A 124,733-nucleotide genomic window follows, 5' to 3' on the forward strand; every position below is an offset into this window, starting at 1 on the left:
ACGTTGATAATAAAATATATGACACATCGTTTCTGTTCCAAGAAGTACTTGATATGCTCAACGACGACGATGATTTAAAACCGGCGGGGTTCAACGCATTTCTTTCAAAAGAGACTGTTAAAAATGGTGGGGACGGAGAGGAAACGCGCTCGTATTTCGACTCGGCACGTTCCTTCGCGGCAAAATCGAGTTCTGCCTACACTTTCTCTTCGAGGAGTATATAGTTTTTCCTTCAGTCGGATCGTTCAGTATACTACCAATCGGGTCCCGCGTATAATGAAGTTCTTCGTATGATCATCTCGGAAATGCGGGCGAAAACATGTGCTTTATAAATTAGAAGTTTTAAAATTAAAAAATTTCGCGAACCGGGTCTTTAATTATTAAATATGAAAGAATAAGATTAAAACAATTAAAGTTCTTTTTCATCATGGATTTATCAATACAAAGTTGTTATCGAAGATTTCTCTTTTTAGCGATTCTTTGCGAATTTTTCCTTCTCTCAAAAGTTTCTTCCGGTAGGTGTTAAAAAATTAATTTTAAATAATTTATCTCATAATGATAATTGTATATAACTATATAAATTTAAAAAAAATGATTAATTTTATGTGACCCGAAAAAAAAACTTTCTTGGTATTCTTGTGGATCGCGACTGCAACTGTTGAACGCGAACCAGAGAAACAGCATTGACCCAAATTTCCGTGTGCTGCGATAATCTCAATATGAATGACCACATCACGTAATACGAAGCTCACGTTTTTTTCCTTTTTATTATCAATTTATGAGTTAATTCTCCTAAACATAGCACGTAATCTCAATTTGTTGATGACACTTTTTTCGTTTTAAATAAAGAAATTCAATCCGAGCTTACCACATTTAACTTAACAATTACAACATTCTTGTTATATACGGGTTTAGAACGATTATCGACTTTCCATTGTAACATATCCGGAATACTTTAGTAAACTGGTAATTCTCGATTCTTTTAAACGATAATTTCGTCAGTTCTTATAGATTAAGATAAAAAAAAATTAACCAGATTTTTTCGTTATTTGGGTCTTAGTCGTACACCTTGGAAATGTGCAAATTACAAGATTTAGATTTTTTTTGAGTCGTTTGCTCTAGAAATTTTCGTACCGGTTTGTTCGGCTATAATGATTGATTATTACGTTGTAAAGTTTAATGAATTCAGGGGATTTTGTTCAAAAGGTATTAATTTATCATGGGTTTTTTATTGTTTAGATCCGGGATATAAGGCTGAAAAGCAACGATATGATGGTTGGTTTAATAATGTTGCACATCCTAATTGGGGTTCAACAAGTAAGTAAAACAAATTTTTTATTTATTTTAAATTTGCAAGTTTTAAAATGTAATTGAAAAAAATTGTTCCAACTGTTACATACAAAGCTACAACAAAGCTTACTTACAAAGCATGTCAGAAAGGACGGAAGATGCACAAAAGATATAAAATATGGTGGTTTACTCAGCATGATTCATACCAAGGGACTGGTTGAGGAATTTAAGAGATGCAGGGTCATTGTTAAACATATTTATTTATTTGGCTTATTTAATTATTGGGCATGATTAATTGGACCGCGTTATACATCACTTGACTAAGTGAAAGACCTAAAATACTATTTGTTCTAAAGGATAAAGCTAAGCGTTAATCACGTTTTTTTTATGCACTAAAACTAGAACTAACACAAGACCTAGAAGTAGAATCATGCGGGTTTAGCCGCCTTGAGAGACGTGGGACTAAATCCGAATGTTTCTAGTTCTCGGTCTAGTGTTAGTTCTAGTGGCAGTGGTAGGTAGCGCTAGTTAGCATAAGATATTACTATGTTGTATATTTTTATTGAACTAAATCTAGAACGAGAACTAGAAACATTCAGGAGTCGTGAAAAAACTTTCAGTTGTAAATGTCAACTTTAATTTTATTATTAGATTCGTAATCTTTATAAAATAACCTTTAAGTGAGTCCAAACTTGACGCATTTATCTCAAAAAACTAAAAAGTTCGAACTTTCAACTTTTAATTTTGGCATATTTGTCAACTTCATAAAAAATCCTTTAAAATGAGTCCAAACTCGACATATTTACCTTTAATATTAATTGAAATACAATCACTTCCGGTTTGAAACGTCAATGTCAATTTTGACATATTTGTCATCTTCATTGAAAAACCTTTAAAATGAGTCCAAAGATGACGCACTTATCTCAAAAAACAAAAAAGTTAGAATAAAAAACATTAAACCTGAAGTTAGCAACAATAAAGATAGCAATTTAATATTTAAATATTAATACCAACCTTAATTTTTTATTTTTTTTATTATATTTTTGTTTTTGTGACAGATATTAAGACATTTTATAAATATTAAGAATATGTCAAAATGACATTAACAATTCAAACCGGAAGTTGCTTATATCTCGAGTAATATTGGAATTAAACCTATCATGTTTGGACTTATTTTAAAGGATTTTTCACGACGATTACAAATATGTCAAAATTGACGTTGACATTCTTAACCGGAAGTTGACCATAACTTCATTAATATTGAAGATAAATATGTCGTGTTTGTACTCATTTTAAAGGATTTTTAATGAAGATTAAAAATATGTCAAAATTGAGGTTGACATTTTAAATCTGAAGTTAGTTATCATATAATAGAAGTTTTATAACTGAAGTTAATCTAGTATTAGTCACTTTTCCGCACTTTCTTTTTATTTTTAACGTGTTTTTTGGGTTATTTTACATTGATTAAAAAAATTATCGAACCATTTTAAACCACATGATGATTCTTGAATTTTTCCAAAGTTTCTTAATATGAACAAAATAAATATGTTCCATAACGAACATCGGTTGAACCTAAAATGCAATCTTCACATCGACAAGTCTTCGTGTTCATGAATTATTTAATCGTTCCTGGCAATATTTCTTTTCTTAAAATAGAGTGTTCTTAAATTTTAACACTTCGTCCTTAATTTCATTTTACAACTTTTTAAACTTTAATTTGTAAGTTAATTTCTCAACATTATTCATTTGTCGCTTAGTCAAGTGATACATAAGGCGGTCCAATTATAAGTTGACATAATTTTTGACGTGTTTATGTGAAGTCAATTTTGAGATATTAGCTGTAATATTGATAAAGATTTATAAGATTTTATTCAAAATTGTTATTAAGGTCAAATTGTAATGGCAAGGTTAGAATTTCCACCTAGAGACGATAATTCTCGAAATAACAAACTTCCATCCTGCGAAAATGGGGCTTTAAATCCCTATTTGACAATTTTGACAATTTATTAGTACGTTTTTCTAGAGCTAAACACTTTTTAATGAGTTTTCTTAGTTTCTGAATTTATTGTTATCTATTCTCCATTATTATCGTCATCATTTCTAGCTTCTAAGCGATCATTTTTATTTCCATCACTCTCACCATCAAAACATAACAGAACGATGCTGCTATCTTTATAATTGTTTTCTCTTTTGGTAATCAGTATGGTAGATTAGTATTTCCAGTCAATCAAGTTTAATTCAGGAACATTCTAATTTATTATTGACAAATTCGTGTCTTAATTCCAGAACTCATTAATTAGAATGCTACCAACACTTTCTACTCATTTTCACTGCTACCAACAAGGATCATCAAAGCAGCCCACCTCTTAGCCCCATCTGGATAAATCGTTGTTATCTATTAGATAATATTCTGGACTATTCTGCACTTACATTTAAACGTATTAAGGCAATCCACTTGGTAGACTTCAACTACAAAGGTTTTCGTATTCAGTGATTAATTAAACAAAGTAACTGCTCACAATCGTATCACTGACTATGCTAAGCGCGAATGTTGAATTGATATCGATCAGCAAACCCTCATCTGTTGGTACCTCATTCTTCAAGCAATTCTGCAATTTTTAAACTTTTGTACAAAATAAAGTAGTCATCCTGGAAGTTTATAATTTGGTATAACATATCCTTAAATGTCCCTTTATAACCATAACAAGTTTCGTTTCTTAAATCTTGTCCGTTTTGGAGAAACATTTATTTTCATTAATTTCACTTTGAATCGGTGATTTTAACATAATCTCAAACGTAACCTTAGTGGTCATCCTAGAAGCTTGTAAATTTATATATATACCCTAATCTCAAACGTTCTTTTAGAATCCCAACAAGTTTCATTTCTTAATTCCAAACCGTTTTGAAGAAAAAATTTATTTCTTTAACCAGTTTTTCAACAAAGGTCAAATTAAATCTATGTTTTTAAAATTTTATATAAAATAAAGTAGTCATCCTGGAAGCTTATAAAGTGGTATAACACAACCTTAAATGTTCCTTTAGAACCTCAAAAAGTTTCATTTCTTAATTCTTAACCGTTTTGGAGAAAACAATTTTTTCATTGATTTCACTTCCCATAGTCATTAAATTAAGTCGGTGATTTTTTGAAATTCTTATTCTAAGAACTAATCATATGAGAAACTTAAAATTTTGTATAATTTATGAATAAAAGTTGTTTTGATACCTCAAAAAGATTCATTTCTAATTTTCTAGTTGTTTGGAGAAAACACTTCTTATTTATCTTTAATCGATTTTCAACAAACCTCATATTTACTCTACGATTTTTTAAATTTTATTCAAGCAGTGACCACCTTGGAAACTTATAATTTGTTATAACATAACCCTCAACATTCTAAAACATTTTCATTCATGTCGTTTGTCTCTATCAATTTTAGTTCTTGTGTTATTCTCGATTTCAATGAGAAACATCCACTTTGAGATTTTTGAGTGATTTTTCCATGGTATCCAGGAAATAGTATGAGCTAGGTTAAAAGTTGTTAGGAATAATGTTTTTGGTTCATTATGAGTTATGCTCATACATAATACGTTTCTTCCCCATCGATTTAATTTTGGGGTAATGATCGATTTTAGTAATAAAAGTCTGTTTTCATCTGAAATGTTGTCAGTATTTGCTTTGTACCTAAAAAATGGACATATTTAGGTTAAAATTGATTATGGATATATATTTTTGGACTCATTCTAAACAACTTTAATCCATGCTTCTTTTCTCTATTACTTTTAGTTTTTGAGTTATTCTCGGCATCAGTGACAAGCATAGTTTTCTTTAAGATTTTGAGGATTTTTACTTTATATCTACAGAATGGTCATAGTTAGGTTAAAATTGATGATGAATATATATTTTTTGACTTCTTTTAAACAACTTTAATCCATGCATCTTTTCTCTATTCCTTTTAGTTTTTAAATTATTCTCGGTTTCAAGGAGAAACTTAGTTTTCTTTAAGATTTTGAGGGTTTTTGTTTTATACCTACAAAGTAGTCACTCTTAAGTTAAAATAGATATTGGATACATATTCTTGAGCTCATTTTAAACATCTTTAATTCATACTATTTTTCTCTATTCCTTTTAGTTTTTGAGTTATTCTCGGTTTCAATGACAAACATCTTTTTCTTTAAGATTTTGAGGATTTTTGCTTTATATCTACAAAATGGTCATACTTAGGTTAAAATTGATGATGAATATATATTTTTTGGCTCCTTTTAAACAACTTTAATCCATGCTGCTTTTCTCTATTCCTTTTAGATTTTAAGTTATTCTCAGTTTCAATGAGAAATACTGTTTTTTTTTGACATTTTGAAGATTTCTCGCCTTATACCTACAAAATAGTCCTTCTTAGGTTAAAATTGATTATGGATATATATTCTTGAGCTCATTTTAAACAACTTTAATTCTTGCTACTTTTCTCTATTCCTTTTAGTTTTTGAGTTATTCTCGGTTTCAATGACAGACATCGTTTTCTTTAAGATTTTGAGGATTTTTTGCCTTATACCTACAAAATGGTCATTCTTAAGTTAAAATAGATTTTGGATATGTATTCTTGACCTATTTTAAACAACTTTAATTGATGCTACTTTTCTCTATTCCTTTTAGTTTTTGAATTATTCTCGGCATCAATGACAAACATCGTTTTCTTTGAAATTTTGAGGATTTTTGCTTTATATCTACAGAATGGTCATAGTTAGGTTAAAATTGATGATGAATATATATTTTTTGACTTCTTTTAAACAACTTTAATCCATGCATCTTTTCTCTATTCCTTTTAGTTTTTAAATTATTCTCGGTTTCAAGGAGAAACTTAGTTTTCTTTAAGATTTTGAGGGTTTTTGTTTTATACCTACAAAGTAGTCACTCTTAAGTTAAAATAGATATTGGATACATATTCTTGAGCTCATTTTAAACATCTTTAATTCATACTATTTTTCTCTATTCCTTTTAGTTTTTGAGTTATTCTCGGTTTCAATGACAAACATCTTTTTCTTTAAGATTTTGAGGATTTTTGCTTTATATCTACAAAATGGTCATACTTAGGTTAAAATTGATGATGAATATATATTTTTTGGCTCCTTTTAAACAACTTTAATCCATGCTGCTTTTCTCTATTCCTTTTAGATTTTAAGTTATTCTCAGTTTCAATGAGAAATACTGTTTTTTTTTTGACATTTTGAAGACTTCTCGCCTTATACCTACAAAATAGTCATTCTTAGGTTAAAATTGATTACGGATATATATTCTTGAGCTCATTTTAAACAACTTTAATTCATGCTACTTTTCTCTATTCCTTTTAGTTTTTGAATTATTCTCGGCATCAATGACAAACATCGTTTTCTTTGAAATTTTGAGGATTTTTGCTTTATATCTACAGAATGGTCATAGTTAGGTTAAAATTGATGATGAATATATATTTTTTGACTTCTTTTAAACAACTTTAATCCATGCATCTTTTCTCTATTCCTTTTAGTTTTTAAATTATTCTCGGTTTCAAGGAGAAACTTAGTTTTCTTTAAGATTTTGAGGGTTTTTGTTTTATACCTACAAAGTAGTCACTCTTAAGTTAAAATAGATATTGGATACATATTCTTGAGCTCATTTTAAACAACTTTAATTCATACTATTTTTCTCTATTCCTTTTAGTTTTTGAGTTATTCTCGGTTTCAATGACAAACATCTTTTTCTTTAAGATTTTGAGGATTTTTGCTTTATATCTACAAAATGGTCATACTTAGGTTAAAATTGATGATGAATATATATTTTTTGGCTCCTTTTAAACAACTTTAATCCATGCTGCTTTTCTCTATTCCTTTTAGATTTTAAGTTATTCTCAGTTTCAATGAGAAATACTGTTTTTTTTTGACATTTTGAAGACTTCTCGCCTTATACCTACAAAATAGTCATTCTTAGGTTAAAATTTATTACGGATATATATTCTTGAGCTCATTTTAAACAACTTTAATTCATGCTACTTTTCTCTATTCCTTTTAGTTTTTGAATTATTCTCGGCATCAATGACAAACATCGTTTTCTTTGAAATTTTGAGGATTTTTGCTTTATATCTACAGAATGGTCATAGTTAGGTTAAAATTGATGATGAATTTTTTTTTTGACTTCTTTTAAACAACTTTAATCCATGCATCGTTTCTCTATTCCTTTTAGTTTTTAAATTATTCTCGGTTTCAAGGAGAAACTTAGTTTTCTTTAAGATTTTGAGGGTTTTTGTTTTATACCTACAAAGTAGTCACTCTTAAGTTAAAATAGATATTGGATATATATTCTTGAGCTCATTTTAAACAACTTTAATTCATACTATTTTTCTCTATTCCTTTTAGTTTTTGAGTTATTCTCGGTTTCAATGACAAACATCCTTTTCTTTAAGATTTTGAGGATTTTTGCTTAATATCTACAAAATGGTCATACTTAGGTTAAAATTGATGATGAATATATATTTTTTGGCTCCTTTTAAACAACTTTAATCCATGCTGCTTTTCTCTATTCCTTTTAGATTTTAAGTTATTCTCAGTTTCAATGAGAAATACTGTTTTTTTTTGACATTTTGAAGACTTCTCGCCTTATACCTACAAAATAGTCATTCTTAGGTTAAAATTGATTACGGATATATATTCTTGAGCTCATTTTAAACAACTTTAATTCATGCTACTTTTCTCTATTCCTTTTAGTTTTTGAATTATTCTCGGCATCAATGACAAACATCGTTTTCTTTGAAATTTTGAGGATTTTTGCTTTATATCTACAGAATGGTCATAGTTAGGTTAAAATTGATGATGAATATATATTTTTTGACTTCTTTTAAACAACTTTAATCCATGCATCTTTTCTCTATTCCTTTTAGTTTTTAAATTATTCTCGGTTTCAAGGAGAAACATCGTTTTCTTTATGATTTTGAGGATTTTTGCTTTATACCTACCAAGTAGTCACTCTTAAGTTAAAATAGATATTGGATATATATTCTTGAGCTCATTTTAAACAACTTTAATCCATGCTACTTTTCTCTATTTCTCTTAGTTTTAAAGTTATTCTCGGATTCAATGACAAACATCGTTTTCTTTATGATTTTGAGGATTTTTGCTTTATACCTACCAAGTAGTCACTCTTAAGTTAAAATAGATATTGGATATATATTCTTGAGCTCATTTTAAACAACTTTAATCCATGCTACTTTTCTCTATTTCTCTTAGTTTTAAAGTTATTCTCGGATTCAATGACAAACATCGTTTTCTTTATGATTTTGAGGATTTTTGCTTTATACCTACCAAGTAGTCACTTTTAAGTTAAAATAGATATTGGATACATATTCTTGAGCTCATTTTAAACAACTTTAATCCATGCTACTTTTCTCTATTTCTCTTAGTTTTAAAGTTATTCTCGGATTCAATGACAAACATCGTTTTCTTTATGATTTTGAGGATTTTTGCTTTATACCTACCAAGTAGTCACTCTTAAGTTAAAATAGATATTGGATATATATTCTTGAGCTCATTTTAAACAACTTTAATCCATGCTACTTTTCTCTATTTCTCTTAGTTTTAATGTTATTCTCAGATTCAATGACAAACATCGTTTTCTTTATGTTTTTGAGCAATTTTGCTTTATACCTACAAAATAGTCATTCTTAAGTTAAAATTAATTATAAATATCAATTTTTGAGGTCATTTTAAACAATTTTAATAAATCCTACTTTTCTCTATTCCTCTCAGTTTTTGAGATATTCTCGATTTTAAAACAAAGATCGTTTTCTTTGAGATTTCGGCGATTTTTACATCCTACCTAAGAAATGGTTAGAATTAGGTTCGAGACAGTTATAAATTATATTTTTTTGATTTGGAAAGTTTATTGATCCCAGAATAACAGAAAAAAATACTTGAGTTATTGCTCTGTATATCAATTAAAAATGAATTCATCATTTAACTAGAATAGAAAAGCTAATTGAAACAAACCAACATTAACAAAATGATTTATGAGCATTCATTATGTAATTTGCGGCATTTGTGGTTTAACCCAATAAATTAAATGATTTAATCATTATTTATACTCATTTAATAAGTTAATTGCAAAAATAAGTTACGCTAATAATCCATAATTGGTTAACTTGCTGCAAATCTTTTATTAAAATCACGCGTTTGAATTATAAAAGTCATTTTTAAATTTCAAATTCGACCAGAAGAACTACATATATCGGTAAAGAGCAAGAAATAAAAAACTGAAGCGATCGTGGCAAAAATATCTATTGGTCAATGATGTCAGCGGACGAGTAAATACTTTCAATCAGACTCAATTAGCTTCTTGAACACCTGACATAAAATACAATTCTTGTTAATGTTAAAGAAGATACCCGATGTTTTACATTTTTAGTTTAAAGAAAACAAAGGATCATTACACAAAGAAACAACTTTAAGCAAAAAATTATTATTAGATGACCTCGTTTGTTTAACATCATTTATTTTTTTTTCTCTTTGGGTTGATTGTTATCAATAAATTATAGCGTTAAGAAATGATTTATGGTTTAAATTATTTTGTTGATGTTTTTAGATAGTCATCTTATTCGTAAAGCATCATCGGCTTATTCTGATGGAGTTTATATGATGGCTGGTCAAGATCGACCGAGTACAAGAAAACTAAGTCGGTTATTTATGCGTGGTGCGGACGGTTTAGCATCTTTAAACAATAAAACCGCCCTTTTAGCGTTTTTCGGTCAATTGGTCACGTCGGAAATTGTTATGGCCAGTGAAAGCGGTTGCCCAATCGAAATGCACAACATCGAAGTGGAAAAATGCGATCATATGTACGATAAACAATGCGATGGAAACAAACATATCCCTTTTCATCGTGCCGCTTATGATAGAAAAACTGGGCAAAGTCCAAATAGTCCAAGGGAGCAAGTAAGAAAAATTTAAATTTAATTTTCTTTAAACTTAATTTGGATTTTTTTAAATTTGCAGTTGAATCAAGTTACAAGTTGGATAGATGGTAGTTTCATATATAGTACAAGTGAACCTTGGGTAAATACGATGAGATCATTTTCAAATGGGACCTTTAGACCGGAGAATGCCGGAAATATGCCGCAAAGAAACTCGATGAGGATCCCGTTGTTTAACAATCCAGTTCCAGAACAGATGCGCATGTCCAATTCGGAAACGTTATTTCGTAAGTTTCGCCTTGCTTTCGCATAAAACTAATTATACCATTTTCGAATCACTCAAAGCAATTCGCCGGTTGAACGAAGAGCAGCCGATTATATCTCAGAGTGTTGCAAATACTACTTTACACTCCTTTCACTTTTTAATCAATAGTAAAACAACCGAGCATTTAATTCTTTGAAATCCGTTTAGTTCATGGTGAATGTAGATTATTTATTGAAAATGAGGATTTCCTCAAGGAATTTATTATTTATATACTTGGGTTGTTTATGTATTTAAATTGCTAATTCACTTTTTAATGTCTACGTTTAATTAACTCCTATTAATTTTTCATTTTCAAAGTAGAGCAAATTCTTAACATTTATTTTCTTATTTATTATTTCATATTAGATCTAGAAACATTCCTGTGTAGCCGTCTTAAGAGAAGCACGGCTTAACCCGAATCTTTCTACTTCTAGATCTAGTGTTAGTTCTAACGCTAGTGTTAGCTGAAGGTTTAGTTGTTATTCAGCCTTAGATTGTTGTTTATTTCTTATTGAACTAAAACTAGAACTAGCACTAGACCTAGATCTAGAAACATTCGGATTTAGCCGGACGTCTCTCAAGACGGCTAAACCCGAATGATTCTAGTTCTAGGTCTTGTGTTAGTTCTAGTGATAATGATAGTGTAAAACTAGAACTAACACTAGACCGATAACTGGAAACATTCGGATTTAGCCGCACGTCTCTCAAGACGGTTAAACCCGAATGATTCTAGTTCTAGGTCTTGTGTTAGTTCTAGTGATAGTGCTAGTGTAAAACTAGAATTAACACTAGACCTAGAACTAGAAACATTCGGATTTAGCCGCACGTCTCTCAAGACGGCTAAACCCGAAAGATTCTAGTTCTAGGTCTTGTTTTAGTGATAGTGCTAGTGTAAAACTAGAATTAACACTAGACCTAGAACTAGAAACATTCGGATTTAGCCGCACGTCTCTCAAGACGGCTAAACCCGAATGATTCTAGTTCTAGGTCTTGTGTTAGTTCTAGTGATAATGACAGTGTAAAACTAGAACTAACACTAGACCTACAACTAGAAACATTCGGATTTAGCCGCACGTCTCTCAAGACGGCTAAACCCGAATGATTCTAGTTCTACGTCTTGTGTTAGTTCTAGTGATAATGATAGTGTAAAACTAGAATTAACACTAGACCTAGAACTAGAAACATTCGGATTTAGCCACACGTCTCTCAAGACGGCTAAACCCGAATGATTCTAGTTCTAGGTCTTGTGTTAGTTCTAGTGATAATGATAGTGTAAAACTAGAACTAACACTAGACCGATAACTAGAAACATTCGGATTTAGCCGCACGTCTCTCAAGACGGCTAAACCCGAATGATTCTAGTTCTAAGTCTTGTGTTAGTTTTAGTGATAGTGCTAGTGTAAAACTAGAATTAACACTAGACCTAGAACTAGAAACATTCGGATTTAGCCGCACGTCTCTCAAAACAGCTAAACCCGAATGATTCTAGTTCTAGGTCTTCTGTTAGTTCTAGTGATAATGCTACTTAAAACTAGAACTAACACTAGACCTAGAACTAGAAACATTCGGATTTAGCCGGACGTCTCTCAAGACGGCTAAACCCGAATGATTGTAGTTCTAGGTCTTGTGTTAGTTCTAGTGATAATGATAGTGTAAAACTAGAACTAACACTAGACCGATAACTAGAAACATTCGGATTTAGCCGCACGTCTCTCAAGACGGCTAAACCCGAATGATAGTAGTTCTATGTCTTGTGTTAGTTTTAGTGATAGTGCTAGTGTAAAACTAGAATTAACACTAGACCTAGAAGTAGAAACATTCGGATTTAGCCGCACGTCTCTCAAGACAGCTAAACCCAAATGATTCTAATTCTAGATCTAGTGTTAGTTCTAGTTTTACACTAGCACTATCATTAGAACTAACACAAGACCTAGAACTAGAAACATTCGAAACTTTCTAGTTCTAGGTTTAGTGTTTGTTCTAGTTTTAATTGTTATTCAGCGTTAGATTGTGTGAAAACGCACGCAAAACCCTATCACTTTCTAGTTCTACGTCTAGAGTTAGTTCTAGTTTTAGTTCAATAGTTTTACTTGAATTTTTGTCTAATTTTGTGTCTAATTCGAGCTAAGTAGAGCTATTGACTACTTTAATCTGGTGAGCTTCGTATTGTCCATCACCTATACCAGGAAATAATGTGGGAAAATGGTTTTGTCATCACTTATTTTTCTGGATAATCACTTCTTTTGGAAATTCTTGCAAATTTTGAGGTTGACCAGAATTTCTGACCATCTTAGTTGGAGTTATATCGTATTCCACATCATTTACATCATCGAACCGAGGAAAAAAATGTTTTTGTTGTTTCGTATTTCTCTAGAAACAGGGTTTTCTTATTTTTTTACAAATTTCGAGTTGAACAGAATTTTTGATCAATTTAGTTTGACTTGTATTCTAGTATTCATTATCTTACTTGAAATAAGGAATTAATTCAAAAGCACTTCATCAAAGCCTAACCTTACTAACTTTACTAACTTTAAAAAGTTTATCTAAGTCTAAAATTATGACCGAAACGCTAAAAATCAAACAAACTAACGTTGAAGAACACAGATGACTTGAACTAACAATGATGCGTTAGATTGTTGTATATTTCATATTGAACTAAAACTAGAACCAACGCTAGACCTAGATCTAGAAACATTCGGATTTAGCCGCACGTCTCTCAAGACGGCTAAACCTGAATGATTCTAGTTCTAGGTCTTATGTTAGTTCTAGTGATAATGCTAGTATAAAACTAGAACTAATACTAGACGGAGAACTAGATACATTTGGATTTAGCCGCACGTCCCTCAAGACACTAATGTTAGCTCACGACTAAACCCTAATGTTAGTTCTAGTTTTAATTGTTATTCAGCGTTAGATTGTGTGAAGACGCACACCAAAACCCTATCACTTTCTAGTTCTACGTCTAGAGTTAGTTCTAGTTTTAGTTCAATAGTTTTACTTAAATTTTTGCAAATTCGAGCTAAGTAGAGGTTTTGACTAATTTAATCTGGTGTGCTTCGTATTCATCACCTATACCAGGAAATAATGAGAGAAAATGATTTTGTAATGTTTTATTTTTCTGGATAATCACTTCTTCTGGAAATTCTTGCAAATTTAGAGGTTGAGCAGAATTTCTGACCAATTTAGTTTGACCTGCATTCTACTCTTCATCATTATGAAACAGCAAATGTAGACAAAAAAAATCTTTTGCCACTTCCTATTTCCTTTTGAAAACCAGTTTTCATTGAATTCTAGCAAATTTCGAATTGAACAGAAGTTGTGATTCATTTAATTTAAATTGCATCGTATTCCTCATCGTTTATATCATTAAAGAGAGAAAAAAAAATATTTTTGTCGTGTTGTACTTCTCTAAAAACAGGTCTTTCTTATATTTCTCCTATATTTCTCTCTTTCAGTTGAGCAGATTTTCTGATCAATTTAGTTTGACTTGCATTGTAATCATCATTATCTTAAAACAGCAAATATAGATCTGATTAATTTTATTTAAATTGCATCGTATTCCTCATCATTTATAGATACAAATTCAGAAAGAAAATTATTTCTGCCACTGTTTATTTCTCTAGTGATGTGGTTTTCTTGTACTTCTACTATCCTATCGGTGCCAAAAATCAAAACCCCTCACTTTAGAGATCGATATCTTCGCAATCCCTCGAAAAAAAGAAATTGCGTTAAAGTATGTTGTAATCACTGAACATTTCTACATAATATATGTTAATTTAAACTTTTCGAATCTGCGGTTTTCTTTTTATCGCGAGTTTAATGAACTTTGTCCACTTTGGGGTTTTTTTGACTATATGACGTAAAAATTTCAATTTTGAACAGCTGGTAGCCGGATGTGTTCTTAATGAGGAGCATATTTTATTTTTGCAGTATTCTATATAAGAAAAGATGGTGCGTTCTAAACAGTACGTCGCGCCTTTATCTTACCTATATAAAAAAGAAAAGGCGCGACGTCCTGTCTCTGGAACACATACTCTTTTCTGATTGGATTTATCGGTCCCTTGACTTTTGGCACCGATAGTAGTCGAGTTTGAAGTGCATCGTATGCCTTATTGCCTATAGCAACAAATAGAGAAAGAAAATTATTATTGTCATTTTTATTTTGTAGAAACTATTTTTTGGGTATATTTGTAGTTTTCAGGTTGGACAGAAATTTTGATCAACTTCATTTGAGCTACATCGTATTCCTCATACTCATAACTCATGCTAAACCTGAGTATTTCTAGTTCTAGGTCTAGTGTTAGTTCTAGTTTTAGCTGTTATTCAGCGTTAGATTGTTGTATATTTTTCATTGAACTAAAACAAAACCTAGAACTAGAAACATTCGTAATTTCATTTATGCGATAAAGCAGTCCTCTTGGATTCTATCGTGCTTGGAATAAATATTATATGTACAGGGTGATTTTCAACTTATACTCATAAACTTGGGGAATTATTCCTCAACACTAATAATGACTACTGTCCGTGCAAAAAGTCAAGGCCCCTCAGTTTAGAGATCGATATCTTCGCAACCCCAAAAAAAATTGCGGCAAAGTATATTTTAATCACTGAACATTTCTACGTAACATATGTTAATTTGAAAATTTTTGGATCTGCGTTTTTTTTTTTATCGCGAGTTAAATGAAAAAGATACCCTATTTTTTACGGTGTCGGCAAGTTTATCCGCTTTGCGATTTTTTTTCACAAAAACTATATGATGAAAAAATTTCAATTTTAAACAGGTGGTAGCCTGATGTGTACTTAATGAGGGGCGTATTTTATTCTTTCGGTATTCCACATAGTTTCGCGGAAATTTCGCTTTTTAGTATGACGCCGTTATGTCGAAAACGGCTCTGTGGATTTCATCGCGGATTTGACCAAAATATGTCAAATAATTGCGTTTATCGGATACCATTATCAGTTTTTCAAAATTATGCCTCTCTAATTCTTTTAGAGCGAGTTAATCAAAGTATAAATGAAAAAGAAACAGAAATAAGCTCTGCGGGGAGGGGAGGGTTCCGAGCAATCGGAAAAGATGGTGCGTTCTAGACAGTACGTCGCGCCTTTATCTTACCTATATAAAGAAATAAAGGCGCGACGTTCTGTCTCTGGAACACACACAAGGACGATGGTCACAAAAGATGTTTTGTGATTGGATGGAACTCTTCTCTCCCCGCATGGCTTATTACTGTTCCTTTTTAATTTATAATTAGTTTTAATCGCTCTAAAAAAATTAGTATAATAAATAAATATACCAGACACTCCCTTTCACGTAATAGTCCATTATATGGAGGTTCTACTGTATTAATTTTATTAAATTTATTAAGATATAATTTTTTATTTGATTTATTAATTACTCAATTTATTAACTTTTATGTACCATCAATTAAATTTATAGTTATTATCAATAAAAAGAAAATTTGCTGCATCCTATTCAATAAAAATCCCAAATGACGTTTTCGTTACATAAAGTTAAGCGAAATTTTTAATTAACAAAAAAAAATTCTTTTTCAGTGTTAGGTGACCCAAGAACGAATCAAAACCCAGCCTTACTCACCTTAGGAATCCTTTTCTTTCAATACCACAATTTCGTTGCGAATCAAATCTACAAGGACCACCCTAAATGGATGGACGAAGACGTGTTTCAAAAGGCTCGAAGAATTGTTATTGCAACCCTTCAAAATATAATCATTTATGAATATCTCCCCGCGTTTCTCGGGGAGGATTTACCACCGTATCAAGGTTACAACCCCGATTTACATCCTGGGGTAACCCACGTGTTTCAAAGCGCCGCGTTTCGTTTTGGACACTCATTAATTCCGCCGGGGATTTATCGAAGAGATGGGAATTGCAATTTTAAGAAAACGTCATCGGGTGATAAAGCGATTCGTTTATGCTCAACGTGGTGGAATTCAAATGTAAGTAGTTAATAAAAATTAATATGAAGGTTGTTCAAAGATAAGTAATTACTTAAAGAGTATTTTTTTAATTTGAATACTAAGCGTTGCTAATAAGTTAACAATAAAATGGTATTATTTATGGCTAGAAGTAAATAGTTTCATTTGACGTTGGTTATTGTTAAAGAAAAGTTTCTTTTTATGTATTATTTGTTGGTTAACCTCGCGGATTGTTGGGTAATCAAATTTTTTTTATTATTTTTCTGTGGGAAGGTTTCCCAAACTATCTTTTAGATCGTTTCGAATAATGTAGTCCACACTCGATTACAATACCTGCTTTTTTACCTTCGTGACGCATTGGAATGGTTTTATTCTTTATTATTCTTATTTATAAATTAATTTTAGTGGATTTCCCATGGTTAAACCTTTATTTATTTTTCTTTATTGTGTACTTTCCAGTACATTCAATTATCCAAGTTTTTTCAACCTATTTTTTTAGTTCTTCCAATATATGTTGTCATAATGCAAAACCCAAACTTCTCAAGAAACTTTAATGAAAATAGTGTTATTTATACCTTAATTTTTAATAGAGAATTCTAATACTAATAAAGAAACTTCAAATTTTAACATAACCATGGATTTTATGAAAGCTTAATCGAGATTTTAAATTTTAGTCAAAAATTGTCAACCAAAAACTTCAATAAGAAGTAAGTTTTGATGAAAAGATGTAATATTAACTCAAAGTATTTCATGAAAACCTCAAATTATAACCAAAACTGTAATATGAAGTAAAGATATATCAATGAAACTAAACGAAATTCATAAAGCTTTATCAAAATATTAGTTCAGATCACGAATTAAACAACCAAGCCTAATCAAATTCAAAAACTTCATCTAAGTCTCAAATTATAACCGAAACGCTAAAAATCAAGCAAAGCAACTTCAATTAAACAAGGCAGAAATCATTAATAAATAATAAATAACTTCTACTTGCTTTATTTAAATATACAGTCGTACATGTTTCAGGAAATTACGACTGTATATTTAAGTACGACTGTATATTTAAATAAAGCAAGTAGAAGTTATTTATTATTTATTACATATTTAACTTGCAACATGGATTCCAATATAGAAATCATTAAATTTCTTCAAAATCTTAATTTTGATCAGAAAATTTAATGTTAACTTAAAAAACTTCATTGAAATGTACCCAAACTGACGAAACTTCATCATAACTTGAAATTATAGTCGAAACTGTAATATCAAGTAATGAAACCTCAATAAAACCAATCGTAATTCATGAAACTTTATCAAAATCTTAGTTCTGATCACGAATTAATCAAAAAAAATGCATCAAAGCCTAACCAAATTCAAAAACTTCATCTAAGTCTCAAATTATAATCGAAACGTTAAAAATCGAGCAAAGCAACTTCAATGAAATAAGTCAGAAATCATTAAACTTCTTCAAAATCTTAATTTTAATCTGAAAATTTAATGTTAACTTAAAAGACTTCATTGTAATGTACCCAAACTGACGAAACTTCATGATAACTTGAAATTGTAGCTGAAACTGTAATATCAAGTAAAGATATATCAATGAAACAAACTTAATTCATAAAACTTTATCAAAATCTTAGTTCAGATCACGAATTAATCAAAAAAACTTCATCGAAGCCTAACCAAGTTCAAAATCTTCATCTATGTCTAAAATTATAACCGAAATGCTAAAAATCGAGCAAAGCAACTTCAATAAAATAAGACAGAAATCATTAAACTTCTTCAAAATCTTAATTTTGATGTGAAAATTTAATGTTAACTTAAAAGACTTCATTGAAATGTACCCAAACTGACGAAACTTCATCATAACTTGAAATTATAGTCGAAACTGCAATATCAAGTAATGAAACCTCAATAAAACCAATCGTAATTCATGAAACTTTATCAAAATCTTAGTTCTGATCACGAATTAATCAAAAAAAAATGCATCAAAGCCTAACCAAATTCAAAAACTTCATCTAAGTCTCAAATTATAATCGAAACGTTAAAAATCGAGCAAAGCAACTTCAATGAAATAAGACAGAAATCATTAAACTTCTTCAAAATCTTAATTTTGATCTGAAACTTTAATGTTAACTTAAAAGACCTCATTGAAATGTAACCAAACTGACAAAACTTCATGATAACTTGAAATTGTAGCTGAAACTGTAATATCAAGTAAAGATATATCAATGAAACAAACTTAATTCATAAAACTTTATCAAAATCTTAGTTCAGATCACGAATTAATCAAAAAAACTTCATCGAAGCCTAACCAAGTTCAAAATCTTCATCTATGTCTAAAATTATCACCGAAATGCTAAAAATCGAGCAAAGCAACTTCAATGAAATAAGACAGAAATCATTAAACTTCTTCAAAATCTTAATTTTAATCTGAAAATTTAATGTTAACTTAAAAGACTTCATTGTAATGTACCCAAACTGACGAAACTTCATGATAACTTGAAATTGTAGCTGAAACTGATGTAATATCAAGTAAAGATATATCAATGAAACAAACTTAATTCATAAAACTTTATCAAAATCTTAGTTCAGATCACGAATTAATCAAAAAAACTTCATCGAAGCCTAACCAAGTTCAAAATCTTCATCTATGTCTAAAATTATAACCGAAATGCTAAAAATCGAGCAAAGCAACTTCAATGAAATAAGACAGAAATCATTAAACTTCTTCAAAATCTTAATTTTGATGTGAAAATTTAATGTTAACTTAAAAGACTTCATTGAAATGTACCCAAACTGACGAAACTTCATCATAACTTGAAATTATAGTCGAAACTGTAATATCAAGTAATGAAACCTCAATAAAACCAATCGTAATTCATGAAACTTTATCAAAATCTTAGTTCTGATCACGAATTAATCAAAAAAAAATGCATCAAAGCCTAACCAAATTCAAAAACTTCATCTAAGTCTCAAATTATAATCGAAACGTTAAAAATCGAGCAAAGTAACTTCAATGAAATAAGACAGAAATCATTAAACTTCTTCAAAATCTTAATTTTGATCTGAAAATTTAATGTTAACTTAAAAGACTTCATTGTAATGTACCCAAACTGACGAAACTTCATGATAACTTGAAATTGTAGCTGAAACTGTAATATCAAGTAAAGATATATAAATGAAACAAACTTAATTCATAAAACTTTATCAAAATCTTAGTTCAGATCACGAATTAATCAAAAAAACTTCATCGAAGCCTAACCAAGTTCAAAACCTTCATCTATGTCTAAAATTATAACCGAAATGCTAAAAATCGAGCAAAGCAACTTCAATGAAATAAGACAGAAATCATTAAACTTCTTCAAAATCTTAATTTTGATGTGAAAATTTAATGTTAACTTAAAAGACTTCATTGAAATGTACCCAAACTGACGAAACTTCATCATAACTTGAAATTATAGTCGAAACTGTAATATCAAGTAATGAAACCTCAATAAAACCAATCGTAATTCATGAAACTTTATCAAAATCTTAGTTCTGATTACGAATTAATCAAAAAAAATGCATCAAAGCCTAACCAAATTCAAAAACTTCATCTAAGTCTCAAATTATAATCGAAACGTTAAAAATCGAGCAAAGCAACTTCAATGAAATAAGACAGAAATCATTAAACTTCTTCAAAATCTTAATTTTAATCTGAAAATTTAATGTTAACTTAAAAGACTTCATTGTAATGTACCCAAACTGACGAAACTTCATGATAACTTGAAATTGTAGCTGAAACTGATGTAATATCAAGTAAAGATATATCAATGAAACAAACTTAATTCATAAAACTTTATCAAAATCTTAGTTCAGATCACGAATTAATCAAAAAAACTTCATCGAAGCCTAACCAAGTTCAAAATCTTCATCTATGTCTAAAATTATAACCGAAATGCTAAAAATCGAGCAAAGCAACTTCAATGAAATAAGACAGAAATCATTAAACTTCTTCAAAATCTTAATTTTGAACTGAAAATTTAATATTAACTTAAATGACTTCATTGAAATGCACCCAAACTGACGAAACTTCATGATAACTTGAAATTACAGCTGAAGCTGTAATATCACGTAAAGATATATCAATGAAACAAACTTAATTCATAAAACTTTATCAAAAACTTAGTTCAGATCACGAATTAATCAAAAAAACTTCATCGAAACCTAACCAAGTTCAAAATCTTCATCTATGTCTAAAATTATCACCGAAATGCTAAAAATCGAGCAAAGCAACTTCAATGAAATAAGACAGAAACCATTAAACTTCTTCAAAATCTTAATTTTGAACTGAAAATTTTATATTAACTTAAAAGACTTCATTGAAATGCACCCAAACTGACGAAACTTCATGATAACTTGAAATTACAGCTGAAGCTGTAATATCACGTAAAGATATATCAATGAAACAAACTTAATTCATAAAACTTTATCAAAATCTTAGTTCAGATCACGAATTAATCAAAAAAACTTCATCGAAGCCTAACCAAGTTCAAAATCTTCATCTATGTCTAAAATTATAACCGAAATGCTAAAAATCGAGCAAAGCAACTTCAATGAAATAAGACAGAAATCATTAAACTTCTTCAAAATCTTAATTTTGATCTGAAAATTTAATGTTAACTTAAAAGACCTCATTGAAATGTAACCAAACTGACGAAACTTCATCATAACTTGAAATTATAGTCGAAACTGTAATATCAAGCAATGAAAGCTCAATAAAACAATACATAATTCATGAAACGTTATCAAAATATTAGTTCAGATCACGAATTAAGCAACCAAGTCTAACCAAATTCAAAAACTTCATCTAAGTCTCAAATTATGATCGAAACACTGAAAATCAAACAAAATAACTGTAATGACGTAAGATAGAATCCATTAAACTTCGTCAAAACTTTAATTTTGATCTGAAAATTTAATTTTAACTCAAAAGACTTCATTGAAACCTACCGAAACTAACGAAACTTCATCATAACTTGAAATTATAGCCAAAGCTGCAACATCAAGCAATAAAACTTCAATGAAACTAAACGTAGTCCATAAAACTTTATCAAACTTTTAGTTCAGACCACGAATTAATTAAAAAAAATTCATCGAAGCCTAATCAAATTCAAAAACTTCATCTAAGTCTCAAATTATACAAGAAACGCTAAAGATCAAGCAAAGCAACTTCATTGAAACAAGACAGAATCTATTAAACTCGTCAAAACTTTAATTTTGATCTAAAAAATTTATTTTAACTCAAAAAACTTCATTGAAACTGTCGAAACTTTATCATAACTTAAAATTATAACTAAAATGTTAGTATCAAGTGAACACACTTCATTAAAATACGACCAAATCGAAAAATAATCAAATCATTCTTGAAACTTGAATGAAATCAAACTTAATTCTTGAAACTTCATCAAAATCTTCACTCTTAACATACAAATTTTCCTTTTAATAGGAAAAACTTTGTTGATGTTAACAAATTTTAACAGAAAGATTGCTATCAACAAAAGAAATTAATCAAAAAAACTTCATCGAAGCCTAACCAAGTTCAAAATCTTCATCTATGTCTAAAATTATAACCGAAATGCTAAAAATCGAGCAAAGCAACTTCAATGAAATAAGACAGAAATCATTAACCTTCCTCAAACTCTTAATTTTGATCTGAAAATTTAATATTAACTTAAAAGACTTCATTAAAATGCACCCAAACTGACGAAACTTCATGATAACTTGAAATTATAGCTGAAGCTGTAATATCACGTAAAGATATATCAATGAAACAAACTTAATTCATAAAACTTTATCAAAATCTTAATTCAGATCACGAATTAATCAAAAAAACTTCATCGAAGCCTAACCAAGTTCAAAATCTTCATCTATGTCTAAAATTATAACCGAAATGCTAAAAATCGAGCAAAGCAACTTCAATGAAATAAGACAGAAATCATTAACCTTCCTCAAACTCTTAATTTTGATCTGAAAATTTAATGTTAACTTAAAAGATGTCATTGAAACCTAACAGAACTGACGAAACTTCATCATAACTTGAAATTATTGCCAAAGCTGCAACATCAAACAATGAAACCTCAATGAAACTAAACGTAATCCATAAAATTTTATCAAAATCTTAGTTCAAATCAGGAATTATTGAAAAGAAGTTCATCGTTGCCTAACTAAATTCAAAAACTTCATCTAAGTCCCAAATTATAACCGAAACCCAAAAAATTAAGCAAAATAACTTCATTGTAACAAGACAGAATCCATTATACTTCTTCAAACCCTTAATTTTGATCTGAAAACTTAATGTTAACTTAAAAGTCTGTATTGAAATCTAAGCTAACTGACAAAACTTCATCATAACTTGAAATTATAGCCAAAGTTGTAGCATCAAGCAATGATACCTCAATGAAACTAAACATCATCCATAAAACTTTATCAAACTCTTAGTTGAGACCACGAATTAATCAAAAAAACTTCATCGAAGCCTAACCAAATCCGAAAACTTCATCCAAATCCCAAATTATAACCGAAACGCTAAAAATCAATCAAAATAACTTCAATGAAATAAGACAGAAATCATTAACCTTCCTCAAACTCTTAATTTTGATCTGAAAATTGTTAACTTAAACTTCTTAATGTTAACTTAAAAGATGTCATTGAAACCTAACAAAACTGACGACACTTCATCATAACTTGAAATTATTGCCAAAGCTGCAACATCAAGCAATGAAACCTCAATAAAACTAAACGTAATCCATAAAACTTTATCAAAATCTTAGTTCAAATCAGGAATTATTGAAAAGAACTTCATCGTTGCTTAATTAAATTCAAAAACTTCATCTAAGTCCCAAATTATAACCGAAACGCAAAAAATTAAGCAAAGCCTTAATTTTGATCTGAAAACTTAATGTTAACTTAAAAGTCTGTATTGAAACCTAAGCTAACTGACGAAACTTCATCATAACTTGAAATTATGGCCAAAGTTGTAGCCTCAAGCAATGAAACCTCAATGAAACTAAACATCATCCATAAAAGTTTATCAAAATTTTAGTTCAAATCACAAATTATTCAAAAGAACTTCATCGTTGCCTAACTAAATTCAAAAACTTTATCTAAGTCCCAAATTATTGCCGAAATGCTAAAAATCACGCAAAACAACTTCGTTGTAACATGACAGAATCCATTAAACTTCTTCAAAACCTTAATTTTGATCTGAAAATTTAATGTTAACTTAAAAGACTGTATTGAAACTTAAGCAAACTAATGAAACTTCACTATAACTTGAAATTACAACCAATATGTTAGTATCAAGCAAAAAAACTTCATTAAAACCAGATCACATCGAAAAAAATCATGTTATTCTTGAAACTTGCATGAAGTGAAAGTTATTTCATGAAAATTCATCAAAACCAATATAAACTTCATTGATTTTAACAAATTTTAACAGAAAGTTTAGTATCAACAAAAAGAATATCAATTAATTCATACTGCATCTATGAAACTTCATTATAAACCTCATTTGAAAGAGGATATTTAACATTATCGTAAAAACATCAATTTTATAAATACAATACAAGAAACTTCATCGGACCATCAATTTTGATTGAAGAATTTAATATTACCTCAACAAACTTCATCGAAATCTAACCAAATTGACGAAACTTCATCATAACTTGTAATTGTAATCGAAATATTAGTATCAAATAAAGAGTGTTCATTAAACACAAAGAGAATTCATGAAACTTCATCAAAACTCAAATTTTGAACAAGAAGTTCAATATAAATATAAAAACTTTAACCAATCGTCAATTTTTTAAGCAAAAATTTGAATATACATCAAGAACTTCATCGGAACATCAATTTTAATTGAAAAGTTTAATATTCACTTTTAAACTTCATTCAAATCTAACAAAAGAGAAGATTCTTCAAAAAAACTTGAAATATAACAAAAACTGTAGAAATTAAACGAAAGAACTTAAATGAAACTGAATGGAATGTATGAAGTTTACTCTTTACTCAAGAAAACTTCTTCAAAGCATAACTAAATTCACAAAAACTTCATCTCAGTTTCAAATTATAGCCGAAACATTAAAACCAAACAAAAAACTTCAATTAAACAATGCAAAATTTACTACACTTCTTTATAACCTTAATTCTGATCTGAAGTTTTGATGTTAACTCAATATACTATATCTGAACCTAGCAAAATTGGCTAAACTTCATCGTAACTTGCGATTAAAACCGAAATATTAGCATCAAACAAAAAGCTTCATTTAAGCAGGAATTTTAAAAAGGAACTTCAAAGAAGTCACATTTAATCCAGTGCAACTTCATAAAAGTTTTAATTTTCAATTTAAGGATATCATCGAAATTTTAATTTTTATCTTATTATATTATTATTTATCTTATTATATCTTTTATATTATAATTTAACTTAATAATCTTCATGGAAATGTAACCAAATAAAAGAAACTTCAATTTCTTCTTTTTAACCTAAAAAAATGTCATCTCAGTATCATATTTAGTATCTCTTCTTCCCTGAGTTTATCCAACTGATTTTGACTTCTAATAATAGCGACTTTAAATTGTTAACGAAATGAATTATTAGCCTTTTCCTTCAAGTTGTAATATTCTATTTTTTTTTTTAAATTTTTTCAGGAAGTATTAACTCACAACACAGTTGAAGAACTTCTTTTAGGAATGGTATCCCAATTAGCAGAACGAGAAGATGCACTTTTATGCTCAGACGTTAGAGACAAACTTTTCGGACCAATGGAATTCACAAGAAGAGATTTGGGCGCTTTGAACATTATGAGAGGAAGAGACAACGGTCTTCCGGATTACAACACGGTCAGAGCAAGTTATAATTTGCCAAAAATAACCGAATGGGCCGACATAAACCCCGAATTATTTCAACTACACCCAGAAATTTTAGAAAATTTAAAAACCCAATACAAAGATGATATTAATAATGTTGATGTTTACGTTGGGGGGATGTTGGAAAGTTATGGTAGACCGGGCGAATTATTTAGAACGGTTATAATCGATCAATTTACAAGAATTCGAGATTCTGATCGATTTTGGTTCGAAAATATTAATAATGACTTATTTACTGATGAAGAAATCGATCAAATTCGTAAAACAACTCTTTATGATGTTATCGTAAAAAGCACTACTATCAATCCGGAAGAATTACAAAAAGATGTATTCTTTTGGAAAGATGGCGATGTTTGTCCTCAACCCGAACAATTAAATGCAACAACATTAAAACCGTGTAATTATTTAAAAGGATACGATTATTTCGAAGGAAACGAGTTGGTTTATATCTACGCTTGCGTTTTTCTTGGTTTTGTTCCGATAGTTTGCGCGGGTGCTGGTTACGGTGTTGTTAAATTACAAAATAAACGTAGAAGACGATTAAAAATTAAACAAGAAGAATTAAAAAACGCTTCCGAAGGAAAACTTCCAATCGATACGATGATTGTTCAAGAATGGCTTCATGCAAATCATAAAAGAATCGTTAAAATTAAATTTGGACCAGATGCTTGTATTAATGTGACCGGAAGGAAAGGTGAAAAATTGAGGAGTGTTGATTTTAAGAGTTGCGATCATGTCAGTATCGAAGAATCGGTTGATATGACCGGAAAAAGAAATCCTTTGGTTCTAATTAGAGTTCCAAAAGATCACGATTTAGTTCTTGAATTCGATAACATCGGTTCTAGAAAAAAATTTATTCACAAACTTGAAATGTTTTTAGCATCGAATAAAAAAAATTTAAACACAAAGCAAGTCGTTAGAGAATTATTATTAGCCAAAGCCGAAACGAGAGAGAGAAGACAAAAAAAATTAGAACATTTCTTTAGGGAAGCTTACGCTTTAACTTTTGGACTTCGCCCCGGAGAACGTCGACGAAGATCGAGTTCATCTTCAGATGGCGAAGTTGTAACAGTTATGAGAACGTCTTTAACCAAAGCGGAATTTGCAAGCGCTCTTGGAATGAAACCGGATGCCGTTTTTGTTAAGAAAATGTTTAACATCGTCGATAAAGACGGAGATGGGAGGATTTCATTTCAAGAGTTCTTAGATACCGTCGTTTTATTCTCTCGGGGAAAAACCGAAGATAAATTAAGGATTATTTTCGATATGTGCGATAACGATAAAAATGGCGTTATTGATAAAGGGGAGTTATCGGAAATGTTGAGATCGTTAGTTGAAATTGCTAGAACTACGAGTTTATCTGATGATCATGTTACGGAGTTAATTGAAGGAATGTTTCAGGTAAAACATAATTATTTAAAGTTTGGTTAAGATGATTAAAATTTGTTTATTAAATTTAGGATGCCGGATTAGAAGAAAAAGATTTTTTAACGTATGAAGATTTTAAGGAAATGATGAAAGAATATAAAGGTGATTTTGTTGCGATTGGTTTAGATTGTAAAGGAGCTAAACAAAACTTTTTGGATACATCAACAAATGTTGCAAGGTAAAATTTTATATGTTTAATAAGATGTAATTTATGTTTGTTGTTAAAATCTCTTATATCAGATAAATTTGCTAAGAAGGTGATAGAAATGGGTTTCGTTCTTTCTCCATCTTCGGTTTTATGTTATTGGTATTAATTTTGGTATTCAGAAGTTTCTGTGATATCATCTAATCATTCTGAAATTGAATTTGTCAGAATGCCTCCAACTCTCCCATTCTATATAAAACAGATTTTATTTTGTACATTATAAATGTATATTCAGATACTAGTATATGGAAAAATCAATTCTCAATACCTATGCATAAAACGGCTTTACTTTTCTTGAACCATAAATTTACAACTATGTATACCCATGTTTAAATCACACTCTGTGTTAAAATATATCATTTACTTCAAAACTATCATTTTCTTGATCTTGAATCTTGATTAATTTTGCAATATTATACTTCAATCATATTGTAATTTATTCTCAGCGTTAATCTATCTCCATCCATAAATATAGTCTCATGACTAGCAACATGTATCTTAATGATAAAATCACAATTATCCACTTGGATTTTTCTTTTAAACCTTCCTTCTTTCGAATATATTGAGTTGCCAACCCTCTATCAATCCTTGAATCTCATTATCATTTATAGTAAGCAGATGTTTCTTATTTGTCACTTTAACTGCATAACATCTTTAAGTCCATCCTTGATTGTCTTCATTGTTGTAATAATCGCACTAAAGTAGATGGTAATTTACCAGATAATATCATTGGTATTAGATGCTTCAGCCTTGTATTATGACATTCGACCAGCAACTTTGGCTTTATCAAGCGACATCACCCTTTTTTGTCTTAGTTAAGCCAAGGTCACTTGCGGCCGAGGCATTACAGTTGTCCAAGATTCAAGGGCCTCGCCAGAAAAGAACGCGCTGCTCTCCCTTAGAGTTTTTAAAGAGAATTTTCCTATTATAATGGAGCCCTTTGAAACCTTGTCACAGGAAGGAAATAGTGCGACTAGAAAAATGCTTATCAGCTCCATGCAGCAGCTCTAGAGTTTCGTTTATTCTCAGCTTTATTTTGATAGCCAAATACTCGGCTATGATGGAACCTGTAGTAAACGTGCTCCAATCCGCAGCTTTGAATGCAGTTAAGGCATTCGGTCCAGAAAACATTACAGATGAAACTCTTTCTGCAATTATCGTTGCACAAAAAATTGGACTGGGAGAAGACATGAAGTCAGTATTGTTGTGAAACAACAACATCGCAACAACCACCCAGCAGCAAGCCCCTCAGAATTCTGGCGGAGCTCTTTAATAAAACCAGCTTCGATTATTAATTCTCTTGAAGTTCGCTTTTCTGAAGAAAACGCTCAGACTATTTCCTTATCTAAATTACACCCGGCTGAAATGTTAGATTCCAGTCTTGCCATGATGAGAAGGAAGCATATTTTTAAGAACTTTGAGGGTTTTATTAATAATGTGGTTAACCAATTCGCTAAGAACCCACGAAAATTATGTTTTAAATAATGTGGCTTGTTTTTTTAATTAAATATAGACTAATAAAATAGGCAGCATATATCCCAGTGTTATCGACGTCCTAAACTATTTCGTGTAAATACGATAGTTTCTCTTCACTCTAAATCTTCAATGAAAAGAAAACCGCCAAAAGATCCTTCTTCACGAAGTCTTTTCCCAATTTTACAATTTATTAAATGTCAACAACGAAATCGAACTATGGCTAAAACTCTGGCAAGATAAACCTGACTGAAGAGAACTAAGTGTAGTGGATGTCATAAAAGAGGCCGACATTTTTTTCTCTGAAACAAGAAAAGCCCTTATAATTTTGGTCATTTTACCCTACACGACAGGTACTGTTGAACGATCTTTTAGCTTTTAGCTTGAGAAGAATAAAAACCTGACTTAGAACCACTATGGTAGAATGTCGTCTCAATAGTCTTGCCATGATGAGGAGGAAGCATATTTTCGAGAACTTTGAGGGTTGACCAATGAATAATGTGGTTGACCAATTCGCTAAGAACCCACGAAAATTATGTTTTAAATAATGTGGCTTTTTTTTTAGTTAAATGTAGACTAATAGAATAGACAGCAAATATCCCAGTGTTCTAAACTACAAGAAACAGCAGAAATAACTCCCATAATTTAAAAAATACTACGAGGTTCTTCATGTAGATAAAAGGTTGAGGTTCAGTCGGTACTATGCGATGTATAGTGGAGACTTTTTCGACAAGACGAATCTATAGTTCCCAATGGAAGTCTTTCAGTTACGATTTTATCGTGGGTTCATAAAGTAAAGGTCATCTGTTCGTACTTTGGGCATAGTTTCTCTTCACTCTAAATCTTCAATGAAATGAAAACCACCAAGAGATTCTTCTTTGTTTTCTTCTTTGCAGAAGCCATAGAGACTTATTCATCTTTTTTTTTCATCTTTTTGGAGATTGTTCTGGCGTCATTTTGAATCTACTGGTCTGCAATCTTTGACAAATCCTTGGCAGTTCATTTCTTTCATTATTTCTTTATTGCATTCATCTTATCACATCTTCTGTCTGACATTCCTCCCAAATTTTATTGCACCATTCGTTTTGACTTACGCTATGTTTGCTCGCACCTCCGCAGTATATATTATTAGCCTGACGCACCCTTTGTATATCCTCACTTTGATCAAGAGATTACAGTTGATTGCACAGATGGTCTTTCTTAGTGCTCCCCCTATTCTGGATGACTTCATCAACAAGTCAGTGTGAACAAGATGTGTTCTCATGTTGTTCCTGAGTTCTCCATTAAGACGACTTTCTCCAAATTAGTCCCTTTGTGGATATCTAATGGAAGGGTTTACGCAAACGGCGGAAAATTACTACATCAGTGTAAATATTCTGCCTAGAGTGACTTTAATTATGGTAAAACTAGTTCACGAACTGAACAAGGCAGTGAATTTGCTATTAGGTAGTCAATAGTGATTTCTTTGTCCCTGCTATTTGAGAAGGTGGATTTTTTTTTTGATTATTGTGGATAAAGAAGGTATTTCCGGATACTTTCTGTAAAATCCTGGATCTGATTGTAGAAATTCTTTATTTCCTCCTTTGGTTTGCTGGAATCCTATACATATACACTAATAAAATGAGATAGAGTTGTTTTCAAATTTTTTGAGTATTAACTGATCGCCACAACAATACATAGTTGCTATATTTAGTGGATTCCCTTCCTCTCCAATTCGTTTGTGATATGGCGTAGATATCTATATGGTGCCTATTCAATTTCATAATAATTTCTTAATCCATGATTTAATATTCCACGATATAAGTCGTGTCAGATTCTTCTTCCAGCATCTCTTGTTCTTTTTTCTCGCCATGTCGTTATCGCAAGACTGCTATATGTATATCCGAGTTTGATTTCTTGTTCCTTCAACTAATTTTGTTTTTACTATTGGCAGGAGACTATCCTCGCCCTCCAGGAGTGAATCCTTCTCCTTTACCTATGCTTTGAACCAACAACGTGGCTAAAAAGCTACTCAATCTACTTAGCGTCCATGTCGGTGGATTTTTAGGGAGTTTTCTTCTTTTAGGGATGATCTTACTTAACCCGAACCAACCCACCCTCTTCCTTATTTGCTTCTACCGTTTTAGAATTGTGTTACACTTTAAAATCGATTTAGACAGATATTTAGGGTGTGATGATGTTGAAAAGCTTAAATCCATTCAAATCGAATCGGTTTTATTCCAGTTTTATTTAATAACTTCTTAACATCACCTCAATTAACTCTCAACCATAAATATTCCAGTTGAACAACCCCAAATCTACAACATATCTTTCAACACACAACATCTTAGATATCCAGTTCTTCTCCTTACATTTTATTTTACAAACTAACTGCTAGAGTTATTTTTATTAATGTTTTTACCCATATTTATTTTGAAATAAAATTGCAAAACAATTACATTAAAATGAAACGATTTTTTTTATTGTTAAAAACCTGAACAAGAATTTACCATCTCATCGCTCATCAAAAATAACTCTTTAATTTTTTTTTAGAATGACAAGTTTTCATATTGAACCATCAACAGAATCAGACAGTAATTATTTCATCTTAAAATGGAATTCTTTAACAACGTTCCTAGAAGAAAACAGACAAAACATCTTTTATTTATTCATATTTTACGTCGTCACAATCGGATTATTCGTCGAAAGATTTATTCGTAAGTTTCACAAAACTTAATTATCTTAACAATTAAAAAATTTCTTTTTAGATTATTCTTTTATGGCCGAACACACCGATTTACGCCACATCATGGGAGTTGGAATAGCAATAACTCGTGGTTCAGCAGCCTCCTTATCATTTTGTTACAGCATCCTTTTATTAACGATGTCCAGGAATTTATTAACAAAATTAAAAGAATTTTCAATACAACAATACATTCCTTTAGACGCCCACATTCAATTTCACAAAATCGCCGCTTGTACGGCATTATTTTTTTCTCTTTTACACACAGTCGGGCACATTGTTAATTTTTACCACGTTTCAACACAACCACTTGAACATTTGAAGTGTTTAACCAGCGAAGTGAGGTTCCCATCTGATTATAAACCTGACATATCTTTTTGGTTATTCCAAACAATTACAGGTATTTTTAAAAAAGAATATAAAAATTAAATAAAATTTAATAATGTTGTTTTAGGATCTACGGGAGTCGTTTTATTTGTTGTTATGTGCATAATTTTTGTGTTTGCTCATCCTACGATAAGAAAACGAGCTTATAATTTCTTTTGGGCAACTCATCAATTGTATATCGTTCTTTATGCTTTTTCTTTAATTCATGGAGTTGCAAGATTAACGGGGGCTCCAAGATTTTGGATTTTCTTTGTTGGTCCTGGTGTTATTTTTGCTCTAGATAAAGTATTAAATTTAAATTTTTTTCTTCATTAATTAATATTATTCTAATTTCTTAGATGGTTAGTTTGCGCACTAAATACATTCCTTTAGATGTGATCGAAACGGAACTTCTTCCATCCGATGTTATTAAAATAAAATTTTATCGCCCGCCGAATTTAAAATATCTATCTGGGCAATGGGTTCGACTGGCATGCACTTCGTTTAAGAGTAGAGAGTTCCATTCTTTTACATTAACTTCAGCTCCTCATGAAAACTTTTTATCGTGCCACATCAAAGCTCAAGGTATTTTTGAATCAATTTTAACCAAATTAAAACTTAATCTTGTTATTTTTAAGGCCCATGGACTTGGAAATTACGAAATTATTTCGACCCATGCAACTATAACCCCGAAGAGCAACCAAAAATCCTTTTAGAAGGCCCTTTTGGTGGTGGAAATCAAGATTGGTACAAATTTGAAGTTGCTGTTATGGTTGGTGGTGGTATTGGAGTCACACCTTACGCCTCAATATTAAATGATTTAGTTTTTGGAACGTCTACAAACAGATATTCAGGAGTCGCTTGCAAAAAGGTTTAAATTCAAACCTAATTAATTAAAAAAAAATAAATTTAATTTTTAGGTTTATTTCTTATGGATTTGCCCCTCTCACAAACACTTTGAGTGGTTCATTGATGTTTTACGCGATGTTGAAAAGAAAGATGTCACCAACGTCTTAGAAATTCACATCTTTATCACGCAATTTTTCCATAAATTCGATTTAAGAACAACGATGTTGTATATTTGCGAGAATCATTTTCAAAGATTAGCGAAAAATTCGATGTTTACGGGATTGAAGGCGGTTAATCATTTCGGCCGTCCCGATATGATATCGTTCTTGAAATTCGTTCAAAAGAAACACAGTTATGTAAGATGATTCAACGATTTCTCTAATTACTTTTTAATGAATTCTTTTATTAATTATTTTAGGTGAGTAAAATCGGCGTTTTTAGTTGCGGACCTCGCCCGTTAACTAAAAGCGTTATGACAGCTTGTGATGATGTGAATAAAGGCAGAAAACTTCCGTATTTTATACATCATTTCGAAAATTTTGGTTAAAATGAAATCTTGCTTAATTTAATAATGAATATTAATTTATTCGATGTACTTATTTTTAGAAACTTAATGTATTTATGTAATTTTTTTCGTATTTGTAAATATTTTGTAAATATTAAAATGGGTGTAGACAATTTTTTTAATAATTATAATAAAACCAAGCTTTTTATTTTTAACGCAACTTTCGTATTACTTCGTTTCAAAACGATTTGTAATAAGACTTTTACTATTTAGTCATGGTCGACTTCCTTTTCTAAGACATAATCAAATAAGATCATCAACCACATTATTCCCCTTCTGTTCAAACTTATTTAAACGAATTCTTATCCGATCGATGAATATGCAGAATTGAATTGCCATCGAGATCACCAAATTAGATTTTGATGAACTTCTTTCTATAATGATACATAAACAATACGTTTACACCACTCGCCCATATACTTTAGGTGGTTTTAGTTTATCAAAATCTGATATGTAGTTCTGTGAATAAGTTCTAATATAGAAAAGTGTTGGGCTGAATTTAAAAATCGTAAATGTGGTATCCAAATGATCTGGATCCAATCTTAACACTATTTTTCAAACCTTATTCAAACCAACCTTATTAATAAGTTTTAAGACCCAACCCCGACATGCTTTTGGCATTGGGCACTTACTCATAAATGTTTGAAGTTCATTCACAATTCATTTTATATGCATTATTAAAAATCATGTTTTCTCAAAAATGATTTGAAATTTAAAGCAGTTAATATAATATGGACTTTTATAAATCATCAATTTAATTTGACGTTTCTTGGGAGCGATTAAAGAAAAAAAATGATTTTTCCAAAACGTTTAGAAAGTAAGCAATATAACTTGGTAAGGTTATAAAGGGACGTTTGAAATTACGTTATACCAAATTTTAAAATTCAATCATGAATAATTTATTTTATATGCAATTTTAAAAAACATGGGTTTACCTTGATGTTTGTTAAATGTGGTTACAGAAAAAATTGTTTTCTTCAAAACGATTAGAAATTAAGCAATAAAACTTTTTGAGGTTATAAAAAAACGTTTGGGATTAGGATGTACCAAATTTAAACGTTCCATGCCAAGCAGTTCATTTTATATGGACTTCTAAAAATCATTAATTTAGTTTGACGTCATTTCTTGGGAGTGATTAAAAAAAATGATTTCTCCAAATCGATTAGAAATTAAGCAATAAAACTTTTTGAGGTTGTAAAGAAACATTTGAGATTAGGTTGTACCAAATTTTAAGCTTCCATGACAAGCAGTTCATTTTATATGGACTTTTAAAAATTATCAATTTAATTTGACGTTTCTTGGGAGTGGTTAAAGAAAAAACATGATTTCTCCAAAAGGATTAGAACTTAAGCAATAAAACTTTTTGAGGTTATAAAGGAACGTTTGAGATTAGGTTGTACCAAATTTTAAGATTCCATAACAAGCAGTTTATTTTATATGGATTTTTAAAAATCATCAATTTAGTTTGATGTTTCTTGGAACTGATTAAACAAAAAAAATAATTTCTCCAAAACGATTAGATATTAAGCAATAAAACTTTTTGAGGTTATAAAGGAACGTTTGAGATTAGATTGTACCAAATTTAAAGATTCCATGAGAAGCAGTTCATTTTATATGAACTTTTAAAAATCATCAATTTAGCTTGACGTTTCTTGAGAGTGGTTAAAGAAAAAAAATGATTTCTCCAAATCCATTAGAAATTAAGCAATAAAACTTTTTGAGGTTATAAAGGAACGTTTGAGATTAGGTTGTACCAAATTTAACGTTTCCATGACAAGCAGTTCATTTTATATGGACTTTTAAAAATCATCAAATTACTTTGACGTTTCTTGGGAATGATTAAAGAAATAAATTATTTTTCTCCAAACGATTAGAAATGAAGCAATAAAACTTTTTGAGGTTATAAAGGAACGTTTGAGATTAGGTTGTACCAAATTTAACGTTTCCATGACAAGCAGTTCATTTTATATGGACTTTTAAAAATCATCAAATTACTTTGACGTTTCTTGGGACTGATTAAAGAAAAAACATGATTTCTCCTAAACGATTAGAAATTAACCAATAAAACTTTTTGAGGTTATAAAGGAACGTTTGAGATTAGGTTGTACCAAATTTACAGTTTCCATGACAAGCAGTTCATTTTATATGGACTTTTAAAAATCACGAATTTAGTTTGACGTTTCTTGGAAGTGATTAAAGAAAATAAATGATTTTTCCAAAACGACTAAAAATTAAGCAATAAAACTTTTTGATGTTATAAAGGAACGTTTGAGGTTTGATTGTACCAAATTTAAAGGTTCCATGGCAAGCAGTTGATTTTATATGGACTTCTAAAAATCATTAATTTAGTTTGACGTTTCTTATGACCGATTAAAGAAAAAAAGTGATTTCTCCAAAACTATTAGAAATTAAGCAATAAAACTTTTTAAGGTTACAAAGGAACGTTTGAGATTAGGTTGTAACAAATTTAAAGATTCCATAACAATCAGTACCCTGATAGATAACATACCAAATTTCATCGTGCGGTCCAATGCTCTTAATGAACATCAATACCTTGCTCGGTGAAAACTCATTCAGATCCTTTGGAGAGATAAAGTGCGACCCAACAATCGACAAGTTGAGTTGAGCCCTTAAATGGGCAGTGCCCAGTAAAGACACCCATTAGAACTTTAATGCTGCTATGAGCAAGTCCTAAAATATTCCCAAGTTTGACAGTGGCGATGTTAATAAACAACTTAGCGTGTCCCATTCCAAGAGAGTAATTAGTAGGCGAAGTCTCTCTTCGCAAATGATATACCAACTGCTGGCTCTGGCCTCACCTACGGTTTAGCCCTCTCGTAGCTCATCTGCCGCTTCATTGCCAGCAACTCCAAAGTGACCTGGGACCCAGATCAGAAAACTCTATTATCACAACTCGGTGTGTTTAAAGTTCTTTTACAGTCATTAACCAGAGCCGACACCGTTTTCATTGCCTGTAGTGTCTGGAAAGCGGCTTGACTGTCTGAGAAAAATTGTACTGTCATGTTCTTCACCCCTCTTTCAAGAAGGATTCTAGCACCCATCTCAATAGTCCTCTTCATGTAACACTGATTTCCGTCCGATTTCAATTTTATCCGTACTATCAAAAGCTCTTGAACGCTTAGTTTATTTACAGGTTCAAGGATTTCTAGAGAGGTTTAATTTACACAATGAGTTGCAATCGGGTTTTCGTAGTAGGCATAGTACAACTACTACCCTCATTAAAGTTACTGATGATATTAGATATGCCTGCGACAACAGATGTGTTACTGTGCTAGTACTGCTCGATTTCAACAAGGCTTTTGATTCTATCGACTACAGCCTTCTTTTGGCGTCTCTTTCTGCCTACGGATTCACTCCCTCCTGTGTTTCTTGGTTTCAATCTTACCTTTCCCATCGCTCCTTGTGCGTACGCGCTAACTCTTCAATTTCTTCTGCTTGTGCAATCAAATGTGGTGTTCTTCAGAGCAGTGTATTGGGCCCGATACTTTTTTCTTTGTTCGTTAATAGTGTTACTAATTATATCTCGTGTAATTATTATTTGTATGCTGACGACCTCCAGATATATACTACTACAACTGTTGCTGAATTTCCGGAAGCTATTGTGCGACTTAATAATGATATTGTGGTTGGAACTCGTCAATTACTTGGTAAGATTAATCCAGCTATCTGCAGTGATCTGATGCTGGATGGAAATGTCATACGGTTTTTTGACACAGTTAAAAATCTTGGAGGCCTTATGGATTCTGCACTGTCTTGGAAAGCGCAAATTCAACATGTTTGCAGAAAAGTTTATGCTTGCTTCCACTCTTTAAAAAGACTTCGCTGCTCTCTTCCTCCTGTGGTGCGTCGTAATCTTTGTTACTCACTTATATTTCCTCACTTCGACTATGCGCACGCGGTTTGCCCGATCTCTGTCACTCTTCTGAGTAAATTGCAGCGACAACAAAATAATTGCATCCGGTTCATATTTGACCTAAATAGATTTGAGCATGTAACGCCGTATCGCAATTACATTCAGATGTTAACCTGTGAGGGACGTTTATTAACCATTTTATTTAAAATCCTTCATAACTGCACCCTAAAGTACTTATCAGATAGGTTCCAGCAATTATCAACTCATGAGCTTGCTACTCATTCACATTCTGATACTATTCTTATGTACATTTCCTGATCATAGCACTTAAAATTATCACGGATCATTTACAGTACAGTCGATTGCGCTGTGGAATAGACTGCCTTCTGAAATTCGTAATATTTATAGCATTGTTAATTTTAGACATGTTTTAAAGAGCCACTTGCTTGCCCTTCAACTGGTTGTTTCCTTATTGTTTGTCTTTCTCTTTTTTCCTCTCTTCAACTGCTCTCACTTGTTGGCAACTGATATCTGGCAGATTCTTTTGTTCTCTTTTGTTTTTCTCTTTTTCTTGCTTAATCTTATTTGGTGATAAATGTTAATAATATCTAATTATCACTACTTGCCATATTCAGTAAATATTATTTTTGTTTGTTCTGTTGGGTCATTTGGCAGAGATCGCTTGTGCGATAAAATGATTCATTTGCTGATACTACTCATACTGCTTATACTGTTTAAGTTTAAATTTATCCATTGCTCGACTAACAATCGACAATGGGATTTTATGTATATATTTTTGTTCTTACTCTTTTTTTTTAATTGTTTTTTCTTCTTGTATACCTTATGTAATTTTGTATTCTCCAACCTTTTTGGGCGGAATGCGGGGGGGCGCAAAGTCTGAAATTGCAATAGTTATAAACTAGACTTCAGCAAAAAACAGGAATTACATTGTTCAAAGTCCACATGAAGTCTGAAATTACTGTTCAGAGAAAACAAAAAATTGATTATAAACCAAACATGATTTTTCATGGCAATACTTATGTGTTCAATAAAAGAATGCGAAGAATATGAACAAGAAACCAATGGACTTGTCTTGTTATTGCACAGGACAGGAAATCACCAATACGGAAACTTTGCCAATGCAGGATAAGCACAAAAGGAAAGTAACAGCTGCAGAAATGAGGTACCGGGTGGTACAAGATCCGTATAGATAATAAGAGGCTCCCAAAAAGATGATGGTCTATCCCCCCAGAAAGAAGTAGCTGTCAGTATCAAGAACAAAACATACATAACGTTGGCAGAAGACTAGATACTGCTTCTAAGAAAGTAAATACTGCTTTCTGAAGACTAGATACTGCCCTGGAAGATTAAATACTGCTTTCTGAAGACTAGATACTGCCGACAAGTCTAAATACGGCGTCTGGAACACTAAATACTGCAAAAGAAAAATAAAATATTTTGGAGAAAACATACATAACTTTGGCAGAAGACTATATACAGCGTCTGGAACGCTAAATACTGCTTTCTAAAGACTAAAATTGCTTTGTGGAGACTAAATACTGCATTCTGAAAACTAGCTACTGCTGACAGGTCTAAGTACTGCAAAAGCAAGATAAGATATTTTGGAGAAAACATACATAACTTTGGCAGAAGATTATATACTGCGTCTAGAAGACTAAATACTGCTTTCTGAAGACTAAATACTTCCGACAGGTCTAAATACAGCGTCTGGAACACTAAATACTGCCTTCTAAAGACTAAAATTGCTTTGTGGAGACTAAATACTGCTTTCTGAAGACTAGCTACTGCAGACAGGTCTAAATAGTGCTAAAGAAAGATAAGATATTGTTGGAGAAAACATAAAAAAGGCGCCGGTGCCCCCTTTTAGGCGGCACCCCTTGCACCCCCCGGTAGCGCCGCCTCTGTTCTAATTTGTGGCAATAAATGGTAAATAAAAAAAATAAAAATAAAAATAAATAGCAAATACTTCCGCCTGGAATACAATATAGTACGTACCCAGGCTGTAAGCTTGCTTAATCCGAAATTTCTGGCTGTTTTCGATCCAGGACTACCATTTAGGCAGTACAATCTGGTATCGAGCATTAATCACTGGTAGTGATCTCATCAAATCTTACGGCATTGATAGCACAATATCAGTGCTTATAATGTCTTTCTCAGTAGCCTGTAAATGGTAATTCTAGCTACTTTCTTTGTATGCAAATACAAAAGAGATGGCGTTGTGCTTATCGCACCAGAGATTGCTAACCCAGCTACTCGTGGAATTCGTGAAAGTTTAATAAGATGTACTCAGATTATATAAAATTTTAAGTTACATGGACGGGTTTTATGACAAAAAATTTTAAGAACCACCGATTCGAAACTGAGGTTTGTTGAAAATAGCATTAAAGACAAAAATAGCTTTATCCAATTAATTGATATCGAAGGAATTAAGAAATAAAACTCTTTGAGGTTATGGAAGAACGTTTTTGTGGTTAGGTTATTCCAAAGTTTAAGTTTCTAACTCTCAATCCCACCTTGTAGCCAATTTAAGATCAAACCCCAGTAGTCACAGGTTTTTCATTCTTTCAAACTCTTTTTTTATTATCGTGTCTCATCAAATTATATTAACAACTTAAAAATTTGTTGAATCACCACGACTCCAAATAAAATGATGAGACCAATGAGTAGAATTTTTCAGGAAATGATGTATATAAAATCGCAAAACTCATTAAACATCGTATTAAAACACAAAAATAGAAAGTTTATCTAAGAGCACTAAAATTAAAAATTTGTTCATTAAACACCAACATTTGCTTTCTCCGAATTAACTAATAAAAAAGATAATTAAAGTTATTACCAAAACCACATCGTAATTTTCAAGGAGGTTTACATAATAAGTTCTCCAACAAAAATAACTTCTGAATTAAACAATTTCTTTACAGCTTCCGGAAATTCGTCGTGGTTAATTTTAACAACTTCATTTTAGTCCATAAATTTTCTAAACGACTTCTCTTTCAATTATTATTTACATAATTTCATAAATCAAACATTTTCACTTAACAAAAAATTTTTATTATTAAATTAACACATTTTTTTCTACGACCTCTTTTCTTATCGTATTTGCGGTCTTCTCTTTAATATCATCGTAAACATTCTTTTACCTTTTATAAGCTGAAGGTAACCTTCCAAGGTTGAAACTCAAAGTTGAAATTCTTTCAATATCACAATAAAATGAAATAAAAAGGAAAGAACGAGTTTTCCCGACCTCGTTGGTTCGTCTTCTTTCGAATAAATACACACAGCACGCGTTAAATGTAAACCCGCATGGATTTCTCCGCTTCCTGTGTCCAACAACAACGTGAATCTCTTGCTCTGTAGCTGTAGAGTCAGTTGGCCGAGTTACACCGAAGACGTGGCACGAAACTTTTTTTTTAAATCTTTTTTAAACAACGCGAATCTAAAAATATATAAATTGATTTTGATCTGGATTAATTAAAGGAAGTTGATGCCGATTTCGTAAAATTAACGTTTCAAAACGTTCCGGAATAGAAAAGGTGAAAAAGTGAAACCGTCTTAAAAGAGATCTCTAAAAGATGTTTTTTTAAAATTTTTTTTTATTTAAAAGTGGGTAAGAATGATTTAGGTTGTTGTTATTATTGTTTATTTTTTTTTAATTAATTATTAGTCATCATTATGCATTAAGTATAATCTAAACATTAAGCACTTAAGTATTATGTGTGTCAAGTTCGTATTCCCATAAAAAAATATACGGCTTAAGAAGTGAATGTCGTTATTAACTCAAGTAACGTGTTTGAAATCGATATAAGAGATTGTCAAGTTATTTATAACATTTAAAAAAGAATTTGTGATATATATATTTTTTTTAATTATGAGAAAATATTAACGATGTTTTAAAAGTTAAAATTATAGGCATCGAAGTGTCCAATTAGTTCTTTTCTATAAACACTTTACAAAGCGACTTCGCAAGCGTTTCTCTTTGGTGCGAGAAGTTCGCGGCGCGCAATTTGCCTTAAACGCAAGCATTACCGTGAAGAATGGTTTATACGCGAGAGAGCTATTGTTCAAATTGAGAAATGCCGTCGTGGTCGTTAAAAAATCGGCGTCTTCTTGGGTGAAATCGACATCAAGATGATTCCGTTTCGCTTCTTTAACTAGCTCTGCTCGTCTCTACTAAAAGGAATTGTTACACGACCCGGATTTAAAAAGAACGTTTCACTCCGATAAAAACGTTTCCGTTCATCTTATTTTTATCACTACATATTTATTAACAAATTTACCATAAACGTGTATGAAAAATAATTTTTAATAACAAACATCAAGGAAAATTAGAAATGTCCGGCTTATTTCGTAAAGTTAAATTTTTTCCTCATTTATTTTCAAGTTGAATGAATACTGCTTTTGCTTAATAGCACATGGGTCATGTCAGTTGTCTTTTTGAACCACGGTATTCTTCCTTTCTTGGCTGGCGTGACACTTAGCACGAAACAATTTCTTTTATTATAACCTTTTATAACAGACGCGCTAGAAATACTTATTGAGTGAATAACCCACAATTTGTTAATATCCTAAAGACAATAATAAACTTTTTGTTTAATGCTTAGAATGTTATAGCTGATTTTGGCACTCTTCAATTGCAGCAATGGTGAATAACGCTAATGTGTGTTTTTACACCCCACAGCAAGCTTTAAAGTGTAGGAACTTTAAAGCTTGCTGTGGGGTGCACCAACAAAAGAAATTAATTTTGAACATAAGGAGCTTGTAGCCTCGTCTGTTTTGATCACTTCTTTCACTGCTTTTTGTTCAAGTCACCGGATATTCGGCATCCCCTTCGGCCGGATATCCGGTTATCCGACCATTTCTGGTGCATTTCTGAAGTGCACCAGAAACTCTATATTGCCACATTATTGCAATATTTGAATAAAAATGAAATTAATAAGAAAGCTGATAAGATTTGTCAACTTATTTTGATCCAAGATACAAAATGAACTTTTTTGATGCTGATTTAACTAACGAATCAACTCTAAAAAGAGAATTTATTAATTTAAAATTTGTTTTCTCAAAAAAGAAAAGTTATTTTGCAAAACGGGTTGGTTTATTGGAAAGAGGACACTTTTATTAACACTTTGGGAAATTTTCATATTCATGTTCCAAGAAATGGATTTTATACGAATTTTTAAAACTTAATCGGCGAAAATTGCAAAGTTCGAAAAAATTGTAGATTATTTCAAAAATTTATTTCTCAAGAACTAAAACTGATTTTTGAAAACGGCTTGTTGCATTAAAAAGAGGATACTATAATTAATAATTGGTGATATTTCCACAAGGATCCTTCAAGAAATTAATTTTATAGCGAATTTTGAAAGTTATCGATGAAAACTACAGCATCGAAACTTTTATCAAAACTTCAAATATTGTTTTCTCAAAAACTAAAAGTTATTTTGCAAAACGGGTTGGTTCATTGAAAAGAGGACACTTTTATTAACACTTTGGGAAATTTTCATACTCATATTCCAAGAAATGGATTTTATACGAATTTTTAAAACTTAATCGGCGAAAATTGCAAAATTCGAAAAAATTGTCGATTATTTCAAAAAATTATTTCTCAAGAACTAAAAGCGATTTTTCAAAACGGCTTTTTGCATTAAAAAGAGGACACTTTAATTAATAATTGGTGATATTTCCACAAGGATCCTTCAAGAAATAAATTTTATAGCGAATTTTGAAAATTATCGATGAAATTTGCAACATCGAAAATTTTATAAAAACTTCAAATATTGTTTTCTCAAAAACTACATGTTATTTTTCAAAACGGGTTGGTTCATTGGAAAGAAGACACTTTTATTAACACTTTGGGAAATTTTCATACTCATATTCCAAGAAATGGATTTTATACGAATTTTTAAAACTTAATCGACGGAAATTGCAAAATTCGAAAAATTGTCGATTATTTCAAAGATTTATTTCTCGAGAACTAAAAGTGATTTTTAAAAACGGATTTTTGCATTAAAAAAAGGATACTTTAATTAATAATTGGTGATATTTCCACAAGGATCCTTCAAGAAATTAATTTTATAGCGAATTTTGAAAGTTATCGATGAAAATTGCAACATCGAAAATTTTATCAAAGCTTGAAATATTGTTTTCTCAAAAACTAAAAATTATTTATCAAAACGGGTTGGTTCATTGGAAAGAGGACACTTTTATTAACACTTTGAGAAATTTTCATACTCATATTCGAAGAAATGGATTTTATACGAATTTTTAAAACTTAATCGGCGAAAATTGCAAAATTCGAAAAAATTGTCGATTATTTCAAAAATTAATTTCTCAAGAACTAAAAGTGATTTTTCAACACGGTTTTTTTCATTAAAAAGAGGATACTATAATTAATAATTGGTTATATTTCCACAAGGATCCTTCAAGAAATTAATTTTATAGCGAATTTTGAAAGTTGTCGATGGAAATTACAACATCGAAAATTTTATCAAAACTTCAAATATTGATTTCTCAAAAACTAAAAGTTATTTTACAAAACGTGTTGGTTCATTGGAAAGCGGGCACTTTTATTAACACTTTGGGAAATTTTCATACTCATATTCCAAGAAATGGATTTTATACGAATTTTTAAAACTTAATAGGCGAAAATTGCAAAATTCGAAAAAATTGTCAATTATTTCAAAAATTTATTTCTTAAAAACTAAAAGCGATTTTTCAAAACGACTTGTTACATTAAAAAGAGGATACTTTAATTAATAATTGGTGTTATTTCCACGAGGATCCTTCAAGAAATGAATTTTATAGCGAATTTTGAAAGTTATCGATGGAAATTGCAACATAGAAAATTTTATCAAAACTTCAAATATTGTTTTCTCAAAAACTAAAACTTATTTTTCAAAACGAGTCGGTTCATTGGAAAGCGGACACTTTTATTAACACTTTAGGAAATTTTCATACTCATATTCCTAGAAATGGATTATTTACGAATTTTTAAAACTTAATCGGCGAAAATTGCAAAATTTCAAAAAATTCTCGATCATTTCAAAAATTTATTTCTTAAAAACTAAAAGCGATATTTCAAATCTGCTTTTTGCGTTAAAAAGAGGATACTTTAATTAATAATCGAAAATGATAACAGCGACAGTTCTGTTAGTAATGAATGTGATGATGAATTACAAGCGAAGAGAAGAAAACTAGACGAAACTGCAACAAGAGATTTTATATATCGTATTGGGATTGTTACAATGAGGTTGCTAATGACAAACCCGATATAAATAAAGTTGTATTAAATGAAAAAAGTCCTATTGGGGTTGAACTTGAGTATTATCTACAGTATCCAACACCAAAAGAGTAGGTTTTTAATATTCGGCCAAAGCCAGATATTTGGTAACTATCCGGTATTCGGCCAGATTTTAAAAAATGACCGGATAGGTCGTATACCGGATAGTTGCCAGATATCGGTCCCACCACTAATTAACATCAAAGTTACAAGCTCTAAAAGCTTCTTCGGCAGCACCATCAAAAATTAAAGCAAGAAATTGACGAAAATAGTAAGAAGTATTAGCGTTATTCACCATTGCTGAAATTGAAGAGTGCTAAAATGGCGAAAACACTTACAGAAGTGATTGGCAAAGGGTAGGCCTTTCAAATAAAAAAAACCTTATTCAAATCGAGAAATACATTCAAAAGTTATTACAGTTTGAAACTGGTTATCATTTTAGGTGATGCGTTTGTTATGACACTGAGTGTAGTTAAATACAAGATGATTAGTCACTTTTAAGTATTTCCCCTGAAGAGCTGCTGACCTCTAAAGATGGCAAAAAATTTAGATTTAAACTGTAAACTTTTTTTTGTAATAAAGATACAAACAACTGATAATTTTTACTGAGAATTTTTATACGAAGATGGTACATAAACATTATAAAAACATCTTGTGTAACTATTTTGAATCATTTTGCCTCTTTAAAATTCCTCGAAAAATGAATGGTTTTTAAGAAATATTAATATTTTATTACTTAAAAATATCTTAAAAAACAATCTTTTAACGATTAATTTGTAAGTCCTGAATCATCCCGTTTCGTTTATATAGTAGTGAATACTAACTTTTCTAAATGCCGTTCTGCTGGAACTTTGCCAAAAAAAAATGTTCCACAATGGTTATGCCATACAGTACAATATTAAATCGAACATTCGAGCAAAGTTCGATTGGTCGTGATGGATCAGTTCGTTGGCTTGCTATATTGCCAAACTTATCAAGCCTTGATTTTTATTTCTGGGATCATATAAAAAGCATGGTATATAAAACCCTACTGGATACTGATAAAGAACGCATATCTCATATTGCTGTAGCTACCAAGGATATAAAATTCTCAGTAAAAACTTGTTAATTGTAAATATGTTTAATAACTTATCATTATAAAGGCGTATTTTCTCACAATAGGTGAATATATTGACAACATATTGATTCAAATAAGAAAGAGACCTTAATTTTCGGCAAAAACCTCCCTGTATAAAATGTACAACAGCAATATTTGTAAAAATGCAACGGTATTTGGAAAGTTGATACTAACGGTGAAGTGAAATTTTTGAACTAATATTTTTATTATATCAGTCAAAACGGCGTTGTTATAGATTCTATTATCCTAATCTTCGTTGCTGCTAGAAGCACCCAAGCTATTTACAATCGTCAATATCCCATTCATTTCTGTCTTCTGGGTATTCAACTCAATTTTGCAAATTCTGCGGTGCTAATTCGGCATGTTAGGCGTATCCTTTCGTTCTGGCAAGTACACCGAGAAACTTCCATTTAGTTTAACCACTGTCCATATCATCTGAAAAATGAACAAGCTTCTGTATGATATACTGAGAGGGTGTTGAAGCAAAGTGATTCTTGCCCAGAGATCTGAATGTAATAATGATCAATCAAACAAGGACAAGATTCGTGTTATCGCCTGTAGTGGTTAGGAAATAGGTGAATTGCTTTTTGGAATATCAAGCGATAGCTATAGCCTGTATTACAACCTGCATAGTCTCGTGTAAGCAAACCAATCTCATTTACCAGCAATACGTCTGTGTCAATACAAACTGGGTTATGACCATTTATTGTGTTGAGGTGAACGTTTTGCAACCCTACTGGTTTTGGTTTTGACCAACAGAAATACACGCAAATAGCCTTTTGTGATCTCAGCAAGGCTTTTGATATGGTACACCACAGAATTTTAAGAGAAAAATTACATAAATATGGCTTCAAAGCTACTGCATATAATTTATTAGCCTCTTACCGGGATCAGAGAGAACAACAAGTGTATTGGAAAGGAATACACTCAGAATGGAAATCTGTGGGGACGGGTGTACCTCAGGGTTCTGTGTTTGGGCCTATACTTTTTCTGATATATATAAACGATCTGCCAGAAAATGTGAAGGCACTTTCCATTTGTCTCTATGCAGATGATACGTCTGTTATCAACCAAGGAAATGATATTCAGCAACTGCAAAAAAATGGTTTGACATGAACTAAATTAAATGCAGATAAAATCAAAATACTAACTTTTTCTACAAAAAGAGACAAAGCCACTGAAATTCAAAAGATAAATTTTCTAGGCATTATGCTGTCCGAAACTTTAACGTGGTCGGACCATGTAACAAATTTAAAAAGTAAATTATCAAATTCAATATACTGTATAAAGGTTATATCTATAAATCTATCGACAAATGAAACAAAAAGAGTCTACTTCGCTTACTTTCACAGCATGGCAACCTATGGCATAACTATCTGAGAAGGGTCAAATGATATGTACGACATATTTAAAATGCAAAAGAAAGTGATACGGATCTTGTCTGGGCTTGACTATATTGGAAGCTGCCGAACATTTTTTAAAACCTTAAAAATACTGACTATCCCAGGTTGTTTCATACTTACCTGTCTAGTTAATGTTCATACCAAGAAAGACACATTGCCAAAGAACGAAGATCACAGAATCAAAAAATCCCAGAATATTGTTATTTAACTGTGAGGGAGTAAATTTTTATTTTCTTCTATCCACACAACGAAGTAATCCCGGATGCCTGAAGTAACATGTCATCTAGAGAGTTTAAGAAATGGGCTAGAATACGAGTAGGTATCTGGGGTTTATGTGGTAAAACGCTGAATGTTGGAACAATGGGAATAGAGTTAGTCTCATCACAAAATCGGAAGAGGTTAAAAGCTATGCTCGATACTCCGCTGATAGTGACAGTACAGGAAAACCCAACTGGTGTGTGTATGTATATCATAGGGTATGTACTCTTTCATTCTTCTTGCAATGGAAACTGTATCTCTTATCTTGACCTGGAAGTATTTATTTTTCAAAAAGAAAGCCGTTAGTTTTACCCACTTTTTATCTAGGTATGTATGTTCGACCATCTTAACCAGTAAGTCATCTTTCCAGATAAAATCATGACATCTAATAGAACAGTAATATTAGTAGTATTTATTCTGGTCAATTCCAACTTGCTATTTAGATTCGCAATGCAGCTTTTCTACGATCCTTAAATAAAAATTAATTTTTTTTAGAACTAGATCTTTTTTCTTGTCGCTCCAACATAGTTCTTTCGGTTACGTTCAACAACCCCGTCAGAATCCTACATCTTATTCTCTCTACTAACATGCTTTGAGGTCCAATGCCACAACATTAATCCCACACCGAACAGTATCAATTGATCCAGTCTTATTAAGGATAAGTGATATGACATATCTTTTGCTGCAGTTAACAATTCTTCACCTATTGTGTAGGCTTTTCCACGTCGGTATTATTAAGGTAGATAAAAAGAAACGTTGTATCACTCTTTTTTGAGTAATTCCTGTAAAAGTAGAGATAATTTTCTTTGGTTAATAACTTTTTGAATCTAAGAAGTAGTTTTTTTCAAATTCTTGCAATTTGCATTTTTGACTATCCATCATCAAATTTAATTGCCATTTCATTTCCATAACAAATTTAATGTTTACGTGACTCATAAATTATATTCTTTAATTCCCATCATTCTTTTCCAGAAAGGAATTCCAATTAATTATGGCAAAAAAATCTCGTTTTGCTTAGGTTGGGTCCAAGATTTTTTTTCAAGATTATTAAAATTCGTCGAAACTTGTAATTTTAACCAAAATTCATTATTTATTTATAACCCAAAGAAATATTATTCATGAATTAGTAATGCAAAAGCATAAAAATAATTTAATGAATCATGCAAAGAAAATGATCACAAATTTGATAATGTCTTTCAATGTAGAATTTTCTTTTAAATCCTCTTTACCATAGAATAATTATTTTTTTTAAATACTTTTTTATGAAGGAATTCCCAATAATGACGTCTATAACGAGAATGAATTAGCATACGTGGGCGAACGCTGCCGTTAAATGCTTTTAAAGGCTAAAAGGAAGAATAATCCCGGATAACCATTGGCATATACAAGGTTATTTACGGAAAGTGGACGATGACCTTGCCACGGGGCCAACACACAACCGTACTCTCTGCTGCTGGTAATCCCACCACCATTCGGCAAAACCAAGAACGTTGCTCGCTGTTCTCCACTCAGCCTTCCTTCCTGTGGTCGGTTCACCTAATGATTCAGTCACTCGGCACATTCCGATTTCATACAAGCAAATTCGTTATTGTGCCATAAATCATTTTAATAAATCAAAAATATTAATCTCAACTTTTGTGATTACTTAAAAACTTTTAGTTTTTTAATTGATAGTGCTTATCTTCCTGTTTACCAGAAAGAAAAGAGGAAGATTGAAATTTAAGTGTCGTTGAATGAGGGTTTTTAAGATAAATTAATCCAGTTGGTAATTAATTAAAGTAAGTAGAGTAAGTTGGTTGGAGAGAGGTTGCTATTCTTAGTATATCGTAGGCTTATACTCCGTGGCATTTATATATAATTATTGTTAGACTTCAACAGGTAGTAAATACTTACTGCACACTCCTTGTTGGTTTGCATTGGTGTTTAAGCAACCTTGTGCCAATAAACCCATGGTCAGCTTCTCATGGAATTCTCGTGGTTTAATAGCTAACCATGGTTAATCAAAAACAATTAAATCAATTATTTTAATTTACCATCAATATATTAATTAAATAAAACTTTTAATTAATATGTAATCATAGACCACACATGAAGAAAACTAAAAACGTTGCATTACCAATCACCAATACAGTCTAAAAATCCATTGCACATTCAGTAATTCTTACTTTTTCATTCGGCCATAGGCATTCAACACGTTTTGAAACGCAACGGCATCTAGGCTGCGAAATTCTTGCGCACGTATCCAGTTTCCTAATCCAATTTAATTGTTTTACACAACCAAAAAAAAAATAAATAAATAAAAAACAATTAGGAAAATAACAAATTTAAAAAAATTAACATTCTAAGTTAAATTTTCTTTTGTGTGTAAAAGTCACGTAGATCAATTCTTGTGTAACACCCTCGTATAATTTTCCTTTGTCTCCGCGGATTCAATGCGGGTAAATTTAGATTCGGTTAACATTCGATGATTTCACAACAATCGTTTCTGTACTAACTTTATTTTGTTTATTCTTTTTGTTTCAAAGAAATCCACTCTCTTAACATTTCTTTAAATTATACGAGGATAATGTAATAGTGCTGCAGACGTGTGCACTGAAGCGAATCCATAAAAGGTTGACGTCACTTTTATTCTATTGTTCAATTATAAAATGTATTTCATATTCAAAACATATTAAAATTCTAATTAGTTCTATACATACAGATTTCTCATACATTTCATTTAAAGACATTTTATTTAAAGAGAAATAGCAATGCAATACTTTAAAAGTCTGTCCGTTCTGAAAATACAGTTCATTGCTTGGTAAGCCTAAGCAAGCTTCTTGTATTAATTCTTAGGTAAACACGTTTCTGTACACAAGCAACTAAATTTTAGCCGTTTATTAAGCTTTGCGTCGTTTTCTTTTGGCAAATCTTTCGGTTGTTCTAGGTTGCCCGTTGTCAATGTTGCTGGCTTCGTCTTTGCTAAAATGTTTTTCAATTCATTTAGCAATTGAATACGAGATCTTTTCAATTGCTCGGGGGCTAAGCTTAAAGATAACTTCTTTACATAGTCTCCTTTTGAGTTATATTCGTTGCCATGGCCCAAAGAAATAATTGGACCGAGTTATACATCACTTGTCCAAGCGATATTTTATCGTTTTTTAAAGATTTTTATGCTGTCTGGTAGGTAAAGGTGTAACTTATCTTAGAAAAAATGCAGAATACCGAAAGACCTAAAATGGTATTTGTTTTAAAGGATAAAGCTAAGCGCCAATCACGTTATACGCTATTAGATACAAAAAAAAATTCTACAATAGAAAAAATAGGTGAACCTACAATTTCGGGACAGTGTCGTTTTCTGGATGTTAGTATAAAATTAAAAGTTTATGTCTTTTATTTTATATAGAATTTAAGGGCAAAACATTCGGGTTTAGTCGTGAAAAAAATTTCAGTGGTCAATGTCAACTTTAATTTTATTATTATATTCGTAATCTTCATAAAATAACCTTTAAAGTGAGTCCAAACTTGACGCATTTATCTCAAAAAACCAAAAAGTTCGAACTTTCAACTTTTAACTTTAATATTTGTCAACTTCATAAAAAATCTTTTAAAATGAGTCCAAACTCGACATATTTACCTTTAATATTAATGGAAAACAATCACTTCCGGTTTGAAACGTCAATGTCAATTTTGACATATTTGACATCTGCATTAAAAAACCTTTAAAATGAGTCCAAAGATGACGCACTTATCTCAAAAAACAAAAAAGTTAGAATAAAAAAACATGAAACCCGAAGTTAGCAACGATGAAGATAGCAATTTAATTTTTAAATATTAATACCAACCTTAATTTTAGATTTTTTTTATTATATTTCCGTTTTTGTGACAAATTTTAACACATTTTATAAAAATTAAGAATATGTCAAAATGACATTGACATTTCAAACCGGAAGTTGTTTATATCTCGAGTAATATTGGAATTATACGTATCATGTTTGTACTCATTTAAAGGATCTTTCACGATGATTACAAATATGTCAAAATTGACGTTGACATTCTTAACCGGAAGTTGACCATAACTTCATTAATATTGAAGATAAATATATCGTGTTTGTACTCATTTTAAAGAATTTTTAATGAAGATTACAAATATGTCAAAATTGAGGTTGACATTTTAAACCTGTAGTTAGCTATCATATAATAGAAGTTTTATAACTCAAATTAATCTAGTGTTAGTCACTTTTCCGCATTTTCTTTTTATTTTTAACGTGTTTTTTGGGTTGCTATATTCGCATTTATCTCAAAAAACCAAAAAGTTCGAACTTTCAACTTTTAATTTTAACATTTGTCAACTTCATAAAAAATCTTTTAAAATGAGTCCAAACTCGACATATTTACCTTTAATATTAATGGAAAACAATCACTTCCGGTTTGAAACGTCAATGTCAATTTTGACATATCTGACATCTGCATTAAAAAACCTTTAAAATGAGTCCAAAGATGACGCACTTATCTCAAAAAAGAAAAAAGTTTGAATAAAAAATAATAAACCCGAAATTAGCAACAATAAAGATAGCAATTTAATTTTTAAATATTAATACCAACCTTAATTTTTTATTTTTTTTTACTATATTTTTTTTTTGTAGCAAATATTAAGACATTTTATAAAAATTAAGAATATGTCAAAATGACATTGACATTTCAGACCGGAAGTTGCTGATATCTCGAGTAATATTGGAATTAAACGTATCATCTTTGGACTCATTTTAAAGAATTTTTCACGACGATTACAAAATTGTCAAAATTGACGTTGACATTTTTAACCGGAAGTTGACCATAACTTCATTAATATTGAAGATAAATATGTCGTTTGTACTCATTTTAAAGAATTTTTAATGAAGATTACAAATATGTCAAAATTGAGGTTGACATTTTAAACCTGTAGTTAGCTATCATATAATAGAAGTTTTATAACTCAAATTAATCTAGTGTTAGTCACTTTTCCGCATTTTCTTTTTATTTTTAACGTGTTTTTTGGGTTGCTATATTCGCATTTATCTCAAAAAACCAAAAAGTTCGAACTTTCAACTTTTAATTTTAACATTTGTCAACTTCATAAAAAATCTTTTAAAATGAGTCCAAACTCGACATATTTACCTTTAATATTAATGGAAAACAATCACTTCCGGTTTGAAACGTCAATGTCAATTTTGACATATTTGACATCTGCATTAAAAAACCTTTAAAATGAGTCCAAAGATGACGCACTTATCTCAAAAAACAAAAAAGTTTGAATAAAAAACATTAAACCCGAAGTTAGCAACAATAAAGATAGCAATTTAATTTTTAAATATTAATACCAACCTTAATTTTTGATTTCTTTTATTATATTTCCATTTTTGTGACAAATTTTAACACATTTTATCAAAATTAAGAATATGTCAAAATGACATTGACATTTCAAACCGGAAGTTGTTTATATCTCGAGTAATATTGGAATTACACGTATCATGTTTGTACTCATTTTAAAGGATCTTTCACGACGATTACAAATATGTCAAAATTGACGTTGACATTTTTAACCGGAAGTTGACCATAACTTCATTAACATTGAAGATAAATATGTCGTGTTTGTACTCATTTTAAAGAATTTTTAATGAAGATTACAAATATGTCAAAATTGAGGTTGACATTTTAAACCTGTAGTTAGCTATCATATAATAGAAGTTTTATAACTCAAATTAATCTAGTGTTAGTCACTTTTCCGCATTTTCTTTTTATTTTTAACGTGTTTTTTGGGTTGCTATATTCGCATTTATCTCAAAAAACCAAAAAGTTCGAACTTTCAACTTTTAATTTTAACATTTGTCAACTTCATAAAAAATCTTTTAAAATGAGTCCAAACTCGACATATTTACCTTTAATATTAATGGAAAACAATCACTTCCGGTTTGAAACGTCAATGTCAATTTTGACATATTTGACATCTGCATTAAAAAACCTTTAAAATGAGTCCAAAGATGACGCACTTATCTCAAAAAACAAAAAAGTTTGAATAAAAAATATTAAACCCGAAGTTAGCAACAATAAAGATAGCAATTTAATTTTTAAATATTAATACCAACCTTAATTTTTTATTTTTTTTTACCATATTTTTTTTGTAGCAAATATTAAGACATTTTATAAAAATTAAGAATATGTCAAAATGACATTGACATTTCAGACCGGAAGTTGCTGATATCTCGAGTAATATTGGAATTAAACGTATCATCTTTGGACTCATTTTAAAGAATTTTTCACGACGATTACAAAATTGTCAAAATTGACGTTGACATTTTTAACCGGAAGTTGACCATAACTTCATTAATATTGAAGATAAATATGTCGTGTTTGTACTCATTTTAAAGAATTTTTAATGAAGATTACAAATATGTCAATATTGAGGTTGACATTTTAAACCTGTAGTTAGTTATCATATAATAGAAGTTTTATAACTCAAATTAATCTAGTGTTAGTCACTTTTCCGCATTTTCTTTTTATTTTTAACGTGTTTCTTGGGTTGCTATATTTGCATTTATCTCAAAAAACCAAAAAGTTCGAACTTTCAACTTTTAATTTTAACATTTGTCAACTTCATAAAAAATCTTTTAAAATGAGTCCAAACTCGACATATTTACCTTTAATATTAATGGAAAACAATCACTTCCGGTTTGAAACGTCAATGTCAATTTTGACATATTTGACATCTGCATTAAAAAACCTTTAAAATCAGCCCAAAGATGACGCACTTATCTCAAAAAACAAAAAAGTTTGAATAAAAAACATGAAACCCGAAGTTAGCAACAATAAAGATAGCAATTTAATTTTTAAATATTAATACCAACCTTAATTTTTTATTTTTTTTTACTATATTTTTTTTTTGTAGCAAATATTAAGACATTTTATAAAAATTAAGAATATGTCAAAATGACATTGACATTTCAGACCGGAAGTTGCTGATATCTCGAGTAATATTGGAATTAAACGTATCATCTTTGGACTCATTTTAAAGAATTTTTCACGACGATTACAAAATTGTCAAAATTGACGTTGACATTTTTAACCGGAAGTTGACCATAACTTCATTAATATTGATGATAAATATGTCGTGTTTGTACTCATTTTAAAGAATTTTTAATGAAGATTACAAATATGTCAAAATTGAGGTTGACATTTTAAACCTGTAGTTAGCTATCATATAATAGAAGTTTTATAACTCAAATTAATCTAGTGTTAGTCACTTTTCCGCATTTTCTTTTTATTTTTAACGTGTTTTTTGGGTTGCTATATTCGCATTTATCTCAAAAAAAAAAAAGTTCGAACTTTCAACTTTTAATTTTAATATTTGTCAACTTCATAAAAAATCTTTTAAAATGAGTCCAAACTCGACATATTTATCTTTAATATTAATGGAAATACAATCACTTCCGGTTTGAAACGTCAATGTCAATTTTGACAAATTTGACATCTGCATTAAAAAACCTTTAAAATAAGCCCAAAGATGACGCACTTATCTCAAAAAACAAAAAAGTTAGAATAAAAAAACATGAAACCCGAAGTTAGCAACAATGAAGATAGCAATTTAATTTTTAAATATTAATACCAACCTTAATTTTTTATTTTTTTTTACTATATTTTTTTTTTGTAGCAAATATTAAGACATTTTATAAAAATTAAGAATATGTCAAAATGACATTGACATTTCAGACCGGAAGTTGCTGATATCTCGAGTAATATTGGAATTAAACGTATCATCTTTGGACTCATTTTAAAGAATTTTTCACGACGATTACAAAATTGTCAAAATTGACGTTGACATTTTTAACCGGAAGTTGACCATAACTTCATTAATATTGAAGATAAATATGTCGTGTTTGTACTCATTTTAAAGAATTTTTAATGAAGATTACAAATATGTCAAAATTGAGGTTGACATTTTAAACCTGTAGTTAGTTATCATATAATAGAAGTTTTATAACTCAAATTAATCTAGTGTTAGTCACTTTTCCGCATTTTTTTTTTATTTTTAACGTGTTTTTTGGGTTGGTTAAAAAAATCGTCGATTTTTAAGCCACATGATGATTCTTGAATTTTTCCCAAGTTAGTTAATATTTCTTTAGTTCTTAAATTTTAAACTGTAAACTTATAACACTTCCTTAATTTCATTTTACAACTTTTTAAACTTTAATTTTGTAAATTAGTAACTAATAATCTGATTTCGACTTTGATAAGTGATCTTTTTTAACATTAAGAAACATTAAGAAACTTATTTGTAAAATGGATACGATGAGAGATGTTAATCTATTTGTAGAGTCTTTGAAGATGGCCAAGCCTCGAGACTGGTTAGACTTCAATTCTATATGAAATAAAAACCAGTTTAAAAGAACAAAATCAAACTGTAGATTATTTTCCTCAAAAATTTTTACACGAATCGTCAGCATTTTGTCTTTAGTTTTAGTCATTCAATTTATAACACGATTTACAGAAACACCCTGTATAATCGTAAAACGTAACGAGTGACCAAGCAGCTTCTGTGCTTGTAATAGCTGTCATCGGTGTTCTGTGATAAAAGTGGACAGACACCAAACAATTTTCAATAATTTGAGCCTGTCTATACTGAGAAGTCTTATATTTGTAGTGAGATGAAAACGATGAAACCGTTTTTCTCAACATTATTATGTTTTTATGCCATTATAGTATGTAGCTGAATAGAATTTATTTTGCGTTTTGATGGAGACATTTGTTTCTTCTCTAATTCTTTTACAAGCTTCAAATTTGCAAACAAATAGTGTCTATGATAATATCTTCTACACATCTATAAATTGGCTCAGAAAATTTTATGACAATATTTTATACAGAATTAAATAGTTTGAATTGTCCGTAAGATTGTTGATAGCAACATTTCTCGATGTTAGTGATACAAAAAAAGGTTTTTACGATACATACCATGATTTGCGTCAATCCTCCAGCATATCATTGCGATTACTTCTTCGGTGGTTACTTTTTCTTTTGTACCAGAATCATTAAGTTGTTTTGACGATATATTCTTATTGATTTCTGTAGTTCAAGAGATTTTCTGTAACTCTGCCAATGTAGTTGGCATGAGCTACAATTCTGTTGTCCAAATCCGTATAGCTAGATCTCTATGGACATAGAGAATTTCTTGTATACTTGTTTTGACTCAACATGTCGCAAACTAGTATTAAAACACCTTTTTGGATTAAGAAATGATCCATTAACTCAATGGATCATGTAGTCGCCTCATAAGAAGGCAAAGGTTTCTCCCTCACTATAACATGACGAATCTCTTTGTAGTCGAGTTTCTTTTTCTTCTCATCTAGTGTTAGCCATATTTTGTTTTATAATCCTCAAAACGGTTTCAAGTCTGCAAAACATGTCAAATTACTGACAGTGTTAGTTAATAAAGTATTAATACCAAATCACAGCAAGAATTAATTACTTCATATCTAGTTTTAGAAGTGTAAACTTTTGTTTGTGTTTGTTTTATAAATCACAATTTTTTTTTGACTGTTTTATTTGTTTTTGCATAGAATCTATTTTTTCTTGCACCAACAGCTATTGGTAGTGTAGTTTTGCTACAAGTACACTTTACAAAATCTTGTCCTATCCCAAATGAATATTTTGTTGCAGAGTAACGAGATTCTTAATTAAATTAATATCTTAATTTATTTCCATTTCAAGTCAAAATGTTTGGATATAAATATCACATTCAGTTTAGAAAAACTAGTTTAGCCTGAATTGGGGTTTGACATGTAACATATACAAGTCGAAGAACTCATTAAACCTAAGTTCTTGGATATGGATGTATGTGCCATAAGTTTTATATCTGTTGCTCCTAGACCTTGTCCTTTTAAAAATACATAGCCAATTCCCATAAATTATCTACAATTACGTCTATAGAGATTTTTTGCAAAGCTGAGCAATTCTGAGATCTAGCCAATTTCCTTAGTTTTCTCTGCATCATATTCTCCAATTATGTGAGACCTATAATCTTCTTCTCAATCATGACGCTTTTTTGCATCTAATACTTCATAACGATGACAAGTTTGGCGCTGATCTTCTTATGTTTTTTACACATGTATGAAAGCTTCCTTGAACTTGTTTTTATTGCAGAATGACGTATAAAGTTTATACATCTTGGAAATGCTTCGTTTTAAGTCAATGTAAAGTCTCTTGATCAACTGTGCAGTGTAACGGCAATAGATTGTAAGAAAACTTTCAATGTGACAGCTAACGCTTGCAAAATTAATGTCGGGTATTTTGTTTGCAGAGTGTCTTTTTCAATTTTTGTCAAAATTACATCCATTTTTCCGTTAATAACTTCTTTTTTCCTACATTTTTCTTAAGAAATAGACTGAGGTGCTTTAGAAAGTTTTAATTTCCTTTTTCCAGTGAAGTACCTTTTTCTAACTTCTCCTCTTCTTCCTCTTATAACAAGCCTCGGCTCTGTCTTTCTTCTAGGTCTAGTGTTAGTTCTAGTTTTACTTGAATTTTTGCAAATTCGAGCTAAGTAAAGGTTTTGACCAATGTCAAAGCTAAATCGTATTCCGTATTTGTATTTCTCTAGAATCGGGTTTTTCTTTGATCTTTCCAAATTTCGGGTTGAGCAGACTTTTTGATCAAATTTTTACAGTTCAGAGTCTCTCTCTGGGATACTGAACTCCTGCTTTCATACTATCTCTTCGGGAAACGTCCAGATTATCTCAGCCTATGTGGTTTTTTCCTTTCTATAGATTTTCGGCAAACTCTGTGCTGGAATTGTGGTCTCTGCGTTCTCTCCGTCTGCCACGCGCCCATCCGAGTATTTGTTGCAATCCACATTTTTGCTGTTATCTTCGCTTCTTATGGGATTTAGCAAAAAGTAGCTACCAATTACTCGAAGAATTTTCATCACTGATCTTACAATCGTCTTATACATCATCATATTATTTCGTGCTCTTTAAACTTATTATGTCATCACATATCGGTGTTTTATCAGATACTTTTTAATCTTTCCTTCAAATCCGACGCAGTAAAGTGGCTATATCGATATCTTTATCATCAATATCTTCATCAGAACAAGAATATGATACAAGAATAGTTTGTTAAGGCCCAGAATGATACTAGAATTAGTCACAAAAAAGGGATATTACAGATTTTTTCCTGATGATAGCATAAGGCGAAACCGGTCAAATCTGAAATATTAAAAATATGTTAATACAAAATAAATTTTCTTTTTATTATAGGAGGAAAATATCATGAAGGGTTGGTTTGATGCCTTTAGAAGTAACGGTGGCCCCACTCTCTACAGTTTTAATAATCGAACGGCTGTAACCGGAGATGTTACCCTTATTACTTTCTTATCAATTTTTGTCACTTTATACGTAGCGTTTTTAATCATTTTTCCAGGAATACGAAAGCAGGTGTGTTAAATTATTTTTCTCATAATGACAATGTTTCTAATATAATTTTTTTTAGAGATTTACGACATTTCTCAGCGTTACCTTGAGTTTATTCACCGGGACAACAATTTTAGGTGAGATTGTTATTAACTTGATGGTACCCGCATTTAATTTTAAATTTATAATTTTTTTCTTTGTTACCGTTATCCTTGATAAACCCACACGAATCCGTTTCGAACGAGATTAAAATAGATTAAAATTAATTTACATCTCCTTCTTTAGTGTCACTGTTCGGTTCTGATTGGCACGTGGGCGAAAATGCAATCCACGCACATTATAGAGCGTTTTCGAAAGATGAATTGCGAGCCAATTTGAAAGTCTTGGTAGGACTCCAACATGTTAACGTAACACTTAGAGGTAAACAACAAAAATATTTTTGCGAAAATTATTACAAATTTATTCGTTTTTATTGCAATTTATAGCGGATAATTCGAGTGTGGACATAGATTTTAACGAAAGATTTTATTTTTATTCTTCATGCCAAATGTACGATAGTTATAAACAAGCTTTATTTAATGGGTTGCCATATCCTATACTTACGGTTGCCGAATATTTTTTAACTGGACAAGAAGGGTTATCTTGGGGCATACAATATCGAACAGCTGGATATTTTGCCATTATTATGTTATGGTAAAAATTATACAAATTAATATAGTAAAACCTCGATATAACGGATTTACACGGGGAAGGGAGTGTTTGTTATAGCCAAAAGTCAATAAAAATATACAAAAACACTTTTTAGTTCTAGGTCTAGTGTTAGTTCTAGTTTTAAGTCAATACTTTTACTTAAATTTTTGCAAATTCTAGCTAAGTAGAGATTTTGACCAATTCAATCTGGTATGCATCATATTCTCCATCACCTATACCAGGAAATAATGAGAGAAAATGATTTTTGCAATCTTTTATTTTTATGGAAAATCACTTCGGTTAGAAATTCTTGGAGATTTAGAGGTTGCAGAATTTCTGATCAACTTAGTTAGAGCTGTATCGGAGTCCTCATCATTTTAAACTAGCAAATATAGAAAAAAAATTTTTTTGCCATTTCTTATTTACTTTGAAAACCAGTTTTTCCCAAACTTCGAAGTAAACAGAATTTGATTAATATAGTTTAAATTGCATCGTATTCCTCATCAAGAGGTGGACAATGATGGAGCCCATATCCATCGATAAGGTTCAAGACGCAATTGCGGCGTTTAAAAACGCGAAGTCACATTGGCATACCAGTGGAAGTGCTGAAAGCTGGAGGTGTAGAGTTGGCAGGAAAAATTTATACACTGCTGCAGAGGGTTTGGAAGAAGAAAGTTTGCCTGAGGAATGGAGAAAGACGGTCTTATGCCCCATATATAAGAAAGGATACAAGCTTGCATGTCGAAACTATCATGGCATCGCGCTGCTATGTTCGGGGTATAAACTATTCACACATATCCTGAACCAAATACTGCAACCTTTTGCCGAAAATATCATAGGCGAGTACCAAGCAGGATTTAGAAAAGGAAGATCCACCATACAACAAATCTTTGCCGTTAAGCAGACACTCTGTTCAATCCATTCAACAGCTGGTCAATGGAAAGCTGAAGGATGGTGCTGAAACGGTGGGGCTTAGGATCAACACGGAGTAGACAAAGTTACTGCTACAGACGAGGAGAAATGACACTCTTTATATACCTTGGGATAGAAATATCTGGGCGGGGTACAGAGGAAGGAGACGTCAGAAGGAGATCAGTCCTGACCAATAGAGCGTATCCTGCATTTACCCCCATATTCAGATCTAGGTATATCCACCGATAAACCAAACTGCCTATATACAAAACAATCATTAGGCCGATTGTAAGCTATGGAAGTGAGGCATGGACGCTGACGCAAAAGTCGTCGGAAAGCGCGAATGTCTTCAAGAGAAGGATCTTGACAAGAATATTTGGGCCAGTTCTGGAATAGGATGGATGGAGATTAAGATACAACCGTGAGTTGTATGAGATTTATAAAGACCCGCCACTGGCACAGTTCGTCAGATTCCAACGCCTAAGATGGGCTGGCCACGTGATTAGCTAACCATTGCGTCCTCCTTTAGCTCACTACACCCTCTCAACATGTGTTCCAGCGTCTTCCAATCTCTCTCCTCATTGCCACAGTGGAATCTGGCCACCAATATTTTCCTTCATCATCCCCCTCCATCAACAAATACTTTGGCAGTTCCTCTGTCGCTATCTCCCCATACCTTTCATTGTATCTCCTTTCTGGTATCTGTCACCTTCTTTCCTGCCTTTATATCCATGGCCCTATCTCTCAGTTCTCTCAACATTTCACATCTTTCCGCTCTTCTGTTTTCAATCCCAGATAGTGAGTATCCCACTCTTCTATAATATTCTTTCCTGTCTCTTTGCCCATAGATCAGCCTCCTCTCCTTAATTTCCCTCCAGCACTCTCCGAGGATCCTGCAATGCGGTCTTTCTTCTATCATATATAAAGGAAAGAAGGGATACCTTACACACGTTAAAGACAGAAATAACAGAGTCCCCAAATAGATCTCCAAAGAGACCTGGAGACTTGGGTTCGAGTTCCGGCGCTGCTAATTTTTCCTTTCTGTTATCCTTTCTGTTTACTCGCACGTTTTTCATTAATTCCAATTAATATTTGATTTCTTCTATCATTTCCTCATACTTCACTGCTCTTCTCCCCGCCTCCACCCTTACTGCATCCACCTTAACCTCCTCCCTCACTACATACCCTGGAGTCTTGCCAACCCAAGTACCCATGTCCAATATCGGGTTTGTATATCCTCAAGCAAACCTTGTTCTCTCCATCTCCATACTTCTGCGCCGTATATCATTGTGCTCCTTACCAGCCATCAAACATAACCTTTATTTTTCCCACGCCCCTCCCAAAAGTTCTTTTCCCCCCATCTCCAAACCCATCACTCTGTTCGCTCTTTTTGCCATCGCCCTCACGTGCGCCCCAACCTTATTACTTTCTGCAAAACCATATCCCAGGTACGTGTACTCTTTCACTTGCTTTATCTCTCTTCCCTGTCATCTCCATTCCTCCTTCTTTCTTCCCCCCCCGTTGCACAACTTCATTATCTTTGTTTTCTCGACGTTTACCTCCAACCCCTTTACCTTAAAATATCTCCAGGGATCTCATCATCTCCACCGCCTCGTATATATTGCAAATAGTGTGGGACTAAACGGGCACCCCTGCCTCAATCCCTTTGTTGTCCAGAATATCTCACTTATCTCTTCCCCCACTTTACCTTGGCCATCGTCTCCCTGTACATCACCCTTCCTATCAGTTGTTCTGTGATACCTCTCCTCCTCATTTCCTCCCACAACTTCTCTCTATCCACATTATCGAATGTAGCTTTCAGGTCAATAAGCAATCCATTTTTGACCAAATTAGCTTGACATGTATCGTAATCTTCATCATCTTAGATCAATAGATATGGACAAAAAAATCTTTCGCCATTTCCTTTGAAAACCAATTTTCCTTTAATTTTAGCAAATTTCGAAGTGAACAGAATTTCTGACTAATTTAATTTAAAGCGCATCGTATTCTTCATCATTTATAGATACAAATATAGAAAGAATATAATTTCTGCCACTGTTTATTTCTATAAGGACGTGGTTTTCTTGTAATTCTAGTCGAGTTCTAACTTAGTTTGAAGTGTATGCATATGCCTTATCGTCTATAGCAATTTGTATATTTTTATTCAACTAAAACTAGAACTAACACTAGATCTAAAATTAGAAAGCATCGGGTTTAGCCGTTCGTCTTCACACAATCTAACGCTGAATAACAATTAAAACTAGAACTATCACTAGAACTAACACAAGACCTAGAACTAGAATCATTCGGGTTTAGCCGTCTTGAGAGACGTGCGGCTAAATCCGAATGTTTCTAGTTGTAGGTCTATTGTTAGTTCTAGTTTTACACTAGCATTATCACTAGAACTAACACAAGACCTAGAACTAGAATCATTCGGGTTTAGCCGTCTTGAGAGACGTGCAGCTAAATCCGAATGTTTCTAGATCTAGGTCTAGTGTTAGTTCTAGTTTTACACTAGCACTATCACTGGAACTAACACAAGATCTAGAACTAGAATCATTCGGGTTTAGCCGTCTTAACAGACGTGCGGCTAAATCCGAATGTTTCTAGTTGTAGGTCTATTGTTAGTTCTAGTTTTACACTAGCATTATCACTAGAACTAACACAATACCTAGAACTAGAATCATTCGGGTTTAGCCGTCTTGAGAGACGTGCGGCTAAATCCGAATGTTTCTAGATCTAGGTCTAGTGTTAGTTCTAGTTTTACACTAGCACTATCACTAGAACTAACACAATACCTAGAACTAGAATCATTCGGGTTTAGCCGTCTTGAGAGACGTGCGGCTAAATCCGAATGTTTCTAGATCTAGGTCTAGTGTTAGTTCTAGTTTTACACTAGCACTATCACTAGAACTAACACAAGATCTAGAACTAGAATCATTCGGGTTTAGCCGTCTTAACAGACGTGCGGCTAAATCCGAATGTTTCTAGTTGTAGGTCTAGTGTTAGTTCTAGTTTTACACTAGCATTATCACTAGAACTAACACAATACCTAGAACTAGAATCATTCGGGTTTAGCCGTCTTGAGAGACGTGCGGCTAAATCCGAATGTTTCTAGATCTAGGTCTAGTGTTAGTTCTAGTTTTACACTAGCACTATCACTAGAACTAACACAATACCTAGAACTAGAATCATTCGGGTTTAGCCGTCTTGAGAGACGTGCGGCTAAATCCGAATGTTTCTAGATCTAGGTCTAGTGTTAGTTCTAGTTTTACACTAGCACTATCACTAGAACTAACACAAGATCTAGAACTAGAATCATTCGGATTTAGCCGTCTTGAGAGACGTGCGGCTAAATCCGAATGTTTCTAGATCTAGGTCTAGTGTTAGTTCTAGTTTTAGTTGTTATTCAGTGTTACATTTTTTTACTACATTTGTTTCAAAAAAAAAATAAGTCCGTTCTATCGAGGTCCATCATATCAAGATTTTACTGTAATACAAAAAGTAAAAAAATTTTTAGGACATCATTTGCTGCTTGGTTATTAATGAATTTAATGCTAATAGTCGTCCCGAGATATGGCACAATGTTAATGATCTTGTGCGGAATTTTATTGGTATCGACCAACTGGGGTTACATGAGCTTACTTCCAAAAACCCCGTTAGTTAATCACATTGAAAATAGCACGATACAATTCAATTTTGGTTGGTGTTTTTGGCTAGTTTTCATCGCAGGTGATATTATAATACAAACTTAAAGTATCTTTATAACCCAAAACATTTTTTTAGGTTGTCTTTGTTTAGCCGTTGGAATTGTAATCAGCGTAATAGAACTTTTCTGCCCAAACAGCTTTTCAACAATCCTCGAAGTCGATTACGACACCCCATACGACCGTCACATCATAATAGAAGATAGCAAAGGGAAACGATTTCAAAAGAAACGCAACAGCCAAGGGAAACTTGAAGAATCTCAATTTAGTTTGGGTTCGAGGATTTTAAGGTTTAATTCATCAATCATTATCGAAATTGATCTAAATAATCCTTTTATTTTAGAAGATTATCATCAAAAGATAAAGATGATCGATCGATCTACGAAATTTCCGAACCTAATCACATAGAAATGAAGAATCCAAGATCACCGTGGCGATATTCTTTAGATCATGTTGGTTACCCAATTAACAATGGGATGTTTGAAAGGAGTTGTTCCCATCGTTCTACGTCGACGGCCGAATCCAAAGATTTACCACAGCTTCATAAGCAGCACACAAGGTAAAGTTATTCCCATATGTTTTTGAATTGCTTAATTTTTTTTGCCTCTTTAAAGATTAAATCCGAGTCAAGATCGAAATAATTTTCCCAGCATGTGGTAACAAAAAATTCCAAAACGATTACATTTTAGTCCAATTTAATTAATTTACTATTTACGATTTAAGTGATTATATTTGTGATATAGCTTATTAGAAGCGAGAGAAATAATTAATAGCAAGATAATAAATTCTCTTGTTTTTTATTATTTTTAAACACCGCTTTTATCGTTAATTTATTATTTTTTTTGTTTCTATTTAAGTTTCTATCTAATAGTAATATTATTATTTATAACTGATGATGAAGAAAAAAAAAATAAAACATCTTTGAGTGAATATAGTAGTTTTATTTTATTTTGCCAACAAGAATATATTAAATTCGTTTTTCTTATCAACATCAGGCAACGCAACACAGCGACAATTTTCCATTTCTTTTTATTTTTATACTTTTTAGGTGAAAAAAGATGAATTTATCAAAATTCAAGGTGATTCATCTATGTGTCATCTAGGTATTATCACGGTATCGACGTATCTTTCTTCCGGATCATCAATCTCGACGAAAGCAGGTTCCGATCTTCTATAAATCGTGATGTTTTCGTTGTGATCATCGCAATAACAACACGCACAATGACAATATAATAAGAAACCTAAAAAAAGGATTAATTCATTTATGTTATGATTTATATTTTTATATTATCTTACCCGATATTAACCAAAATAAAATGCCAGGCCAAGTATCTTCTGACAATAATGTTATTAAAGTCATGTTTGAGACAATCGATAAAATTCCTAGTGATGGTAAAAATGGATATAGCTTTGATGCTTGTAGTTCATCCGGTACGTTTTTAGGTAAAAGGTATAAAATTACTATACAGATACAAATGACTAGAAAAAATAAAAAAAAATGTATAAAAATTGTGAAATTTAAAATGTTGGGCACAATTTAATATTTAGAAAACGGTTTATAGAAAAAATCCCTGAGACGGGTCTAAAGATTTAAATTTGATGCCATTTTTTGGTATAGATTTTACATTCTTTCGCCATTTATAAACTAGTTCACTATTTTTTTTTTAAATAGCAATCCCCCATTTTTGTTACGGAATATGAAAGAGGATTTTCTTCTGAATTTGGTACAGCCAAAATTAATATTAGTTGCATAAGAAAATTTTCAAGAAAAATTGCCTTAAAGTTTCATGATTTTTCATTCATTTGAGGTAGAAAAATAGCAGTAGCCATGCGTTACCATAGCAACTAGTTGTTTTAGATATTTTACTAAGACTCACTTTTACCACCTCCTGATAAATTTATCCGATAGATAAATCCAGTTCTTAGCCAATGAGAGTGCTTAAAACCGCCGTAACCATGGCAACTATCCTCTAGATAGTTTATTAGGAGGATGGTAAAAGTGGGCCTTTGCCAATAATTAATTTTTGATATCTGAAACAGTTGGTTGCCATGGTTACGCATAGCTACTGCTATTTTGTTATCTCAAATGAATGGAAAATCATGAAACTTTAAGATAATTTTTCTTGAAAATTTTCTTACGTAACCAATATTAATATTGACTGTACTAGATTCAGAAAAAAGTCATCTTTCATATCCCGTAATAGAAATGCAGTATTGCTATTTGAAAAAATATCGATGACGTCATTACTCGTTTAAAAATGGCGGAATAAATTTAAAACCCATACCAAACAATTGCAAGAAATTAATTGTTTTAACGAATTTATCCGTTACTTTTGGAAAACCCTGTATATTAAGGCGGCGAAGATACATTTCTGCTGGTTGTGAAACACTGGGGCCAATACCGCTTGCAGTAGAGGTGCTACAATCTATACCATTAAGGATAAAATGATATTTGGGGTAGCGCCTCAGCCTAAAGGGATCTCCTTTATTCTACAAGTATTATGTATTAAGACAGCAAAGATACATTTTGTACTGATTACGAAAGATAGAAGCCGAGGTCGTTTGCGGCCGAGGCGCTACAATCTATACCGTTTAGAATAAAACGCGATCGAGGTAGCGCCTCGGCTGTAACTTTATCATACAAGTAACTGTTGTCTATTAAGGTAGCGAAGCTTCAAATTTGAAGATTATCTCATCTGTATGATACAAAACCGTGGTGAGCTGACCTCAAATTTTTTCACAGAAAGCAGTCAAATTTCATTAACATAAGAGATTTTAGGAAATATACAATTTTGAGTGTTTCAATCGGTATCTAAGATTATATTTATGTAACTTAACAAAATATATGGTACTCCTCAATCTCCAGGTTTATCTCCTCTTAGCGAGTAATTATTATGATGATAATTGCAATTGCCGAGGGGCTACAATCTATACTATTAATGATAAAACGCATTCGATGTAGCGCCTCGCCCGCAAGCGACCTCGGCTTGTTTCTGTCACCTCGTGATAACAATGCACGGTGACTTTATGATACAAGTAACTATTTTATATTAAGACAGCGAAGATATATTTCTACTGGTTGTCAAAGATAAAGCCGAGGCGCTACAATCTATACCATTAAGGATAAAGTGCTATCGATGTAGCGCTTCAGCCGCAAGGGAACTACTTCTTCATTCAATCAGCTGGAGAAAAAGCGTTAAAGTAAGATTTTGTGAATATAAAAGACTTTATGAAATATGCAATTTTGACTGTTTCAATCAAAACAGTATATTCAATACTTGACTATGAATCACGCAGTGTAATAATCGGTATCTAACATTATATTTATGTAATTTAATAGAATATTTGGTATCACCCACTCTCCAGGTTTATCTCCTCTTAGGCAGTAATTGTTATGATGATTATTGTAATTGCCGAGAGGCTACAATCTATACTGTTAATGATAAAACGCGTCGCCAGCAAGCGAACTCGGCTTCTTTCTGTCAACTCGTGACAACAATGACCGTGACTTTATCACACAAGTAACCATTTTATATGAAGGCAGCGAAGTTATATTTCTACTGATTGTGAAATATAGAAGCCAAGGTCGCTTGTGGCCGAGGCGCAACAATCTATGTATATCATTAGTATTTCGACTTCGTAATATTAATAACTATTGTAAATTAAGATAACAAAGATATATTTCCGCTAGCTGAAACTGAAGTTTGTGACCGAGGCGCGGTGTATCGAGGTAGCGCATCGGCCGCAAGCGACCTCGGTTTCATTCAATCAGCTCTAATACCAGTAACAGCATCCCTATAAAATAGATTCAATGATCATCGTGATATTAATTAAATATAAAGAATTAAACAAAATTCGTGTAACGATGATAGAATTGTTTATTTATATTATTCAGTGCTTACTATAGTATTCGACCATATAATGGTCTTCCTCAGGCACAACGTCAAAGCATAATTTAGATATTAAATGACATCAATTTCTTTAGGATGAATGATCTTGACTCAAAGTTGTTAATAATTACCCGTTAAAGAATATTTAAAAATCAATATGATGTATATTCTTAAATATAAATTAACAATTCTATCATCGTTACACGAATTTTATTTCATTCTTTCTATTTAATCAGTAACAGCATATCTACCAACAACACTAAAGGCTGAAACATCTCTGCCTCAACAATGGATCTAAAAATTTTAAACGGATTCACAAAGAAAACCTAAACCGAAGATATTTGAAGTAGATTTGATGATCCACTGTATTCAAGAATGTTCCAAAAACAACACAAGAAGAAAGTTTTGGAAAAAAATAGAAAAACGAATATTTAGCTAAAGCTGTGACAGAATTATATCAATAAATATTAGCCAACGTCAAATTCAAAGCGAATTCAAAACTATTCATTCATCAAGAATTACAATCTTAACAGAGAGTCCCTCAACGTTGCAATGTATCACTAATTAACAAAATTTAAGATATTGAATATATTGCCAAGAACAATTTGATTTTAAAGTTAGAAATGAGAAAGATAATGCGATTGTGAGAGCGATAGAAGGAGTCACTTGTAAATAAATAGTTAGGATGTTTGCTGACAAATTTTTGACTAATTTTTGATAAATGTACCTACGTGGGTGTACAGGATATTTTATGACTACTTACTGTGTCATGGAGTTATTCTAGATACTTTTATAGTCCCTAGAAAGTATACCTTAGAATCCTGGATACTTCCCAAGATTATACAAACCTGGCTAAACCCTAACTGATATCCTAACAGACCCTAACATCAACAGTGATAAGGTATCCATAACTTTTTAACTTAACCAACCTCAACTCAACCAATTTCTGCCACAATTCTTCCTTAATGTAATCAGCAATTCTATTGGTGTAATTTTTTAACATTTGAGGATTTCAACTCTGATTTTTAAAGGAATATCTGCACTATCATGTTCTCCGTTATTTTTTGTTAGAATGTACACTATTTTAACTTTTCTGAATATTTAGAATAAATTGTTTTTACGTTACTCAATACAGTGTTATAGAATTTGGTAAATTCGGTTCTTTGTAGATGATGTATAATTTTACAATATCTAAATTAAACAAATATGTGAGATATAGCAAGGAAAAATTGTTAAATTGAATGTTCTGCTATGGCTATTAAATGATAGTCCAGAAACATTTCGAATAGGAACCTCGAATAGAAAAGGTTATAGTTATCTTTAAAAGTGATGATAATATCATTTCGATTCATTAAAAATTAGATTTTATACGATATTTTTTAACATAATCGTAACAAATTTTTTTCCCCTAAAAAATGACATCGTTGAGTTTAAAAATTTTTATTTAAAGAACTAAAAGAGATTTTCAAAAATGGGTTTATTTGTTGAAAAGGTAGATCTTGACTCTATAATTTTTTAAAATTGCGTTGCGGTATCTTAAATAATCGATTTTACGCAATTTTTTAAAAATCAAGATAATTTTTATTTGAAAAAGTGAAATCGGTTCACTTTAAGAATTGATTTCTCAAAAACTAAATAATATTTTCAAAAACGGTCTTTTTTATTAAAAAGGTTATGATTATTACTAAAAGTGGCGACAATTTCATTTCGATTCATTAAAAATTAGATTTTATACGATTTTTTGAACACAATCATAACAATTTTTTTCCCCTAAAAAAGGAAAAATGACATCGTTGAGTTTAAAAATTTTTATCTCAAGAACTAAAAGAGATTTTCAAAATCTGATTTATTCATTGAAAAGGTAACACTCGGCTCTATAATTTTTGAAAATGGTATTAACATATCTTTAATAATCGAATTTACTTGATTTTTTAAAAATGGAAGTGACTAATTTTAATTTAAAAAAACGAACGAAAAATCGGCTCAATTTAAGAATTGATTGCTCAAAAATTAAATGATATTTTCAAAAACGGTCTTTTTTATTAAAAAGGTTATGATTACTACTACAAGTGGAGATGATTTCATTTCGATTCATTAAAAATTAGATTTTATACGATTTTTTGAACACAATCATAATTTTTTTTCCTAAAAAATGAGGAACGACATCGTTGCGTTTCAAAATGTTTTCTTAAGAACTAAAAGAGATTTTCAAAATCTCATTTATTCATTGAAAACAATACTTACTTATAAATATTAACCAGCAAACACCTTTCTCCATTGAAGATACATTTAAAGCAAAATAAATCGCCGAAATCACAACGATTTTTATAACAACAAGGACTATCGTTTGATGAGCTAACGTTGGCGAGGATTGTTCTGGAAAATTATTACTTGTTGATACCTAAACAATCAAAAATTAAATTAAATCAATATTTAGATTTCAAATTAATCTTACTTTGACTTTATCTTTATATTCTTGCACAGCAGCATCAATATCCGTTGAACTCCCGCTGCTTTCACTATCACTCGGTCTGGTTGTAACATTTTTATCTTCTTCAGAATCGGAACTTTCCATTCCGTCACGATATGAATTACTAGAATCGTAAGTGTAGTTATCTAAGAGGAGGTATTCTTTATCACTTTGGTATTCTACAAGACACAAGAAATAAACAAAAAGTAATAAATAAAAATTTCTTGTACCATTTTTAATTTTACTTTTAGGTTTTTTATGCCACAAAGACGCGTTTATAATAGAATTTGAAGGTTTCATAACTCTCCTTTCTTTTCTTAATTTACTATATTGGACGCTTGAATTTTGAACTAAAACAAAATCGTACAAATCTAAGTAGGTTATTATTAAAGAGAAATCTTACATAAATTATCAACACTTTGTAAATTTGATTTAAAACATTGATAAATAACGATCATCGTTATCATCGTGGCTTTAAGTCTTGCCGAAGCGTTTAATAATCGTACCAAATACGTTAAGGGGCAGGCGAAAGCCAAAATTGACGATAAACTTCCTACAACGAAAATCGCCAAAATTGGCGCCCCTGTTGTGGTGCTTCTGTATAAAATTGGGGTGACCAAAATTTGCCATTCCTTCTTCGCCAAACACATCACCAAAGCGTATAATTCGGGCATTACTTCGGTTAAAACAAGACATACCACGCAAATCGTACAAATTGCCATTGCTAATCGGGGCCAACCAACATCTCTTACTTCAAAGACACGAACTAAAGGTATTGCAGTTCCTGCTATTTCCCTTTAAAACAATTTAATTAATTAAAAAAAATTAAAAGATTTAATAAGAACCTGTAATGTGACATCAATGTAAATGTTAATGTGATTAAAGAATAACAAATAAATGGGACTATTATATAAATTGCTGCTTTTATGTATCTCGTATTTCCTTTTAGTTTTGTAAAATCTCCAATAAAACCATACGAACATAACGCTGAAGTAACCAAGATCTAAAATAAAAAAATTATTTATATCAGGGTAAATCACTTGGATTATGATTTTATTGTTATACACAAGTCCAATTTCTGTTCATAAAATCCTCAGTCCAACTCCAAAATTTAATGTCAGTGTGAAGAGATCCAACAGTTACAAATAGAGTGTAAGCTGATGTCATGGTGATGTAAAGAAGAACGCTGAAGAGTTTAGATCTCTTCAAAATTGAATTAAAATAAAAAAATAAATAAATTTAAAACTATCGATAAACTAACTTCTAAGCCGAGCATAAACAGCGCACTGACAACTGCAATTATCGAAACACCAAGTACATCGGGCCATGGTTCTCCCAACGAATGTGATTCTATTCCAAAAAGCCAACTTCTCAATTTTTGATTGCTTGTATAATCAACTGTTGCACTTGCTATTCTGGCACATGTCGCTCCAGCCATTAATAATTCAAGAATATTGAACCAAATTACCATGAAATGGCAAATATCTGTTGGTTTTCGTTTGCCAGATGATTTTCCATCGTAATATAATCCACAAATAGCTGGAAAGTTTGATTGAAATGATAAAAATAAGTAGATAAATAAAAAATATACCTGATATTGTAACAGTAACTATAGAAATTGCTAATGCAACGATAGTTCCAGCTCCAGAATATTCAGAAGCAGCCAATCCGATTAAAATCAAACCACCAAGTGACCAATGAATACAGACAAATCCAAATATTCCCGTAGAAGGCATTTTTGTTAAATATTGTAACCAAAATAAAGTTAATTCTTTAAAATAATAAATAAATTTTTAATGATTTATGAATCTTACTTATTTATTTGATGTTCCAAAAATATGTATTGATGTAGTTTTTCTTCACATATTAGAGGTGATTGTTTGGTTGTTGCTGGTGGGTTTTAGTTAACAAAGACCGTTGCACGTGCATTTTAGGTTCTGCATTGTCCCCGCATTAACGAGCTCCATCGATTTTGTACATAAACGCACGCGCTTTAACATAACTATAAGGAAAAAATTGTTTGGACCAAATCCATTTTTATTAATCGATTTGTAGATAATTTATAAAAACAAAATTAATGAATCAAATGAACTTGATAAACAGCACAACGTATTAAGTCAAATTTGGGTTTATATGAAAAATCACAAGTTTGATTTGAATCATAATTTGATTAAAGAGTAATATCAAAATCGCACTATCAGAAGAAGAACTGCAAAGATATAAACAAATAGGAAACAAAATGAAGCAAGAAATATGGAAACAAAAAGAATCTATATAAAGAAAAGCATCAATGAGTATGTCCAACTCAAGCATATCAGCAAAAAAGAAGGGATGGAATAATTTAAAGAACAGTATGAGCAGACACCATCTCAAATAAGACCAAGAAATGGAAGTAGAAATGACACCGACTTTAAAATATCTTTAGAACAAATTGGTGGTAGTATAAAGAAACTAAAAAACAGAAAAAGCCCAGGTCCTGACTTAATTACGAATGAAATGTTAAAGCATGGTGGACAGACACTTCCAGATCGACTATTCACACTTTGTGGAAACAACAGTGGAAAAGTAGCGTGACGTATTTATAAAAACCGCAAGATGCCGAAAATCTGCAGAGGTATTTACATCAATAATACATGAATATCTGCAAAAAACACTCGAAATAGCAGAAGAGCAGCATGGAACCCGGAAAAATAGAGGCACAACATTAGAAGCATCAGAAGATAGACAACATATACACCAACAATACTACTAAAATAAGGGCTACCCAAGGCATAAGTGAAGAAATAGCTATGAGCAAAGGAGTTAGATAGGAAGACTCACTAAGTCCGTTCTTATTCAACATACTAATGAACCGTATAATGGAAGCCATTAGACCCAAACTAAGATACAAGATAGGAACCCAAACTGTTAGCACAGTTTGCTATGCCGACGACGCTGTTTTGGTTGCAAGTAACGAAGATGACCTGCATAGACTAGTGTATCACTTCAACATAGCAGCTAAGCAAAACAATATGAAAGTATCAACGGAGAAAACAAAATGTATGGTAATATTCAAAGAACCAAGACTCCGCAAACTACGAGTTGAAAATTCTATAAGGTGTAGAAATTAGAAGCTATCGAGATTTATATAAAGAAGCACAAGTTACAAAAGCGACACAAGTGGCAGGCTGTCTAAGAGGCACTATATGGGAATAAATACACACGTATAGAAGGAGGAGGAAAGCCATGGTACGACTCATACTAACATATGGTACAGAGACGACAGCAGAAAGAAAGAAAACTAAACAGAGGATGAGGGTGGATTCTGGATTAGCGGGAAGGCAGGCTGCACCGCCCGCAGCACTTTGACCTCAGCAGAATTTGCCTCTGCAGATGTCAGTGTCACTTATTCCCATGTTCAGTAAGTGTTTCTGTAGATGCGAGACATGCCAGTGTCCAGTGATTACACCTATGATCAAACGTAGGTTCGTCTTGCACAGCCTCATAAATAAATCTGTTCGTTTAGGGTCAGACTACATCAGAGCCTCCTTGGCTTGGCGGTATCCTGGTGTCCTGTCCCAGTAAGTTAGAAACTTCTTACGTATTTCCTCTTTTTGAAGCACTATTAAAGACCTTATTGTTGGGGCGATGAATGGTTCTGGCGATCCCGGAGGTTCGCCTGCAGCTTTCCAGTTTGTCCACCATGTCATGAAGCTTATTTTCCGAATGACCCTTTGAGGGAGATAAAAGTCTTGAGATCAATCTATCAGAAAAAGATGTGGAAAGAATGGATGAGAGGAGATTGGCCAGAATATGCGTGTATTCCTCGTCTGCGGAGTAAAGTCCAAACATAAGGCCTAAAAAACAGGGATGCATCCCTAATTGACGGTAGAAGAAGATTAATATTTGAATGTTTTTCATGAACTATGTTCTTAATATGAATTTAATTAGACTTTCAGAGAAAAACATAACCTTTAGCAGAAAGACGATGTACAACATCAATATCCATGAAGGAAACAGGATTAGTTAGAGACTCGGATACACTCTTCATGAAACCCAATATGATTAGGTTATTGCATGTGGAGTATTTTTTCAGAAGCAGAAAACTCCCCCAATTATTTTCTCATTTATCATTAATTTTATAAATTTATCTCAAAATCGGAATTCTTGATCCCGCAAGACGTTTATATATCCTCATATTTATATGACATCTAGGATTACCAATATTTTTAATAGCCATTACCACATATTAATATATAATTACCACAGATTTAATAGTTGTATTAAATGGTACATTTCCAAACGCATGGAAACATTCGCTAGTAAGACCGTTGCCAAAGAAGAAAATAGTTGAGCCCCTTCATGATTTACGACCGGTTAACATACTGCTCTGTCTAAATAAAGTCTTTGAAAAGCTTTTAGAGCGCCAGTTACATCAGTATCTCGCGCTTCTCGTAAAATAATTGGATTTGCAAAATAGACTCCAGTGACTGAAAGAATAGATCCAACTCCGTTCTAGATTTGTTCGAAGGAGAATAAATGTTAATCACTATTATTTACATTTTGCTCAATTTTCAACACTCTATAATTGACTCGATACTTTTCTATTTTAGGTGGAGTAACTCAACATACTCTATTCACCTCCGCAATAAAATACAGGAACTACCATGGGATTTCTTAGTTCTAGTAAATAAGGATGCAACATGGAAACCATCTATAAATAAAAGTTCGGAGAGTGAAATTGCATTCCAAATTGTGTTCTCTTTCTCTATTTGTGGACGATTAAAACTATCATTAATTAAGTAGTCTGTTTTTGATTCATCCGAACTCGGAATAAAAAACGGTTCACTCGAACTCCACCTGGTCACGTCGTTGCATTTTCAATCTTTTCATATTGTTCCTCTAATACAGATACTTTAAATGAAGCATACTCCTCAGGGTATTTAGCATTCATTTTTTAACATTTCATATCAGTTAGGCGTTGGGTTTTTAAAAGATTTATTACATCCTCTGTAGTTGTATTGGGATATAAACGGTAGACATGGAAATGATGATATTTTTGGGCACCTTTAGAGTTGTATTAATTGCAGCTCCCATTATTGTATTGGAAGTGCGCTTTTTGCGATTATTTTTTTATAGTCATTATCAGTAGAATTTAATTGATTTTTAATCGAATCTTTGGTAGATTTAACTTCTACAAAATTATTTTGTTCTAAGTCATTATCTCGAGTAAATTTTTTATTTTTCTTTTCTCTTATCATAGAATTGGAAAATGACAGGTGGAGTCGTAGTGACCTCTCACTTATTTGCTGCAGATCTTTGAAGGTTTTGTGAATTCTTTCTCATCAGCCTGTTCTGCCATAACTAAGATCCTGCGTGCCGCAGCGGTGTCGATATAGTGCTTCACTCTGAGGAAGGTTGGGGTTACCTTCTTTTCTCTGCATCTTCGTAGAAGAGCCAAGCTACTTAATAGCTTGCGTTGTCTAATCCGTAAGTCGTCAAAATCCTTGATTTGTTTGTTGATCCTCCCCATAAAGGTTGATGATATAAATACAGAATTGTTTTATGTAAACATGGCCAGAAAGTGTAAAATTTGACGATTTATTTATGAAATTAAAAGACATGAACAGATATTTCAAACTCTCATAGAATTAGCAGAATATGAAACGTTGATTACTTCATTACATAATGCAAAGTTGTTCTATAAAATCATTAAATTACAAAATTAATGTTAGGTATAAGTACATACTTATCCATATAAAGATTGGGAATGAGCGGGTAATTTTTTTCCTAAACAACGTTTTAGATAATAAAAGCCCAACTTTTACAGTTAATATAACCTGATTTATTTAATAATAAATAAAGCACTTATTTATTTATTAATTTACAATAATTGTGTCACTTCTATAACTATATTATAAAACGGTATTGCAAAACTAACCGACCTATCTTACCCAACCATAATGGCGCGTATTAAAAACATTTTCGTCTTTTACTTCACTACAAGAAACACGTACGTATCGAAATTCATTTTATTAATAAGATTGGTTTATTTGAATAGGTTAGTCGAATATTCCTAAATGGCAATGTTATAAGTAGTAAAACACTTGGGTTATTAATTTAATTTATATAAAAAATACTCCTTTTTTATTCCAATTCTGGGTTACACGACAATTATGCGCTTTTATAGATTTATAGTACAACCTTTTAATAGCTTAAAATATCTGTTGAAAGCTGCACTTTTTTTAAATCGCACCACGAAAAATATTTAGGACCCGCCTCAGGCACGTCTCGACTCTGTATTCGTCAAGTTTTTATTTATTATAGGAATCACTGGTATAATAGAATATTTAGAATTTATTTATCAAAATAGCTACATACAAAGTGATTCGTTTGAAAGGTATTTCTAAAACACTTCAAATGTTAAATCTAATATGTCGTATTAAATTTTGAATCACTTGTATTTACTAAAAATTTATATATTTTTGTATCTGTAATAATTGTATTTTGAAAAAAAGCGCACATTCTCAGTCTTGTAGCTTTTATAATTGCGTCAAGAACGGCATAAAAAAAAACGTATCGTTTTTAAAGCTAAAAATCTTACTCTACGGATTCATACTGTTGTCATAAATAAATCGGTTTATTTTTATTGATCAAATAGTAAATAATCATACCAACTGGTAAAACTAAAAGGACCAAACCGGCGGCGACAAAATTAAAAATAATCGAATTAAGAAATTTCGACTCCATTTGATTCTCACCATTATTGAGATTTTGGATCGGTTTGTTATCAACAACGAACGCTTTTCTTGGTTTATCTGTTGAAGTCTTATTTTCGTGATCATGATCTAATATTTCATGATCTTCCCTCCTTTCTCGATTAATCTTAGCCATACCATCAAAATCAACATCAATCCCACCATTAATTAATTCATAAATATTTTTGAAATCACCAAGTGGATTTCGTTTTAAATTAATATACGTTAATAATCGTAACTTTAAAAGATCATTTAAAAGGTCATCATTAATATTGGTCAATTGGTTATGACTCAAATCGATGTATTTTAGATTGGGTAAATTCGAAAACCCGTCTTTGTAAATTTTTTCTATTTTGTTATTGTCCAAAAATAGGTACCCCACGTTTGGATACGACTCCAAACATTCGAAATCACTTTGTTGCAGGTACTCGATTATGTTGTGCGAAAAAATCAGTTTTGTAATCGATTTAGCTTCGTTTTCTTTAATGTTTTCGCAAGAAACGGACGTAAGATTCATTTTGCGATAATCGAGGCGATCGTTTATGATCGTACTTTGAGTACAAGTCAAGAATAATAATCTAAAATACAAAAACAATGTAAATAAATTTATGTAGGTAATAAAAACTTACAAAAAGAATGGAATCATCATGTGGTCGATGTTAACGTCTGTCATTTTGTTGTAAAAATTAATACTAGTTGAAAATCTGGAAATAAAAATTACAATCGATCAATTTTGGAAACAATTTTAACGAAATTATTAGCTCAAATTGTTTAGGTAGTCTCATTTTTTTATCTGGAGGATTTTTCTTATCTTTAGATAATGAGTATGGATATCTTTTTAATGTTGAAATATAAATCCTTTAAATTAAGATTATAAAATATACAAGGTGTGTCAAAAATGTTTTTAATAACACCAAACGTAAAATTGAATCCATGACTCATAGTCGTGGGGACTTTAAAGCACGGTTTGATGAAGAGGAAGGCATGGCCAAAAGATTAAGTGTAGATTAAGAAATATAGAGAATTGTTGCGATTAATAGGAGAGAAAGGATGAGAGATTTTGAACAGGAATAAGGAAGAGGTTGATTTGATGGGGGGTGGAATATAAGAGATGGAAGAGTTGACGGAGGCTGAAAAACATAGAATATAGAGAAACCCAAAATATTAGTCACAGAAAATAGATTGATCACCCAGAAACGACAAAACAATGATGCAGGCAGAAACGATACAGATTGCTGCTGAAGAGATCGATGGATATAGCGTAGGTATAGTGACCTACAAGGAATAAGATGGAAGAGTAATGGCAGGTTCATAAAACCCAAATAGAATCTGTATTACATACAGCGACGCAATTCAAAGTAATTGCGAAAAAATGTCATCCCACGATATGTTGCTAGTACTAGGAGATTTCAACGCGAAAATTGGAAAGGAGGAGGTGCACAGAAATGTTGTTGGCAAGCATAGCCTACAACATAACAAGTCCTAATGGAAATTAACTATGCCAACTCGCAGAAACGCTTAACCATGTCATCAGTAGTATTCTCAAGAGAACCTCGAAAGTATCGAGAAGCAATGAAATAGATCATGTGCTTATACCAAAAAGAAGAGCTTCCTCTACAACTGACGTAAAGACGTAAAGTCACTACCTATTAGCAGCATACTTAAGACAACGCATCAGCAATATGCAGAAGGTGAAAAGACGGACGATCAAAAAATAAAATATCGCCAAACTAGAACTATTATGTCTAAACAGTCATACAAATGAAAGTCAATAAGCACAAAAGTCAAAATGACAATTGGACGAGTTGAAAGAGGAAAGAAGGATGAACGGTATGATGTAGAATACAGGACAGCAATGAGAAGATATAGAAACAGGCACAAGAAGCAAACGGGAAGAGTGTACAGCACAAAGAAGAAACGTAACAAAACAGTGCAGAAAAAAGAATACTACAACAGAACAATAAGGACGCTGAAGGATCAGAGCAAAAACAGAAGATACAGAAAATTCTACCACCTTGGTCTAAATCAAGGGATAGCTGATGCAGGGATACAGATGGAAAGATAGTCACACTGCAGGAGAACGTATTGAACCGATAGAAAGAGCATGTCCATAAATTGCTGAAGGAAACTCATGGTTATAAGGGAAAGACTAAGTTGGATTACGCGACTGCTGAACCAAAATTAGATCCGCAAGGATATACAGGTTGTTTCATGAGGAATGGTACATACGTTAATATGTTATAGATTTATTCATTTTTAGCAGAAAAGTTCCTAAAAACATGTGCTCAACTCTCAAAAGTAACTGAGATACAGCAAGTTAATGCATAAATTGATATCACGCACGGCTGTAGTGAAATAGTCATTTGTCAATGTTTGACATTTAACATTATTTGGTTGACGTGTCGACTAAGTTGTTGATAATGCCACACATATTGACTCATGCAGAATATGCTGTTACGGTGTTTTGTTACGGTTTCTGCAATGGAAATGCCCGTGCTGCTCGTCGTGACTATAGGAGATGGTTTCCTAACCGAGTGCTACCAAATTCAAGAGCATTTACTGAACGAACTTGAATAAATTCTTCAGTCGGTAGAACGCAGTCCATCTATCAGTATAAGAAGACTTTCTGCTCGCCTTGGTGTTCTTCATGTAAAAGTATGGAGAACATTGCGTACTCATGGCTTGTATCCACTCCATATTCAACCAGTAAAACACCTTGAACCAACAGACTTTACCAGGAAATTTGAATTTTGTAGATGAGTAATCTAACCGCGGCTTGGTTCCTATGATACTTTTTACCGACGAAGCCATTTTCACCCGTAATGAAATCAATAACAGTCGAAATAATTAGGCCTTTCGTACTACCCGATCGTCTAACAGTGGACAGATATTTAGAGTTCTTGCGCAATGAGTTTCCAACACTGTTAGAAGATATGCCCTTGGCTACCAGAGCCAATATGTTCTTCCAGCATGATGGGGCCAAACCTTTGCGGAACGGTGAATTGGTCGTGGGGGTCTTATCAGTTGGCCAGCTCGGTCACCGGACCTTAATCCGTTAGATTACGGAATGTGGGGATGGCTGAAAAGCGATATTTTATCAAGTAAAAGTAAACACGCGTGATGAGCTAATCGCTCGAATTACGGCCAATGCTGCACGAATCAAGGCACATCAGGATAAATTACGCGTGATATCTTCAAGAGATCAGCCAAGTGCTTCGAGTTAGGCAGTGGGATATTCCAACCCTTCCCTTAAAGTTCGAATTTCGATATTTTATGTACACATTTAAATAAATCAGTTCATACATTAACTAGCTGTATCTCAGTTGCCTTTGAGTATTGAGCACATGCTATTAGGAACTTTTCTGCTTAAAATGAACAAATCTATAACATATTAACGTATGTACCATTCCTCATGAAACACCTGTATAATAAAGAAATCGAGAAAAGCATAAGAAAGTTAAAGTTAGGTTAAAGATAGAAAGTACGCAGAAAGATAAGCAGGCACACTAGATTAAAGGTTGAAAAAGAAAGATGAAAAAAAAATTATTCTATCCGATGGACAATCAGAATTCAGAAGGGAAAGAGACTATAGGCAACTATATTCAATTATTAAAAGCATTATTACAACCAATTATTATAACCACATTCGTATTGAAAAGCAGTGAATAGGGAACAGATAAAAAGGGGATAATTGCATGTGTAGACCTAAGAGTGGCATTTGACACAGTTAATAAGGAGAAATTATGACAAAAGCTAAGAAAAACGAGAATTAGTGGATTATCTAAGAAATAGGATGAAAGAGACTGGAAAATTGTAGGGGATATGGAAGAAAGGTTAAAGAGATCTATGAAAAAATGAAAATTATAAAATTCTACAAAGAAGGCAGAGGGAAATGGGAATGAAAGAGAGAGATGTTTACCTTTCGAGTGAATAATGGGATGTGGGCTCATATATAAGGCAGAGAGTTAGAAACGCAAGCGAAATATTGGGGCAGACATGGAGCTATGGGGAAAGAATATTTAGAGAAGATTTCTGTAGAAAGAAAATTATGTTTGATGGAATGGTGAGGAGTGTGATAACGTATGGACCGAAAATATGAGGTTGGCAGGAACAAAAGATGATGGAGGAGATTTAAGAAAGATATTGGAGGTGGGTTTTGGGGTTGAACAGGGAGAAACTCCGGGATATACATATAGTAAGAGAGTAGTTAAAGTTACAGTAAGGGCAAAGGAACGACTTTAAGCTTAAGTAGTGTGATACTCAATATAGCTTCACATCGTGGAAGGAGTTGGAATGTAGAAATAGAGATGTGGAAACACAAAAACATCGTGCTCAGGTAGAAGAGGGGAAATACAACAATAAGTATAAAATCTTAATGACGGAGGAAATTCTAGGGTATTTGATGGATTTAGGCGATTTAGGTGCGGGAATGAAGATAGAGCTATGTTGGGTAGGAGATTAGGTGAAGATGTGTAGATTGTGTGGCAAGGGTTGGGAGACAATTGAAGAGCCTGGTGCAAGAAGGGGATGTACGCCAAATATGAAGAAAATGAGATTTTTTTTAAAAACGGTTAAAAAATTCGTATTTATCATTTAACATAAATACGCATGATGTTCTGCCAACTGAATCAGAATTGTGAGAGAAAATCACTTACCCCGTGTTGTAGACGGGTGCAATAATGGGATAAGTTACGTGGCGTTTATACCGTTATTGCACCAGACAATCCCATGCTATTATTTGTCCACCACACATAAATAATGACTTTTTTATACCGTGAGGATAATACCGAAATTGTATGTTGGTGGTGTTTGATTGATGTTTTATAATGTCATTCGCAATGTTTTGTAGCTTAGAGTTGACATATTTTTAATTGAACATACTATTGTTAGGCCATTACGTTTCCAGTGAATGTAACTTTACTAAAATGGATAGTGATAGGTCTGAAGAGGAAGAAAGGGTGAAACAGAAGCGCGGTCGTGAAAGAAATATGGAAACGAAATATACAAAAAATTAAAAGGGCTAGAGGAGAATGTCATAAGTCCACATCAACGGTAAAGCTTGTGTCAGAAAGAGAGCAAGGCAATGACTGCAAGTGCAGAAAACGATGCGTAAGAATTTTTTTTTGCTTTTGGCAGACCAGGACAAACAAGATTCATATTTATCCAGGTAAAACACTGTAAAAGCGGTTATTAGACGGTGAAAAAAAGAAATAAAAAAATTAATAAGAAAACCATACTTACAAATTCAAGGTAGGTATTATTAAATTTATAACTGTTTTATTCCATTTTGACAGTTTAAACTGTATTATGATCAGACGTCATATCGTCGATGATGTTAGACAACCTTCTATGTGTACCTATGTTTGTATTAAGATACGAATTCACATAGGAGGTTGTCTAAAATCAACGACGACAAGCAGTTTACATGATTTTTCTAAACTGTGATTTGTACAATAGATTTCAATGTCTTTACGCCACGTGAATTAAACATTGGGATTAAACCAGTAACAATGTCGAGATTTGCAAAACTGCTGTATGCGTTCTTGATGGTATTGATAAGAAACGCTTAGGACGCATTGCAAAGCATCTTTGTAAAAACGTAACACCCGTTCAAGATAAACGGGGTCGACACTTCAACAGACCTTGTATTATTACGGATGATTTAAAAGAACATGTGCACGCGCATATCAACAGTTTCCCAAAACGATGTTCCCACTACAGAACCACAAAATATTACTTGTCCGACGATTTAAACATATCAATAATGTACGATATACCTTCAAAAATACGAACCGGATATGCACCGACTAAAACAAGATAACCGTCCATACAAACCACAAATATCGTATGATTTCTATAGATTTCCAAGAAAAGTTTAACATAAAGTTCGGAATGGCGAGCACAGACACTTGCAAAACATGTGACATCTTAAATAATAAGAAAGATAATGCAGATACAGAATAAGAAAAGAAAAACTATGAAGCGCTGCGCTGCATGAAACACACCTCCAAAAGGCTGAGTTGTTTTATAGCAATTTTAAGGAAAAGTCTTTAGAAGCAATAGAAAATGAAGAAGTTGAAGTATTATGCTTCAAAAAACTCACATTCCGATTCAGTGGCTTTTTCAGACCTGTCGCACAGTGGTCTAAATTCGAAAAAACCCGAACAAAAATATTTTAACGCAGTTTGGGTTGAGATAATTTTTTGAAACTTGGTATGTGGCTATAGGACTATATGCTAAAGACTGTGAACTTTTGGATCAAATATGTCAACCGGAAGTACTAATTTACTTGAGGCCACAGTCTATTTTTTTCATATAATTTAGGTCCTTAGAATTGGATAAATACAAAATTTTATACAACGCTATTAAATCGTGAAGGATAGCTAAATACAAAATTGTTTAAACTAAATTGGTTATATAGTTTACTTCGATGTAAGGTTTCTATAAATAAATCTTTAACTACAGAGTGTCTCACATATCTGGTTCGTTAGAACTTTTTCAGGTTCCACTATTCGTACAATTTTGAAATTTTGGTAGCATGGGTTGTTCATTCGGAACTTTCAATCTAAAATATTTTCAAGATGGCTGCCACTTCCGGTCTACCGAAGTAGACCATAACTTCGTTATTTTAAATGGAATGCTATAGTTGTTATTACACCATTTGATTGTACGTAAAAAATAGGTCAACTTTGATAAAAGTTATTGGTACCTAGCGTTTTTTGTTTTCGAGTTATTTTGGTTCTAAACTTTTTTTGGTAAATTTCACCATGCTCTTTAAAACCCCATATCTCAGCCAACGTTCATTCAAAAAAGGTCTAAATTGGTACGATTATTCTTCAAGTGCTGTCAAGTAGATTGTCATTTGTTGTATCGGAGTATCTTATACAGGCTGGTCCAAAATTGAATTATTGTTTCTCCATTTTCAATGGCGAGAAAGTAGAAAATTTTAAATGGAACGAACCATGCTTTTCTAGCCTATCAGAAATGGACTTTAATTCTCTATGAATTATCTACGTTGCTTAACAATATGTGTTTCTTCTTGTTCTGTTTCAGACCATTCTTCGTCATCTTCATCTTCGTTGCATCCTGCCTCATATAGCTCTTGTTCTGATTCGTGTTCTTCGTCATATCCATCTTCTTTTTCGCCATCTTTTTCTTCTTCCTGGTCTTCTACATTGTCTATTATAAGTAATCTTTTAGTCTCGATACTCATCTTTTTATGTTTTCTAGAAATGTGCTGTTGAAAATTACTTATAAATGGATGTGAGCTGGGGGGGGTGAAATGGGGCTGAGTAGCAGTCTTTTAAATAGATCTTCATTCGTATCCAGTCTACTACATTTCCTTGTGTGGCTCTCTCTAAATTTTCGGATTTTTTTGTTATTAGCTTCTTGCGCTTCTTCCGACAACTCTCCAATAGGTAGTAGAGCTCTTAATGACTGCAGATCCATGTATCAAAATTTTATGAACGCTGGTTGGCATATAGTACCAACTATAAAATGGACGTACTTTTCGGCAGTTTTGAAACAATATTTATCAAATTCATTGTAATTAATATTGTACCCACTGTTTATTGCAGCCAAAATAACGCCAAATCGCTGTATTAGTTCCTCGTCAATTCCTTAAATGAAGTATAAAGTGATTAGTACATGCGCGCTTACTATAAAATTGTCATAACAGTAATCTCTGATGATAATTTATTAAAACTACGTATCAACTAGTCACCTTCCAAGTTCTAATTTCTAATCTATATGAAATGTGAGGCAGACACACAAAAAACCGAATGTATGCATGGAGAACAGACAAACCAAACTTAAAACCTTCTAGCTCTACCGTTCATCTGTGAAATTTTTGCTCTGCATAAATAACATTCCATTCCAGATGATTCCTTCAAATTCCCATCAAAGAATTACAGACCTACAACATGTATGAATAATTCAAATAAAGTTTTAAGAAAACGAAGACTTTATACCTTGCCATCCACCATCGTGAAATAAAGAGAAAAGTTAACACTTATACATTTTGAGGTATATGGCTGAAGGGAGCTTATTTGGTTTGAAATATATATTTTTCTTCGGTTCTTATAAGAGCGGCATTTTCATGCACCCATTGTAATCTAATCGGTCTACAAAACCGTATAGATTATGGTGTGGGGTTCTTCCACAATACAATATTATTATCATTGTCTTCCAATCGTAATGGGACTAGCAAGACACAAATAGCGAATCATGTTTTCCCTCTGCATTTGTGATGAACTTTTGTTTATAAGTCGAATGACATCCGCTACCATCAAACCCCCACTTACAACGTAATATAGAATTTACATTTACATTTGGATAATTATCGAAACATTTAAAAAAAATTTTTTAAATATTATTTAATAAAACTGGTTCGAAGTGTTTCTGAAGAAAGTTGCAACATGGCATCCGAAACGTCAAACCTTTTCTTAAAAGACGCACGGCAAAACCCGAAAGTTTCTAGTGTTAGTTCTAGTTTTAGTTCTAATTTTAGTTCAATTAACTCCGGCCGTGAAAGCCTTCGTACTTACAAAAAAGTAGATATTTCAAGTGTTCCAGTTTTTTGCCGCACTGTATCTAACAACCACTTCCGGTTGTTAGATATGCCTGAAACTTTAAGTCTGGTATTCTATTATTGTTATGCAAGTTTACACCAAATATATGAGATTTATCTTTTAAGAAAAAGAATATAAGCATTTTATATGAAAACGGTCAAATAACACACTCAGTCACTGATCATCTTTGATCGTTAATATCTTGGAAAGGAGCAAGTTAAAGCAAGATGTGGTTATCATGTTATATAGAGCACATCTCAAAGAATAAGAATATTCTAGCGACAAAAGTTCTTCTTGCGTCTTCTGCGAGATATATATGTTAAAACATTTGGTTGTAACTTCAAGTAGGTGTTAATTAGCTTTAAAAGAAGTGCTTATTACGTATTTCTGCAAAAATATTTTAAATATTAGAAAAGTGCCAAATGAAGACCTTTCTATACTGTTCAAGATAGCAACAACGCATTGTCTTGAAAAAGTGGAACACAATATATTTTTTTCATCTAAAGTTGTAGCATTTTATGATATTTAATACACAAGAATTGTAGTACTGTTTTATTGCGTACAGTTAGCACTAGAAAGTACATAACACTTTATTCCTTTCACCTCTCAGTCTATTAGGACCTAAAGTACATATAACATGTAAAAAAAAACGAAAAAAAAAATTTCGAAAATTTGATTTTCGTTCACATTTTACCGCTTGTGGACCACTGTGTGTCGGTAGCTCTTCTGAAGAAGATTTTTGATATCTTTTACGTGTTGTTAAAAATTGTTTTGTTTATTTTGTTTGATAAAAGTCTTTCCTCACCTTCTTTTAAATACTAAAAAGTTTTGAATATCATTTGATTTTTTCTCTCCCAAAAAGCATGAAATATGGATTCACATATTTCCTTCTTGTACCACAATTTGTTTTTTTACTATGATTTCACAATATATGGAAAAACTGACATTTGCTCAGATAAAATTGGCATTCTTATTTATACAAATCAAATCATCACTTTAAATACAAACATGAAATTAATAAAGTTTTTTGCCTTTACTGAACAATTTACATATTGTTACTTATCCCAATCTTGCACCAAGCTCTTCGATTGTGACGCTTTGATGGAAGGTGGTAAGGTAGTTGAAGCGCGTACCGAGTGATGGTGGAGAGCATGGATTAGGGGGATGAGGAGGGGGATTACTAAGTTAAATATGTAATGTAGCTATTGTATTTTAAAAATTATATATTGAAAGTGACAAACGATATATAATATATAAACTAAACTCAGTCAGAGAATTAACAATAAATTTAAAATATTTCTAGCGAGATTATCTCCGAATTAACTAGATTAAACCAAAAACTTAATTTTTGTGAACTTTGACTTTCACGTGAAGCAAATCTTTTTTGATATCCGAGAAATTACGCGTTAAAATTCATTAAGCGCATGTGGATTTATTGAACAAACAAATCAAGGCTCCGAATGGATTAATTGAAGGTGATTTTAAGTTAATACTATTTCTTTTTAATATTTTTTTGAGTCAACCTACAATAAACAAAAAGTGATAAGACAAAAAAATTGTGATAACAAAGAAAATGTGGAACTGAGTTATTTTTAAACATAACGTTTCAACTAACCAAGGATAAAGAAAAATAAATCATAAAGTTGTTTTATTTATTAGAGAAAAGTTGTAATTAACAATTTCTTTTAATAATACGTTTTCCTCGTGTTCGATACAATAATGAACTTAACCTTGAATATCCTCGACATTAAAATACGAATTTTAAATGAAACAACTTTATTTAAAAATCGGTTCCAACAATTTCGGTGAATAAACCATAAAAGCATATATGTATTCATATTTTTTTTAATGTTAACAAGGTCAAATCTCTCGAAATACTCGTCGATGAACCACGAAAATAATATTGGCCCAACGAACGATAATTAAACATATTTCTAAGAGACATTTATTAAGATCAATTACGTCAGATACAAAATTTTTTGCAGCCTGTTTTGGATCGGTTACAAAGCTTTTATTTTGGATCTAGAAATATTTATATTTAAAAAAATAAAGTTTTCACAAAAAAATGTGCGCAGCAAAAAAAAAATGCGTGACTTTCGACCAAGACACGTATCTAGGTTTATATATAGAAATATAATTTGCATGTTTAAAAAAGGTTTATTTCTCAAAAATTATCTTTTAAGTAATATATTTTGAACGTTATTTTCAATACTGTAATATTAGTAAATATTACTTTTCGTCGGCATCAAAATATTTTGTTGCATGTTAATAAAACCATTCCTGGTAAACGTTTATGGCTCTATGTAAACACTATTTCCGATGTTCAAACTGCGTTTAAAGCTCCTTTTTTACTATTTTTGCCCTATATTTTAAATTACAACAAGTCAACTTATTAATTTTAATATATTTATTTATAATGGAGGTTTCAAAATTCATTTGCAAGTTAATTATTATCTTAAGAAATGAAGGTAAATGATTAAAAGTAATATTGATAAGAAATCTTATACTTCTTCTTCATAGAAGATCTGTCGATCTGTTAATTCTGAAGTTGTTGCCTTTGAACTATTTCCTGCGCCAGCTATCTCCCGTGAATTTACAAACACGATTTTCGGCAGTCTGTTGGCCCACGTGGTTATGCCATTGTCCCTTCCGCTGTCTTCCCCATCTCACTAATATCTGCAACGTTGCATTGATCTCTAATATTCGACTTTCTCATTCTGTCCATTCTTGTTTTTTTCCACTATTGATCGATTACTATTCCATATGTCATTATCGGTCTTATACACGTCTTATATCCCAACTGTATGTCTTAAATAGCGCAACAGCCCAAATTAAGCCTTGGCTCCATACTTCGCCTCCAACCGTCTCGGTCTCCGGCCACTCTCTTCCAGCTTTTCATCCCGAGAATCTCCTGAGCGTCCCTGATCACGTTATCTTCCCATCCTGCTTTTGCTCTACCAGTCCTGCGTTTTCCTCTTGGTTGTCTCAGAAACACTTTCATTGCGGCACGTCTCTCTGACATGGCAGTTATTTTATGTGTGTTGTGAGGGGGGGCTTTTTGTTCGTACCTATGTACGGATAAGAGTTTTATATATGGGAAATTTGCTGTCTCTGTGGATGTTTCGGGATCTCATGATAGGTAACGGGGATTTCCGGTGGCTACTCGTTTTTATACATTGCTGACGAGGTAACTAGTTATCCATTACGAAGTTGTAGTACCCGATATTGCCGCCTCTTACTGTGAATTAGGAGTTTGGTTTTATCTTCATTGATCCTTAGTCCAACCTATCTTCCAGCAATTACCTGGATCATCTGCATTAATCTGCCAAGAATGTTAAGGTCATCTTCATAACCCTCCATTTGGACGGACTAGTTGATCAAGGTTGCGTTTAGTATGGGTCTTGTTGTTTTAGCCCGAACGACACTTTAAAAGCCCTAAACAGCTTAGCGCTAAAAAATACAGTGCCTGGTTTGTCGCTCTGCCACGAACTTGATGTTTCAGCCATTAGTGTGCAAACACATTGTTTCATAGCGCCTGTCATTCTCCAATTATTCTTCAATATAGTAATTGTTTCGTCTTCAGTAAATTTATTAGTACATTTTTGTTTGATTTATCATTATAGAGTGGCTTCAATCTTTCTGGCATTTCAAGTCCCTTCCCCAGCTTTCATAACGCTTTTTTCCATTTATTAGTGCTTTTGTTTTGGTTATATCTTTTTCTACAACTGCCTCGGGAAGAACCTCCTTATCATAACTTTCTTGTTTCTGATTTGATTGTTTATCTAAGGAGCTCTCAGAGCTTTAGGCAAGTCATTACTATAAATCCTTATGCCAACCTCTCTTCTAGCAATTACCTGGATCGTCTGCATTAATCTGCCAAGAATGTTAAGGTCATCTTCATATTCCTCCATTTGGACGGACTTGTTCATCAAGGTTGCGTTTAGTATGGATGCGAGTCCGTTTAGTTCGTTTAGCCCGAACGACACTTAAAAACCCCCTAAACAGCTTAGCCCTAAAAAATACAGTGCCTGGTTTGTCGCTCTGCCACCAACTTGATGTTTCAGCCATTAGTGTGCAAACACATTGTTTCATAGCGCCTGTCATTCTCCAATTATTCTTCAATATAGTAATTGTTTCGTCTTCAGTAAATTTATTAGTACATTTTTGTTTGATTTATCATTGTACAGTGGCTTCAATCTTTCTGGCATTTCAAGTCCCTTCCTCAGCTTTCACAACGTTTTTTTCCATTTATTAGTGCTTTTGTTTTGGTTATATCTTTTTCTACAACTGCCTCGGGAAGAACCTCCTTATCATAACTTTCTTGTTTCTGATTTGATTGTTGATCTATGGAGCTCTCAGAGCTTGAGACAAGTCATTACTGTAAATAGGATCCAGAACTGAGTCAAGTGAAGAAAAATCCTTTCCAATATTTGGAGAACTAACATTTTCAAGTTGATATGCGGTACAATGTTTTATCACTAAATACTTTACAAGTACATACCAGATATGGTGCTTCTTGTACTACACAACAGATAGAGTAGTTTTAAGAAGGAGTAAACAGATGACTAAATCAGAGATGGAAAGGCGTTAGAAAAAGCTAACTTTAAAGAGTACTAAGAGAGCAGATAAGTGCAGCATTGTAAAGTTAATTTGTATGGCTGTGGTATGGCTGTAGATGTGGTATTGTTGAATGAGAACTGTTAATTTTGTAACAAAAGCGATTTGACTTTTTGTCTTATCAATCATTGTCGAAATCATTAAAAAATAACAGTTCCTTTTTTTTTTCTATAATACCTGTCAAATTGTTATAAAGTTGTTAAAATTAACAGGGAGTTTTGTTTTATCATGTTTTGAAATAAATATGTCTCACTGACGTTTATTTTCTTCAAAAAGTCGTACATCGTTAAAATATTTATCTAAAAGTTTATTAATATTTTAACCTCAACTATTTAGTTACTAAAAATGTTACTAAAAATCAGGAAAACAACATAAATTTTATAAGGGTCCTAGATAATACCAACAGAAACCCTAAATAATTTACATTGACAAGTATTATAGAAAAAAAAACGAACTATAGTTTCTTTTAATTTATTTATATTAAAAATTAATCCTTTTAATTTTACTAATAGATGGCGTTAATTGAAGTGTGCAAAATGTCAAAATATATCTGTCAAATAAAATGTCAGTTTTGAATTTCTTGTCATTTTTTATCTTTCCTGATATTAATCCTGAATTATTCAAATTTAAAACGGTTATTTCTAATTATTAACTTCAATTCCAGATTTTGTATGTTTATTATAGAATAAAAAACTTATAGAGCAGCGTACAATAAAATTTGACATTTTAACCTGTCAATGAACTTTTTTCACAATTTTTTCTGTTCAAATTTAATATGGACAAATCCATCATATTAAAGGTATTTTATTTATTTTAATTTTTACTCTTTTATTTGGGTATAATATAAAAATTCTTGATTCAACCAGTCCATTCCAGTTCTTTTATTCCTTCAATATACAAACAAATTAATCATTCGCATTTCCATGTAAAAAAAGGAACTATAACGATAAGAATTAAACCATTTTCTCGGTGCTTAATCAACCGAAATAACATAAATATCATAAATTCCGAAATATTGATTAAGTTCGTTGCTTGTAAACAACCAATTCTTTTTCTTTTTTAACATGCTAATAATCACGTATTCTTTTTAATAATAATTAACGATTCTATGACGTCATTTGATTAATTAATGAAATATATAAACTTTAATAGAAATAAACCATCATCGAAATTATATAGAACAACAAAAGAATGTAAACATAACCAATAAAAGGTGTGGGATAGAACTCTTTTTATTAAATAATTAATAAAATTGATTTAAATATGTTTTCTTACCAGTTTCTTGTTCTTAGAATTCGAATAAATCACAACTAAATATACCCATAGTTTGGGTACCAGTGCCCTATTTTCTAGAATCCGCAACACGATTTACGAAGGACGCACCATTATTATTCTTGCAGTCGAGGAGAACTAACTGCCTGCCAAACATGCCGAAGCGGAATAGAGAAACTTTACATATTAGAGTGGGAGAGAAATAATTTTAACGTTTTTTGATAATATTTATATTTAATTTCAAATTAACAATAAATATTTATAATTCAACGACGTCCTCGAATTTCAAATCAAAATTATATTTCAATTTTAAACAAAAAATATATTTACAGTTTCCTTTTTAAATTGTTACATCAAAAATTAATAGATGTCACATTTCTCATTTGTATTTGACATAACCTTAAATTAAAGTGTGATGTAACCGGAGTTTTCATGACGGTTTTAGGCCTCATCAACAGATATTGGATTGTAACTACTTTTCCTACGGTAGTAATCTGCGCAATTTATAGCGATTACTCGCGTACTCAACATTGGAAGAGTCAGCTATTAAGCGAGAAGAAAAATGTTGATGATTTTGCCTAAAGGATGGCCATGGATGGCGTTTCCCCTTGTTGGATATGGAATAGGATGGTTTTTGGATAGGAAAGAAACCGAAAGGATGGTGTTATTCCGCGATAAAAGTGCTTTGTATGGAAGGGTATTAAAGGAAGGTGAACAACCATCTTGGCCATAGAATGTTTTAATTGATAGCTAAGATCTAAGCTATATAGATGTTTGAGAAAAATAAATTATAAATTAAGTAAAGAAAATGTTTTATTAATATTATTTAATAAAATTAGATTTTTAATCAGTTTCCATATCTTCTTTGCCTGACCCTTCATCTCCTTCTTCATTATAACTTCTATCCTTATCCAATTCTGAAGCCATCAGAAGATCGTCAGCACTCCATATGCCAACTTCTTCACCTCACTGTAGCATTCTGGAAGACTATTCCATGGGCCGAATATGAGGGCCTCAACTCGCGGAATTTCTTGTAGAGCTGTTCACTTGTGCTGCGCGATATCCATGCTTTTCTGGACTTTCAACTATTCCAACTTGCTTTTGAGTTCTATGAACTTTCCACTCCACAAGTCTTTGGTTTTCAAATCTAGCAATTGCATTTGCTTCAATTCCAAGTGGCTCAATATTGATCTCATTTGTACTTGTGTTGAGAGGATTTACTATGAATGCAAGAGTACTTTTGTTTGTTTTGATTTGCTCGAATCTCTCAGCGAATCCATCCTTCATGTTTTTTTTAAACTATGCTGAAGTAATTCATGTTAATAGTGGCATTGGTCTCGTCGCTATATTGCTTCAGATTTTTTAAATGAAGTAATTTACAGCTCTCCATGTCTTCAAGAAAAAGAAGTAATTTTTTTCGAAACAAACTACTTCAAGCACGGCGCAGGCTGGGTTGCTCTTTCCTTGCAGTTTTAGATTTAGTTCATTTAGTTTCATTGTGGTATCTACCATGAAGTTGAATTCCAATTCAGAATGATCAATGCGTTTTTTATTGAGGAATGTTTTTATTTCACTCAAGCACAAAGCAAAACGTTGCAATACGTTATCTCTGCAAAGCCATCGCACTTTATTGTGCAGGAGTAGATCAGAAAACTAGCTATCTATTTCTGCAAGGAAATCTTTAAACTGGCGATAGTAGACTGCTTTTGCCAAGATGCTGTTAATAATCTTAATTACCAAGTTTATGATTTCAAATATTTCGGCAGGAATGCTTGGGCGTAAAGCGCTTCAGATGAATTATGCAGTGAAACGTAACAATTTCGTGGTTTATTTTTTCTAAAGAATTGACATTACCCCTCCATGTATTCCTGTCATACTTTTGGCTCCATTAGTTGTTATAGAAACGATTTTATTTATATCGATTTCGACATTTACCTGCCGAAAAGGCTAAAAAAAAAGGTATCGTGTCTTTTATGTCGCAAGACTCATCTGTAGTAAGTGATAAGGCAGAAGCCACTTGCATATGTTACATTTGAAGACATTTTAGCAGTTCTATCTTGTACTGTTTTAGCAGATAATGGCAAATCGTTGATTTTTTTTCGTGATTTCTGCTTTGTTTTTAAAATCACGAAACAGTTCTTCAGATGCATGTATAAAACAATCTTTGACGTAGTCACCATCTGTGAATCGTTTTCCTCCTTTTGCAATTTTTAATGATACTGCAAAGCTTGCCAAATTTTTCATTATTAGAGATTACTTAGCATGGAACTTGACTGTTGTTGTTTTTTGACTGCATTTATCGTGCGTCACCGATTGGATATTTACCAGCAAACTACTTAACACTTCAGCTTTATAGTGAAGTGTCTCTCCAAATTTGACTTCTTATCGTGTGTGAGTTTTTTGTGGTAAATGAGACAAGTCGAAAGGCCATTTGTGTTGCATATGAATACAAACGACTCCATCCAATCCTGATTAAATTGTCGGTTTTCTTCTTCAGTTCTTCTCTTTTTTTACCAGATGCCAATAGGTGGCAAAACTGGAAAATGTTTTTTTTTAAATTTAGTTAATCTAAAACGGCAAACAATTTATTTACTATTATTACTTCGTTAACACGATCCTCAGATATGTAATCCAATTCTATTACTGATTATTATTATTATCCTGTTATTGTTACTATTTTTCGGTCCACTAAGTTTTTGATGCTTTCTATCACTTTTTAACTTTACCTGATTCATTTTAACATTTCTGACATTTTATGAATTTTGGAACTCAACTTAATCTGACATTATTGATATTTTCAAGCAAATTTTATACTTACTTAACTGTTTTTGACATTTTTGATACTTTGAACCCAACACAATCATCTTTGATGTCTTCACAAATTGGATATTTCCAAAAATATTTAAGTTTTTGATGTTTTCTACCATTTTTTTTTACTACACCAGACTCTTTCCGACATTTCTTATATTTTATGACTTTAAGAACTCTACTCAACCTGACATTTTTGACAGTTTCTAGCAATTTTTATACTTACCTAACTGTTATCAACCCAACGTAATAATCTTTTATGTCTTCATAATATTTGTATTTTCAAGGATTTGTAAGTTTTTGATGCTTTGTTTCACTTTTTAATTTCACCTGACTCTTTTTGACATTTCTGAAATTAATTGAATTTATAAACTCAACCCAATCTGACATTATTGATACTTTTTGTCAATTTTTATTAACTGTTTTATACATTTTTGACACATTGAACCCAACACAATGATTTTTGATGTCTTCACAAATTGGATGTATCCAAGAATTTTTAAGCTTTTGATGTTTTCTGCCATTTTTTAACTACACCAGAGTCTTTTCGACATTTTTGATATTTTATGACTTTAAGAACTCTACTCAAGCTGACATTTTTGACAGTTTCTAGCAATTTTTATACTTACCAAACTGTTTTTGACATTTTTAACACTTTTTGACACTATCAACCCAACACAATCATCTTTAATGTCTTCACAATTTTAATATTTTCACGGATTTGTAAGTTTTTGACGCTTTCTTTCACTTTTTAACTTCATCTGAAGCTTTATGACATTTTTGAAATTATTTGAATTTATAAACTCAACCCAATCTGACATTTTTGATACTTTTTGGAAATTTTTATTAACTGTTTTTGACACTTTGAACCCAACACAATGATTTTTGATGTGTTCACAAATTGGATGTTTCCAAGAATTTTTAAGCTTTTGATGTTTTTTACCATTTTTTGAATTTAAGAACTCAACTCAACCTGCAATTTTTGACAGTTTCGAACAATTGTTATACTTATCAAACTGTTTTTGACATTTTTTGACACTATCAACTCTACACAATTATCTTTGATGTATTTGCAATTTTGATATTTTCAAGAATTTTTAAGTTTTTGGTGTGTTCTGTCATTTTTCAATTTCACCTGATACTTTTTGATAATTCTGACATTTTTTCAATTTAAGAGCTCCACTCAATCTAACATTTTTGATGTTGTCAATTCCTTTCCTTTGATGACTTTTCCCCTTGTTGGATATGGATTAGGTTGGTTTTTGGATAGGAAAGAAACCGAAAGGATGGTGTTATTCTGCTATAAAAGTGCTTTGTATGGAAGAGAATTAAAGCAAGGTGAACAACCATCTTGGCCGTAGAATGTTTTAATTGCTAGCTAAGATCTAAGCTATATAAATGTTTGAGAGAAATAAATTATAAATTAAGTACCTAAAGAAAATGTTTTATTAATATTGTCATTTAATAAAATTAGATTTTTTAATCGGTTTCCATATCTTCTTCGCCTGATTCATTATCTCCTTCCTCATCATCACTTTCACCCTCATCCGATTCTGGAATATTCCTGAGTTTCCTTATCACCAATAATCGTTTTCTAGAAAGGGATTCCCTGATAGCAAACAAAAATTTACCTTCTTGTTCAAAAGCAACCGAAAAAAATACCTCTTGTATTCAGGACATTCCCTGAATAAAAGAAACTCCGTATAGTTACAACGCAGGGGATGCCCCAGGAACATTTTATACATAACTGAAATCAGTTACCTATAACCAATACACAATGAAGCTTGCCTGTAACTGGTTACAACCTAAAATTATGCAACCTTACTAACACTAGTGTCAATACAGTTGCCTATCATTTAATAATATTAATTCATGATTTAACACCACGCGGATTTACGGTGTTTTGGTTATTTTGATAGATTTCAATATAAACAATTTAATTATTAAACAAAAATATGGGGAAGAAAGATAAAAATAAAAAGAAAGGTAAAGGTGCGGAAAAAACGGCGGTTAAAACCGAAAAAAAGATGAGCTCAAAATTAAAAAAAGAACTTGAAGCTAAAGGTGAGGTGAGTTAAAAGATACAATAATTGTAAATTCATTCTAATTAACCACCTTATTTTATTTCTTAATAATGTAGGAAGACATAGAAACGATTCTGGCACAACTTGAAAAAGAAGAAAAAGCACGATTAAAAGTAACAGAAACTTTGGTTGAACCACCATCGAGAAGGTTAAATTTCAGTCTTGTTGCTCATCCGTTAAAAGAGGAATTAATTTTATTCGGTGGCGAATTTTATAATGGCCAAAAAGTAAATTTAACCTATTTCATTTATTGACATCTAAAATCCTTTTTTGTAGACTTTTCTTTATAACGATCTTTATTTTTACAACATCCCAAACAACACTTGGACTATTTTAAAAGCACCCGGTGCCCCCCCACCAAGATGTAGTCACCAAATGGTGGTTAATTCAGTAAATAAAGGCCAATTATGGATTTTTGGTGGTGAATTTTCGAGTCCAACTCAATCTCAATTTTATCACTATCGAGATCTTTGGTTATTTAATTTATCTGCTAAAACATGGGAGAAAATCCAAGCTCCAAATGGACCAAGTGCTCGAAGTGGTCATAGGATGGTTTATCATAAAAAAATGATCTTTGTGTTTGGGGGGTTTCACGATAATTTAAGAGATTATAAATACTTCAATGATCTATTTTGTTTTAATACTGAAACATATTCTTGGCATAAAATTGAAGCCCCAGGAAGTGTTCCAAATCCCAGGTCAGGTTGTTGTTTCGTTCCTTTAATTGATGGAAAGCTTTTGGTTTATGGAGGTTATAGTAAAGAAAAATTAAAAAAGGATGTTGATAAAGGACATTTTTATACTGATTCTTTTTCATTGGTGCAAGATAAAAATGATCAAACTGGGTTAAAATGGAAATGGACCCAAACAAAACTTTCGGGGATTTCACCTTCATCAAGATGTAGCATGCCCATAACTATTGCACCAAATGGATATGCATATTCTTTTGGGGGCGTTTTTGATGTTGAGGAAGATGAGGAAATATTACGCGGGAAATTCTTCAATGATTTTTTTAGTTTAGATTTAGAAAAAAATAATTGGAGATTAATTACTCTGCAAAAACGTAAAGATAAAACTAAATTAAAACAGGAATGTTCTGAAGCAATGGACGAAGATGATAAAAAAGATGATGAAGAAGAAATTACAAAAGAAGAAACCACTACCATAGCTGATGATGGTGTTTTTAAGGTTACAATAGGCCCTGCTGCTTCAACTTCAAACACAACTCAGATGGAGAGTGGAAAAGATGATGATGTTTTCACACCTTGTCCAAGAATGAATTGTGGTTTAGCTGTCAAACATGGTATTTTGTATTTGTATGGGGGAATGTTTGAGGATGGTGACCGTCAAGTTACTTTATGTGATTTTTATTCATTGGATTTAAAAAAATTGGATGAATGGAAAACGATTATTGGTGATACAGAAACTCAGGAATGGATGGATTCAGATTCAGAATCGGATGAGGATGAAAGTGATGATGAGGAAGGAGATGATAAATCAGGCGAAGAAGATATGGAAACTGATTAAAAATCTTATTTTATTAAATAATATTAATAAAACATTTTCTTAATTTATAATTTATTTTTCTCTAACATCTATACAGCTTAGCAAAACATTTTATGGCCAAGATGGTTGTTCACCTTGCTTTAATATTCTTCTATACAAAGCACTTTTATCGCGGAATAACACCATCCTTTCGGTTTCTTTCCTATCCAAAAACCAACGCAATCCATATTTAACAAGGGGAAAAGCCATCAAAGGAAAAGAATTGACAACATCAAAAATGTTAGATTGAAAAAATGTCGGAATTATCAAAAAGTATCAGGTGAAATTAAAAAATGACAGAACACACCAAAAACTTAAAAATTCTTGAAAATATCAAAATTGCGAATACATCAAAGAAAATTGTGTAGAGTTGATAGTGTCAAAAAATGTCAAAAACAGTTTGATAAGTATAAAAATTGCTCAAAACTGTCAAAAATTATAGGTTGAGTGGAGTTCTTAAATTCAAAAAATGGTAAAAAACATCAAAAACTTAAAAATTCTTGGAAACATCCAATTTGTAAAGACATTAAAAATCATTGTGTTGGGTTCAAAGTGACAAAAAGTATCAAATATGTCAGATTGGGTTGAGTTTATAAAGAAATATCAAAAGAGTTAGCTGAAGTTAAAAAGTGACAGAAAGCATCAAAAACTTACAAATCCATGAAAATATCAAAATTATGAATACATAAAAGATGATTGCATTGGGTTGATAGTGTCGAAAATATCAAAAACATTTAGGTAAGTATAAAAATTGCTAGAAATTGTCAAAAATGTCAGGTTGAGTAGAGTTCTTAAATGCATAAAATATCAGAAATGTCGAAAACAGTTTAGTGTAGTTAAAAAATGGCAGAAAACATTAAAAAAGTTAGAAATTCTTGAAAATATCCAATTTGTGAAGACATCAAAGACGATTGTGTTTTTATTCAGAGTGCCAAAAAGTGTCAAAAATGACAAAAACAGACAACATCAAAAATGTTAGATTGAGTGGAGCTCTTAAATTGAAAAAAATGTCAGAATTGAAAATATCAAAATTGCGAAGATATCAAAGATAATTGTGTAGAGTTGGTAGTGTCAAAAAATGTCAAAAACAGTTTGATAAGTATAAAAATTGCAGGTTGAGTTGAGTTCTTAAATTCAAAAAATGGCAGAAAACATCAAAAACTTAAAAATTCTTGGAAACATCTAATTTGTGAAGACATTAAAAGTCATTGTGTTGGGTTCAAAGTGTTGAAAAGTCAACAATGTCAAAAACAGTTAGATAAGTGTAAAAATTGCCAAAAAGTATCAAAAATGTCAGATTGGGTTGAATTTATAAATTCAAATAATTTCAGAAATGTCAATAAGAGTCGGGTGAAGTTAAAAAGTGACAGAAAGCATCAAAAACTTACAAATACGTGAAAACCTGGGTATTTTCTGTCCGCACTGCAACTGTTCAGGCAAATAATTTCTTTATTTGTATAAAAAAAATATGTAGGCAAAAATCAATTTTTCGATAATTTTATGATTGATTTATCAGGTTGAAGGTTTCGAACATTATCATGAATTGTTTATAAAATTTGTTGAGTGCATTAACAGGATGAAAAAACGGCCAAACCCGAAAGACCCACCTTTACAGACGGAAGGTGCTAAAAAAATGTTTACAGACGAAGGGTTAAAGATGATTGTGTTGGGTGATAGTGCCAAAATGTGTTAAAAATGTCAAAAGTAGTTTGGTAAGTATAAACATTTCTAGAAATTGTCAAAAAAGTCAGGTTGTCGAAAAGAGTCTAGTGTAGTTAAAAAATGGCAGAAAGCATCAAAAACTTAAAAAATCTTGGAAACACCCGATTTGTGAAGATATCAAAGATAATTGTATTGGGTTCAGAGTACCAAAAGGTGTCCAAAATGTCAAAAACAGTTAGGTAAGTATTGCTAGAAAATATCAAAAATGTCAGATTGAGTTGAGTTCCTAAATTCATAAAATGTCAAAAATGTTAAAAAGAGTCAGGTAAAGTTAAAAAGTGACAGAAAGCATCAAAAACTTACAGATCCTTGAAAATATCAAAATTATGAAGACATTAAAGGTGATTGTGTTGGGTTCAAAGTGACAAAAAGTATCAAATATGTCAGATTGGGTTGAGTTTATAAAGAAATATCAAAAGAGTTAGCTGAAGTTAAAAAGTGACAGAATGCATCAAAATCTTACAAATACTTGAAAATATCAAAATTATGAAGACATAAAAGATGATTGTGTTAGGTTGATAGTGTCAAAAAGTGTTGAAAATGTCAAAAACAGTTAGGTAAGTGTAAAAATTGCTAGAAACTGTCAAAAATGTCAGGTTGAGTTGACAACTATTGTTGAACAACTTTTACCACCTCTCGAGAAATTTATCCAATAGTTAAATTGGCGCTCTTAAGCCAATGAGAGCGCTTAACCATGGTAATTATCCCTTAGATATTTTATCAGGAGGATGGTAAAAGTGGGCTGAAGAATAGTAACAATAACAAGATAATAATAATAATCAGTGAATTCAATCAAGATTGGATGGAGTCATTTTCATTCATATGGACCATAAATGGACTTTTCTCATTTACCACGAAGGAAAACTCGCACACCAGAAAAACTCGCACACCATAAAAGTCAAATTTGGAGAGACACTTTACTACAAAACATACTCAATTTGGTAATAATAATAATACATATATTAAAAAAAATCAAAAATTAAGGTTGGTATTAATATTTAAAAATTAAATTACTATCTTCATTGTTGCTAATTACGGATTTAATGTTTTTTATTCAAACTTTTTGGTGCTTTTGAGATAAGTGCGTCATCTTTGGACTCATTTTAAAGTTAAAAAATGAATAAATCCAATATTTTGTTCCACAATGATGTTTATTTTATTTCAATCTGTAAAACTCGTGTTTCGCTTATCTCATATAGCGTCAAGCACACGGCTCTCATATTTCAAGGTAATTTTTTAACTTTTGGTTATATTAATTAGGTTTTTAGTGATATGAATATAATATCAAGATACAAGTTATATTAGCATAGTTGAAAATTAAGAATACTAAAACATTATATATTTGTGTTCTTTTTTTTTTCAAGACATATGGTAAAGTAGGTATATTTAGGAGTCTTTAGATGTACTACATAGTGGTAGATTACAGTGGAGAACTACAAAAGGAGTTCATTCATCCTTAATTTATTGTCACTACACTCTTTCAACATTACATGTTTCTTAAAATATTTATTTGTTCATTTGCAATTATTATAATAAATACATCTAATAAAAAATTCTTTGTATCTATATAACAGAAGGTGTTCCAAGCCAATTTTGTATAAAAGTTAATTCACTCGAAATATTGCTATCTGGATACATCTTTGCAGCCATATTAATTTTTAACCAAATTTCTTTATTAGCTTCATACGATGATTTTGAAAAAGTCACTGTTTTATTCGATAAAGGATATCCCGAAATAATACAAGGATTTTCACCGTTAATTAAACTTGACTCATACATTCCTCGGTCATCCAAAGGAAGGGTTTGATCAACATTTTGATCCATGCTAATTGTTAGTACCCATTCTCGAACGCTATCATGTTCTTGGCGCGAATTTTCCAAGTATAAATTTTCTGGAATGGGAACGTTCGATGGAAAATCTGTTTGTACAAAATCGGTGTGATCAACTAATTGACCTTCTCCTTCCTCAATAGCTTCACAAATATCTAAATAATGATTAAGAAATACAAATGCTTCTCCGATTCTTCCCGAGTCTCTTAATTCAATTCCGGCTTCATAAAAGCCTTTATCAGCGGGATAAATATCTGTGTATCTTAATAAACCCACAGATAACTTTAAAGCTATCCCTTTTAAAGGGCTAACTTGTTTACAAGCAATCCTCAAAGTATTAAAATGAGATATGATTAATAACGTTTTAAAATGTATTTTGTATTGAATATCTGACGATGGTAAAACTTCTGTTCCTTCGTTTAATTCGTATAGCATTTGCCTCAATCTTTTCCATAACTCGTAACTTTCTGAATCATATGTATCAGTCATTGAAAAGATATTCACACTAATTTGGTTGTAAATGTTAAAATTTTGAGTTACAGCCGGAACCCCGTATGTTATGTACAATTTCAAAGCTTCAGCAATAAAACCTTCTTTGATTAATTGCGAGGCATACAACGCGACGTATTTATGCAAAACCGGCGCACTGTGAGATTTTGCTTTTTCAATACACCTCGCCCATTGACCTTGTTCGACTAATAAATCTAAAGCGCCGATTATGTCAACGTCAGCTAATTGCTCCACGTTTCCCTCGGTGAGTAATCTGTCTTTGTAACGACTTTCAACGTATGCTTCGTAAGCAGGTTCGAGTTCTTTAGCTAATTTTCTTGCCCTAACCCAATCTTCGGCGGAAATGAAGGTATCGATTGCATCTTTGGTTAAGTCTGCGTTAACGTATAGTTGAGCAGCAACTGTGTGTTCGCCAATTGAAATTAATCTAAAATTAGAAAATAAATATTTAATGCTATTTATTGTGGGGTGTAGTATCTATGTAAAGATCTGAGAAACCATGACATCCAATTGGTTCTTTAAACAATCACAATTCCAACATGTGAGTCCTACGACCCAAGATGGTTCGAGGAAAAAAACAAATCTTCAAGATGAAAAATGAGGTAACAGAAATCACAAAAGAAGTCGCACAACATAGTAACCGATAAGAGGCGGAACATCTTAAATGTGGGCTCAGAGGAGGTATCAGAGATTAATAGTGGTGAAGCTACGAGTTGCTTTAAAGAGGATGAGGAACAGAAAAGCACCCGGAAAAGACAGAGTGACAGGCAAAATATACAAGATGGGAGGGATATCACTGGAGGAAGCTCATCTTGTTGAAGAGATGCCTACAGGAACAGGGGATTCCAACAGCGTGGAAGAATGTAGAGGTTATCTTGCAATTCGGCTTCTATCAGCTAGTCGAACAGGCAGGTTTTGGAAAAGGCTATAGCATGATAGAGCGCCTCCAAGTCATCTATCCACATCCACTTGGTCTTCATAGATTATCAAAGAATTACCAAATATTCAAGTTTAAAAAAAAACTTTTTCTGTGTTTTTATCTCATCTTCAATCCATTAAACTTCAATAAAAACTTGATATCTAGCAGGAAGTTTAGTACCAACATTAAGTATAACTGAATAAAACATCAAAACGTCTATTTTTAAACCTAAATTTTATTACAACTTCAATTATTATTCCGTAAACTTCACCAATATCGTGATATCTAACAGGAAATTTAATATCAACCCAAATAAAATCAACTTAACAAACAAACAACGTCAAGTCTTTAAGATTTAACCAAAAACTTAGTTTTTAACTCAACTTCAATCCATTAAACTTGAATAAAAACTTAATATCTAACAGAAAATTTGGTTCCAACCCAACCAACATTAACTATAACTTAATAAAACATCGAAACGTCTATTTTTAATCCTAAATTTTATTTCAACTTCATTTTTATTCCGTCAACTTCATCAAAAACTTGATATCTAATAGGAAATTTAATATCAACCCAAATAAATTCAACCTAATAAACCAAACAACGTCAAGTCTTTAAGTTTTAGCCGAAAACTTAGTTTTTATCTCAACTTCAATCCATTAAACTTCAATAAAAACTTAATATCTAACAGGAAATTTGGTATCAACCCAACCAACATTAACTATAACTTAATAAAACATCAAAACGTCTATTTTTAATCCTAAATTTTATTTCAACTTCATTTTTATTCCGTCAACTTCATCAAAAACTTGATATCTAATAGGAAATTTAATATCAACCCAAATAAATTCAACCTAATAAACCAAACAACGTCAAGTCTTTAAGTTTTAGCCGAAAACTTAGTTTTTATCTCAACTTCAATCCATTAAACTTCAATAAAAACTTAATATCCAACAGGAAATTTGGTATCAACCCAACCAACATTAACTATAACTTAATAAAACATCAAAACGTCTATTTTTAATCCTAAATTTTATTTCAACTTCATTTTTATTCCGTCAACTTCATCAAAAACTTGATATCTAATAGGAAATTTAATATCAACCCAAATAAATTCAACCTAACAAACCAAACAACGTCAAGTCTTTAAGTTTTAGCCGAAAACTTAGTTTTTATCTCAACTTCAATCCATTAAACTTCAATAAAAACTTAATATCCAACAGGAAATTTGGTATCAACCCAACCAACATTAACTATAACTTAATAAAACATCAAAACGTCTATTTTTAATCCTAAATTTTATTTCAACTTCATTCTTATTCGTCAACTTCATCAAAAACTTGATATCTAATAGGAAATTTAATATCAACCCAAATAAATGCAACCTAACAAACCAAACAACGTCAAGTCTTTAAGTTTTAGCCGAAAACTTAGTTTTTATCTCAACTTCAATCCATTAAACTTCAATAAAAAGTTAATATCTAACAGGAAATTTGGTATCAACCCAACCAACATTAACTATAACTTAATAAAACATCAAAACGTCTATTTTTAATCCTAAATTTTATTTCAACTTCATTCTTATTCCGTCAACTTCATCAAAAACTTGATATCTAATAGGAAATTTAATATCAACCCAAATAAATGCAACCTAACAAACCAAACAACGTCAAGTCTTTAAGTTTTAGCCGAAAACTTAGTTTTTATCTCAACTTCAATCCATTAAACTTCAATAAAAACTTAATATCTAACAGGAAATTTGGTATCAACCCAACCAACATTAACTATAACTTAATAAAACATCAAAACGTCTATTTTTAATCCTAAATTTTATTTCAACTTCATTCTTATTCCGTCAACTTCATCAAAAACTTGATATCTAATAGGAAATTTAATATCAACCCAAATAAATTCAACCTAACAAACCAAACAACGTCAAGTCTTTAAGTTTTAGCCGAAAACTTAGTTTTTATCTCAACTTCAATCCATTAAACTTCAATAAAAACTTAATATCCAACAGGAAATTTGGTATCAACCCAATCAACATTAACTATAACTTAATAAAACATCAAAACGTCTATTTTTAATCCTAATTTTATTTCAACTTCATTCTTATTCCATCAACTTCATCAAAAACTTGATATCTAATAGGAAATTTAATATCAACCCAAATAAATTCAATCTAACAAATCAAACAACTTCAAGTCTTTAAGTTTTAGCCGAAAACTTAGTTTTTATCTCAACTTCAATCCATTAAACTTCAATAAAAACTTAATATCTAACAGGAAATTTGGTATCCACCCAACCAACATTAACTATAACTTAATAAAACATCAAAACGTCTATTTTTAATCCTAAATTTTATTTCAACTTCATTCTTATTTCGTCAATTTCATCAAAAACTTGATATCTAATAGGAAATTTAATATCAACCCAAATAAATTCAACCTAACAAATCAAACAACGTCAAGTCTTTAAGTTTTAGCCGAAAACTTAGTTTTTATCTCAACTTCAATCCATTAAACTTCAATAAAAACTTAATATCTAACAGGAAATTTGGTATCCACCCAACCAACATTAACTATAACTTAATAAAACATCGAAACGTCTATTTTTAATCCTAAATTTTATTTCAACTTCATTCTTATTCCGTCAACTTCATCAAAAACTTGATATCTAATAGGAAATTTAATATCAACCCAAATAAATTCAACCTAACAAACCAAACAACGTCAAGTCTTTAAGTTTTAGCCGAAAACTTAGTTTTTATCTCAACTTCAATCCATTAAACTTCAATAAAAACTTAATATCTAACAGGAAATTTGGTATCAACACAACCAACATTAACTATAACTTAATAAAACATCAAAACGTCTATTTTTAATCCTAAATTTTATTTGAACTTCATTCTTATTCCGTCAACTTCATCATAAACTTGATATCTAATAGGAAATTTAATATCAACCCAAATAAATTCAACCTAACAAACCAAACAACGTCAAGTCTTTAAGTTTTAGCCGAAAACTTAGTTTTTATCTCAACTTCAATCCATTAAACTTCAATAAAAACTTAATATCCAACAGGAAATTTGGTATCAACCCAATCAACATTAACTATAACTTAATAAAACATCAAAACGTCTATTTTTAATCCTAAATTTTATTTGAACTTCATTCTTATTCCGTAAACTTCATCAAAAACTTGATATCTCATAGGATATTTAATATCATCCCAAATATATTCAACGTAACAAACCAAACAACATTAAGTCTTCAAGTTTTAACGAAAACCTTTGTTTTTACCTCAACTTCAATCTATTAAACTTCAGCAAAAGCTTGATTTCTAATAGGAAATTTAATACTAACCCAAATAACATTACCAAACTTGAACCTAATAAATAAAATATCGAAACGTTTATTTTTAATCCAAAATTTAATGTTAACTTCAATTCTTATCCAGTAAACTTCATCAAAACCTAACTTTTTGATAGGAAAATTAATATCATCTTATATAATTTCGTGCCAACAAACAACACATCATCAAACCTTCATTTTTTAACCAAAACTTAGTCTCTGAAAATTTTCATTTTTAGATACTCCGTCAAGACATGGGTAATACTAGAAGCAAGATCTGTCTTAACTACGGGTCAAACTGGATGAGGAGATGCTGATGGAGAAAATCTCAGTTGGGAGAGGTGTTGTATCACGTTGGCACTGGAAGACATCTTCAAGAAACTATCGTGGGCATGAATATCGACGTCACCTACTTAAATCACCTGAGATTTGCGGACAACATCGTGCTGATAAGCAGCGACCCAGAGAAGTTGAAAGATATGCTGGAGCAACTCCATAAAGTATCAGCAGATGTGGGTCAAAATCTTAAATCCGGACACTTTCCAGTTTTCGATCTAACATTATATCTAGCTTGGCTGCGATATCAAGTCAATTGCCAATAGACTGAGAACAAACCAAAGAGCCATGGACAATGCTCAGTCTAAGAGACAGTGCGTATAGTGGCGAGGATTGCTGGCTTAAAGTGGCGATAAGCAGGACATGTGGCAAGATAAGACAGTATCAGATGGCCGAAAAAGATCATCCAGTGGAGGCTTTAGACAACAAATCGAAGTGTGGGAAGGCCACAACGAAGATGGCTGAATGACATTATGAAGATTGGAAGGAGAAATTGGCTAAAAATGGCGCCAAACAGAAATACATGGAAAAACATGGAACTGACAAAAAAAGAAAGATGTGTTTGAAGGCAACACTTAAATTTACCTTGGTGCTAAAACTCTTACACAATCAATTGCTTCTTGTCCAAATAAAAATTTTCCAGCCATCCCAGCCGCTTTTAATAACGCTCTTTTAACAATTCCCTCATCTGCTATATTTAAATTGATACGCAACAAACAATCAATAGCTTGCTTATGTTGACCGGCGAGGGCCCATTCATTTGCCTTTGAAAGTATCGTTTCTAAATCCATCGTTGAATCTTTCCCATGATTTGAAGAGCTATATTCAGCTTGAAGCGATGGTAAATGAGCTGGGAGATAATCACGGCAAACTCTTAAAGCTTCAATCCACATTTCTAAATCAAAAAACAAATTTTAATTAAATTTACTTTAAATTTAAAATTATTTACCTGAAGATTTATATTTTTGAACAATAATTTCAGGCATTTGAGCTCTTAATAACAACGATTCGAAATCAGTGTAATTCCCATCTGAGAAACAATGAAGTGCTTGGGCTTGTAAAACATCGGAAACAGCGGAAGGATCATAAGTTTCGGCCACTCTTAAGGCGTGAATCCAATTTTGACAGTGCGTATACATAAAAATGGCTTCTTTCGGTTTTCCGGCTGCGATAAATTCGCTTTCGGCTTCCGAAAATTTCCCATCATCTTCCAAAGCCATTGCGTATTTATAATGAACCTCACTAACTTTTGATGGTAAATTTTTACACAATTGGAACGCAAAGTCGTATTGATACGTTTCGCACGCATAATCAATACAGGCTTCTAGGATTCCGTATTTGTTTAAAAGTTTTATTGCCGAATCTATCGGTAGACTTCGTGACCAAAGAAAAGCGACTTGATTTGCTGCGGGAGCCCCGCCGTTTTCTTTAGCTACTCGATACGATTCTTCCCAAGATCCTAGTGATCGATACATATTCATAGCTGATTTCCATTCGCCGACGGCGAGGAAATGTGCTTCGGCAGCTCTGTATTTTCCTTGCGTTTCCATTTGTTGCGCTAGATGCATGTGAGTTGTTGGGAGTAAATCGGGATGATACTTTTCGACTAATCGAATCATGTTATCGTATTGCTCAGCTTTTTTATACATTGCAATCGCTAAATCGGCTTCGTCAACGGAGACGTATAATTTCTCGGCTTCTCTATATTTTCCTTGTTGTTCTAGTTCTTCAGCTTGTTTGATATACATGCTTATAACGTCGGCTGGGTCTAAATAAGCGGAGGCTATTGAGTGAGCTTTATCCCATTGGCCCGCTTCGTTGTACATAGAAACGGCTTCTTTGTACATTTCGGCTTTTATAAACATCTTTTCCGCTATGTTATATTCTTTTATTGAGGCGTAATGTTGCCCTAATGTTTTGTAATATTCTTTAACTGAATCAATATCGTCGATAACTTGGATGATATGAACAGCTTTTTTCCATTGTCTAGCGGTAATTGCGGAATCTAAAGCTTTCATGGTTCGCCCGGCTTCGATGTAATGACTTATTGCGGCATCCATTTGTTTATTTTCAACTAAATAGTCTCCCCATTCTTCTTCTAAATCAACCACTTGATCTGGATTGATTATTCGGGCTAATTCAACGGCTTTATTCCAAACTTTTCCTTTTCTATAACATTCTAAAGCTAACTCGGTTTTATCGAGTTTTTTGTAAATTTCAGCTGCGGATTCAAATAATTCGTGCTTTAATAATTTTTTTAAAACGACCGCTACTAAACTGTGATCGGAAATTAACTCATTTTGTTTCAATAATAAATTAGACGCTCTAACTAATCGGTTTGATTTGACATACATCGACATTGCTTGTTCGTAATTTCCTTCATCCTCCATGATTTGGCCGACTTTTTCGTATTGCCCACCGTTTAAAAGTAACTTAACGTGTTCTTCTTTTAAATCTGTTAATTTATTGTAACCACTTTTCGTGGCTAATCGAATAACGGAATCCCATTTATGTAATTTTTTGTACATATTCAAAGCGCCATCTAAATCCATTTGTTCTAAATAAATATTTTCGGCTGTATCTAAATTTCCGTTTAGCACGGCTAATTTAGCCCAAACTTCGGGTGATCTCCCCGGGCTGTTTTGATTCTCTTCAGACTCCTCCAACAAAAGTTTTTCGGTTTCATCCAAAAAGAATACTTTGGAAATGTTTCCTAAACCCGCATAAGCCCGTTTAGCTAAAAATAAATCTTGATTTTTTAATCCGATGTTAACTAAGTTATGCCACATTGCATCAGCTTCTGATCCATTTCCCATTTTTTCTAAAAAAAGCACCGCTCTCCCATAATCATTATCATTTACAGCAGTTCCAAACTCAACTAATCCTTCATCTAAATCAAATTTTATTGTATTACTCCCCTCAATTGTAATAACTTGAGTGCGCCCATTGTCTCGGATTACATCAACCACGTCACCTTTAACTTGAAGAATCGTTGGATTTTCCGGTAAATCGATATTATACCAAACTGCTAAAGTATTTCCGGATTGAGCTACGGCTACATCGCTCGCTTCAACCCACTGTACGAAAGAAACCCCGCTAAATATACATTTTTTATCACTTGATAGTACCTCAATTAAAATTAATCTTTGTTTAACATCTCGAAACAACAATCGATTTCCGGTTTCGTTTAATTCAAGCCAATCAATTTTCGATTCATGATTGATCTGAGCAATAGTCACCCCGGTTATTAAATCCAAAACGCAAACCGTTTTCAAATCAAGTAAATAAGCAAGCTTTTTATTATCAACGCTCGAATTACGCTCGTTTAAACGCACACTTAACAAATGCGGATTTGCAAATTCAGTTCTTACAGAATACAAAACTTCGTTTATTCCGTATTCAATTAAGGATAATTCACCGGCGTTAAACGCCAAACAAATGTTTTGATTGTCGAAATAAAATTTTTCATGTCTTCCCGTATTCGTCCATAAAACTTCACTTACTAAGTTGTTGCGTAAATCACCAACAATAAGTGTTTCTGATGTTCTAGCTACCGCGTAATTATCTTTCCCCATTATTTTAATATCATCAATTTCTTTGCCATAATATGAATTAATTACTACGTTTGGGTAATCACCGTCGATTAATGGTTTTATTAAAATTTGACTTGGACCAACGAATGTTATTTCGTATTTATCTTTCCAAAAGGTTCGTCTTAAAACTAAAACAAAAAATATATAATAAATATATTATAACATATTTGAATTTATCTTATTTTATATTTATAGTTATTTATGAAATGTCCATTTTGATTTAAGTAAGATGTTCGTAACAAGTCTAGTGAAAGAGAGAAAACAAATTTTATTTATAGATGCAAAAAATAGAAATAAATTAAAAAAAGGGAGTATATAAATACAAAAAAAAGTTATAAATTAAAACTCAGCCAAAAATAGGGCTATCAACCGGAGTCTTTCTGCCCATACAAGTTCTAGTTAGCGGCAGCTTCAGTCTTTTCTGTTCATCAACAGTTTTTGAAGAAGTGGTGGTTTACTCTAGGGATAATGAGCATATGGTGGAGAAGATTGGTAGGGAAATTTAGGGTGGTTTTATGAGATAAAGATTGTATACGGGAAGTTAATGGGAGGGATATTAGTGAGGTTATAAAGGAGATCATTGCTAGGGTTGAAAAGAGGATTTTGGGGATTCCTTATTCGTGTTATAGACCTCAATGGCGATCTTTCTGCGACTTCTAAATGATGTGCTGATGTTCTAAGCGCATCGTTTAGAAGTATAGATCCATATTCTATAATTGGTCCTATCACTGGCAGCAGTGAGATGGGGCGGTAATTTGCTGGGTCGGAAAGTGAGGAATCCTTCTTGGGGACGTAGATTATGATAGAGGTCCTCCAGTCTTGTGGAAAATGTTGAGTTATGAGGCAGAAGTTAATTATTTCCCTGATGTAGGAGTGAATATCAAGGTCCAAGCTTCTCAACACCTTTCTCGAGACGTTATCATAACCAGGAGCCGTGTTCTTTCCTTGGCCTAGCAGACTGAAATATTCGTCCTTCAGCATAATAGCATCTTCAGATGTTTCAGAGGGATTTATAAAAGCAAGTTGATACCAGTTGTCTATTGTGCTTTTGTTCTGGGAACAAAATGAGGCATTCTCAGCAAACGAAAATATTCCTTCCAAGCAGTCAGCATGGATGTTAACAATTCCTTCAGGGTTCGAATGTGCAGCTCCATCAGTGGGATCAGTGAGCTCTTTTATTTCAGAAAACTTTTGGTATCTAGACAGTTTACGAACTTCCTGCCAATAATTTTTCCCCTTACATAAATTGATTTTGTTGCAGGCTTCCATATATTTCTCCGTTCTATGTTGCTGTACTAGTTTTTGTTGAGCTTGTTAAACTTATTTTTCAGTTCAGGAATCTCGCATGCTCTAAAGTCTCGGTACAGCCGTCTCTTATCTTTGATTAGGCGGATGATGAATGGTAGTAACGGAAAGGTGTAATATTTACAAATTCTAGATGGGCTCGCTTCGTCTACCGATTTCTTAAGTTTTTCATTAAACTTTGATATCACCTCCGGTGTAATTACAGGATCTGCTCTTATGAAGTCTTTCATTGCTAAGTTGACTCTCTCCATGTTGCAAAGTTTGTAATTTTTAGTTATAGTTGGAGCAGGTTTAGATAACTTTGATGTTGTGTTGATGTGAACAAGAAAACCCAGGTGGTCGGAGCACAGGTCAGGAACAACCTCTACTAAGATGATTAGATGTCTCAAATTTCTTGTGCAGAAAAACAGGTCTGGAGTGGAGTTCGGATTGTTCTCCATAACGTACGTGAGAGGTGTCTTGACAGAAATGTTTTTCTCTAATTATTTACCCTTACTGGAGACGTAGTTAATAAAGCGTTGACAATGGTCATCATTCAGGGTCTAGCTTTGCTCCAGTAATGATGCTTGATATGCTTTTTTAATCAAAGCCCTATAAGTAAAATTCTTCAGTTCTTTTGCGTTTTTGACTTCATCAGTTGGTTAGGCATTCCCAGAACCACGTTTTCTCTATATTTTTTTCAAATTACACTTTTTCAGAGCTCTACAATTTTTGGTTTGCAGCCTTTTGTTTCTAAATGCTCCATCGAGATCCATACCGCAAATATTGCGTCATTTTAATTGGCCAGAAATTCACACATACAGTTCCTAATTTAATAATAAAACTTCCTTATTCAGTTAGGTGACAATGAAACGAATCTGAGTTTTCACACGTGAAATTAACAAAGCTTAGTTCTCTGCGAATTTGTAGCTTTTCTAATGGCGATCTCTTCCTGTGTATTGTTCAGGAACTTCCCAGCTTCGTTAAGAAGAGACATTACAATTGGATGCAATTATGTCATCGGGAAAGTGTTTTTTGTATTTTAGTTTACGAAACGATATAATAAAAATTGTTGATATTTAGTCCAGGATTACTCTGGGTTTAGTTCTCTGCATTCCTCACTCGATGACATTTGCATTTAGATCACCCACCAGCAATTATTCAGGTAATTTTTCAGATAAAACATTCTTCAATTTCCGTTAGATAGTAACTAATAAATGTAATCTGCTCTGTTCGAACCCAGATGAAACCTTCTCTCTCCTCATATTCTTTACACATTTAATATAAAAATGTTCCACCTGGTCCATATTTCTCTGGACTTGAATCGTCCTCTAAGCCTTTTTCCATATACAGCTTGTTTAGAAATTCTCTTGGGAATTGCTTTATCCCTCATTTTCTCCGCATGACCCTACACAAGTGGCACACTTTTATGAAATTGGGGTCTAGATCCCCATATAATGCAGAGTTATAGCAACTTCGTCATTAACCATGTTCCATCCTGCCTCCAAATATGTGTTGCAGGATCTTTCTTCAAATGTCGCTAGCAATGATATCAACATCATCAGCAAAATCCAGATTTGTACGCTTTTGTTGATAATTGTGCGGCTGGTGTTGGTTCCCACATTCTGTATGACCTTCTTGAGTGCCATGTTGAAGAATATGCATTTATAATAGTATCATCCTCGCGTAACCTTTTATTTATTCTGAATCTAAGTGGTGTTCCATTTTATATTCTTACTACACTTTCTACCTTCACTGTTTGTTCTACTACCAGAATTAATGTAAGGCAAACTCAAAGATGTGACTTAGTTTAAACATAAGTTTAGGGGTCATAGTACTTAAAGTACCAAAATTAACGTAAACTTGAAATCAATTTGTGGCTTTTTTACCTGTTTCAAATAAAAGTAAAGATCCGGCATTATTAGCAACAACAACTTTAAATCCGTCCATATTCCAAGATATTGAACTAACAGTGTAAAAATGTTTGATTTCTTTTTGCGTTGATTCTTCCCATAAACTATTTCTAGGGTTCCATGTATAAACTCTTAATCTATCAAAACTTCCAACCATAACAGCCTAATTAAAAAAATATATCTTTATTATTCTATGTTCGAATCATTTTAATTTTACCTGTCCACTTGGACTAGAACAAGCAACAGTAAACTCCTTTTCATTATTATCTCTACTATAATCAAATTGTCTCATAACTTTCCCTTGATTATTATAAAAAATCGCTCTTTTATCACACCCCCCCACAAAAATTTGATTTTGTAACCAAGACAATGCGCAAGGTGGTACGGGATGTACGAAAACCCTTCCTTGACTCTCCTGAGATTTGTCATCGTCGTTTACGTAAAATCTTATTACATTTCCGTCGACGTGTCCAGAAAGAAAACCTGTTCCCCTCATGTTCGAACATAAATACACCACCATACTGTCTGCTGAATATAAACTTTGAGATTTATTGGATTTTATTTGGAGGGCGCGAACTCGACCGTCCACAAGACCGGCTATTATTGGTCCTGATAGTAACCAAATCATTGAAGTCACAGATGATGATTGCATGAATTTATTACAAATAGCCTTAAAAAAATCGATTAAATTAATAATTATTAAAAACAAATATTAACTTACTTTCTTTTCACCCCATTTTTCACCTAATCTATACACAAAAACTATACAATCAGTTTGAGCAACAGCCAATTTTGTGGAATCAGAGTTAAAAGCGACACTTTTAATGATATAAGATTTTTTCCCCGCTTCCGAATTTGATGGTTTCGTTGAAAAGTGATCTTTCTTCTCACCGTTTTCATCGAATAATAAAATTTGTCTCTCTGAAGTAGCAGCCGCTAATTTTGCCGAATTTGGGGACCATGCTACACAAATTATTTGTTGTGGTACATCCTAAAAAAGATAATTAAATTATCTACGCTAAAAAATAAAATAATTTGTATTACATAAGACTCTAGAATATTTTTAACGTATTTAAACTGCATTTTTATTCACACAACAATACTTGACACTTGTAACTTTTATATTGACAGTAGTTTTGTATATAAAATTGGTTGCCATGGCAACGCTGTTACCAATCGATAATAATTTATGTAAAATATTAAAATTAATTTTAACACAATGTAATTATACGCAAATTAATTATAAATTGATTAATTACTTCAACATTAATTAATATATGGTACTAAATTTCAATTATTAAATCAAATTCAAAATTATTTTTTTTATTTTGAGTAATTAATTTGATTAATAGATGGCGCTATTCAAATTTAAATTTTGAAGGGTTTTATTGTTAAAAATAAAACGCAATAAAAGAATGATAGCATAAATAATATATTTATTTAAATATATATAATATATATAATTTAAGTTTAGTAAAATATCCATCGTGTTAATAATCAATTATATTAGTAAATATCATAAATAGCAGCCTAGTTTTTATATTTTTTTTGGAGATACACGAAAATTCTTTATCACAATGCAGAAAAAACAAATAATAATTTAAAAAGTACGCACAGCGAAAACGACGGACTACGGTCCGGACGAATCTACAGGGAGAAAAATTTTAGAAATGCCGAAGGAGGAATCGGACTTGGAGGAACTAAACCTCCAGCTTCTTGGATTCGTGCCCGAAATTCCGGACATTGATCGGCTATACAAGGATGTCCCAAACTTCGCCAGAACAAACAGCAACAATAACGACATAAAGATAACATTTCCGCGTATTGTCGATCTTCAGAAATCCCATAATTTCTAAGTAACAAAATAAAATTAAATTTAAATCAAATCAAGTACAAAAAAAATACTTTTTTAAATTATGAAATAACTCCTTCCAATCATTAGTATCTTTCTTCAATTTCATAGTTTCAATTTGTTGTTGAGTAAAGTGATAATTAGTCAATTCTCTCCAAACTCTTTGTTCATTAACAACAACGGCAATTTCTTCGCACGCCTGAGCGCTGGCAGTTAAATCTCTATGATCAGATAATCTCAAAATAACCTCCCTTATACATTCTTCTGGTAATTGTAAAAATTGCGGTTTCATTTCCGGATTAGGTTCACAAATTTGCATTCCTCCAGCTAAAGATAAAATCTTATCGATTTTAATAGCGTGTTGATGCCACAACAATTGAGAACCCAAAGGTCCCCCCCAACATGCATTTCTTTCGGCAGCGCTTAAAGCTCTTAATTTGGCGATGAGTCTTCGTAAGCCTCTGGGGTTATGTTGGTTCGCGGTTGCGTAATTCGCTACTTCTTCAAGCATGGCAAGTAAGACCTTTTGGGCGCAACCCGATAAAGCGGTCATTTGTTGACCTACCAAAAGGTCAAGGAGGGCGCAAATATAATTGAATCTTCGAACGTCTTTTACGGCACTTCGAAAATCGAGCTTTTTTACCGCCTCGTCGAGACCATTGAAACCGGCTATCTACTTAAAAGAGGAAGTAAGCAAAAAATTTTTGTTATTTTTTTGTATTGTGTGTAAATTTATTTTGATTCATTTATGTTACATTTAATACAAATCGATTATTTTATCTATATTTTTATAACACTTCTCTTATCAAACAATACACAAACTCAATTATGTAAATAAATACTTGACTCAAAATAATTTGATCTGAATCATACCTATGTGAGTCAGTTTTCTTATTTATATTGTTAAATATTTATACAATAAATATTATACAAAACGTTTATTTAGAGCGACATTCATAGCCAATTTTTCAAGATATTCTATAGATATCATCAACACATGCTAAATAATACATATAAATAAACATCTTGACATGAAGGATATATATATCACTGATAACGTATCTCTTCTTAAACATTATTTAATAATTGATTTTGTAGGTCTTTGAAGATGGCTCTTAGCCGAAACTAGCAACTTTATTTTATAACTTATTATGGTAAGACTGCATGCAAGATGTTGTTAAGGAAACAAGATAACAATTTATTTGAGGGAATTACTGACGGCTTAATCTTTGTCCACCGGTATAATTTAACATCTTTTCTAAAGTAGTTTTGTAAGGCCCCATCTTGTTACCTTGGTCTTCAAATTAACCTTTTGTGACATTATCTCTAAACTCTCTAAACAACTGGCTAACTTCTCTGAGAGGCTATGATATGTTCGTGACTTAATTTTCTTCAACATAGATGATATGAGTCAAAAACACATTAAACGATGCCGCCTCATACAACGAAGTAATCTAAACCTTGATTTCACGAGCTCGGAGCTAAGGAAATATAGAAGCAGTTGTAACCACAAAAAGGCAAAATGCAGATCGTTCAAACATGTCTCATGGTATAAGACGCCCGCATTCAAAAGGTATAACGGAATAGTGCGTGAAATCTGTAAGTACACTCCAAAGAAACGCAGGTCTACAATTCAATCCAGATCAATCCATGTGCTGAGGAATATCTGTGTCGTATGCGATGTCCAAATTTCGTGGGAGTGATCCATGCCGTTAGAGGATACTTGTAGAAACACAAAATTTAGCCATACCACAAATTTTGAAAAAACTATACGTTTACATATCACATTTCGAGACCAAGTGATTGTCCAAAATCTCTTTTGATGTAAAGATATACAGAACGAGTGAAATTTGTAGCGGTATCTTAACGCAATAAGATTTTGGTCATGAACGATCTTAAGATCATGGACATCGGCTCTTCATCCTCGGAGAGATGTCAAGGTCACGTCAGGATCAATGCACAAAAGTCATAAGCATAAAGTCAAGATAACGCTAGCACCACGTAACCTTGAATTCTTAGTAATCTTATTATACAAAAAATAATTATTGCTATTTTGATGCCGAGATTAAAGAAATGGAATTTTCCGGATACGTCTATAACAGTAGCAAGCCAAGGAACATCTAGCGATTTCTTATATTTGTCAAAGAAAACGCACCACCCGAAAAAACAACAACAACCAGAGCAGATCGCTTTATCATGATTTCTGCATTAAGAGATCAAACCGCTACAATGCTCCAAAGCAGCCTTCGGCAAGCGCAAGGAACAACAGTTTCACAAAGATTAAGGAAAAGTGCTCTAACAGCTTACAGTCCAGCTACAAGGCCTGTTTTAGCCTGAAAACACCTTAATTGGATAGAGTACGACTGGAAAAAGGTATTATATATTTACGGATGAGTGTAGAATCTACCTATATAATGCATACTGAAGAGTTGGCGAACGTTATGCTACTTGTACATGGTCACCTTGAGTTACTTTTGGGAATGACTCAGTCATGTTTTGAACAGAAATTACTTTTGAGACACTCGCAAATCACGTTCCGGTTAACAGAAACGCATTAACAGCACGAGAATACATAGCAGAGATAATAGAAGAGCATATCGTGATTGTTGCTGGATTTTTTGGTGATTTTCTGTTAATGCAGAATAATGCATGACCACACATGGCTGGAAAATCGTATTGTTTACGAATGAGTGCAGAATGCGTATACAGAGTGTCCCGAAACGCAACGTTAAGCGGGCACCGGGTGAGAGGCCAACCCATACCTGTTGTGGTAAATATAAGAAAAAAATTCCATGTCTCTTAGTTAAGTGGTAATAGACATATTTTTGAAAATGTTAAAAATCGTTCCCGTACATCATATCTTTAGGTACTTCAAATTATAAATTTTTTAAATAACGCGTTTTTTTGCAGAAAAACAAGCAATAATATTTTTTAGGAAAAGAAAAATGGCAAGTGTTATACCATTTTGGAATCTTGACTAATCAGGCCATCTTTTAAAATAATTTGCCAAGGGTGTTGTACTACTCCTTTGTTTAGAAATCGGTTGACAGAAGCGCATTAACATCAGGAGATCCTAGCAGAGCATATAGTCATTTTTCTTGGATTTGTCGATAATGATTTTCTATTAATGCAGAATAATTCACACCACACACGGCAAGGATCGTAACACAGTGCATTGAAAAACTTGGTATTCCAAAAATGGACTGTCCTGCTGAAAGCCCGGATCTTAATCCTATTGAGCTTATTTGGGACCAGCGAAAAAGGCGTGCAAGACGTTGCATACCTACCGCAACAACACGTAAAGAGTTCTGATTGGCCCTTATTGACCAACAGAATTATTTTCCTGCTATTTTCTCTTTGCTGATCTCTATGCTAAATTCAATGACAAGTGTCATCCATTTGAGTTGTTCTTGTCCATAACAGGAACAGATATTAATCTGGATATGAGGTCAAATTATTTTCTTTGTACTTTATCGATGTTATTTATTTTTGTTTTTTCTACATGTTTCGAGGAATCTGAGCCCTCATCATCAGGAAGAAATCGTCTATTTTTATGAATAAATTTCCACCATGTTCCGTTTTTCTATTTGTTGTTATTGATGTTTATCGATTACTTATAAATTTTAATTTTCTCGTTGTGGTGTGTTCAGTAATGGAGGGCCGTGACACCTCTTGAAAAATAAATAACATCGATAAAGTACAAAGAAAATAATTTGACCTCATATCCATTACTACACGTTGGTAAGAAGACAGAACAACAATTACAAAGATATTAATCTCTTCCACTCAATTATGCTGATTATAGATGGGATGTCACCGAAGAGTTTAATATGTTCGACTTTTTAATGAGTTTGCAACGTATACGGAAGAAATGCTAACACTATCTTTATCTGTGGTGTAGCAGGGACGTTTATATTTTATGTTGGACAGAATTAGGCATAACGTGAAGAATTTTCTTTGGATTATAGAAGGTCATAATTAAATTTGGACGATTTTGTTGAATATAAAAATCTTCCGAAACGTTACAAAACTATGGAATATATGAAACGGGTAATGTGAGATGCGGCCATCACATCTTTTTCACGATAGATGTCTTCACCGATATCTTAACCTACATTTTCACAGATTTCCTTGACTTGTGATACTAAATTAATTTTTCCAAAGCTTTCAATTTGGATTAAAATTGTAAATATAACTTCTTGATGTTATATGGTACTGTTTTTTTATGAGATGAAAGTATTATTTTGAAATAACCAATTTTGCTTTGATAATTCCTGTTATACTTTTTTGGCCAAATAATTGGTCACTTTGAGAAAGACTTTTAATTGGATTTTTTGATAGCATAAGTTTTTTTGTTCATTTTTAAGCTATTTGGCTATTTATAGCTTATTTCTGACCTCAAATTCTCATAAAAACGTCAAGATTAACCCAAGCCATATGGCTACCACATTTAAATTCCTCTTTCGATTTCCAGTAGTGGAATTAATTTGGGAAGGAAAGGGTTAAGGTAAAAGAAAGATAAAACATAATTGATAAAGATGTTTTTCAGTTTCGCCTCCTTTTTCTAGCTTCTGGACGCTTTTTGACATTCTTCAATCTACTTTCTAATGTAAGTACTTCAAGACTGCACATAACACAAAATACGATCAGAAATAAAATTGAAAGAAGACAAATAGATAAAAACCTTACATAAATATTTAAATGAGCTAAGACGATAGCAGAAAATGTTAGAAAAATATCTGTTTTTGTCATTTATCTCGTGCAAATATGTATGGAGAGTAAGAAAAGGTTAAAAGCAATCAAAAACAGGATAATAAAGAAGCAAAAAATTTGGATTTGCAGATATGATGATAAATTTAATGGCCAAAATGTATAGATCCATCAAAATCATTCTTATTTATTTTTTATTAAATTTTTGTATATTGAACTTCGTTTTGTTCGAAGGAAGCTTCAAACTGAAGAATTAAGAACTATGAATATCGCCAAAATAATTCAAAAAATCAATTTAAATGTCACATTTGACGTTTCGAATGACAGTTTCAAGAAAAATTATTGAGACATGCCATTTTTAAACTTTAACCTTACTCAATATTTTGAACATTTGTATCAATACATCGAATTTTGATATATTTGAATGTTAAGAGGACTAATTAAGAGGTAAAAAAAGTTTTAAAATATCTTTCCCTTCTAAAATGTCAATTTGACAATTTGATCGAAAATTGTAATGATAAGTTTTTAATTGAGAAATTAGATATTTTGAATAATTTCAGGTTAAGTCACATATTAAATGTTAAACTAAAACTTAAAAGTGATTATTTTTAAAAATGAAATTGTTAATATGACATTTTAATTATATTAAAAAGCCTAATAAAGTTTGAAATGTCAAAATGACATTTCCTATTTTAAAAATGACATTTTAAATACATATTAAAATTAATTTGTCGCTTGAAATAAAAATTAATTAAAACTGTAATCGATTGTAATTGATCAAAGTAATGAATCATGTTTATGTTTTTGAAATGTAAAAATTGGTGTTTGAAAAATAAAATGCGTCATTCGCAAAATTATTGTTACCTCACGAGTACATTTGATTGTAATCCTACAATGTGGTTGCGATGTATTTTCTGTATCTGAATCTTCTCCAGTTTCGGAACTTTCCTCTCTTTGCCTTTAAAACAACAATAAAAAAAATTTATATACTACGTAGATTAAATCCTTTAAAAATCAGTGAAAAAAGTGGTAACAAAGAATACAAACCGTTAAAAACAACTCAAGCGTGATAAAACAAATTTTTATTATTATTATCATTTTAATAACGCAAAATAAAAAACGAGAAAGAAACCATAAAATTTGTATTGTATTGAAAAGTAAAAAATAAACTTTAATTAAATCAGGTGAGCCTAAAAAAGAAGTGAAACAAAGGAACACGTCTCGTCGCAGAAACCCAAGAGTCGAGAGAATCGATCGTCAAGTATTTGCACCTTCTCGATTCTAAAAAAATTATACTTACTTGATCATTTTTTCGAGGACTTTTTTCTTTTCCCATCCTTCCTGTGTTTTCACCCATGCTTCACCTGGAGATCGCCAATCTTTCGAAATAAATGGCATATCTCGCTCTTCTCTATTCACAACCCAACCTGTCCGCTACCACCGATGTAAACATACACAATAACACAACACAGCTGTTTTTCCTGGAAGCGATGTTGCCAATTCGGGCGACAAAACACGAATATGAATCCGCCAGACTTTCACGTTTCGTTTCGGCGATCAGGTTATCTCGAAAGATCTCGATTTTCAATACACTTTACAATTGCTGATTTAAATTTATATTTAAGATTATTTTAAACGGAATGGATGGTTGGTCTAGTTTTAAATTATTTTAATGTTAAACAGCTGTTCTGCGCAGTTCTCCAACAAGAAAAAAAAAACAGCCTGAGATATTCGATTTATTTTCAAGGTGAAACTCCATTTCTAACAAATGAAGTATAATTGTATTAATTTGAAATGTTGAAAAATAATTGCTGTACAGAAATAGCTCTGGAATTATCTCCTTTATATCATAAATAAACTTAATTTGGAAATAATAATCAACGAATTTATTGAAGATTTTTGATTGGAACGCAATTTGAAGGTAAAGATTTCATTATTATTACCATATTATATTATAATTGCTGCATTTATTATTTATTATCTTATTATTTTATTAATTATTTTTCTATAATTTAAATTTGAACGTATTAATTTTACTTTGCAAACAGAGATGGCGCAATATCTCTGTTGTATATATTTATACAACTCACATTTTTTCAAACGCCCGTCTTATCAATACAGTATAATACATACCGAGTTGATTTACTTTCCTATATACAATAAATAATTTAAATATTAATTTATTATGTATTATTTTGACTTTGCAAACATAGATGGCGCTCTAATTTATGTTTTTCAAATTGTCAAATTTATAAATTGATTAAACAACTCACATTTCAAATAATTACTTAAATAGGTATGGTAACAACGCCATATCTTATCAGTACAATACAGTACATACTGAGTTAATTTATTTTCCTATATACAATAAATAATTTAAATATTAATTTATTATGTACGACTTTGACATTGCAAACATAGATGGCGCTCGAATTTCTCTGTTTCAAATTGTCATATTTATAAATTGCTTTATTTGCAAAAATCAATTAATGAAGTTTCTTTAATTGGAGTTGTTCCATCACTGCTGGAATGTTAGTGCAACGTTTTCGGTCGCTGCTTAAAACATTTTATTTAGATTTTGCATTGAAATAAATATCGCTGGGTGCCAACTCTAACAATGGATGTTCTGCTTGGCCTATCTCCTGTCTGCTTTGAATTTGCATATAGAGAAGTGGCTAGAACTACCATTTAGAAATTTAAGCAATATGCTCAAAACTGCTCCGACTTGTCCTACCAATGGGCTGCGGAAGACACTAAAAGCACTGATATTGTGCTATCAATGCCGTCAGATTTGACGGGATCACTACCGGTGATTAATGCTCGATACCAGATTGTACTGCCTGAACGGTAGTCTTGGATTGAAAACGAAAATTCTGTGGTTCAGGCAGATATTTGCATGTTCACAGATGGATCAAAAAAGCCGGAAGGGGTAAGGGCAGGAGTATACTGCCAGACACTTCGGATTAAGTAAGCTTTCAGCCTGGGTATGTGCTGTACTGTATTCTAGGTGAAATTATTTACTATTGACATGGGTGCTAAAATCCTTCTTGAGAGAGGGGTGAAGAACATGGCAGTACGATTTTTCTCAGACACTCAAGCCGCTCTCCAGGTGCTGCAGGCCATGAAAACGGTGTTGGCTCTGGTTAATGACTGTAAAAGAACTTTAAATACACTCAGTTGTGATAACACAGTTTCTCTGATTTGGGTCCTAGGTCACTCTGGGGTTGTTGGCAATGAAGCGGCAGCTAAGCTAGCATGAGAGGGCAGTGCCAAAGCGTTTGTGGGGCCAGAGTCAGCAGGTGGTATATCATTTGCGATGGCCAAACATAGGATTGGACTGTGAGCTAAAGAGAAACTTCGCCTACTATGTTGTTTATTAACATCGACACTGTCAAACCCGTGAATATTTTAGGACTGGCTCGTAGCAGTATTAAAATTCTAATGGGTGTCTTTACTGGTCACTGCCGATTAAAGACACACTTCTACTTGTTGGGCCTAGCCGACTATGTGTGGAGGACGAAGGGACGGTTGAGCATATTTTATGCCGCTGTTAATCGTATCAGATTCTCGATTTTTAGGTCGCAGTTTATCTCCAGAAAGGATCTGAATAACTTTTAACCGTGCAAGGTATTAATGTTCGTTGGCAGTCAATCTTGTGGTTGGAGACAGAGTTCAGTAGTCAGTTTTGGAACAAAGAGAGAGACAGTCAGTCTTGGTGTCCGAGACAGAGTTCAGCAGTCTGTTTTGGAGCAACGAGAGAGTCAGTCAGTCTTGGAACCCGAGACAGAGTTCAGCAGTCAGTTTTGGAGCAAAAAGAGAGTCCAAAAATATGAAAATTAGAAGAGTGTTAAAAAAAATCAGTATTCGGAGCATGACACAGAAGAACTTTTACAACAAAAGTTGTAACAAATTGTACCCTTAACACAATGCCCTGTAACATTTTTGCTCCCAGATGCATCAATGACACAGAGTTTAGCAGTCAATTTAGGAGCAGAGAAAAAGAAGTCTGTTATTTAGAGTCAACATCGGATGCTATTTCGAACATCTTTCACTCTTCCAAATAGACTTACACATGGCCGAAGTAAACCGTTAGGATGTACAAAGGCAGCGTTGGGCCCAAGTGCTTTGATTATACCACGTGTGGTTTAACCAATCTCACTTGAAACTACATACATACATATAGTCAAATTTGGAGTTCAGTCAGAAGACATTTGGCAGTTAGTGACGGTCACTTGAAGAGGTTGGAAGCAGTCAGAGTTCCAGTTGATGATAGAACAAAGCAAAAACGAGTTCCAGATCCAGAAAAACAGTGAGCCGTTCATGAGTTGGAATTTGAGTTCATAAAGTGGAGTTCAGTGGAAAGGTTCGGATAAGAAGAATCGAGACCAGAAACGGGAAAGAAGATCATTGATCGAAAAAATCTTCTATTCTGTGATCAAAATCAAAAGTTGTACGACAAATTTCAATTAGTTGCATACGCATTGCACACCCACACGTTAATGTAAGAGCCGCTCCTTACAATTGTATCATTTCTTTGATATAAACTAAAAGTGTTTGAATATCCTAGGTAGTTTATGGTGGTGGAACTGAATGTATACTTTTCTGAACTGATTTTTGCTTCAAAATATAACCTTCTCAATTCGTGCTGAACAAAACCCTGTGAAACACCTGGTGGCGCAGCCTTTGATTCTGTAAGTTTCAATGACATTTAAACTAGATCACAACATCTACCTTAACGATTGTATAACTATTTTAGATACATTAAGTCATCTGTCTCGGAGTCTGTAGCAACATTGTGATACTATCCTGTTACTACATGGCCTTGTTACTACATAGTTTGCTTTGTTGTAACAACTGTTGCAAGCACACCGTCCATTTTGATGGTTTGCAGAACCTGTAGTTAACGCTGTAGTGTTTAGGCAAAAACAAGTTAATGATAATACCGTTATCTGTACGAATGCACACTATTGCATCACGAAAAAACAGCAAAACCTAACTTTTGCACAAATGGTAGGTTGGAACTTGGAACATCAAAAAAACGGTTTTGGATATTGTGGGTTCTCTTGTT

The 124,733-nt window shown here is 32.0% G+C and overlaps 8 protein-coding genes across 11 annotated transcripts; 4 read left to right on the forward strand and 4 right to left on the reverse strand.

Annotated features, from left to right (window-relative positions):
• The first annotated feature begins 227 nt into the window (after positions 1-227).
• Positions 228-33,135, forward strand: LOC111429313 (dual oxidase). Its single transcript, XM_023065191.2, has 14 exons — positions 228-515; positions 1,240-1,317; positions 9,890-10,239; positions 10,300-10,504; positions 16,075-16,478; positions 25,149-26,768; positions 26,828-26,973; positions 31,006-31,169; positions 31,221-31,595; positions 31,650-31,867; positions 31,921-32,146; positions 32,200-32,432; positions 32,482-32,766; positions 32,829-33,135. Exons 1-14 carry the CDS (start codon positions 428-430, stop codon positions 32,955-32,957), a joined length of 4,521 nt encoding a protein of 1,506 aa, XP_022920959.2. The 5' UTR covers positions 228-427; the 3' UTR covers positions 32,958-33,135.
• A 7,099-nt stretch (positions 33,136-40,234) lies between these two features.
• On the forward strand, positions 40,235-64,397 carry LOC111429312 (dual oxidase maturation factor 1-like). 3 transcript variants are annotated; one of them, XM_023065189.2, is made up of 9 exons: positions 40,235-40,477; positions 58,189-58,365; positions 58,421-58,478; positions 58,627-58,761; positions 58,827-59,034; positions 63,464-63,675; positions 63,730-63,940; positions 63,994-64,209; positions 64,265-64,397. In XM_023065189.2, the coding sequence occupies exons 2-9, from the start codon at positions 58,201-58,203 to the stop codon at positions 64,308-64,310; spliced, it is 1,251 nt and encodes a 416-aa protein (XP_022920957.1). In that variant the 5' UTR covers positions 40,235-40,477; positions 58,189-58,200; the 3' UTR covers positions 64,311-64,397. The 3 variants fall into 3 exon arrangements, with proteins under 3 accessions (XP_022920957.1, XP_022920958.1, XP_022920956.1); XM_023065190.2 differs by having other exon boundaries at positions 40,316-40,403; XM_023065188.2 differs by lacking the exon at positions 40,235-40,477 and adding an exon at positions 48,613-48,702.
• A 173-nt stretch (positions 64,398-64,570) lies between these two features.
• LOC111429307 (torn and diminished rhabdomeres) lies at positions 64,571-71,914 on the reverse strand. Of its 2 annotated transcripts, none has more exons than XM_023065179.2 (11): positions 71,825-71,914; positions 71,602-71,781; positions 71,272-71,549; positions 71,076-71,213; positions 70,856-71,013; positions 70,414-70,805; positions 70,256-70,360; positions 69,996-70,189; positions 69,785-69,941; positions 64,947-65,129; positions 64,571-64,891 (listed from the first exon to the last, which is right to left on the reverse strand). In XM_023065179.2, the coding sequence occupies exons 2-11, from the start codon at positions 71,744-71,746 to the stop codon at positions 64,746-64,748; spliced, it is 1,896 nt and encodes a 631-aa protein (XP_022920947.2). In that variant the 5' UTR covers positions 71,747-71,781; positions 71,825-71,914; the 3' UTR covers positions 64,571-64,745. The 2 variants fall into 2 exon arrangements, with proteins under 2 accessions (XP_022920947.2, XP_022920946.2); XM_023065178.2 differs by having other exon boundaries at positions 70,241-70,360.
• Positions 71,915-76,432: 4,518 nt separating this feature from the next.
• On the reverse strand, positions 76,433-91,342 carry LOC111429309 (lumican-like). The gene is made up of 3 exons (XM_023065182.2): positions 91,210-91,342; positions 77,377-77,451; positions 76,433-77,325 (listed from the first exon to the last, which is right to left on the reverse strand). The coding sequence occupies exons 2-3, from the start codon at positions 77,418-77,420 to the stop codon at positions 76,614-76,616; spliced, it is 756 nt and encodes a 251-aa protein (XP_022920950.1). The 5' UTR covers positions 77,421-77,451; positions 91,210-91,342; the 3' UTR covers positions 76,433-76,613.
• Positions 91,343-91,683: 341 nt separating this feature from the next.
• On the forward strand, positions 91,684-92,057 carry LOC111429314 (NADH dehydrogenase (ubiquinone) MNLL subunit). The gene has a single exon (XM_023065192.2). The coding sequence runs from the start codon at positions 91,769-91,771 to the stop codon at positions 91,937-91,939; it is 171 nt and encodes a 56-aa protein (XP_022920960.1). The 5' UTR covers positions 91,684-91,768; the 3' UTR covers positions 91,940-92,057.
• Positions 92,058-95,886: 3,829 nt separating this feature from the next.
• On the forward strand, positions 95,887-97,675 carry LOC111429324 (kelch domain-containing protein 4). Its single transcript, XM_023065203.2, has 3 exons — positions 95,887-96,083; positions 96,155-96,325; positions 96,375-97,675. The coding sequence occupies exons 1-3, from the start codon at positions 95,970-95,972 to the stop codon at positions 97,623-97,625; spliced, it is 1,536 nt and encodes a 511-aa protein (XP_022920971.2). The 5' UTR covers positions 95,887-95,969; the 3' UTR covers positions 97,626-97,675.
• Positions 97,676-100,812: 3,137 nt separating this feature from the next.
• Positions 100,813-114,222, reverse strand: LOC111416362 (intraflagellar transport protein Oseg2). Its single transcript, XM_023048356.2, has 7 exons — positions 114,148-114,222; positions 113,825-114,094; positions 113,321-113,773; positions 113,080-113,266; positions 107,263-110,034; positions 106,899-107,208; positions 100,813-102,132 (listed from the first exon to the last, which is right to left on the reverse strand). Exons 1-7 carry the CDS (start codon positions 114,184-114,186, stop codon positions 100,929-100,931), a joined length of 5,235 nt encoding a protein of 1,744 aa, XP_022904124.2. The 5' UTR covers positions 114,187-114,222; the 3' UTR covers positions 100,813-100,928.
• Positions 114,223-114,519: 297 nt separating this feature from the next.
• Positions 114,520-121,341, reverse strand: LOC111416334 (F-box only protein 25). Its single transcript, XM_023048320.2, has 4 exons — positions 120,966-121,341; positions 120,530-120,623; positions 115,009-115,628; positions 114,520-114,955 (listed from the first exon to the last, which is right to left on the reverse strand). Exons 1-4 carry the CDS (start codon positions 121,061-121,063, stop codon positions 114,751-114,753), a joined length of 1,017 nt encoding a protein of 338 aa, XP_022904088.1. The 5' UTR covers positions 121,064-121,341; the 3' UTR covers positions 114,520-114,750.
• Between the last annotated feature and the right edge of the window lie 3,392 nt (positions 121,342-124,733).

Source organism: Onthophagus taurus, chromosome 1 (genome assembly GCF_036711975.1).
Source record: "Onthophagus taurus isolate NC chromosome 1, IU_Otau_3.0, whole genome shotgun sequence".
NCBI lineage: Eukaryota > Metazoa > Arthropoda > Insecta > Coleoptera > Scarabaeidae > Onthophagus > Onthophagus taurus.

What these genes read in the sequence shown, in the direction of transcription:
- LOC111429312 (XM_023065189.2), top strand. Translation starts at nt 58,201, where the DNA reads ATGAAGGGTTGGTTTGATGCCTTTAGAAGTAACGGTGGCCCCACTCTC. An exon ending in TTCCAGGAATACGAAAGCAG is followed by an intron (nt 58,366 to 58,420) that starts GTGTGTTAAATT and finishes AATTTTTTTTAG; the next exon opens with AGATTTACGACATTTCTCAG. An exon ending in TTTGCCATTATTATGTTATG is followed by an intron (nt 59,035 to 63,463) that starts GTAAAAATTATA and finishes AAAAATTTTTAG; the next exon opens with GACATCATTTGCTGCTTGGT.
- LOC111429314 (XM_023065192.2), top strand. Translation starts at nt 91,769, where the DNA reads ATGTTGATGATTTTGCCTAAAGGATGGCCATGGATGGCGTTTCCCCTT.
- LOC111429307 (XM_023065178.2), bottom strand. Translation starts at nt 71,746, where the DNA reads ATGCCTTCTACGGGAATATTTGGATTTGTCTGTATTCATTGGTCACTT. An exon ending in ACATTGATGTCACATTACAG is followed by an intron (nt 70,806 to 70,855) that starts GTTCTTATTAAA and finishes ATTGTTTTAAAG; the next exon opens with GGAAATAGCAGGAACTGCAA. An exon ending in TTTATTTTGGTTAATATCGG is followed by an intron (nt 64,892 to 64,946) that starts GTAAGATAATAT and finishes TCCTTTTTTTAG; the next exon opens with GTTTCTTATTATATTGTCAT.
- LOC111429309 (XM_023065182.2), bottom strand. Translation starts at nt 77,420, where the DNA reads ATGACAGACGTTAACATCGACCACATGATGATTCCATTCTTTTT. An exon ending in ATGATGATTCCATTCTTTTT is followed by an intron (nt 77,326 to 77,376) that starts GTAAGTTTTTAT and finishes TTTGTATTTTAG; the next exon opens with ATTATTATTCTTGACTTGTA.
- LOC111429313 (XM_023065191.2), top strand. Translation starts at nt 428, where the DNA reads ATGGATTTATCAATACAAAGTTGTTATCGAAGATTTCTCTTTTTAGCG. An exon ending in CAATTCGGAAACGTTATTTC is followed by an intron (nt 10,505 to 16,074) that starts GTAAGTTTCGCC and finishes ATTCTTTTTCAG; the next exon opens with TGTTAGGTGACCCAAGAACG. An exon ending in GTGCCACATCAAAGCTCAAG is followed by an intron (nt 32,147 to 32,199) that starts GTATTTTTGAAT and finishes GTTATTTTTAAG; the next exon opens with GCCCATGGACTTGGAAATTA.
- LOC111416334 (XM_023048320.2), bottom strand. Translation starts at nt 121,063, where the DNA reads ATGCCATTTATTTCGAAAGATTGGCGATCTCCAGGTGAAGCATGGGTG. An exon ending in GTCCTCGAAAAAATGATCAA is followed by an intron (nt 120,624 to 120,965) that starts GTAAGTATAATT and finishes GTTGTTTTAAAG; the next exon opens with GCAAAGAGAGGAAAGTTCCG. An exon ending in CAATCAAATGTACTCGTGAG is followed by an intron (nt 115,629 to 120,529) that starts GTAACAATAATT and finishes TCTTTTAAGTAG; the next exon opens with ATAGCCGGTTTCAATGGTCT.
- LOC111429324 (XM_023065203.2), top strand. Translation starts at nt 95,970, where the DNA reads ATGGGGAAGAAAGATAAAAATAAAAAGAAAGGTAAAGGTGCGGAAAAA. An exon ending in AACTTGAAGCTAAAGGTGAG is followed by an intron (nt 96,084 to 96,154) that starts GTGAGTTAAAAG and finishes TTAATAATGTAG; the next exon opens with GAAGACATAGAAACGATTCT. An exon ending in AATTTTATAATGGCCAAAAA is followed by an intron (nt 96,326 to 96,374) that starts GTAAATTTAACC and finishes CCTTTTTTGTAG; the next exon opens with ACTTTTCTTTATAACGATCT.
- LOC111416362 (XM_023048356.2), bottom strand. Translation starts at nt 114,186, where the DNA reads ATGCAGTTTAAATACGTTAAAAATATTCTAGAGTCTTAT. An exon ending in GTTCTAGTCCAAGTGGACAG is followed by an intron (nt 113,267 to 113,320) that starts GTAAAATTAAAA and finishes TTTTTTAATTAG; the next exon opens with GCTGTTATGGTTGGAAGTTT. An exon ending in TTTACTTTTATTTGAAACAG is followed by an intron (nt 110,035 to 113,079) that starts GTAAAAAAGCCA and finishes TTTTTGTTTTAG; the next exon opens with TTTTAAGACGAACCTTTTGG.